At 43.7% G+C, this 144,179-nt stretch overlaps 3 protein-coding genes across 7 annotated transcripts in view; 2 read left to right on the forward strand and 1 right to left on the reverse strand.

Annotated features, from left to right (window-relative positions):
* Positions 1–150, forward strand: part of LOC109874374 (angiogenic factor with G patch and FHA domains 1) — a 10,394-nt gene extending 10,244 nt beyond the window's left edge. For both annotated transcript variants that reach the window (XM_020466254.2, XM_020466253.2), the window contains one exon: positions 1–150. This exon is cut by the window's left edge and continues 462 nt beyond it. The gene's annotated coding sequence lies outside the window, so the exon portion shown is untranslated.
* A 5,570-nt stretch (positions 151–5,720) lies between these two features.
* Positions 5,721–111,232, forward strand: LOC109874287 (high affinity cAMP-specific and IBMX-insensitive 3',5'-cyclic phosphodiesterase 8B). The gene is made up of 22 exons (XM_031809542.1): positions 5,721–6,566; positions 27,933–27,989; positions 60,584–60,774; positions 63,832–63,891; positions 65,756–65,813; positions 66,156–66,244; positions 66,326–66,404; positions 73,822–73,962; positions 74,123–74,211; positions 76,788–76,842; positions 88,220–88,256; positions 88,506–88,583; positions 89,631–89,707; positions 91,207–91,371; positions 92,054–92,111; positions 92,830–92,959; positions 95,880–96,078; positions 99,857–100,074; positions 100,901–101,039; positions 103,818–103,985; positions 106,382–106,511; positions 107,452–111,232. Exons 1-22 carry the CDS (start codon positions 6,285–6,287, stop codon positions 107,559–107,561), a joined length of 2,610 nt encoding a protein of 869 aa, XP_031665402.1. The 5' UTR covers positions 5,721–6,284; the 3' UTR covers positions 107,562–111,232.
* Positions 111,233–143,227: 31,995 nt separating this feature from the next.
* LOC109874373 (homeobox protein orthopedia B) overlaps positions 143,228–144,179 on the reverse strand; it is a 5,571-nt gene continuing 4,619 nt past the window's right edge. For all 4 annotated transcript variants that reach the window (XM_020466252.2, XM_020466250.2, XM_020466249.2 and 1 more), the window contains exon 3: positions 143,228–144,179. This exon is cut by the window's right edge and continues 637 nt beyond it. The gene's annotated coding sequence lies outside the window, so the exon portion shown is untranslated.

The following is a 144,179-nucleotide window of genomic DNA, read 5'->3' on the forward strand; positions in this document are numbered from 1 at the left end:
GGCTAAGGGCGGAAGCAGAATTGGGTATTGTATTTTAAATTGTAAAGAATTAACATGCTATAGAACCTCCTTGTAAAGCAACTGTTTGTGGGCTGCCTGCGGAATCTATCAACTGTACAATCATGCCTAATAAATGTTTCTTTGATTTTGTCTGCAGTACAAGAGATGTCATTTTTGTAGGCCTGTATTTTACTTGAATACGTTAGTTACATGCACTTTTCCATGGCCATAACAAGCACCCACGTAAAAACCCGCTGGCATTAGGACTGCACGGATGGACTCCTGTTGCCCGCCTGAAGCGGAGCCGAAAAAGTTTATCAGAAGTTATAACCAACCGTCTTTAAAGATCGCCAATATCTCAGGTCCTCCGCCATCCATCCGTTAACTCGATGGGCAGCACGACCGAGAACCGCGGATGCAGTTTCGCGCGTTTCTAGACAGGAATTGTTCATCCCAACGTTTTACTACTCGTAAAGGACCTAACCCTGGTTCAAGACATGAGTCGGACTTCGACAGAAGAAAGTGAATTGTTCAATGGACCTCAAAAGGTAAGGCAACTGTAAACCGTTAATACTGATGAAGAGGAAACAAGGTCTCTCTTGCGCTTGAGTAGTAATCCAGAAAACGTACAGGGAAAATACGTGTATGGATAGAGGTGCAGGCCAACTTGATTGTTATTTTTATTCAACCCATCAGGTATGCTGTGGAATTTTATACAGGTTTAGCACGAATGGCTCTTGATAAGAAACGTTGCGGAATTTACCTATAAATACGTTTGGTGAATTTCAATGTGTACTGTTTTTATTATGTAAGGTAATTTGTTTTACTATAGGTAGCCTAGAGCGCTGGGCCAGTAACCGTATGGGCGCTGGTTCCAATCCCCGACCCGAATAGGTGAACAATCTGTTGGTGTCCATGAGCAAGGCACTTCGACATGATCGCTCCGGTTAGTTGTTCTGAATAAAAGCGTCTGCTAAATGACTCAACTGTAAACTGCCACTATATGAATAATTTACATAGGCTACTGGAAGCTCCATATAGGTTTAATATTTTATAATGGAAAGAAATGTTCCCCTTGAACTGAGTTTGGTGACAGACATTTTGGCCTACTCACTCAATCGAGAGAGATTTATTTTATAACAGACTAATCATTGGTGCAGAGAGGCGACCTTGCCGGCAGGGGGCAGCCTTCGGAGTAAGTAAGGTGAGCCTACTGAAATGTGAATTAGTGTAGCAATACATACTGTATGTTTCTTCCTGTTTTGTGCATATGCACTCAGGATACATGGTTGTATTATAATTTAAGGACACATTTGAAGGTGTTAATGTGTGGATGTAACCCCACTGTTACTTTATAACCTGGTTATAATCAGATCATAAGACACAATTTGGTTCAAATCAGATTAAGGGAATCATGCAGTGTACAGCGTTTCCCCCACTGTGCCAAGAATTTGATTGTTTTGTCCTTGGTACTGTTTGATTTACACTATGTCTAAGCTAGTTGCCAGGCAATAGGCACTTCATGCCTCAAAAACATCCACAGTTCCCCCCCCCCCCCCCCCCTCTCTTCCTCTCTTTCAACGACTTTCAAGTCCCTGAACACTAACCATGTGTACAAAACCAAACAAGTCAAGTCAGTAATTAATATCAAATGTGACCTTTGGACTTTAAAGATGCAGGATATACACACATATAGATAGCTTAGATTACCCAACACTTCCTCATCAATCAATTCATGATTGGATTTATGGAGTGTGTTTCCAGGAGCTCACAGTGGAAACTCTGTTTAGGTGGCCAACAGCTTTCCAGTAGTCCTAATTCGAATCAAATTTTATTGGTCACGTACACATATTTTGCAATGTTATGTGCGGGTGTAGCGAAATGTGCAATGTCAGAGTCCGGGATATGAATGTATATGATGGTGTGTATAGACATTATGGGCAGTATGTGAATAGAACATGTGTGTACAGTAGTAATTACATAGGGTAAGACTTGACTAGAATACAGTGTATACATATGAAGTGAATTACATTACATTACATTACTTAGTACACACTGACGAGAGTCACAAGTTGTTGCGTATATCAGTACGGTGACAGTTTCAGTACAGTAGGAAGTATAACTGTACCACTGCTGTTCATGCTCTCATTTACATCGACGGGGCTGTAGAGGAGCAGGACGAGAGCTTTAAGTTCCTCCGTGTCCGCATCACTAAGGACCTATCATGGTCCAAACACGAAAGCACAGTCGTGAAGAGGGCACGACGACGCCTCTTCCCACTAAGGAGGCTGTAAAGATTTGGCATGGGTCCCTCAGATCCTCTAAAAGTTCTACAGCTGCACCATTGAGAACATCTTGACGGGGTGCGTCACCGCCTGGTACGGCACCTGCTCGCCATCCGACCACAAGGCGCTGCAGACAGTAGTGTGTACAGCCCAGTACATGTACTGGGGTCGAATTCCCAGCCATCCAGGACCTCTATACCAGGCGGTGTCAAAGACTCCAGCCACCCAGGTCATAGACTGTTCTCTCTGCAACCGCACCGCAAGCGATACTGGAGCGCCAAGTCTGTGACAAAAAGGCTCCTGAACATCTACCCACAAGTTATAAGACTGCTGAACAGTTCATAAAATGGCCACCCAAACCATTTACATTGATCCCCTTTAATTCTTCATTTTTTCATATCTTTATTTTTTTGTAAGGCCACATACACTCGCACACAGACAACAGTTTCACACTCTTCACATGCGCTGCTGCTACTCTTATCTATCCTGATTGCCTAGTCACTTTTACCCCCGACCTACTTGAGACGCTGTATTACCTCAATTACCTCAAACTATCTTGTACCCCTGCACATTGACTAGGCACTTGTACGCCGTTCTACTGCCAATGTTTGTCTATGGAGATTGCATGGCTGTGTGCTCAATTTTATTCACCTGTCAACAACGGGTGTGGCTGAAATAGCTGAATCTGTTCATTTGAAGGGGTGTCCACATACCTTTGTATATATAGTGTATATAGTCTAGTTATTGTTATTTTATTGTGTTACTATTTTTCCTTTTGTATTTAGCAAATATTTGTCTTTTTAAATCGGCATTATTTGTAATGGGCTTGTAAGTAAGTATTTCATGGTCTGTTGTATTCAGCATATGTGACCAATACCATTTGACTTTATTTGACTAGGCCATCATACTTTTCTCTTGCATGTCACTGATGCGGGATACTATATGGGAGATGTAATGTAAACACCTGTTGCCATGGTGAGAGAGTGTCTACTCTGCATGATGGTTTGTGGTAGGCACACTGAGGGAAGCCACAACCTATAGAACAGACATAATAGAATCAAGACAGTTTGTTTCCTTGGTTTGCACCAATAGAATCAAGATATCAGATCAACTACATTATGGACCTTGATTTACATATCACATGATCATTTCTCTGTTTTGTTCCTGTAATCCACCTACATGTGAGATGTGTGCGACGCGACGTGTGACACGTGTTTGTGTGCATGCGTGCGTGCAGTGGTGTAAAGTACATAAGTAAAAATACTTTAAATTACTACTTAAGTTGTTTTGGGGGTATCAATTTGAATGCTTAGTAGGACAGATGTTTATTTATTTTTTATACAAATCACGCACTTATCAAGAGAACATCCCTGGTCATTCCTACTACCTCTGATCTGGAGGACTCATTAAACAGAGAACATCCCTGGTCATCCCTACTACCTCTGATCTGGAGGACTCATTAAACAGAGAACATCCCTGGTCATCCCTACTGCCTCTGATCTGGAGGACTCACTAAACAGAGAACATCCCTGGTCATCCCTACTGCCTCTGATCTGGAGGACTCACTAAACAGAGAACATCCCTGGTCATCCCTACTGCCTCTGATCTGGAGGACTCACTAAACAGAGAACATCCCTGGTCATCCCTACTGCCTCTGATCTGGAGGACTCACTAAACAGAGAACATCCCTGGTCATCCCTACTACCTCTGATCTGGAGGACTCACTAAACAGAGAACATCCCTGGTCATCCCTACTGCCTCTGATCTGGAGGACTCACTAAACAGAGAACATCCCTGGTCATCCCTACTGCCTCTGATCTGGAGGACTCACTAAACAGAGAACATCCCTGGTCATCCCTACTGCCTCTTTGTTTGTAAATGATGTCTGAGTGTTGGAGTGCGCCCCTGGCTCTCCATACATTTTAAAAACAAGAAAATTGTGCCGTCTGGTTTGCTAAATATATGGAATGTAAAATGATTTATACTTGTACTTTTTATACTTAAGTATATTTTAGCAATTACATTTACTTTTGATACTTAAGTACATTTAAAACCAAATACTTTTCAACTTTTACTCAAGTATGTCATTTACTGGGTGACTTTCACTTTTACTCGAGTCATTTTCTGTTAAGATATTTGTACTTTTACTCAACAATGACAGTTGGGTACTTTTTCCACCACTGTGCGCAGGGATGTTTGCGTGCTATGTACACTCTTAAGTAGTCTGAAATGCTTTTGTTCATGGTATTCATTTGAAGTTGAATACATGTTCTGTGTCCGTCAAGAACATTTCACAGGTTTTTATGGGTTGGGACAGTTTTATTGCAGGACAGTTGTATTGCAGGACAGTTTTATTGCAGGACAGTTTTATTGCAGGACAGTTTTATTGCAGGACAGTTTTATTGCAGGACAGTTGTATTGCAGGACAGTTGTATTGCAGGACAGTTTTATTGCAGGACAGTTTTATTGCAGGACAGTTTTATTGCAGGACAGTTTTATTGCAGGACAGTTTTATTGCAGGACAGTTTTATTGCAGGACAGTTTTATTGCAGGACAGTTTTATTGCTTGTTTTGGTCATTTGCATAAGTATTAGCCCTAAGCCCTACCTAGACACTAATCTAAGGTTATTTTTTATTTCATTTGTCCTGTAAATGGTTCAGGGTAGGATACTTAGGTAAGCTGGTCCAATATCTGTGTAAAAGGTCAGCTGCTGCCTGGAGAAGTTATTTTGGATTTATCATATGAAACACATACACACACAATCTCTCTCACATGCACTCTCTCTCTCTGTGTCTCTCTCTCTCTCTCTCTCTCTCTCTCTGTGTGTCTCTCTCTCTCTCACCCACATTTTGTTTTATTCAAATGATTTGTCTCTTGTTATTTTCTGTGTTTGTGTATGTTTATGATTACAGTGGCAGGTGAAATTAGACAATAATTGATAGCCTAGAGACACATTTACAGATCATAAGTGCATGTGTTACTCACTACGTTTTGTCGGACGTCTACTTGACACCTATGGATATTGTTCCAGTCTTCCAATTGCTTACCGGCTGTGATGGTGCGCACTGGAGGGGATGACAGCACAGCAGCCTATACAATCATTATTTTCCCTTTTGTGCCTTGCCTATTTGCACATCGTTACAACACTGTATCTAGCCCGAAGATGACATTTGAAGTGTCTCTATTCCTTTTGAGCTTTGTGAGTGTAATATTTACTTTACCATTTTTTTTTTTTTTCACTTTAGTTTATTATCTATTTCACTTGCTTTTACCAATGTAAACATGTGTTTCCCATGCCAATAAAGCCGTTTAAAATGAATTGAATTGAAGAGTGAGAGAGAACAGAGAGAGAGAGAGAGAAGAGAAAGAGAAGACAGAGCGAGACCTCAGCCAACGAAATGCGATGGCCAGATAGTGAAGACATGAGCGAGTGTGTTCCAGCGATTTCATGCGCGTTTGTCTTCTTCCAATCAAATATGATTTGGATAGGATGAGAAGAGTAGCGTCTTTGTTGACATATTTTAAGGACAGCCTGGTGGTTACAGATGGTTACGTTCGCAGGCTGGGCTATAGCCTATAGGCTAGAGAAAATCATTTCATCAATCGACATTATTGCGAGTCATGATGGAATTACATAACGCCTATATGCTGCAGTCTATAATAACGTAAATTATGCTATTTTCTCACTGAACGACTGAATGTAAAACGCAGCGGCAGCTGGACAGATCACAGAGGAAATCACATTGAGCTCCCCATAACGAATCGAGGAGCCGAGCGCATTGCATGAATTAACAGAGCAGAGGGCTCAGCGTCGATACTAGAGAGATGAAGGACCTTTCGTTCTCCCCTTGATGTGTTCAACCCGCCACTGGGGAGAGACAACCAGGAGCAGCCAATGCTCGGAGAGAACAGCGGCCGCAGCGCCAGACATCGGCGAGAGTGATAACTCAGCGCTGTTTACTGTCATTTGAGAGCTGGCACCGGACCCGCGGTGAGGCATGGGCTGCGCTCCCAGCATCCACGTCTCCCAGAGCGGTGTGATCTACTGCCGAGACTCGGACGAGTCCAACTCTCCGCACCAAACCACCACTATCTCGCAGGGCACCGCGGCCACCCTACATGGGCTGTTTATCAAGACGGACGCGGCCGATACCATCTCATCCGTCATCACCTACCAGAGCAGGCACTCCGGAACCAACTCTCAACGAGAGAGAAGAGAGAACAGCCGGGGACACATCTGCATCGAGGCTGAGACCCAGACCAGTCACAACAGTGTCAAGGTAGATAGATTCGCTCTTTCACAATCACAGGGAATGAATCAATCAGTTCACGTAGGCCTGTATTCTGTTCAGCCGAACTCCCGACCTATTCAGAAGGCCAAACATTGTAGTATCGTATCAATTAGCTGCTCCTAATTAAAACCAATTATCCATGAAGCTTATTCCGTCTTGCGTGGGGGTATAGCTAGACTGATATCATTCATGAATAACGTTTTGTGTTCATGGAATGTCTTATTATTGTTTGTTATCTATCTATGTGCAGTGTGGTGTGGTAGAATTAGCAAAGGGTTTTGTTTTGGGGGCATACCCTATAGGTAGCTCGGGCATTCCTGGAGTGATTCATCGAATCATCCATAAAGTACAGAGATGGAAGTTGTAGTCTGGTAAGATTTGTCAGATGGTGTCATCACGACAACAACTTTGCATTTCTGAAAGGTTAGGGTGAGTGAGAGAGTGATTGAGTGAGTGAGTGACACCATGGTGAAAGTACGATGCATGATAACGAACATTATAATGAACCCAAACCCTTTTGGGTAGTGTACGTTTTTTTTAACATAACATCATTTTAGCATTATGTCATGATGAGCAACTCAAGTTCAACTTAATAAAAAACATGTTTTCAATCTCAAGAAGTTAAATAAGAAAAATGACTATGGTAAGTGCCTATTAACTGCCAATTCAAGTAACAGGGTTGATGATTTCATCTTAAATCAGTCATAAATCCTCTTATGACAGGGTGTGTAGCTGTATGCAACAGAGGGGCAATTGAACCTTTTACTGCAGTGGGCTAAATCAGGGTCACACAGGGTTTCTTGGTAGTCTTATACAAATCTACTTTGAAACCAAAATATAAACCTCACACACATGATTATGGGCTTAAAAGAAGACACCTGTATCATGTCAGATATAGAGTTGAAATGTATTACATTTTGAGTTTGCATCCCAATATTACACTTTATATACGTCACAGAATACATAAATATATATATATTTAAATGGACATATAAACACTCGATTTTTGGCTGTAAAAGAAAAAAGAAAAGAAGAAGAAAAAATAATATATATATATATATCAATAACAAATAATATATATATATATATATCAATAACAAATAATATATATATATATATCAATAACAAATAATATATATATATATATCAATAACAAATAATATATATATATCAATAACAAATAATATATATATATATATCAATAACAAATAATATATATATATATATATATCAATAACAAATAATATATATATATATATATCAATAACAAATAATATATATATATATATCAATAACAAATAATATATATATATATATCAATAACAAATAATATATATATCAATAACAAATAATATATATATATATATCAATAACAAATCATATATATATATATATCAATAACAAATAATATATATATATATCAATAACAAATAATATATATATATATATCAATAACAAATAATATATATATATATATATCAATAACAATCCACATTTGAGGCCACTATTCATTTGACTGCAGGAAAGGGCTACTGCCAGCTTCACTCAAAAAGACATGTAATTGTTAAAACATTTATCTATCTATGGGTAACAGGGTTTTTTACCACAAAACACCAGAAAATTGCCCAAAAAAAGAGTAGAACCAGCTCACCCGCTTTTTCACTATAATTTGACAATTAGATGTTTGTAATGTTTCCTTTGAAAAAATATTTTAAAAGGATTCACAATATTAAAATGAGAATTAAAATATATAAAATGAGGGTAAATCGTTTTTTTTTACCCCCTTTTCCTCCCAGATTTCGTGGTATCCAATTGCTAGTAGATACTGTCTTGCCTCATCGCTACAACTCCCGTAAGGGTTCCTCGAGAGAGAGAGAGAGAGAGAGAGAGAGAGAGAGAGAGAGAGAGAGAGAGAGAGAGCGAGAGAGAGGTCGAAGGTCGAGAACCATGCGTCCTCCGAAACACAACCCAACCAAGCAGCACTGCTTCTTAACACAGCGCGCATCCAACCCGGAAGCCAGCCGCACCAATGTGTCGGAGGAAACACTGTGCACCTGGCGACCTTTATCTACTTCCCCAGAGTCAGATGAACTCATGGATACCATTTTAATGTATCTGCGTCCAGTATGACAGACGTAGAGGTAGTGTCGCAAGCCAATGCTAACTAACGTTAGTGCAATGTCCTCCAGTGATTGCGCTAACGCTAGTCGGCAATTGTGCAAACGTTAGATAGCAACTTCCTTCAAACTGCACGCAGAGCCGAAAATGGTCTCCACGAGTTCACCTGACTCTGTGGACGTAGATACAAAATCCCAGAATGATCTCTTTAAGGATCCCAGCTTTAACATGAATCACTAATCACATGAAATAATCATCTTCCGAAATAACTTAGTCAAAGCAACAAAATAACTAGGGGCGTTATAATGAAGGTGAACACTTGTAGAAACGTTGGGGTTAAGTAGGTTTAAACCTCCCGAGAAGTAACATAGAGGTTGCACAGAGAGACATATCAAAATGCAGAATTTTGGCACTATAGCAAGTCTTTATTAAAAATATTTAAAAAACGGATTTATTGAATTCTCCATGTGGTCTATATTAAAAGGCACTTTGTTTCATATTACAGGCTTTTAAAAAACAATATTGGTGTGCAACTTCTACTTAAAATACCCAAAGGATGACAAAAAAAAAGGACTCATTTCGTCAAACGACCGCTCTATGAACTCATTGCTCAAAACTGTTCAGTGACACTTTGAATCCTCTGAGGCTCAATCATGCGTAATAAAGCAGGCATAGGTTTGACACTGTTTGGTAGGTGTACTTTCTGCTCTCTGAGGGCATAGGCCTGGGTTGCTGTTATGGATTATGTGACAAATGTATCAGGGTACAAACAGCGTTATACCAATAAAACATTATTGACTAATTGATTGATAGACACACTGACGGATTAATTAACTGACCGACTGACTGACATCTCTCATCTGTAATGTCATCCGTATGACACAGTGTCATGTGGGTCGTATAACAGAGGGGTAACGGACTTCGCAACGGGTGTCACCAAGAGTCTAGTGACAAAGTAACATGTGACGTGACAGGGCTGGCTGGGCTGGATGACATGTGGACATCTGAGAAACAGGTTGTAAACGTGAGGAGCATGTCAACACACGCTGTGTGTCTGTGTGTGTTTGTGAGTAAAGCATGAGGGCGGGCCGACGCAACGTCCTCACGTTATCGAACTCACTTCAACACTTCTAATGAGGCTGAGGTAACCGTGCACGTTCAGATTGCGGATTGTCCATACCAATGGACATCAGGCCTGAATGGGGCCGATTCAGACCCACGTTTACGTAATTGTCTAGCACACTGGGAGGAAGGCCTGTGAAATGTTTTTAATTAAATTTGACTTTTATTTAACCAGGCAAGTCAGTTAAGAACACATTCTTATTTTCAATGACGGCCTGGGAACAGCGGGTTAACTGCCTGTTCAGGGGCAGAACGACAGATTTGTACCTTGTCAGCTCGGGGGTTTGAACGCAACCTTTCGGTTACTAGTCCAAAGCTCTAACCGCTCTAACCACTAGGCTACCCTGCCGTAGTGATACACGATGGCTTATTGTCGTTACGGCCTAATAACTGAATGGCCTTTATAGATCTGTATCATGAGTTGAGTACAGGTGAGAGATAGAGAGAGGGAGACTCTTTCTCCCGCGTTCTCTCTCATGGTACGAGAAGGTATCATTGATGCTATTGAGTGTCGAAGCCCTGGTGATGAGCTCACTCTATTCCCTACAGGACCTCAGTCATGTTGTTGATAAGCCACCCAAACACTGGTGTGTGTACGTGTGTGCGCGCATTTGTGTGTGCATGCGTGTGTGTCTGTGTAAGAACAGTTGATGTTTACCCCTGTGGACAGAGCAACAGTGCAGTGTTGTGAAGTGAATAGTCACATGTGAGAGGGCTGATGATGTTGGGCTTTACTCTGTACACTCCAGGGCTTCTCACACAGCCTGTCCAGTAGGGAACCTCCACTCTGTGGATGCAGGGTTTTGTTACAGCCCAGCACTAACTTGATTCAAATAATAAATGGAAGAGTAGTCTATTTTTTTTTTAAATAACAGGTGTGATATAGTGCTGTAGCTCCTTGAGTAAACTGTGTGTAACCTAACGTAGCAGGTGTCAAATAAATATATCTATTTCTGGTCCTGAGTAGGAAAAAAAACTGTTGAGGGAGGTTCTTCTGCACTGTTTAAAAATTATTATTTTTTTAAATAAAGAAATACAAATCTAAGACAGAACAAAAGTGTTACAGAAGCAGAAAACCACCAACAGGACATTTTATAGTGGTCTGATCCAATAGGATAGAACATATTTGGGACAAATTTCAGATAAAACACAGCGCCACAAGCCAATTGGATATGTCTCACCACCACCACCCCGCATGCACACAAAGCATAGTACACTACCCAGAGTTCCCTTCGTTAGCCAATATTTCACCCACATCACTCTGCTGGTCTCCAAACCTTTTCAAATGTGTCTTGTTTACACTTAATGTTACATTTTCCATTCTTAGGCAAGACGACATTCCCCTAAGCCATTGGGCAATACCAGGCCTGTTCACACTTTTCCAGGCAAGATCTATCAAGCATTTGGCTTGCAACAAGCACAAGTGTTTGTACTTGGTTCTTTAGATGAGGATTGATTGGGTAGAACCCCAGGATAAACACTTTGGGATGGCGAGGCAATTTTACTGATACTATTTGGGATGTCATATGTGATACCTCATTCCAAAAATCTTGAATTTTCTCACAGTCCCACAGACAATGAACCAGAGTTCCTTTAGAGTGATTGCACTTGTAGCATATATGTGGAATTTGACTATTAAACGTATTTAACTTAGCACGGGTTACATATGTTCGTATCAACCAGTTGATTTGCAATAGTTTTAGCCGAGTATTCAGTCTGTATCTGAGCCTTAATACATATACTACTCACATTCGTCCAAGACTATGTCCTCCCGAATATCTTCCTTCCAAGAGTTCAGTTTGTGCGCAGAGGAATCGGTTGAGCCAGACTCATATTGTATAGAGCTGAAATTCTACCCCTACCATTACAATGGGTTGAGATCGTATTTTCTATAGTGGACGGAAGGGGTTCTGTTAGATTTTGGTTTCGGCAGCCGTGAGGAAGCTCCTTAGCTGTAAATTAAAATGTAAAAAATTATAGGAATGTCATATTTTGCTATGAGTTCTTCAAATGACATAAAAATACCTTCTTTATACAGATCTCAAACTTTCCTTGAACACTTGCTGGCCCATAGTTGGAAACCCGGATCAGCTCTCCCAGGAGTGAAACTGTGGTTTCCACAGATAGAACTAAAACATGAAAAAGAATGCGTTTCACCAAGGAAATTCTACATCTCATACCAAACGTCGATCGTATGAAATACAAAGGGATGATTTGTTGTGTTTGTCTTGATATCAGCTGAGTAAATGTAGAGGTTAAGGGGGGATTTGGGTACAACTGAAGACATCTCAATCTCCATCCACGAAGGGAGAGACTTGGAGGTAAAATAGTACATAGCAGTGCGAAGCTGAGCTGCCCAGTCGTACCACTGGATATTAGGCAAATGGAGCCCCCCCCCCCCCTTCTGTCATACGTTAGGTACAATAAGGACAAGCAAACTCCTCCTCCTTTAGCATCATAATTGAGGATTTTGCGTTATTTATGTTGTATCCTGAGAACGCCACAAACTCTTTCATTAGGTCCAGAAGTTCGGGTATGGAATTGTACAAGTCTGTAAGAAACAAATGTACATTGTCTGCATAAAGAGCAATTCGATGTTCCAGCTGATCTATTCTGATACCTGAACTATTGGGGTGGGACCTAACAGCTATGGCTAGAGGCTCAATGGCTAGGATAAACAGGAGAGGAGAATGAGGGTAGCCCTGCCTAGAACCCCTGCAGATGTCAAAAGGTTTAGATTTCTGAATTAGTAGTAAGGATCTCTGCAGTGGGATTTGTATATAGTATCTTTATCCATTTACAAAAGCTCTCACCACAACCACCACAAAACACTTCAAAAAGGCAGGGCCACTCAACCCTGTCGAAGGCCTTCTCTGGTCCAGAGACAGGATTGCAGTGTCTGACGAGCCAAATCTAGTATGTAGAACATTTATCACTCTCCTAACATTATGAAATCCTTCACGACCTTGAATAAAGCCATTTTGGTCTCTACCCAGCACATCCGGGAGAAAACCCTCCAACCTCCTCACGAGTGCTTTACAAAGAACCTTAGTGTCAGAATTCAAAAGTGAAATAGCACGATAGGAATCACATTTGGTATGCAGCGTTCCCGGGTTTTAGGAGCAGAGTGATCAGAGCTTTTCTTAAAGAAGGGGGCAGGAGACCATTTTTGTAAGATTCCAAAAAAACATCTCCAGGAGGGGAGTGCAGTTTGTTATTAAATCTCTTGTAGATGTCAATGGGCAGCCCACCTGGGCCAGATGCTCTCCCCGCCTTCATACTGTCAATTGCATTGGAAATTTCCTACACAGTCAGCTCAGCATTAAGAATGTCCTGAGATTCATCTGAAACATTGGGAAACTCCAATCTGTCTAAAAAAAAACTAGCCTGGGTATCAGTTTCAGGAGGATATTCTGATGCATATCATTTTTCATAAAAGGATTTAAAGGTATTGTTCATCTCCCGAGGGTCTACCATCACAGCTCCCCCTGCATCCTGAATTGATTGCTCTCTCTGCTTGCTGCTGTTTGATTCGCCAGGCCTACAGCTTCCCAGCTTTTTCTCCCTTGTCATAATATGATTGGTTTAGTCTCAATAAGCTTGCTGCAGCTCTAACCGCAGGAATTCTGTTATATCAAGCCCTGAGGAAGAGCAACTCCTTGTGGAATTAGTGAGGAAAATCTCTCTCTCCAGAGTTTTAATTTTGGTTTAGAGTAATTTGTGTATAATGTATAATTTGACCCCTTATGAAAGCTTTACTGGCTTCCCATCTAGTCTGTGTTGCTGAAGTCTGAAGTCTGTGTTGTATTAATTGAAAAGTATAGGTCAATTTGCTGTCCAATGTATTCTGTAAAACTTGTATCTTGCAGCCATTTAGGTTGGAAGTGCCATTTAGGTGGAACACCAACTAAATTAGAATCTGAATATATAAGAGATGCTGGAGAGTGGTTAGAGATGACAATGCTATCATAGAAGCAATCTTCAATTTTAGAGCGTAATGCTGCAGAGATTTTTTTTAAATAGTTGATTTGGGAATAGGTCTGGTGAGTGCTAGAGTAACAGGAGTATTCCACATCTCTGGTTTCATTTCTCTCCAAATCTCTATTAAGTTTAAATCCTTCATAAAGGATCAATTCTGGCTCCATCTCCAAAGCCTCGGGAAGCCACCGCTCTAGGAATGAGCAAGCATCGCTCCCCTTAGCGCCTTCGGGGGCCCTCCAAATCAACTAGTTTAGAGGTAAGCGATTCAACCTTTTCCTCAAGAGCGGTGATCGTTGCCTGCAGGGGTATAATGTTGTCTTCGGTGCCAGAGATGCGTACCTCAGCCTGAGCGGTTTGCCCAGCACATTCGTTGACTGCCTTAACGTTGTCTTCGGCTCCAGAGATGCGTACCTCAGCCTGAGAGATTTGCCCAGCACATTCGTTGACTGCCTTAACGTTGTCTTCGGCTCCAGAGATGCGTACCTCAGCCTGAGAGATTTGCCCAGCACATTCTTTGACTGCCTTTTTAATGTTGTCCACTGCAGACAGTACATTTTCAAATTTGTAGAGAATTCTGTATTCATATCTTTGATGGCCTTGAGGATATCTTTGGAGCTAATGGCACTGCACTTGTTTATCACCTCAGTCCTGCTTCCACCACTAGCACATGAAGCTAGCACGGCGCCTTTGTCCTCCGACTCTAAACTTTCACTCGTTAAGTCTGGCTTTTTGGTGTGACTTTTCTTTGTCGGCATTGTGGGTTTCGGAAGCTAATAAACTATTACTGCCTTTCCTGGCACATTAAGCTTAAGGGTGAACTTATTTCAGGATTTCTTTCAAATTTGTAGCGGAGCTAAAAAATAGGTGTGACTGATCAGTTCTGCTCCACACCAGAAGCCCTCTCTGTTGAACCAATCAAGTAAATGTGGAGGAGGAGTTAAACTGGAGTGTTGCTTTGTTAAAACTTCTTAGGGCTAGGCCCCTTTTTTCTCCACTTCCTGTCAGAATGACGTGCCCAAAGTAAACTGCCTGTAGCTCAGGCCCCGAAAACACTTTGAAGTTTGTAGAAATGTTAAAATAATGTAGGAGAGGCCTCCCGGGTGGCGCAGTGGTCTAGGGCACTGCATCGCAGTGCTAGCTGTGCCACCAGAGACTCTGGATTCGCGCCCATGCTCTGTCGCAGCCGGCTGCGACCGGGAGGTCCGTGGAGAGACGCACAATTGGCCTAGCGTCGTCCGGGTTAGGGAGGGTTTAGCCGGTAGGGATATCCTTGTCTCATCACGCACTAGCGACTCCTGTGGCGGGCCGGGCGCAGTGCACGCTAACCAGGTCGCCAGGTGCACAGTGTTTCCTCCGACACATTGGTGCGGCTGGCTTCCAGGTTGGATGCGCGCTGTGTTAAGAAGCAGTGCGGCTTGGTTGGGTTGTGTTTCGGAGGAGGCATGGCTTTCGACCTTCGTCTCTCCCGAGCCTGTACGGGAGTTGTAGCGAAAAGACAAGTAACTACTAACAATTGGATACCACGAAATTGGGGAGAAAAGGGGGTAAAATTTTAAAATATATTTAAAATATATATATATATATATATAATGTTGGAGAATATAAAACACAATAATTGAAAATATTGAAAATTAGCTCCCTGGGTGCAATTCCTATGGCTTCCACGGGGTGTCAGCAGTCTATGTTCAAGGTTTCAGGTTGTAACTTAAAAAACGAATAAGAAATATCAGTTATAGCAGAAGGACAGTCTTGTAAATTTGTGTTTGCTCAAGACATGAAGACATTACCTGCTAAAATCGGTTTCCTATTGAACATGCTTCTTTCTGTAGGAAATATTATAGTTTAATGACATTTTAAGGAGCATTTCTGCAGAGTATATTTTGACTTGTTGAAACAAAGTTTAGGTGTATTTTTTCTGATTTCTTTCTCTGCATGTTGAATGAGTGGATTACTCAAATCGATAGTGCCAACTAAACAGACTTTTTGGGATATAAAGAAGGATTTTATCTAACAAAACGAAACTACATGTTATAGCTGGGACCCTTTGAATTAAAAATAAATAACTAAATACATTTTATTTAACCTTTATTTAACCAGGTAAGCTACTTGAGAACGAGTTCTCATTTGCAACTGCGACCTGGCCAAGATAAAGCGTAGCAATTCGACACATACAACAACACAGAGTTACACATGGAATGAACAAAACATACAGTCAATAACACAGTAGAACAAAAGAAAACAAAGTCTATATACAGTGAGTGCAAATGAGGTAAGATAAGGGAGTTAAGGCAATAAATAGGCCATGGTGGCAAAGTAATTACAATATGGCAATTAAACACTGGAATGGTAGATGTGCAAAAGATGGATGTGCAAGTAGAGATACTGTGGTGCAAAAGGAGCAAAATAAATAAATATAGTATGGGTTGAGGTAGATGGGCTGTATACAGATGGGCTATGAACAGGTGCAGTGATCTGTGAGCTGCTCTGACAGCTGGTTCTTAAAGCTAGTGAGGGAGATGGGAATCTCCAGCTTCAGTGATTTTTGCAGTTCGTTCCCGTCAGTGGTAGCAGAGAACTGGAAGGAAAGGCGACCAAAATTACAAATCAGAGGAAGATTTTCAAAAAGTAAGTGAATATTTGTGAATGTTTGAAACCTGTGGAAAAATATTTTGATGTGGGGTGCCTTCATCAAACAATCGCATGGCATGTTTTCACTGTAATAGATACTGTAAATTGGAAAGTGCAGTTAGATTAACAAGAATTTAAGCTTTCAGCCGATATAATACACTTATATGTACATAAATGCATCCGGTTGTTTCCGACCCCGCAGTGTGTGCACTGTGTGTAACACATTTTAGTTTTGTTTTCTTAATATCTGTGTAAGTAATGGGTCTTGCAGGTCCATGGTCTCCAGGAGTGTTGACTTAATTTCTACCTCATATGTAACCTCTGTCACAAGCCCACAACTCATCTCTCACACAAACCCTCTATACAAGTCAGCTAGCTGCCCATCCCTTCCCTTTCTCATGACTTTCTATCTCATGAATGATGTCGTTGGTGTTGTTTTTCTAAATTACTTGTCTTTTTTTTTTTTTGCTTTAAAACACTGAGATTATTGATGTAATGAATAGCACGATTAAAGTTGAATAAATTATTATTTATTATTACTTCAGGAGGCTCTGCAATCGTGGCCAGACGATTCTTACATTTTAGTCGTTTTATCAGACACTCTTATCCAGAGCTTGGGGTTAAGTGCCTTGCTCAAGGGCACATCGTCATATTTTTGTTCCTCCTAGACGGCTCGGGATTCGAACCAGTGATATTTCAATTAGTGGGAAAGTAGTAGGGGGAAAAGCAAGGGTACTTACTTTGGTCAGCGCATGCTCAGAGTACGTGCGCTGTATGTTGTGAATGTTGACCTGTTTAAGGATCTTACTCACATTGGCTACGGAGAGCGTAATCACACAGTCGTCTGCTCGTCTGGTAGGCTCCTGTCACTGGGCAGCTCGTGGCTGTGCTCCCCGTTGTAGTCCGTAATAGTTTGCAAGCCCTGCCATGATCTGACGAGTGTCGGAACCGGTGGAGTACGATTCAATCTTAGTCCTGTGTTGATGCTTTGCCTGTTTGATGGTTTGAAGACATCACTACATTTATATTTTTTCTGAATAAACATAAAATAGCATTAAAAGTCACAAGGATTGACTTTCAAAAGTACATTTTCATAAAAGAGAATAAATAAAAACAGATAAAAAGCCAGGGGTTACAGTTGTGTAAACAGTTGTGTAAACAGTTGTGTAAACAGTTGTGTCAACAGTTGTGTCAACAGTTGTGTAAACAGTTGTGTCAACAGTTGTGTAAACAGTTGTGTAAACAGTTGTGTCAACAGTTGTGTCAACAGTTGTGTAAACAGTTGTGTCAACAGTTGTGTCAACAGTTGTGTAAACAGTTGTGTAAACAGTTGTGTCAACAGTTGTGTAAACAGTTGTGTAAACAGTTGTGTCAACAGTTGTGTCAACAGTTGTGTAAACAGTTGTGTAAACAGTTGTGTCAACAGTTGTGTAAACAGTTGTGTAAACAGTTGTGTAAACAGTTGTGTCAACAGTTGTGTCAACAGTTGTGTAAACAGTTGTGTAAACAGTTGTGTCAACAGTTGTGTAAACAGTTGTGTAAACAGTTGTGTAAACAGTTGTGTCAACAGTTGTGTCAACAGTTGTGTAAACAGTTGTGTCAACAGTTGTGTAAACAGTTGTGTAAACAGTTGTGTAAACAGTTGTGTCAACAGTTGTGTAAACAGTTGTGTCAACAGTTGTGTCAACAGTTGTGTCAACAGTTGTGTCAACAGTTGTGTCAACAGTTGTGTAAACAGTTGTGTAAACAGTTGTGTCAACAGTTGTGTAAACAGTTGTGTCAACAGTTGTGTCAACAGTTGTGTCAACAGTTGTGTAAACAGTTGTGTCAACAGTTGTGTAAACAGTTGTGTAAACAGTTGTGTCAACAGTTGTGTCAACAGTTGTGTAAACAGTTGTGTAAACAGTTGTGTCAACAGTTGTGTCAACAGTTGTGTAAACAGTTGTGTCAACAGTTGTGTAAACAGTTGTGTAAACAGTTGTGTAAACAGTTGTGTCAACAGTTGTGTAAACAGTTGTGTCAACAGTTGTGTCAACAGTTGTGTCAACAGTTGTGTAAACAGTTGTGTCAACAGTTGTGTCAACAGTTGTGTCAACAGTTGTGTCAACAGTTGTGTAAACAGTTGTGTCAACAGTTGTGTCAACAGTTGTGTCAACAGTTGTGTAAACAGTTGTGTCAACAGTTGTGTAAACAGTTGTGTAAACAGTTGTGTCAACAGTTGTGTCAACAGTTGTGTAAACAGTTGTGTAAACAGTTGTGTAAACAGTTGTGTCAACAGTTGTGTCAACAGTTGTGTAAACAGTTGTGTAAACAGTTGTGTCAACAGTTGTGTAAACAGTTGTGTCAACAGTTGTGTCAACAGTTGTGTCAACAGTTGTGTAAACAGTTGTGTAAACAGTTGTGTCAACAGTTGTGTCAACAGTTGTGTAAACAGTTGTGTAAACAGTTGTGTCAACTTTTGATAGAGTTCTAAGAATACAGTGTTTTTTTGGTAATTGACTAGATCTAGAGATTTTATTAGATATTGGATTTCAAGTAAAAATATATTGCATTCAGACAGATTTCAAATATTTGTTTTTGTGTCTATAAAATTTACCGGAGAGAATGAAGAAATGAACAACTCATTCAGTGCTTTTGTTTCCATTTTAATAAAAACATATGACGTCTTCCATCGTAAATATATGGGTCTTATTGATGAAATAAAAACTGTAAATACTTAACTCACTCCAAAATAACTTCACAGAGTCACACTCGTAAAAAATTTGTATAATAGTTTCTCCTTTTTTATCACTGAAAATGCATATGTCCTCGAAATCCATGAATTTTGACAACAAGTTATTGCAAGGGTACATTTTGTGCAAGATTTTAAAGCTTCTGGTTGGGCTATGAACGTACGGTCACTGTGGGTACGACACCATCGATGCACTTCTTGATGAAGCCAGTGAATGATGTGGTGTACTCCTCAATGCCATCGAAAGAATCACGGAACATATTCCAGTCTGTGCTAGAAAAACAGTCCTGTAGTTTAGCATCTGCATCATCTGACCACTTCCTTATTGAGCGAGTACTTCCTGCTTTAGTTTTTGCTCGTAAGCAGGAATCAGGAGGATAGAGTCAGATTTGCCAAATGGAGGGCGAGGGAGAGCTTTGTACGTGTCTCTGTGTGTGGAGTAAAGGTGGTCCAGAGTTTTTTTCCCCTCTGGTTGCCCATTTAACATGCTGGTAGAAATGAGGTAAAAGAGATTTAAGTTTCCCTGCATTAAAGTCCCCGGCCTCTGGATGAGCATTTTCTACTTTGCGTAACATGTGTTTATACTTCAATATGTTTATACTTCTGTGTACATAATTAAACAAAATCATTAATTTTAAGTATTTAAAGGAGACATTGCGCCTGTCATTATTACTTGAGTTGGTATAGCCTAGAATTATACATTAGGCTACAGACGGTAGGCTATGCAAGCCATTCAACGGTAATGTTCGTCCCTCTATAGGGCATAAGAATGAATGCCCGACACACCCAAGGTATCTCCTGAGAGTTACTTTTAATGCGAGTAACAATGTAACATTAAGAGTTACCTTTAAGCGTAATGTTCCCCAACACTGTTGATGAGTGTGTTGTGTCATGCAGACCATGTAGAATCTTATCTATAACTTCACCATGTTAGATCACACTGCATGGTAAGAAGACATTGTATAATTAAAATACCATGACTACGGATAATCCTGAATTAATCAGGAATAATGATGAGTGAGAAAGTTACAGAGGGTCAAAGATCATACCTCCCCTGTTATTGGTAATGGTGAGAGGTTAGCATGTCTTGGGATTATTTGACCTGTAGCTTTGTCACTCATTATTATTCACAAATCATTCAGGATGATCCGTAATCATGGTAGAATCCACATTAATGTAGAAGTGTTTAGAAACATATTATATTCTTATTTACAATAAAAGGGACTCAAAAATGACATAATACATTTTTTCCCATTGATTTCTATTGGGCCCAAAATGATTTGAAACACACCAAAACAAACAGCAAATGCATCCAACAAGTTTGTAGAGTCACAAGCTTGATGTAGTCATTGTGTGATAGGAATATGGGACCAAAAACTAAACCTTTGGGGACTTTGTTTATTAGACTCTTTAGTTGTGTCAATCATTTTGACCCCTGCCTTTAAAAAACTGTAAGTGAATGTCATTGTGAATGCAGTGAGAGATGTGTACCTGTCGTTATGATGCAGTAATGTGACCTTGATGGGTGCTTATGGCTTCATATTTCCTGTCATGAACACACGCACACACAGGTAGATGGTGCTCTGTGTTCTCTGTTACAGTATAACACAGCCTGTTCTATATTCAGGACGGACAGACAGACAGGCAGACAGACAGGCAGGGAGGCAGGCAGGCAGGGAGGCAGGCAGGCAGGCAGGTGTCAGCTACCAGGTGCTCTGATGAAAGGCTAGAAGAGATTTTAGAGTGGAGAGGATGCATCTGTTTTTTGTTTTTGTGAGAGAGTGTCCTAATGTATCTGAGAGCTTTCAGGGAACCATAGTGTTTTGTATCTGGGCCAGCGCTACAACACACACACAGCACTGTGGACGCATATAGGCCAGAATAAATGGCACTACATGAAAAGAGAGAGAAACGGAGAGAGGGAAAGAGAGAGAGAGAAAAACAGAGAGAGAGAGAATTATGCTCAAACCTGTCTCTGCTTGATAGTGCTGAGCTATTAGTGTTTTTTTTTTAGGTTGGTTCGGTTTCAGTTAGATTATTACAAAATAATACTGTTTTTTCGATTTCGGTTTTGATCTTTTTTTACGTTAAATGCGCCATGAATTAATGACACTACAAGGATTTTAGAGCTTTTTAATGGACATTTCAAAACGGAAAATTGTGAACATTCAATTGCCAAAACATTGAAAATATTCCATTGTCTCCGTCAGGTCCACATTGGGTAGACATCAATTGGAAAATAGGAAATGACTATGAAATAATACAATATTTAAGTTGTGTATATTACTTAGTTTTATTTGATGACTTTATTCTTTTTAATTCCTTAAAGTCATCATCTCTTCTCTGCTCAGGTAGAAGCAGTCAGCCAGCCAGACCATCTAATGTTATCTATGTGCTCCCCATACTGTACTGTCTTTAGTCATCCTTTTTAGCTAGCCTGCCTAAGTATGCTGCAGAGCTGTCAACAACATCATTTTAATAGTTCTTCAAAGGGCTCCCATGTGGCGCAGCGGTCTAAGGCACTGCATCTCAATGCTAGAGGTGTCACCACAGACCCTGGTTTGATTCCAGACTGTATCACACCTGGCTGTGATTGGGAGTCCCATAGGGCGGCACACAATTGGCCTAGTGTTTTGTCCGGGTTAGGATTTGGCTGGGGTAGGCCGTCATTGTAAATAAGAAATTGTTCTTAAGGATCGGACCCTTTTTAAAAATGTTTTGCCTAAAATAACATACCCAAATCTAACTCCCTGTAGCTCAGGCCCTGAAGCAAGGATATGCACATTCTTGGTCTAATTGAAAGGAAACACTTTGAAGTTTGTGGAAATGTGAAAGGAATGTAGGAGAATATAACACAATAGATCTGGTAAAAGATAAAACAAAGAAAAAACAACCGTTTTTTGTTTGTTTTATACTATCATCTTTGAAATGCAAGAGAAAGGCCATAATGTATTATTCCAGCCCATGTGCAATATTGATTTTGGCCACTAGATGGCAGCAGTGTATGTGTAAAGTTTCAGACTGATCCAATGAACCATTGCGTTTCTGTTCAAAATGTTGTATCAAGACTACCCAAATGTGCCTAATTTGTTTATTAATAACTGTTCATGTTCAAAGCTGTGCACGCTTCTCAAACAATATCAGATATGTATATGTCCTGGGAAATGTTCTTGTTACTTACAACCTCATGCTAATCACATTAGCCTACGTTAGCTCAACCATCCCGCAGGTGACCCACCAATCCTGAAGAAGTTTTAACTGACTTTCCTAGTTACATAAAAATAAATAAAGTAGATAAGGCATACTTTCAAAAACTCTCTGTCCCTCTCGTCATTGTGTTTTGTACATTCCTCTCTCTTGCGGTCTATGCGGTCTGTTTGTATCTAACCTAACGTAGCAGGTGTAAAAGTGTATCCATCCAGAGATCAGTATATAATAACAAGATGATCATGCTTCCGCTTTTACAATGGGAGTCATTTTCCCAAAGGCGGGAAGGCAGGCGACAAGCTTACGTCCAAAATAAGCCCATATAAACTCATTGTACAGATTTTGGCGAGAGTAATACCTCTTGCTTCACCTCTTCCTCTCTCATCCGTCTCTGCCCGAGCCAGAAAAAAACAGGCACGTTTCTGCACATAACTGGGTTGAATATTTGATTAAACTCCCTTCAGTCCAGCCTCCCACATAGTTCTTGAGTTGATTTCACACACCAAAAAATCTAAATGGAACTCAAATAATTGAACCAACATCAGTCAATTAGTTGTTTAATTTTAAAAAAGTAAAATAATTTTGGTTAATCGCTCAGCACTACCTCTAAAGGTTCTAGAGTCCAGTCACTCTATGACAGTGGTTAGATGAGAGACTGCTGTGGTTTTGTCCACACACCCTCTAGTATATACCCTTCAATACACTCTCTATACTCTCTATACACCCTTCTATACACTCTATTCCCTCTCTATACACCCTTCTATACACTCTCTATACACCCTTCTATACACTCTCTATACACCATTCAATACACTCTCTATACACCCTTCTATACAGTCTATACCCTCTCTATACACCCTTCTATACACTCTCTATACACCCTTCTATACACTCTCTATACACCCTTCAATACACTCTCTATACACCCTTCAATACACTCTCTATACACTATACCCTCTCTATACACCCTTCTATACACTCTATACCCTCTCTATACACCCTTCTATACACTCTCTATAAACTCTATACTCTCTATACACCCTTCTATACACCCTTCAATACACTCTCTATACACCCTTCTATACACCCTTCTATACACTCTCTAAACACTTTCTATACACCATTTTATACACCCTATACTCTCTATAAACCATATACACTCTATACCCTCTCTATACACTCTCTAAACACTTTCTATACACCATTCTATACTCTCTATACACTCTATACACCCTTTTATACACTCTCTATAAACTCTATACACCCTTCTATACACCCTTCAATACACTCTCTATACACTCTCTAAACACGTTATATACACCATTCTATACACTCTATACACCCTTTTATACACTCTCTATAAACTCTACTCTCTATACACCCTTCTATACACTCTCTATGCACCCTTATATACACTATATACACCCTTCTATACACTCTATACACCATTCTATGCACTCTATACACCCTTCTATACACTCTCTGTACACTCTATACTCTCTATACACCCTTCTATACACTTTATATACACCATATACACCTTTCTATACACTCTCTGTACACTCTATACACTCTATACACCCTTCTATACACCCTTCTATACACTCTTCTATACACCCTTCTATACACTCTGTACACTCTATACACCCTTCTATACACTCTCTATACACTCTATACACCCTTCTATACACTCTCTATACACTCTATACTCTCTATGCACCCTTATATACACTCTATACACCCTTCTATACACTCTCTATACACTCTCTATACACTCTCTATACACTCTCTATACATTCTTCTATGCCCCTCTCTGTCCTCCTACACAGACATGGTTCAGGAACCATAGGAGACACAGGGACAGGGCACAAGAGACCTGATGAGCTCATTGTTGGCACTAATCGCCATACATTGTTGGCCATACATCAGATCCTAACTGATGTCCCCACAAACAAACACAAACAGTCCCTTATCCATTGAATATGACTGCATAGCTGGCCTCATTCAACTCTGTAAGGGAGGCCAAGAGGGACAATTAACACAATACTGAGTCAATGAGCCGTGATGAGCTGTGATAAACAGATAATGACAGGTGTCCAGAGAGGCACAGAGACAGATATGGGTCAACGTGAAATACTGCATATGTGGAGACTTGGGTATTGGTCTGAGATGTCATTGCCACCGGCGTGGGTCGTTCAACGAAATTAGTGCCTTTTGCTTCCCTTTGGTATTTTAAGGATAAATTGTACACCAATATAGAATTTTAAGAGCCTGTTATATTAAATGAAGTGCCCTTTAATATAGGTCACATGGAGAAGTCAATCAATCTGATTTTCAATATGAATAAAGACTTGCTAAAGTGGCAAAATGCAGCCTCGGTGACTTCTAGAAAGATTTTAAACCACTTAACTCCAGCATTTCTCCACGTGTTCACCATCATTGTAAAGCCCTGGTTATTTTGTTGTTTTGACAAAGTAATTTCTGAAGATGGTTATTTATTCATTCACGTTTGTCCCTCATGTTTAATGTCAACCCTGTAACGGTCAACCCTGTTACGGTCAACCCTGTTACGGTCAACCCTGTTATGGCCAACCCTGTTACGGTCAACCCTGTTACGGTCAAACCTGTTACGGTCAACCCTGTTTACGGTCAACCCTGTTACGGTCCCTGTTACGGTCAACCCTGTTGCGGTCAACCCTGTTACGGTCAACCCTGTTACGGTCAACCCTGTTGCGGTCAACCCTGTTACGGTCAACCCTGTTACGTGAACTGAATTTTCATTTTAATATGATGAAACTATTCCTTTTAAAATATTTATTTAAAAAAAAAACATTGAACATCAAATCATAGTGTAAAAGCAGGTGGTTCTTTTCAGCCATTTTCAAGCACATCAACCCCCTTACCCATAGACAGACAGGCTAGAATAACACATCAACTCCCTTACCTTTAGACAGACAGGCTAGAATAACACATCAACCCCCTTACCCATAGACAGACAGGCTAGAATAACACATCAACCCCCTTACCCATAGACAGACAGGCTAGAATAACACATCAACCCCCTTACCCATAGACAGACAGGCTAGAATAACACATCAACCCCCTTACCCATAGACAGACAGGGTAGAATAACACATCAACCCCCTTACCCATAGACAGACAGGCTAGAATAACACGTCAACCCCCTTACCCATAGACAGACAGGCTAGAATAACACATCAACCCCCTTACCCATAGACAGACAGGCTAGAATAACACATCAACTCCCTTACCTTTAGACAGACAGGCTAGAATAACACATCAACCCCCTTACCCATAGACAGACAGGCTAGAATAACACATCAACCCCCTTACCCATAGACAGACAGGCTAGAATAACACATCAACCCCCTTACCCATAGACAGACAGGCTAGAATAACAAATCAACCCCCTTACCCATAGACAGACAGGCTAGAATAACACATCAACCCCCTTACCCATAGACAGACAGGCTAGAATAACACGTCAACCCCCTTACCCATAGACAGACAGGCTAGAATAACACATCAACCCCCTTACCCATAGACAGACAGGCTAGAATAACACATCAACCCCCTTACCCATAGACAGACAGGCTAGAATAACACATCAACCCCCTTACCCATAGACAGACAGGCTAGAATAACGCATCAACCCCCTTACCCATAGACAGACAGGCTAGAATAACACATCAACCCCCTTACCCATAGACAGACAGGGTAGAATAACACATCAACCCCCTTACCCATAGACAGACAGGCTAGAATAACACATCAACCCCCTTACCCATAGACAGACAGGCTAGAATAACACATCAACCCCCTTACCCATAGACAGACAGGCTAGAATAACACATCAACCCCCTTACCCATAGACAGACAGGCTAGAATAACACATCAACCCCCTTACCCATAGACAGACAGGCTAGAATAACACGTCAACCCCCTTACCCATAGACAGACAGGCTAGAATAACACATCAACCCCCTTACCCATAGACAGACAGGCTAGAATAACACATCAACCCCCTTACCCATAGACAGACAGGCTAGAATAACACATCAACCCCCTTACCCATAGACAGACAGGCTAGAATAACACATCAACCCCCTTACCCATAGACAGACAGGCTAGAATAACACGTCAACCCCCTTACCCATAGACAGACAGGCTAGAATAACACGTCAACCCCCTTACCCATAGACAGACAGGCTAGAATAACACGTCAACCCCCTTACCCATAGACAGACAGGCTAGAATAACACATCAACCCCCTTACCCATAGACAGACAGGCTAGAATAACACATCAACCCCCTTACCCATAGACAGACAGGCTAGAATAACACGTCAACCCCCTTACCCATAGACAGACAGGCTAGAATAACACGTCAACCCCCTTACCCATAGACAGACAGGCTAGAATAACACATCAACCCCCTTACCCATAGACAGACAGGCTAGAATAACACATCAACCCCCTTACCCATAGACAGACAGGCTAGGAATGTTTTTTTTAAAGAAGAAAAACAAGAGGGGAAAAAAGCTTGCATTCAATTGCCCCTCTCTGTTGCACACAACTAGCTTCCATTCCCCCTGTCACAAGAGGATTTATGGCTGATTTAAGGTGAAATCGTCAACCCTGTTACGGTCAACCCTGTTACGGTCAACCCTGTTACGGTCAAACCCTGTTATGGTCAACCCTGTTACGGTCAACCCTGTTACGGTCAACCTTGTTACGGTCAACTCTGGTACGGTCAACCCTGGTACGGTCAACCCTTTTACGGTCAACTCTGTTACGGTCAACCCTGTTACGGTCAACCCTGGTACTTTATTTGCCACTTAATAGTACTTTTTATAAGCTTCTTTTTTTACCTCATGAGAGGTTGAAGTGGAACATGTGTTCTTTATGACAGAATGTTGAAATTATATGAAATCAAACATATTTTTTTCACCAAGGCACAATTCTCAAAAAGGCACCGAATTGGTGGAAGGAACTGAAGCTGCGTTAGCTCCAGTCTATCAACAGTGTCAGTACTGCTTCTCAACAAGGAATTACTCACGTACACCTGTCTGTCTGTATCCCTTAATACTCTTTAAAGAGGCTTGTAACAGACCTGGTCTTGCTGCGTCACTAATAGTGTGAGCGTGGAACATCCTAAGCCGTTAGTCGATAGTCCAGTAGCCAGAAATCCTTCCTGCTATAGTTGATACAGTAACATTGTTCAGTGAGCTAACCAGCGTTTGCTCAGGAGTGTAGAGCTTCTGTTTTTTTACTGAATACCTGCGTTTGAAGTATTAGCTGGTTGAGACAGAGAGAGAAGGAAAGAGATAGAGAGAGGGGGAAAAGTGATAGCGAGAGAGAGGTTCAGGGCATGTATGGTACCTGAAGAAGAGGGTAAAATGGTAAGCAGTACTCTGTTTCCCCTGTTTCTATGTTTCATTTTTTACTCCTGCTCTCTCGTCTGTTTTTACTCTTGCTATTCATTGTTTTGTTGTTTTTGTTTGAGCTTGAACTCATTCCACCTCTCTCTCTCTGGTTGTGTTCCAGGTATCAGCCACAGAAGAATGCATAGGACCTATGAGACTGACCCAAGAACCTATTCAGGTACAACTGCACTTTACATTCTTCTGTATTTCTCCTGATAAGAGCATGTTCCAGTTTAGTGCCCACCGTCCATCAATTATCAGGAGTCTGCTGTATTTTGTGATGTTACATGTTGTGGTAGAGCACATCATGGGCAGTTTGTCTCTTCTTCATGCTACTAGAGGCTTTGGAGTGGTGGCCATTTAGATTGGCCCAGAAGAGGATTTTAAGACATGATTAGAAAGCGTAATCAGAGAGATTTGCGAAAATGACTTTTTTTTCTCAAATAAGCAGGTTGAACAACAGCATAGATACACATCAGCGGAATCAAATCAAATCAAATCCAATTTGACTTCTCACATGCGCCGAATACAACAGGTATTTCACCGTGAAATGCTACAAGCCCTTACCCAACAATGCAGTTCAAGAAATAGAGTTAAGAAAATATTTACTAAAGAACCTGAAGTAGAAAATGTAGTAAAAAGTAACACAATGAAATAACATTAATGAGGCTACGTACAGGGGATACTGGTACTAGTCAATGTGCGGGGGTACAGGTTAGTTGAGGTCATTTGTACATGCAGGTTGGGGTAAAGGGACTCCACCAGTCATTTTTAGGGGTCATAATCCCAGAATAAAACAAATGCACAAGACAAGTACAGTGCATACGTTACAGCCTTATTCTAAAATAGATGTTTTTTTTTAAGTCCTCATCAATCTACACACAATACCCTATGATGACAAAGCAAAAACAGGTTTTTAGAAATGTTTGCTAATTTGTTAAAAATAAAAATCTGAAATGCCTTATTTACACAAGTATTCAGACCCTTTGCTATGAGACTCGAAATTGAGCTCAGGTGCATCCATTTATCATCCTTGAGATGTTTCTACAACTTGATTGGAGTCTACCTGTGGTAAATTGTATTGATTGGACATGATTTGGAAAGGCACGCACCTGTCTATAGAAGGTCCCACAGTTGACAGTGCATGTCAGAGAAAATACCAAGCCATGAGGTCGAAGGAGACAGCATTGTGTTGAGGCATAGATCTGAGGAAGGGTTCCAAAACATTTCTGAAGTGTTGAAGGTCCCCAAGAACACAGTGGCCTCCATCATTCTTAAATGGAAGAAGTTTGGAACCAACAAAATTCTCGGCCAAACTGAGCAATCGGGGGAGAAGGGACTTGGTCAGGGAGGTGACCAAGAACGCGATGGTCTCTCTGACAGAACTCCAGAGTTCCTCTGTGGAGATGGGAAAACTTTCCAGAAGGACACGCATATCTGCACCACTCCACCAATCAGGCCTTTATGGTAAAGTGGCCAGACGGAAGACACTCTTCAATAAAAGGCACATGACAGCCAGCTTGGAGTATGCCAAAAGGCACCAAAAGGACTCTCAGGCCATGAGAAACAAGATTCTCTGGTCTGATGAAACAAGGATTGAACTCTTTGGCCTGAATGCCAAGCGTCACATCTGGAGGAAACCTGGCACCACCCCTATGTTGAAGAAGGGTGGTGGCAGCATCATGTTGTGTGGATGTTTTTCAGTGGTCCAGCCAAAGCCCAAACTTGAACCCAATCTAACATCTCTGGAGAGACCTAAAAATAGCTGTGCAGTGACGCTCCCCATCCAACCTGACAGAGAACCTCCCCAAATACAGCTGTGCCAAGCTTGTAGCGTCATATCCAAGAAGACTCGAGGCTGTAATTGCTGCCAAAGGTGCTTCAACAAAGTACTCAGTAAAGGATCTGAATACAAATTTTTTGTTGCAAATATGTTAAAAAAAAACTGTTTTTGCTTTGTCATTATGTGGTATTGTGTGTAGAATGAAAAGGGGAATAAACAATTGTATAAATGTTAGTATAAGGCTGCAACGTAACAAATGTGGAAAAAGTCAAGGGGTCTGAATACTTTCCGAATGCGCTGTATGTCTATCTACAATATGTAGATAGTGACTGTGCCTGTATTCACTATGGGATGTGATCTCAGTGTTTCCAGTAGTAGTGGTGGCAAGGGTAGGGGGGTGCATTACTATTTTATACATTGTAGAATAATAGTGAAGACAACAAAACTATGAAATAACACATATGGAATCATGTAGTAACCAAAAAAAGTGTTTAAAAAGATTTTAGATTCTTCAAAGTAGCCACCCTTTGCCTTGATGACAGCTTTGTCATTTATATGTTTAAAAAACTGTTTTTGCTTTGTCATTATGTGGTATTCTCTTGGCTGAGGTGGCTGCTTTTCCTGCACTTTGAACTCATCCCCAACCATCTCAATTGGGTTGAGGTCAGGTGATTGTGGAGACCATGTCATCTGATGCAGCACTCCATCACTCTCCTTCTTGGTCAAATATCCCTTACACAGCCTGGAGGTGTTGGGTCATTGTCCTGTTGAAAAACAAATAATAGTCCCACTAAGCGCAAACCAGACGGGATGGTGTATCGCTGCAGAATGCTGTGGTAGACATTCTCGTTAAGTGTGGCTTGAATCACGCCTCTTCCTCCATGCTTCACGGTGGGAACCACACATGCAGAGATCATCTGTTCACCTTCTCTGCGTCTCACAAAGACTCGTCGGTTGGAACCAAATATCTCAAAGTTGTACTAATCAGACCAAAGTACAGATTTCCACCGGTCTAATGTCCATTGCTCATGTTTCATGGCCTAAGCAAGTGTCTTCTTATTATTGGTGTGCTTTAGTTGTGGTTTCTTTGCAGCAATTTGACCATGAAGGTCTGATTCACACAGTCTCCTCTGAACAGTTGATGTTGAGATGTGTCTGTTACTTGAACTCGGTGAAGCATTTATTTGTGCTGCAATTTCTGAGGCTGGTAACTCTAATGAACTTATCCTTTGCAGAAGAGGTAACTCTGGGTCTACCTTTCCTGTGGCGGTCCTCATGAGAGCCAGTTCCATCATAGCGCTTGATGGTTTTTGCGACTGCACTTGAAGAAACTTTCAAAGTTCTTGAAATTGACTGACCTTCATGTCTTATAGTAATGATGGTCTGTTGTTTCCCTTTGCTTATTTGAGCTGTTCTTGCCATAATATGGACTTGGTCTTTTACCAAATAGGGCTATATTCTGTATACCAACCCTACCATGTCACTACACAACTGATTGGCTCAAACTCATTAAGAAGGGAAGAAATTCCACAAATTAACTTTTAACAAGGCACACCTGTTAATTGAAATGCATTCCAGGTGACTACCTCATGAAGCTGGTTGAGAGAATGCCAAGAGTATGCAAAGCTGTCATCAAGACAAAGGGTGGCTACTTTGAAGAATCTCAAATATAACATATATTTGGATTTGTTTGACATTTCATAGTTTTGATATCTTCCCTATTATTCTACCATGTAGAAAGTCGTCCAAATAAAGAAAAACCCTGGAATGAGTAGGTGTGTCCAAACTTTTGACTGCTACTGTATATATTTTTTACTTGCATCCAATTATTTGGTTTAAATGAATATAGGGGAAACACTGGAGATATCATTGCATGATAGAATGGTTTCAACATGGCGTAACAATGAGACACCACATGACACAACATGGCGTAACAATGAGACACCACATGACACAACATGGCGTAACAATGAGACACCACATGACACAACATGGCGTAACAATGAGACACCACATGACACAACATGGCGTAACAATGAGACACCACATGACACAACATGGCGTAACAATGAGACACCACATGACACAACATGGTGTAACAATGAGACACCACATGACACAACATGGCGTAACAATGAGACACCACATGACACAACATGGCGTAACAATGAGACACCACATGACACAACATGGCGTAACAATGAGACACCACATGACACAACTGGCGTAACAATGAGACACCACATGACACAACATGGCGTAACAATGAGACACCACATGACACAACATGGCGTAACAATGAGACACCACATGACACAACATGGCGTAACAATGAGACACCACATGACACAACATGGCGTAACAATGAGACACCACATGACACAACATGGCGTAACAATGAGACACCACATGACACAACATGGCGTAACAATGAGACACCACATGACACAACATGGCGTAACAATGAGACACCACATGACACAACATGGCGTAACAATGAGACACCACATGACACAACATGGCGTAACAATGAGACACCACATGACACAACATGGCGTAACAATGAGACACCACATGACACAACATGGCATGCGGCATACATGTAGACTATAGAACTTTTTGCCACTATAGACTATGGAACCAAAATTATTTTCCAATTGTTCCGTTCCGAACAGAAACCATATTTCTTGGGTTCCGGCCAGCATAATAAAGTTCTGAACCTGTTCAAACCCTCCAAAAAATGTATGGGTTATAAAAGTTCCATTTCATTTATATTTTAACCCGTGAAATGTACATAGTAATTACATTTAGCTTGTGAATTTACTCCATCAGTTAGTGCAGATAGAGCATTTTGGTATGGAACGGGTAAGCTAGATGTTAACATGTTTGATTGGTCAGATATGTGCAGGAACAAAAAAAAACATTAGTATCCGGTTCTCAAGATTTTCAAATAACGGAGATCACTTTCGTTCGCAGTTCTGTTTCTGTTTCCTCTGAAAATGTAGTTTTTCCCCCCAGTTTTCAGTTGTGTTCCCTGAACTGGTTCCATCCCTGCTTTACACCCGATGGTGTGTGGGTTGGTGGTAGTTAAGTTTCCGGTGACCAGCTGTGAACAGCTGCTAGTTTGAGGTTAAGGTTGTGTCCTGTGGATTGGGATTAAGTCAGTGTGAGCCTTTGAGAAGGCCAGATTATCTCCCAGGCATTAACGCTGTTGTGTAATTTAGGGAAGGGAGTTACACAAGATCATAGGTGTTTTATGTTTCTTGTGCATCTAGACATCTAGGTCTCTGTCTTCTTACATCTCTGTCATTGTGCTTGATGGAGTAATGGAATAGTCCCAAAAGTGCAAAAGTGTTTGAAGGAAAATACATACTGAAAGGCTCTACCCTTCATCCGTCCGTCTTTATTGTGCTGAATTAAAAACCTCATCCAAACCTCATATCCAGAACTCATCCATTCTTCGTTATCAGGCTGTGTGAAGGCCTCTGCTGGAGGTAGTGTCTGGCAATGTCTGGCTGAACCAGGTGGAAGGACTAGAGACTTTATTACAACCCCTCCTCCCCATACAGCCCTCAACACACGCTCCATTAAAATAACTACTCTCCTCAAGATGTGGAGCGCACCCAGACACACACACACACTAAGAGTCACGCAAACACGCACACAGTCATACACACAAAACAGACACACAAGGGAGCACACGCACAGAAACAGACACACACTCACACGTACAGTTGCGTACACACTCACAGAGAGTCATGCACACGCACAAACAGACAGCGGAAGCACACACACATCCGCACACACACACAAGTCTCGTACGCACACAGAGTCATGCACACATCTAACTCCCCACTCCCTCTTTACCTCCCTCCCACTTGAACAGAGAGAACGAGAGAGAAAAGAGAGAAGAAATGATAAAATGCTCCGGAGGAGAGAGTGCTGAAAGTTCCCTCCTGACATTTATCGTTCCCTCTGAGCCCTGGAAAGACTCGGTAACTCCTACTTCTCTCCACTCCTTCGTTTCTGCACCCTGTCACAGGACTCCTCCTCAATCAGAGGGATTATTTTCCAGAGGGCTCAGAGGGTGAACTGTTGTTGACTGTAGGCTGCAGAAGACAGTGTACAGGGTGCTCTGCTCTTACTTTGGACAGGGGACTTAGGATGGTCTCTTAACTTAAGAAACCATATGGAGAAACATGCTGTAGCCCCCACTTCAAAACCCGGGAAAGCATTTACATGTTGTTCTGAGTGTGAGGAGTAAACCATGCTTATTAGGAATGATCCATCAGATTGATGACTGCTAGTATGTCTCCTCCACACCGTACTCCTTGGCTCTACGCCAAGAGGAGTCCCACTGGCAAGACTTGGTGTAAAGCCAGTCAGCTAGATGTCTCTCGCTATCGCTCTGAGAAACTCTGTCTGTCTGTCTGTCTGTCTGTCTGTCTGTCTGTCTGTCTGTCTGTCTGTCTGTCTGTCTGTCTGTCTGTCTGTCTGTCTGTCTGTCTGTCTGTCTGTTCCATACCTTCGTCCCTCTATCTGTCTAATTATTAGTCTAACTGTCTGTCTGCCTCTGTCGGTCTGTCTGTCTTGTCTGTCTGTCTGTTCCATACCTTTGTCCCCCTATCTGTCTGCCTGGTCAAGGGTGTGCAGAGATGGAGGCTTAAAGGATTCTAGCTTTAACCTCTGAACTGTGATTGGCTGAGTCAGCGTGGCACAGCAGTCAGGGGTAGAGGCCCTTCTCTATGTCAGTCCTGCCTTGAGGGCAACACAGTGTGTAAACCACTTAGGGAAACCACTGGGGTTAATCACTATGAAGTGTTCGAACACACTCCAACTATTTAGCCCTTGGATGATAAAGATAATCATGAAAGACATCCACTTGGAGGAGGTACGATCAGTCACTTTAATAACTCTACCTACATGTACATATTACCTCAATTACCTCGGCTAACCGGTGCCCCCCCTCATTGATTCTGTACTGGTACCGCCTCTATATAGCCTTGCTATTGTTATTTTACTGCTGCTGTTTAATTGTTTGTTACTTTTATTTTCTATGTTTTACTTATCTATTTTTTACTTAACACTTTTTTTTCTTAAAACTTCTTAAATCAACTCAAATTTTATTTGCCACATGCGCCGAGTACATGTGTAGATCAGTGAAATGCTGACTGACAAGCCCTTACCCAACAGTGCAGTTTGAAGAAAAATACCAACATAATAATAAATAAATGTTAGAAATAATTAAAGAGCTGCATTAAAATAACAATCGCGGGGCTATATACAGGGTATTACGGTAGAGAGTCAATGTGGAGGCTATATACAGGGTATTACGGTACAGAGTCAATGTGGAGGCTATATACAGGGTATTACGGTACAGAGTCAATGTGGAGGCTATATACAGGGTATTACGGTACAGAGTCAATGTGGAGGCTATATACAGGGTATTACGGTACAGAGTCAATGTGGTGGCTATATACAGGGTATTACGGTACAGAGTCAATGTGGAGGCTATATACAGGGTGTACTGGTAGAGAGTCAATGTGGAGGCTATATACAGGGTGTACTGGTACAGAGTCAATGTGGAGGCTATATACAGGTGTACCGGTACAGAGTCAATGTGGAGGCTATATACAGGGGGTACTGGTAGAGAGTCAATGTGGAGGCTATATACAGGGGGTACCGGTACAGAGTCAATGTGGAGGCTATATACAGGGGGTACTGGTAGAGAGTCAATGTGGAGGCTATATACAGGGTGTACTGGTAGAGAGTCAATGTGGAGGCTATATACAGGGGGTACCGGTACAGAGTCAATGTGGAGGCTATATACAGGGGGTACTGGTAGAGAGTCAATGTGGAGGCTATATACAGGGGGTACTGGTACAGAGTCAATGTGGAGACTATATACCGGGGGTACCGGTACAGAGTCAATGTGGAGGCTATATACAGGGGGTACTGGTAGAGAGTCAATGTGGAGGCTATATACAGGGTGTACTGGTAGAGAGTCAATGTGGAGACTATATACAGGGGGTACTGGTAGAGAGTCAATGTGGAGGCTATATACAGGGTGTACTGGTAGAGAGTCAATGTGGAGGCTATATACAGGGTGTACTGGTAGAGAGTCAATGTGGAGACTATATACAGGGTGTACTGGTAGAGAGTCAATGTGGAGGCTATATACAGGGGGTACCGGTAGAGAGTCAATGTGGAGGCTATATACAGGGGGTACTGGTACGGAGTCAATGTGGAGGCTATATACAGGGGGTACTGGTAGAGAGTCAATGTGGAGGCTATATACAGGGTGTACCGGTACAGAGTCAATGTGGAGGCTATATACAGGGGGTACTGGTAGAGAGTCAATGTGGAGGCTATATACAGGGGGTACCGGTAGAGAGTCAATGTGGAGACTATATACGGGGGGTACCGGTACAGAGTCAATGTGGAGGCTATATACAGGGGGTAACGGTACAGAGTCAATGTGGAGGCTATATACAGGGTATTACGGTACAGAGTCAATGTGGAGGCTATATACAGGGGGTACCAGTACAGAGTCAATGTGGAGACTATATACAGGGGGTACCGGTACAGAGTCAATGTGGAGGCTATATACAGGGGGTAACGGTACAGAGTCAATGTGGAGGCTATATACAGGGGGTACCAGTACAGAGTCAATGTGGAGACTATATACAGGGGGTAACGGTACAGAGTCAATGTGGAGGCTATATACAGGGGGTACCAGTACAGAGTCAATGTGGAGACTATATACAGGGTGTACTGGTAGAGAGTCAATGTGGAGGCTATATACAGGGTGTACTGGTACAGAGTCAATGTGGAGGCTATATACAGGGGGTACTGGTACAGAGTCAATGTGGAGGCTATATACAGGGGGTACTGGTACAGAGTCAATGTGGAGGCTATATACAGGGGGTACTGGTACAGAGTCAATGTGGAGGCTATATACAGGGGGTACTGGTACAGAGTCAATGTGGAGGCTATATACAGGGGGAACTGGTACAGATTCAATGTGGAGACTATATACAGGGGGTACCGGTACAGAGTCAATGTGGAGGCTATATACAGGGGGTACTGGTACAGAGTCAATGTGGAGACTATATACAGGGGGTACCGGTACAGAGTCAATGTGGAGGCTATATACAGGGTGTACTGGTAGAGAGTCAATGTGGAGGCTATATACAGGGTGTACTGGTACAGAGTCAATGTGGAGGCTATATACAGGGGGTACTGGTACAGAGTCAATGTGGAGACTATATACAGGGTGTACTGGTAGAGAGTCAATGTGGAGGCTATATACAGGGTGTACTGGTACAGAGTCAATATGGAGGCTATATACAGGGTGTACTGGTAGAGAGTCAATGTGGAGGCTATATACAGGGTGTACTGGTAGAGAGTCAATGTGGAGGCTATATACAGGGTGTACTGGTAGAGAGTCAATGTGGAGGCTATATACAGGGGGTACTGGTAGAGAGTCAATGTGGAGGCTATATACAGGGTGTACTGTAGAGAGTCAATGTGGAGGCTATATACAGGGTGTACTGGTAGAGAGTCAATGTGAGGCTATACAGGGTGTACTGGTAGAGAGTCAATGTGGAGGCTATATACAGGGTGTACTGGTAGAGAGTCAATGTGGAGGCTATATACAGGGTGTACTGGTAGAGAGTCAATGTGGAGGCTATATACAGGGTGTACTGGTAGAGAGTCAATGTGGAGGCTATATACAGGGGGTACCCGGTACAGAGTCCAATGTGGAGGCCTATATACAGGGGGTACTGGTAGAGAGTCAATGTGGAGGCTATATACAAGGGGGTACCGGTACAGAGTCAATGTGGAGGCTATATACAGGGGGTACTGGTAGAGAGTCAATGTGGAGGCTATATACAGGGGGGTACCGGTACAGAGTCAATGTGGAGACTATATACAGGGGGGTACCGGTACAGAGTCAATGTGGAGGCTATATACAGGGGGTACTGGTAGAGAGTCAATGTGGAGACTATATACAGGGGGGTACTGGTAGAGAGTCAATGTGGAGACTATATACAGGGGGGTACTGGTAGAGAGTCAATGTGGAGGCTATATACAGGGGGTACCGGTACAGAGTCAATGTGGAGCTATATACAGGGGGTACTGGTAGAGAGTCAATGTGGAGGCTATATACAGGGGGTACCGGTAGAGAGTCAATGTGGAGACTATATACAGGGGGTACTGGTACAGAGTCAATGTGGAGGCTATATACAGGGGGTACTGGTACAGAGTCAATGTGGAGACTATATACAGGGGGTACCGGTACAGAGTCAATGTGGAGGCTATATACAGGGGGTACTGGTAGAGAGTCAATGTGGAGGCTATATACAGGGTGTACTGGTAGAGAGTCAATGTGGAGACTATATACAGGGGGTACTGGTAGAGAGTCAATGTGGAGGCTATATACAGGGTGTACTGGTAGAGAGTCAATGTGGAGGCTATATACAGGGTGTACTGGTAGAGAGTCAATGTGGAGACTATATACAGGGTGTACTGGTAGAGAGTCAATGTGGAGGCTATATACAGGGGGTACCGGTAGAGAGTCAATGTGGAGGCTATATACAGGGGGGTACTGGTACAGAGTCAATGTGGAGGCTATATACAGGGGGTACTGGTAGAGAGTCAATGTGGAGGCTATATACAGGGTGTACCGGTACAGAGTCAATGTGGAGGCTATATACAGGGGGTACTGGTAGAGAGTCAATTGTGGAGGGCTATATACAGGGGGTACCGGTAGAGAGTCAATGTGGAGACTATATACGGGGGGGTACCGGTACAGAGGTCAATGTGGAGGCTATATACAGGGGGTAACGTACAGAGTCAATGTGGAGGCTATGATACAGGGTATTACGGTACCAGAGTCAATGTGGAGGCTATATACAGGGGGGTACCGGTACAGAGTCAATGTGGAGACTATATACAGGGGGTACCGGTACAGAGTCAATGTTGGAGGCTATATACAGGGGGGTAACGTACAGAGTCAATGTGGAGGCTATATACAGGGGGTACCAGTACAGAGTCAATGTGGAGACTAATATACAGGGGGGTAAACGGTACAGAGTCAATGTGGAGGCTATATACAGAGGGGTCCAGTACAGAGTCAATGTGGAGACTATATACAGGGTGTACTGGTAGAGGAGAGTCAATGTGGAGGCTATATACAGGGTGTACTGGTACAGAGTCAATGTGGGAGGCTATATACAGGGGGTACTGGTACAGAGTCAATGTGGAGGCTATATACAGGGGGTACTGGTACAGAGTCAATGTGGAGGCTATATACAGGGGGTACTGGTACAGAGTCAATGTGGAGGCTATATACAGGGGGTACTGGTACAGAGTCAATGTGGAGGCTATATACAGGGGGTACTGGTACAGAGTCAATGTGGAGGCTATATACAGGGGTACTGGTACAGAGTCAATGTGGAGGCTATATACAGGGGGTACTGGTACAGAGTCAATGTGGAGGCTATATACAGGGGTACTGGTACAGAGTCAATGTGGAGGCTATATACAGGGGTACTGGTACAGAGTCAATGTGGAGGCTATATACAGGGTGTACTGGTAGAGAGTCAATGTGGAGGCTATATACAGGGTGTACTGGTACAGAGTCAATGTGGAGGCTATATACAGGGGGTACTGGTACAGAGTCAATGTGGAGGCTATATACAGGGGGTACTGGTACAGAGTCAATGTGGAGGCTATATACAGGGGTACTGGTACAGAGTCAATGTGGAGGCTATATACAGGGGGTACTGGTACAGAGTCAATGTGGAGGCTATATACAGGGGGTACTGGTACAGAGTCAATGTGGAGGCTATATACAGGGGGTACTGGTACAGAGTCAATGTGGAGGCTATATACAGGGGGTACTGGTACAGAGTCAATGTGGAGGCTATATACAGGGGTACTGGTACAGAGTCAATGTGGAGGCTATATACAGGGTGTACTGGTAGAGAGTCAATGTGGAGGCTATATACAGGGTGTACTGGTACAGAGTCAATGTGGAGGCTATATACAGGGGGTACTGGTACAGAGTCAATGTGGAGACTATATACAGGGTGTACTGGTAGAGAGTCAATGTGGAGGCTATATACAGGGTGTACTGGTACAGAGTCAATGTGGAGGCTATATACAGGGTGTACTGGTAGAGAGTCAATGTGGAGGCTATATACAGGGTGTACTGGTAGAGAGTCAATGTGGAGGCTATATACAGGGTGTACTGGTAGAGAGTCAATGTGGAGGCTATATACAGGGTGTACTGGTAGAGAGTCAATGTGGAGGCTATATACAGGGTGTACTGGTAGAGAGTCAATGTGGAGGCTATATACAGGGTGTACTGGTAGAGAGTCAATGTGGAGGCTATATACAGGGTGTACTGGTAGAGAGTCAATGTGGAGGCTATATACAGGGTGTACTGGTAGAGAGTCAATGTGGAGGCTATATACAGGGTGTACTGGTAGAGAGTCAATGTGGAGGCTATATACAGGGTGTACTGGTAGAGAGTCAATGTGGAGGCTATATACAGGGTGTACTGGTAGAGAGTCAATGTGGAGGCTATATACAGGGTGTACTGGTAGAGAGTCAATGTGGAGGCTATATACAGGGTGTACTGGTAGAGAGTCAATGTGGAGGCTATATACAGGGTGTACTGGTAGAGAGTCAATGTGGAGGCTATATACAGGGGTACTGGTAGAGAGTCAATGTGGAGGCTATATACAGGGGTACTGGTAGAGAGTCAATGTGGAGGCTATATACAGGGTGTACTGGTAGAGAGTCAATGTGGAGGCTATATACAGGGTGTACTGGTAGAGAGTCAATGTGGAGGCTATATACAGGGTGTACTGGTAGAGAGTCAATGTGGAGGCTATATACAGGGGGTACTGGTAGAGAGTCAATGTGGAGGCTATATACAGGGTGTACTGGTAGAGAGTCAATGTGGAGGCTATATACAGGGTGTACTGGTAGAGAGTCAATGTGGAGGCTATATACAGGGTGTACTGGTAGAGAGTCAATGTGGAGGCTATATACAGGGTGTACTGGTAGAGAGTCAATGTGGAGGCTATATACAGGGTGTACTGGTACAGAGTCAATGTGGAGGCTATATACAGGGTGTACTGGTAGAGAGTCAATGTGGAGACTATATACAGGGTGTACTGGTAGAGAGTCAATGTGGAGGCTATATACAGGGTGTACTGGTAGAGAGTCAATGTGGAGGCTATATACAGGGTGTACTGGTAGAGAGTCAATGTGGAGGCTATATACAGGGTGTACTGGTAGAGAGTCAATGTGGAGGCTATATACAGGGTGTACTGGTAGAGAGTCAATGTGGAGGCTATATACAGGGTGTACTGGTAGAGAGTCAATGTGGAGGCTATATACAGGGGGTACTGGTACAGAGTCAATGTGGAGGCTATATACAGGGTGTACTGGTACAGAGTCAATGTGGAGGCTATATACAGGGGGTACTGGTACAGAGTCAATGTGGAGGCTATATACAGGGGTACTGGTACAGAGTCAATGTGGAGGCTATATACAGGGGGTACTGGTACAGAGTCAATGTGGAGGCTATATACAGGGGGTACTGGTACAGAGTCAATGTGGAGGCTATATACAGGGTGTACTGGTAGAGAGTCAATGTGGAGGCTATATACAGGGGTACTGGTACAGAGTCAATGTGGAGGCTATATACAGGGTGTACTGGTAGAGAGTCAATGTGGAGGCTATATACAGGGGGTACTGGTACAGAGTCAATGTGGAGGCTATATACAGGGGGTACTGGTACAGAGTCAATGTGGAGGCTATATACAGGGGTACTGGTACAGAGTCAATGTGGAGGCTATATACAGGGGGTACTGGTACAGAGTCAATGTGGAGGCTATATACAGGGTGTACTGGTACAGAGTCAATGTGGAGGCTATATACAGGGTGTACTGGTACAGAGTCAATGTGGAGGCTATATACAGGGTGTACTGGTAGAGAGTCAATGTGGAGGCTATATACAGGGGGTACTGGTACAGAGTCAATGTGGAGGCTATATACAGGGTGTACTGGTAGAGAGTCAATGTGGAGGCTATATACAGGGTGTACTGGTACAGAGTCAATGTGGAGGCTATATACAGGGGGTACTGGTACAGAGTCAATGTGGAGGCTATATACAGGGGGTACTGGTAGAGAGTCAATGTGGAGGCTATATACAGGGGGTACTGGTACAGAGTCAATGTGGAGGCTATATACAGGGGGTACTGGTACAGAGTCAATGTGGAGGCTATATACAGGGTGTACTGGTAGAGAGTCAATGTGGAGGCTATATACAGGGGGTACTGGTACAGAGTCAATGTGGAGGCTATATACAGGGGGTACTGGTACAGAGTCAATGTGGAGGCTATATACAGGGGTACTGGTACAGAGTCAATGTGGAGGCTATATACAGGGTGTACTGGTAGAGAGTCAATGTGGAGGCTATATACAGGGTGTACTGGTACAGAGTCAATGTGGAGGCTATATACAGGGGGTACTGGTACAGAGTCAATGTGGAGGCTATATACAGGGTGTACTGGTAGAGAGTCAATGTGGAGGCTATATACAGGGTGTACTGGTACAGAGTCAATGTGGAGGCTATATACAGGGTGTACTGGTAGAGAGTCAATGTGGAGGCTATATACAGGGTGTACTGGTAGAGAGTCAATGTGGAGGCTATATACAGGGTGTACTGGTAGAGAGTCAATGTGGAGGCTATATACAGGGGGTACTGGTAGAGAGTCAATGTGGAGGCTATATACAGGGTGTACTGGTAGAGAGTCAATGTGGAGGCTATATACAGGGTGTACTGGTAGAGAGTCAATGTGGAGGCTATATACAGGGTGTACTGGTAGAGAGTCAATGTGGAGGCTATATACAGGGTGTACTGGTAGAGAGTCAATGTGGAGGCTATATACAGGGTGTACTGGTAGAGAGTCAATGTGGAGGCTATATACAGGGTGTACTGGTAGAGAGTCAATGTGGAGGCTATATACAGGGTGTACTGGTAGAGAGTCAATGTGGAGGCTATATACAGGGTGTACTGGTAGAGAGTCAATGTGGAGGCTATATACAGGGTGTACTGGTAGAGAGTCAATGTGGAGGCTATATACAGGGTGTACTGGTAGAGAGTCAATGTGGAGGCTATATACAGGGGTACTGGTAGAGAGTCAATGTGGAGGCTATATACAGGGGGTACTGGTAGAGAGTCAATGTGGAGGCTATATACAGGGTGTACTGGTAGAGAGTCAATGTGGAGGCTATATACAGGGTGTACTGGTAGAGAGTCAATGTGGAGGCTATATACAGGGTGTACTGGTAGAGAGTCAATGTGGAGGCTATATACAGGGGGTACTGGTACAGAGTCAATGTGGAGACTATATACAGGGTGTACTGGTAGAGAGTCAATGTGGAGGCTATATACAGGGTGTACTGGTAGAGAGTCAATGTGGAGGCTATATACAGGGTGTACTGGTAGAGAGTCAATGTGGAGGCTATATACAGGGTGTACTGGTAGAGAGTCAATGTGGAGGCTATATACAGGGTGTACTGGTACAGAGTCAATGTGGAGGCTATATACAGGGTGTACTGGTAGAGAGTCAATGTGGAGGCTATATACAGGGTGTACTGGTACAGAGTCAATGTGGAGGCTATATACAGGGTGTACTGGTAGAGTCAATGTGGAGGCTATATACAGGGTGTACTGGTACAGAGTCAATGTGGAGGCTATATACAGGGTGTACTGGTACAGAGTCAATGTGGAGGCTATATACAGGGTGTACTGGTAGAGAGTCAATGTGGAGGCTATATACAGGGTGTACTGGTACAGAGTCAATGTGGAGGCTATATACAGGGGTACTGGTACAGAGTCAATGTGGAGGCTATATACAGGGTGACTGGTACAGAGTCAATGTGGAGGCTATATACAGGGGTACTGGTACAGAGTCAATGTGGAGGCTATATACAGGGGGTACTGGTACAGAGTCAATGTGGAGGCTATATACAGGGGGTACTGGTACAGAGTCAATGTGGAGGCTATATACAGGGGGTACTGGTACAGAGTCAATGTGGAGGCTATATACAGGGGGTACTGGTACAGAGTCAATGTGGAGGCTATATACAGGGGTACTGGTACAGAGTCAATGTGGAGGCTATATACAGGGTGTACTGGTACAGAGTCAATGTGGAGGCTATATACAGGGGGTACTGGTACAGAGTCAATGTGGAGGCTATATACAGGGGTACTGGTACAGAGTCAATGTGGAGGCTATATACAGGGGTACTGGTACAGAGTCAATGTGGAGGCTATATACAGGGGGTACTGGTACAGAGTCAATGTGGAGGCTATATACAGGGGGTACTGGTACAGAGTCAATGTGGAGGCTATATACAGGGGGTACTGGTACAGAGTCAATGTGGAGGCTATATACAGGGTGTACTGGTACAGAGTCAATGTGGAGGCTATATACAGGGGGTACTGGTACAGAGTCAATGTGGAGGCTATATACAGGGTGTACTGGTAGAGAGTCAATGTGGAGGCTATATACAGGGTGTACTGGTACAGAGTCAATGTGGAGGCTATATACAGGGTGTACTGGTACAGAGTCAATGTGGAGGCTATATACAGGGTGTACTGGTACAGAGTCAATGTGGAGGCTATATACAGGGTGTACTGGTAGAGAGTCAATGTGGAGGCTATATACAGGGTGTACTGGTACAGAGTCAATGTGGAGGCTATATACAGGGTGTACTGGTAGAGAGTCAATGTGGAGGCTATATACAGGGTGTACTGGTAGAGAGTCAATGTGGAGGCTATATACAGGGTGTACTGGTAGAGAGTCAATGTGGAGGCTATATACAGGGTGTACTGGTAGAGAGTCAATGTGGAGGCTATATACAGGGTGTACTGGTAGAGAGTCAATGTGGAGGCTATATACAGGGTGTACTGGTAGAGAGTCAATGTGGAGGCTATATACAGGGTGTACTGGTAGAGAGTCAATGTGGAGGCTATATACAGGGTGTACTGGTAGAGAGTCAATGTGGAGGCTATATACAGGGTGTACTGGTACAGAGTCAATGTGGAGGCTATATACAGGGTGTACTGGTAGAGAGTCAATGTGGAGGCTATATACAGGGTGTACTGGTAGAGAGTCAATGTGGAGGCTATATACAGGGGTACTGGTACAGAGTCAATGTGGAGGCTATATACAGGGTGTACTGGTACAGAGTCAATGTGGAGGCTATATACAGGGTGTACTGGTACAGAGTCAATGTGGAGGCTATATACAGGGGGTACTGGTACAGAGTCAATGTGGAGGCTATATACAGGGTGTACTGGTACAGAGTCAATGTGGAGGCTATATACAGGGGTACTGGTACAGAGTCAATGTGGAGGCTATATACAGGGGTACTGGTACAGAGTCAATGTGGAGGCTATATACAGGGGGTACTGGTACAGAGTCAATGTGGAGGCTATATACAGGGGGTACTGGTACAGAGTCAATGTGGAGGCTATATACAGGGGTACTGGTACAGAGTCAATGTGGAGGCTATATACAGGGGTACTGGTACAGAGTCAATGTGGAGGCTATATACAGGGTGTACTGGTAGAGAGTCAATGTGGAGGCTATATACAGGGGTACTGGTACAGAGTCAATGTGGAGGCTATATACAGGGTGTACTGGTAGAGAGTCAATGTGGAGGCTATATACAGGGGTACTGGTACAGAGTCAATGTGGAGGCTATATACAGGGGTACTGGTACAGAGTCAATGTGGAGGCTATATACAGGGGTACTGGTACAGAGTCAATGTGGAGGCTATATACAGGGGGTACTGGTACAGAGTCAATGTGGAGGCTATATACAGGGGTACTGGTACAGAGTCAATGTGGAGGCTATATACAGGGGGTACTGGTACAGAGTCAATGTGGAGGCTATATACAGGGTGTACTGGTACAGAGTCAATGTGGAGGCTATATACAGGGTGTACTGGTAGAGAGTCAATGTGGAGGCTATATACAGGGTGTACTGGTAGAGAGTCAATGTGGAGGCTATATACAGGGTGTACTGGTAGAGAGTCAATGTGGAGGCTATATACAGGGTGTACTGGTACAGAGTCAATGTGGAGGCTATATACAGGGTGTACTGGTACAGAGTCAATGTGGAGGCTATATACAGGGTGTACTGGTAGAGAGTCAATGTGGAGGCTATATACAGGGGTACTGGTAGAGAGTCAATGTGGAGGCTATATACAGGGTGTACTGGTACAGAGTCAATGTGGAGGCTATATACAGGGTGTACTGGTAGAGAGTCAATGTGGAGGCTATATACAGGGTGTACTGGTAGAGAGTCAATGTGGAGGCTATATACAGGGTGTACTGGTACAGAGTCAATGTGGAGGCTATATACAGGGTGTACTGGTACAGAGTCAATGTGGAGGCTATATACAGGGTGTACTGGTAGAGAGTCAATGTGGAGGCTATATACAGGGTGTACTGGTAGAGAGTCAATGTGGAGGCTATATACAGGGTGTACTGGTAGAGAGTCAATGTGGAGGCTATATACAGGGTGTACTGGTAGAGAGTCAATGTGGAGGCTATATACAGGGTGTACTGGTAGAGAGTCAATGTGGAGGCTATATACAGGGTGTACTGGTAGAGAGTCAATGTGGAGGCTATATACAGGGTGTACTGGTAGAGAGTCAATGTGGAGGCTATATACAGGGTGTACTGGTAGAGAGTCAATGTGGAGGCTATATACAGGGTGTACTGGTAGAGAGTCAATGTGGAGGCTATATACAGGGTGTACTGGTAGAGAGTCAATGTGGAGGCTATATACAGGGTGTACTGGTAGAGAGTCAATGTGGAGGCTATATACAGGGTGTACTGGTAGAGAGTCAATGTGGAGGCTATATACAGGGTGTACTGGTACAGAGTCAATGTGGAGGCTATATACAGGGTGTACTGGTAGAGAGTCAATGTGGAGGCTATATACAGGGTGTACTGGTAGAGAGTCAATGTGGAGGCTATATACAGGGTGTACTGGTACAGAGTCAATGTGGAGGCTATATACAGGGTGTACTGGTAGAGAGTCAATGTGGAGGCTATATACAGGGTGTACTGGTAGAGAGTCAATGTGGAGGCTATATACAGGGTGTACTGGTAGAGAGTCAATGTGGAGGCTATATACAGGGTGTACTGGTAGAGAGTCAATGTGGAGGCTATATACAGGGTGTACTGGTAGAGAGTCAATGTGGAGGCTATATACAGGGTGTACTGGTAGAGAGTCAATGTGGAGGCTATATACAGGGTGTACTGGTAGAGAGTCAATGTGGAGGCTATATACAGGGTGTACTGGTAGAGAGTCAATGTGGAGGCTATATACAGGGTGTACTGGTAGAGAGTCAATGTGGAGGCTATATACAGGGTGTACTGGTACAGAGTCAATGTGGAGGCTATATACAGGGGTACTGGTACAGAGTCAATGTGGAGGCTATATACAGGGTGTACTGGTACAGAGTCAATGTGGAGGCTATATACAGGGGGTACCGGTACAGAGTCAATGTGGAGGCTATATACAGGGGTACCGGTACAGAGTCAATGTGGAGGCTATATACAGGGGGTACCGGTACAGAGTCAATGTGGAGGCTATATACAGGGGGTACCGGTACAGAGTCAATGTGGAGGCTATATACAGGGTGTACTGGTAGAGAGTCAATGTGGAGGCTATATACAGGGGTACCGGTACAGAGTCAATGTGGAGGCTATATACAGGGTGTACTGGTAGAGAGTCAATGTGGAGGCTATATACAGGGTACCGGTACAGAGTCAATGTGGAGGCTATATACAGGGGTACTGGTACAGAGTCAATGTGGAGGCTATATACAGGGTGTACTGGTAGAGAGTCAATGTGGAGGCTATATACAGGGTGTACTGGTAGAGAGTCAATGTGGAGGCTATATACAGGGTGTACTGGTAGAGAGTCAATGTGGAGGCTATATACAGGGTGTACTGGTAGAGAGTCAATGTGGAGGCTATATACAGGGTGTACTGGTAGAGAGTCAATGTGGAGGCTATATACAGGGTGTACTGGTAGAGAGTCAATGTGGAGGCTATATACAGGGTGTACTGGTAGAGAGTCAATGTGGAGGCTATATACAGGGTGTACTGGTAGAGAGTCAATGTGGAGGCTATATACAGGGTGTACTGGTAGAGAGTCAATGTGGAGGCTATATACAGGGTGTACTGGTAGAGAGTCAATGTGGAGGCTATATACAGGGTGTACTGGTAGAGAGTCAATGTGGAGGCTATATACAGGGGGTACTGGTAGAGAGTCAATGTGGAGGCTATATACAGGGTGTACTGGTAGAGAGTCAATGTGGAGGCTATATACAGGGTGTACTGGTAGAGAGTCAATGTGGAGGCTATATACAGGGTGTACTGGTAGAGAGTCAATGTGGAGGCTATATACAGGGGGTACTGGTACAGAGTCAATGTGGAGGCTATATACAGGGTGTACTGGTAGAGAGTCAATGTGGAGGCTATATACAGGGTGTACTGGTAGAGAGTCAATGTGGAGGCTATATACAGGGTGTACTGGTACAGAGTCAATGTGGAGGCTATATACAGGGTGTACTGGTAGAGAGTCAATGTGGAGGCTATATACAGGGTGTACTGGTAGAGAGTCAATGTGGAGGCTATATACAGGGTGTACTGGTAGAGAGTCAATGTGGAGGCTATATACAGGGTACTGGTACAGAGTCAATGTGGAGGCTATATACAGGGTGTACTGGTAGAGAGTCAATGTGGAGGCTATATACAGGGGGTACTGGTACAGAGTCAATGTGGAGGCTATATACAGGGGGTACTGGTACAGAGTCAATGTGGAGGCTATATACAGGGGGTACTGGTACAGAGTCAATGTGGAGGCTATATACAGGGGGTACTGGTACAGAGTCAATGTGGAGGCTATATACAGGGGTACTGGTACAGAGTCAATGTGGAGGCTATATACAGGGGGTACTGGTACAGAGTCAATGTGGAGGCTATATACAGGGTGTACTGGTAGAGAGTCAATGTGGAGGCTATATACAGGGGGTACTGGTACAGAGTCAATGTGGAGGCTATATACAGGGTGTACTGGTAGAGAGTCAATGTGGAGGCTATATACAGGGGTACTGGTACAGAGTCAATGTGGAGGCTATATACAGGGGTACTGGTACAGAGTCAATGTGGAGGCTATATACAGGGGGTACTGGTACAGAGTCAATGTGGAGGCTATATACAGGGGTACTGGTACAGAGTCAATGTGGAGGCTATATACAGGGGTACTGGTACAGAGTCAATGTGGAGGCTATATACAGGGTGTACTGGTAGAGAGTCAATGTGGAGGCTATATACAGGGGGTACTGGTACAGAGTCAATGTGGAGGCTATATACAGGGTGTACTGGTAGAGAGTCAATGTGGAGGCTATATACAGGGGTACTGGTACAGAGTCAATGTGGAGGCTATATACAGGGTACTGGTACAGAGTCAATGTGGAGGCTATATACAGGGGGTACTGGTACAGAGTCAATGTGGAGGCTATATACAGGGGGTACTGGTACAGAGTCAATGTGGAGGCTATATACAGGGTGTACTGGTACAGAGTCAATGTGGAGGCTATATACAGGGGTACTGGTAGAGAGTCAATGTGGAGGCTATATACAGGGGGTACTGGTACAGAGTCAATGTGGAGGCTATATACAGGGGGTACTGGTACAGAGTCAATGTGGAGGCTATATACAGGGGGTACTGGTACAGAGTCAATGTGGAGGCTATATACAGGGGGTACTGGTACAGAGTCAATGTGGAGGCTATATACAGGGTGTACTGGTAGAGAGTCAATGTGGAGGCTATATACAGGGGTACTGGTACAGAGTCAATGTGGAGGCTATATACAGGGTGTACTGGTAGAGAGTCAATGTGGAGGCTATATACAGGGTGTACTGGTAGAGAGTCAATGTGGAGGCTATATACAGGGTGTACTGGTAGAGAGTCAATGTGGAGGCTATATACAGGGTGTACTGGTAGAGAGTCAATGTGGAGGCTATATACAGGGGGTACTGGTAGAGAGTCAATGTGGAGGCTATATACAGGGTGTACTGGTAGAGAGTCAATGTGGAGGCTATATACAGGGTGTACTGGTAGAGAGTCAATGTGGAGGCTATATACAGGGTGTACTGGTAGAGAGTCAATGTGGAGGCTATATACAGGGGTACTGGTACAGAGTCAATGTGGAGGCTATATACAGGGTGTACTGGTAGAGAGTCAATGTGGAGGCTATATACAGGGTGTACTGGTAGAGAGTCAATGTGGAGGCTATATACAGGGTGTACTGGTAGAGAGTCAATGTGGAGGCTATATACAGGGTGTACTGGTAGAGAGTCAATGTGGAGGCTATATACAGGGTGTACTGGTAGAGAGTCAATGTGGAGGCTATATACAGGGTGTACTGGTAGAGAGTCAATGTGGAGGCTATATACAGGGGGTACTGGTAGAGAGTCAATGTGGAGGCTATATACAGGGTGTACTGGTAGAGAGTCAATGTGGAGGCTATATACAGGGTGTACTGGTAGAGAGTCAATGTGGAGGCTATATACAGGGTGTACTGGTAGAGAGTCAATGTGGAGGCTATATACAGGGGGTACTGGTACAGAGTCAATGTGGAGGCTATATACAGGGTGTACTGGTAGAGAGTCAATGTGGAGGCTATATACAGGGTGTACTGGTAGAGAGTCAATGTGGAGGCTATATACAGGGTGTACTGGTAGAGAGTCAATGTGGAGGCTATATACAGGGTGTACTGGTAGAGAGTCAATGTGGAGGCTATATACAGGGTGTACTGGTAGAGAGTCAATGTGGAGGCTATATACAGGGTGTACTGGTAGAGAGTCAATGTGGAGGCTATATACAGGGTGTACTGGTAGAGAGTCAATGTGGAGGCTATATACAGGGTGTACTGGTAGAGAGTCAATGTGGAGGCTATATACAGGGTGTACTGGTAGAGAGTCAATGTGGAGGCTATATACAGGGTGTACTGGTAGAGAGTCAATGTGGAGGCTATATACAGGGTGTACTGGTAGAGAGTCAATGTGGAGGCTATATACAGGGTGTACTGGTAGAGAGTCAATGTGGAGGCTATATACAGGGTGTACTGGTAGAGAGTCAATGTGGAGGCTATATACAGGGTGTACTGGTAGAGAGTCAATGTGGAGGCTATATACAGGGTGTACTGGTAGAGAGTCAATGTGGAGACTATATACAGGGTGTACTGGTAGAGAGTCAATGTGGAGACTATATACAGGGTGTACTGGTAGAGAGTCAATGTGGAGGCTATATACAGGGTGTACTGGTAGAGAGTCAATGTGGAGGCTATATACAGGGTGTACTGGTAGAGAGTCAATGTGGAGGCTATATACAGGGGGTACTGGTACAGAGTCAATGTGGAGGCTATATACAGGGTGTACTGGTACAGAGTCAATGTGGAGGCTATATACAGGGGGTACTGGTACAGAGTCAATGTGGAGGCTATATACAGGGGGTACTGGTACAGAGTCAATGTGGAGGCTATATACAGGGGGTACCGGTACAGAGTCAATGTGGAGGCTATATACAGGGGTACTGGTACAGAGTCAATGTGGAGGCTATATACAGGGTGTACTGGTAGAGAGTCAATGTGGAGACTATATACAGGGGGTACTGGTAAGAGTCAATGTGGAGACTATATAGCAGGGTGTACTGGTACAGAGTCAATGTGGAGACTATATACAGGGGGTACCGGTACAGAGTCAATGTGGAGACTATATACAGGGGGTACCGTACAGAGTCAATGTGGAGGCTATATACAGGGTGTACTGGTAGAGAGTCAATGTGGAGCTATATACAGGGTGTACTGGTAGAGAGTCAATGTGGAGGCTATATACAGGGTGTACTGGTAGAGAGTCAATGTGGAGGCTATATACAGGGTGTACTGGTAGAAGAGTCAATGTGGAGGCTATATACAGGTGTGTACTGGTAGAGAGTCAATGTGGAGGCTATATACAGGGTGTACTGGTAGAGAGTCAATGTGGAAGGCTATATACAGGTGTACTGGTAGAGAGTCAATGTGGAGGCTATATACAGGGTGTACTGGTAGAGAGTCAATGTGGAGGCTATATACAGGGTGTACTGGTAGAGAGTCAATGTGGAGGCTATATACAGGGTGTACTGGTAGAGAGTCAATGTGGAGGCTATATACAGGGTGTACTGGTAGAGAGTCAATGTGGAGGCTATATACAGGGGGTACTGGTAGAGAGTCAATGTGGAGGCTATATACAGGGGGTACTGGTAGAGAGTCAATGTGGAGGCTATATACAGGGTGTACTGGTAGAGAGTCAATGTGGAGGCTATATACAGGGTGTACTGGTAGAGAGTCAATGTGGAGGCTATATTACAGGGGGTACTGGTACAGAGTCAATGTGGAGACTATATACAGGGTGTACTGGTAGAGAGTCAATGTGGAGGCTATATACAGGGTGTACTGGTAGAGAGTCATGTGGAGACTATATACAGGGTGTACTGGTACAGAGTCAATGTGGAGGCTATAATACAGGGGTGTACTGGTAGAGAGTCAATGTGGAGACTATATACAGGGTGTACTGGTAGAGAGTCAATGTGGAGACTATATACAGGGTGTACTGGTAGAGAGTCAATGTGGAGACTATATACAGGGGTACGGTAGAGAGTCAATGTGGAGACTATATACAGGGTGTACTGGTAGAGAGTCAATGTGGACGCTATATACAGGGGGTACTGGTACAGAGTCAATGTGGAGGCTATATACAGGGGGTACTGGTACAGAGTCAATGTGGAGGCTATATACAGGGGGTACCGGTACAGAGTCAATGTGGAGGCTATATACAGGGGGTACCGGTACAGAGTCAATGTGGAGGCTATATACAGGGGGTACCGGTACAGAGTCAATGTGGAGGCTATATACAGGGGGTACCGGTACAGAGTCAATGTGGAGGCTATATACAGGGTGTACTGGTAGAGAGTCAATGTGGAGACTATATACAGGGGGTACCGGTACAGAGTCAATGTGGAGACTATATACAGGGTGTACTGGTAGAGAGTCAATGTGGAGACTATATACAGGGGGTACCGGTACAGAGTCAATGTGGAGACTATATACAGGGGGTACCGGTACAGAGTCAATGTGGAGGCTATATACAGGGTGTACTGGTAGAGAGTCAATGTGGAGGCTATATACAGGGTGTACTGGTAGAGAGTCAATGTGGAGGCTATATACAGGGTGTACTGGTAGAGAGTCAATGTGGAGGCTATATACAGGGTGTACTGGTAGAGAGTCAATGTGGAGGCTATATACAGGGTGTACTGGTAGAGAGTCAATGTGGAGGCTATATACAGGGTGTACTGGTAGAGAGTCAATGTGGAGGCTATATACAGGGTGTACTGGTAGAGAGTCAATGTGGAGGCTATATACAGGGTGTACTGGTAGAGAGTCAATGTGGAGGCTATATACAGGGTGTACTGGTAGAGAGTCAATGTGGAGGCTATATACAGGGTGTACTGGTAGAGAGTCAATGTGGAGGCTATATACAGGGTGTACTGGTAGAGAGTCAATGTGGAGGCTATATACAGGGGGTACTGGTAGAGAGTCAATGTGGAGGCTATATACAGGGGGTACCGGTACAGAGTCAATGTGGAGACTATATACAGGGGGTACTGGTACAGAGTCAATGTGGAGGCTATATACAGGGGGTACTGGTCAGAGTCAATGTGGAGCTATATACAGGGTGTACTGGTACAGAGTCAATGTGGAGACTATATACAGGGTGTACTGGTAGAGAGTCAATGTGGAGACTATATACAGGGGGTACTGGTACAGAGTCAATGTGGAGACTATATACAGGGTGTACTGGTAGAGAGTCAATGTGGAGACTATATACAGGGTGTACTGGTAGAGAGTCAATGTGGAGGCAATATACAGGGTGTACTGGTAGAGAGTCAATGTGGAGGCTATATACAGGGTGTACTGGTAGAGAGTCAATGTGGAGGCTATATACAGGGTGTACTGGTAGAGAGTCAATGTGGAGGCTATATACAGGGTGTACTGGTAGAGAGTCAATGTGGAGGCTATATACAGGGTGTACTGGTAGAGAGTCAATGTGGAGGCTATATACAGGGTGTACTGGTAGAGAGTCAATGTGGAGGCTATATACAGGGGGTACTGGTACAGAGTCAATGTGGAGACTATATACAGGGTGTACTGGTAGAGAGTCAATGTGGAGGCTATATACAGGGTGTACTGGTAGAGAGTCAATGTGGAGGCTATATACAGGGTGTACTGGTAGAGAGTCAATGTGGAGGCTATATACAGGGTGTACTGGTAGAGAGTCAATGTGGAGGCTATATACAGGGTGTACTGGTAGAGAGTCAATGTGGAGGCTATATACAGGGTGTACTGGTAGAGAGTCAATGTGGAGGCTATATACAGGGTGTACTGGTAGAGAGTCAATGTGGAGACTATATACAGGGGGTACTGGTACAGAGTCAATGTGGAGACTATATACAGGGTGTACTGGTAGAGAGTCAATGTGGAGGCTATATACAGGGTGTACTGGTACAGAGTCAATGTGGAGGCTATATACAGGGTGTACTGGTACAGAGTCCAGTGTGGAGACTATATACAGGGTGTACCGGTACAGAGTCAATGTGGAGACTATATACAGGGGGTACCGGTACAGAGTCAATGTGGAGGCTATATACAGGGTGTACTGGTAGAGAGTCAATGTGGAGACTATATACAGGGGGTACCGGTACAGAGTCAATGTGGAGACTATATACAGGGTGTACTGGTAGAGAGTCAATGTGGAGGCTATATACAGGGGGTACCGGTACAGAGTCAATGTGGAGACTATATACAGGGGGTACCGGTACAGAGTCAATGTGGAGGCTATATACAGGGGGTACTGGTACAGAGTCAATGTGGAGGCTATATACAGGGGGTACTGGTACAGAGTCAATGTGGAGGCTATATACAGGGGGTACCGGTACAGAGTCAATGTGGAGACTATATACAGGGTGTACTGGTAGAGAGTCAATGTGGAGACTATATACAGGGGGTACCGGTACAGAGTCAATGTGGAGACTATATACAGGGTGTACTGGTAGAGAGTCAATGTGGAGACTATATACAGGGGGTACCGGTACAGAGTCAATGTGGAGACTATATACAGGGGGTACCGGTACAGAGTCAATGTGGAGGCTATATACAGGGGGTACCGGTACAGAGTCAATGTGGAGGCTATATACAGGGGGTACCGGTACAGAGTCAATGTGGAGGCTATATACAGGATGTTACGGTACAGAGTCAATGTGGAGGCTATATACAGGGGGTACTGGGTAGAGAGTCAATGTGGAGACTATATACAGGGGGTACCGGTACAGAGTCAATGTGGAGACTATATACAGGGGGTACTGGTACAGAGTCAATGTGGAGGCTATATACAGGGGGTACCGGTCCAGAGTCAATGTGGAGGCTATATACAGGGGGTACCGGTACAGAGTCAATGTGGAGACTATATACAGGGTGTACTGGTAGAGAGTCAATGTGGAGACTATATACAGGGGTACCGGTACAGAGTCAATGTGGAGACTATATACAGGGTGTACTGGTAGAGAGTCAATGTGGAGACTATATACAGGGGGTACCGGTACAGAGTCAATGTGGAGACTATATACAGGGTGTACTGGTAGAGAGTCAATGTGGAGACTATATACAGGGGGTACCGGTACAGAGTCAATGTGGAGACTATATACAGGGGGTACCGGTACAGAGTCAATGTGGAGGCTATATACAGGGGGTACCGGTACAGAGTCAATGTGGAGGCTATATACAGGGGGTACCGGTACAGAGTCAATGTGGAGGCTATATACAGGATGTTACGGTACAGAGTCAATGTGGAGGCTATATACAGGGGGTACTGGTAGAGAGTCAATGTGGAGACTATATACAGGGGGTACCGTACAGAGTCAATGTGGAGACTATATACAGGGGGTACTGGTACAGAGTCAATGTGGAGGCTATATACAGGGGGTACCGGTACAGAGTCAATGTGGAGGCTATATACAGGGGGTACCGGTACAGAGTCAATGTGGAGACTATATACAGGGGGTACCGGTACAGAGTCAATGTGGAGACTATATACAGGGGGTACCGGTACAGAGTCAATGTGGAGGCTATATACAGGGGGTACTGGTAGAGAGTCAATGTGGAGACTATATACAGGGGGTACAGGTAGAGAGTCAATGTGGAGACTATATACAGGGGGTACCGGTACAGAGTCAATGTGGAGACTATATACAGGGGGTACCGGTACAGAGTCAATGTGGAGACTATATACAGGGGGTACCGGTACAGAGTCAATGTGGAGGCTATATACAGGGGGTACCGGTACAAGAGTCAATGTGGAGGCTATATACAGGGGGTACCGTACAGAGTCAATGTGGAGGCTATATACAGGGGGTACCGGTACAGAGTCAATGTGGAGGCTATATACAGGGGGTACCGGTACAGAGTCAATGTGGAGGCTATATACAGGGGGTACCGGTACAGAGTCAATGTGGAGGCTATATACAGGATGTTACGTACAGAGTCAATGTGGAGACTATATACAGGATGTTACGTACAGAGTCAATGTGGAGGCTATATACAGGATGTTACGGTACAGAGTCAATGTGGAGGCTATATACAGGGGGTACCGGTACAGAGTCAATGTGGAGGCTATATACTGGGGGTACCGGTACAGAGTCAATGTGGAGACTATATACAGGGGGTACCGGTACAGAGTCAATGTGGAGGCTATATACAGGATGTTACGTACAGAGTCAATGTGGAGGCTATATACAGGGGGTACCGGTACAGAGTCAATGTGGAGGCTATATACAGGGGGTACCGGTACAGAGTCAATGTGGAGGCTATATACAGGGGTACCGGTACAGAGTCAATGTGGAGGCTATATACAGGGGGTACCGGTACAGAGTCAATGTGGAGGCTATATACAGGGGGTACCGGTACAGAGTCAATGTGGAGGCTAAATACAGGATGTTACGGTACAGAGTCAATGTGGAGGCTATATACAGGGGGTACTGGTAGAGAGTCAATGTGGAGACTATATACAGGGGGTACCGGTACAGAGTCAATGTGGAGACTATATACAGGGGGTACCGGTACAGAGTCAATGTGGAGGCTATATACAGGATGTTACGTACAGAGTCAATGTGGAGGCTATATACAGGGGGTACAGGTACAGAGTCAATGTGGAGGCTATATACAGGGGGTACCGGTACAGAGTCAATGTGGAGACTATATACAGGGGGTACCGGTACAGAGTCAATGTGGAGGCTATATACAGGGGGTACCGGTACAGAGTCAATGTGGAGGCTATATACAGGGGGTACCGGTACAGAGTCAATGTGGAGGCTATATACAGGGGGTACCAGTACAGAGTCAATGTGGAGACTATATACAGGGGGTACCGGTACAGAGTCAATGTGGAGGCTATATACAGGGGGTACCGGTACAGAGTCAATGTGGAGGCTAAATACAGGATGTTACGGTACAGAGTCAATGTGCGGGGGCACCGGTTAGGTAATATGTACATGTAGGTAGAGTTAATAAAGTGACTATGCATATATAATAACAGAGAGTAGCAGCATCATAAAAGGGGGGGGGGGGACAATGCAAATAGTCTGGGTAGCCATTTGATTAGGTGTTCAGGAGTCTTATGGCGTGAGTGGTAGAAGCTGTTTAGAAGCCTCTTGGACCTAGCCTTGGGGCTAGAGCACAGTCTATGACTAGGGTGGCTGGAGTCTTTGACCATTTTTAGGGCCTTCCTCTGACACCGTCTGGTATAGAGGTCCTGGATGGCAGTAAGCTTGGCCCAAGTGATGTACTGGGCCGTACGCACTACCCTCTGTAGTGCCTTGCAGTCAGACGCCGAGCAGTTGCCTTACCAGGCAGTGATGCAACCCGTCAGGATGCTCTCGGTGGTGCAGCTGTAGAACCTTTAGAAGATCTGAGGACCATGCCAAATCTTTTCAGTCTTCTGAGGGGGAATAGGTTTTGTCGTGCCCTCTTCACGACTGTCTTGGTGTGCTTGGACCATGTTAGTTTGTTGGTGATGTGGACACCAAGGAACTTAAATCTCTCAACCTGCTCCACTACAGCCCTGTCGATGAGAATGGAGGCGTGCTCCTTTTCCACGTTGAGGGAGAGGTTTTTATCCTGGCACCACACTGCCAGGTCTCTGACCTCCTCCCTATAGGCTGTCTCATTGTTGTCGGTGATCAGGCCTAACACTGTTGCGTCATCGGCAAACTTAATGATGGTGTTGGAGTCCTGCCATGAAGCTGTTGTTGGTTAAGGGCTTGTAAGTAATGTGACAAATAAAATGTGATTTGATTATGTGTATGTACACGCACTCAAGCAGCAACACACACAGAACTGTGTACGTGTGGCGCCCCCTGTCTGGCCTGTGTGCGGGTGCAGGGCAGGTCGGCAGATTTTGGGACGGCGTCGCCTGAGATGTGTGTGTGTGTGTGTGTGTGGAATTTCACACGGCAGCTCCATGGTTACACAGCCGGGATCAAAGGGTGTAGACCTTTCACAGCCTCCTACCAGCTCCTTTTCCCCTCCTTCCCTTTTCTCCTCTTTTCTCCTCATCTTCTCATCCATCCTCTGCTCCCTTCGTTCCCTCACGCTCCTGCCAGTCTGTCCGGCATGCCTGGCGAGACGGCTCGCTCTCTCTCATCTCCCTTCTCCTCTCTTCTTGGTCTCCCTCGCTCTGTTTCTCTTTCAAATCAAAATCAAATCAAATTCTATTGGTCGGCCTACACATATTTAGCAGATGGTTTTTGCGGGCGTAGCGACATGTTTGTGTTCCTAGCACCAACAGTGCAGTAATCTTTATAAATCTCTATGCCTATTTCCTTTCTCCCTGTGTTAGTTGTCCATTGGTGTGTGTGTGTGTGTGTGTGTGTGTGTGTGTGTGTGTGTGTGTGTGTGTGTGTGTGTGTGTGTGTGTGTGTGTGTGTGTGTGTGTGTGTGTGTGTGCGTGCGTGCGTGCGTGCGTGCGTGCGTGCGTGCGTGCGTGCGTGCGTGCGTGCGTGCGTGCGTGCGTGCGTGCGTGCGTGTGTGTGTGCGTGCATGCACACAAGTCCCTCCATTCTTGCCTCTTGTCTCTTACTGCTCTACTATAGGGGTCAAGTATTGGTATAGTTACCATACAGTATGAAGAACAACCGGTCGGTGTAGAGTACAGGCCAGACAACTGTTGGTGTGAAATATTAGCTCTCATCAGCCATCATTAACTATCATCCACCTGGTTCCTGGTTACTCTTATACTGAACAAAAATATGAACGCAAAGCGCAACAAAAATATATAATATTTAAACTTCATTTAACCAGGTAGGCCAGTTGAGAACAAGTTCTCATTTATATCTGTGACCTGGCCCTTATAAAGCAAAGCAGTGGGACATAAACAATAACACAGAGTTACACATAAACAAACGTACAGTCAATAACACAAGGCCCTAATCTATGGATTTCACATGAATGGGCAGGGGCACAGACATAGGTGGGCCTGGGAGGGCACACTGTGCATTTGTAAACTATTCAGACCCCTTAACTTTTTTCCACATTTTGTAACATAACAAAATGTGTGAGTTGTCAAGAGTCGGAATACTTTCCGAATGCACTGTGAGCACACCCGCTTGGGAGCCAGGCCCAGCCAATCAGAATGAGTTTTTCCCCACAAAGGGCTTCATTACAGACCAAAATACTCCTCAGTTTCATCAGCTGTCCGGCTTATGGTAGAGAAATGAACATTAAATTATCTGGTAACAGCTCTGGTAGACATTCCTGCAGTTAGCATGCCAATTGCACGCTCCTTCAAAAATTGAGACATCTGTGGCATTGTGTTATGTAACAAAACTGCACATTTTAGAGTGGCCTTTTACTGTCTCCAGCACAAGGTGCACCTGTGTAATGATCATGCTGTTTAATCATCCACCTGTCAGGTGGAGAAATGCTCACTAACAGTGATGTAAACAAATTTGTGCACAACATTTTAGAGAAATAGGCTTTTTGTGTACATGAAACATTTCTGGGATCTTTTATTTCCGCTCATGAAACATGGAACAAACATTTTACATGCTGCATTTATATTTTTGTTCTGTATAGATTAAGGAACAATAGCAGGCTTTCATCCCAGGAGATGCCTGGGAAAGTGGTGTGTTTGAATGGTTAATGCTGCAATATGTAACGTTTTGGGCGACCCGACCAAATTCACATAGAAATGTGAGTTACAGATCTGTCATTCACATTAAAATCAAGTCTAAGAAGCGGTAGATGTGTTCTATGTGAGCTATTTCTATGCTTCCCGTTCTTCTGTTTAGTTTTTGCATCTTTTACGTTCGGTTTTGCTTCAAACAGCTGAAAATTCAATATTTTTGATTATAGGAAAGATATTTCACAGCAGTTTTTATGGTGCAATGATTATCTACAGTACAATATACATTGCTTGTTTTGTCACATAAACTGGAATTAGGCAAACTATTCGAATTTGAGCAACCAGGAAATGGCGGAGCATATTGCACCTTTTACTGATGTATTACTATTTAATGTATTATTCTTTGTGATACTGTATATCAGCACTGATTGACTTAGAGTCTCTCTCTGGGGCTCACAAAATCTCTCTCTCTCTCTCTCTCTCTCTCTCTCTCTCTCTCTCTCTCTCTCTCTCTCTCTCTCTCTCTCTCTCTCTCTCTCTCTCTCTCTCTCTCTTTCTCTTTCTCTTTCTCTTTCTCTTTCTCTTCTCTTCTCTCAGGTCCTGCTGGTGTTTGCGAAGGAGGATGGTCAAAGCGATGCCTTCTGGTGGGCGTGTGACCGGGCGGGTTTCAGGTGTAACATCGCCCGAACGCCTGAGTCCGCCATCGAGTGTTTCCTGGACAAGAGCCACGAGATTGTAGTCGTCGATGGACGCCACTCACGATACTTTGAGGCAGAAGCTGTCTGTCGGTAAACTCAAACTGTCTGTCTGTCGGTAAACTCAAACTGTCTGTCTGTCTGTCTGTCGGTAAACTCAAACTGTCTGTCTGTCTGTCTGTCGGTAAACTCAAACTGTCTGTCTGTCTGTCTGTCTGTCGGTAAACTCAAACTGTCTGTCTGTCTGTCTGTCTGTCTGTCTGTCTGTCTGTCTGTCTGTCTGTCTGTCTGTCTGTCTGTCTGTCTGTCTGTCTGTCTGTCTGTCTGTCTGTCTGTCTGTCTGTCTGTCTGTCTGTCTGTCTGTCTGTCTGTCTGTCGGTAAACTCAAACTGTCTGTCTGTCATGGGCAACTTTGATGGGGCTGGGGGCCACAAAAAATCTTGCTCACAGGTCTGTGTACCCGAATCCATACCCTCACATACATACACATTGCATTGTGAGCAAAAAAAAATTGTACACATTTTACAATGGAGCAGAGAGAAGATTTTAAATCAATTCCCCACACACACACAGCCGGTAATTCCACCTTGATTACAAGTTTAGATAGCTGGCCTCTAAACTAATTTAGCAATCTAAAAATGTCACAGATACCTTAAAAATACATTTAAGGGTGTGCATCATAAAACCAGTCAGTATCTGGTGTGACCACCATTTGCCTCATGCATTGCGACACATCTCCTTTTGCATAGAGTTGATCAGGATGTTAATTGTTCATTGTTAATGTTGATTGTGGCCTGTGGAATGTTGTCCCACTGCTCTTCAATGGCGAAGTGGCTAGATATTGGCAGGAACTGGAACACACTGTCGTACATCTATCCAGAGCATCCCAAACATGCTTAATGGGTGACATGTCGGGTGAGTATACAGGCCATGGAAGAACTGGGACATTTTCAGCTTGTGTACAGGTCCTTGCGACATGGTGCCGTACATTATCATGCTGAAACGTGAGGTGGCAGCGGCGGATTAATGGCAGGACAATGGGCCTCAGGATCTCGTCACGATGTCTCTGAACGTTCAAATTGTAAAATCGATAAAATGTTGTGTTCATTGTCCGTAGCTTATGCCTGACCATACAATTAACACCGCACCATGGGGCACTCTGTTCACAACATTAACATCAGCAAACCGCTCGCCCGCACTTCGCCATATACGTAGTCTGTGGTTGTTAGGCCGGTTGGAATAGTTCAATAATTATCTAAAATTCAAGTCTCTGGCAACAGTTCATTCCTGCAGTCAGCATGCCATTTGCATGCTCCCTCAAAACTTGAGACGTCTGTGTCATTGTGTTCTGTGACAAAACTGTACATTTTAGAGTGGCCTTATTGTCCCCAGCACAAGGTGCACCTGTGTAATGATTATGCTGATTAATCAGCTTCTTCATATGCCACACCTGTCAGGTAGATGGATTATCTTGGCAAAGGAGAACAGGGATATAAACTAATTTGTGCACAAAATATGGGAGAAATAAGATTTTTGTGCACATGGAACATTTCTGCGATAATTTTTTTTGCAGCTCATAAAACATGTTGTGTTTATATTTTTGTTCAGTGTAGATACACTAAAAACTCAAACTGTCCTAATAATCCCACCCAGTATTTATCATGTGGTCAGACCATCATTTGCTTCATTATACAGTATCTAGTGATTAGAGTTATTAGTCACGCATGGTAATATTTTCCCAGAAGCAGAGAGAGTGGCTTTCTCTCTTCTCAATAAAGACCTATCACAAGTCTCTTTCTCTCTTTCTGTCTTTCTTTCTGTCTTTCTGTCTTTCTGTCTTTCTTTCTGTCTTTCTTTTTCTTTCTGTCTTTCTTTCTGTCTTTCTTTCTGTCTTTCTGTCTTTCTTTCTGTCTTTCTGTCTTTCTTTCTGTCTTTCTGTCTTTCTTTCTGTCTTTCTTTCTCTCTTTCTTTCTGTCTTTCTTTCTGTCTTTCTGTCTTTCTGTCTTTCTTTCTGTCTTTCTTTCTGTCTTTCTTTCTTTCTGTCTTTCTTTCTTTATCTCTCTCTCCTTCCCTCTCTCCCCTTCTCTCTCTCCTTCCCTCTTTCTCCTTATCTCTCCTCTCTCCACCCTTTCCTCTTTCTCCTCTCTCTCTCCTTCCCTCTCTCTCCTTCCCTCTCTCTCCTTCTCTCTCTCTCCTTCTCTCTCTCTCCTTCCCTCTTTCTCCTTCCCTCTTTCTCCTTCTCTCTCTCTCCTTCCCTCTCTCTCCCTCTCTCTCCTTCTCTCTCTCTCCTTCCCTTTTTCTCCTTATCTCTCTCCTCTCTCCACCCTTTCCTCTTTCTCCTCTCTCTCTCATCTCTCTCTCCTTCCCTCTCTCTCCTTCTCTCTCTCTCCTTCCATCTCTCTCCTTATCTCTCTCCTCTCTCCACCCTTTCCTCTTTCTCCTCTCTCTCATCTCTCTCTCTCTCTTTCCCTCTCTCATCTCTCTCTCCTCCTTCCCTCTTTCTCCTTCTCTCTCTCCTCTCCACCCTTTCCTCTTTCTCCTCTCTCTCATCTCTCTCTCTCTCCTTCCCTCTCTCTCATCTCTCTCTCTCCTTCCCTCTCCCTCTCCTTCCCTCTCTCTCTCCTTCTCTCTCTCTCCTTCCCTCTCTCTCCTTCCCTCTCTCTCATCTCTCTCTCTCTCCTTCCCTCTCCCTCTCCTTCCCTCTCTCTCTCCTTCTCTCTCTCTCCTTCCCTCTCTCTCATCTCTCTCTCTCTCCTTCCCTCTCCTTCCCTCCCTCCCTCCCTCCCTTCCTCCCTCCCATCCCTCCAGTACATTGCGTCCATGGTGAGCCTGTGTAAAGTAGAGAAATGTTCTCTCATATGCCAATGACATCACTCCTCCACTGCCCACATGTTTATACTGGCACTCATTCTAAAGCCTCCTCTCGTGTTGTGTGTCTGTCAAATGAAGCGATCAACTCAATCACACGTATTGCTCTCAAACCTCGTGAGTTAGCGAGGGAATTTTTTAATTTTTTAAAGTCTTCCAAAACATATATTTGATCATTTTGTGGTTGTGAAAATATATATTTTTCTTGACCATCTGCGGGATTCCGAGCGCTTCTGTTTTATCCGTCTCTTAGATGATCAATCTCTTGTGTTGTTGATCCAGGTTGATTCGTGCCACAAAGCGCTCAGAACACACAGTCATTCTGGCCGTTGTGCCACAGACGTAAGTATACACGTCTATCAACTCGTAATTGATTGATGCCGTTTATTGCCATTCAAGAGGATTATTTTTCTCACAACTGAAGTTACATACATATTCACACACACCAAATATAATGATACATGTTTTCACGTTGATGGTGATAATGACATGCAGTACGTATGTATGTGTATTCTATAATGATACAGTCGTAAACTATTCACACCCCTTGACTTTTTCCACATTTTGTTGTGTTACAACCTGTATTTAAAATGTATTACATTTAGATTTTGTTTCACTGATCGACACACAATACATAATGTAGCCTAGTGATTAAGTCCCCGAGCTGACTCGGTGACAAATCTGTCGAGATGCCCTTGAGCAAGGCACTTAACCCTAATTGCTCCTGTAAGTCGCTCTGGATGAGCGTGTCTGCTAAATGACTGACATGTAAATGTCAAAGTGGAATTTTGTTTATAGAAAAAAAAAATTATGAATACAAAATGAACAGCTGAAATGTCTTGAGTCAATAAGTATTCAACCCCTTTGTTATGACAAGCCTAAATAAGTTCAGAAGTAAAAATGTGCTTAGCAAATTGCATAATAAGTTGCATGGACTCATTGCATGTTCAATAACAGTGGTTAACAGGATATTTTAACGACTACCCCATCTCTGTATTCCACACATACAATTATCTGTAAGGTCTCTCAATTGAGTAGTGAAGCACGGACCAGGGAGGTTTATTCAATGCGTCGCAATGAGGAGCAACAATTGGTAGATGTGTAAAACAAACCCAGCTGAATAGCCCTTTGAGGTGAAGTTATTCATTTCACTTTGGATGGTGTATCAATACACCCAGTCACTACAAAGATACAGGCATCCTTCCTAACTCAGTTATCGGAGAGGAAGGAAACAGCTCAGGGATTTCACCTTGAGGCTAATGGTGATTTTAAAACAGTTACAGAGTTTAATGGCTCTGATATGAGAAGGCTGAGGATGGATCAACATCATTGCTCCACAATACTAACCTGACTGCCTAGAATGAAAAGAAGGAAGCCTGAACAGAATACAAATATTCCAAAACATGCATCCTGTTTGCAATTTTTTTTCCTGAAATACAAAGCGATATGTTTGGAGAAATCCAACACAACATACTTCATATTTTCAAGCATGTTGGTGGCTGCATCATGTTATGGGTATGCTTGTCATTGGCAAGGACTAGGGAGTTTTTTAGGATAAAAATAAACAGAATACAGCTATAAGCACAGGCTAGACGAAAACCTGGTTCAGTTTGCTTTGCAACAGCTACTGGGAGGGGAATTCACCTTTCAGCAGGACAATAGCCTAAAACACAAGTCCAAATCTACACTGGAGTTGCTTACCAAAACAACATTGAATGTTTCTTAGTGGCCTAGTTACAGTTTTGACTTAAATCGGCTTGAAAATCTATGACAAGACTTGAAAATGGTTGTCTAGCAAAGATTTTTTAAATAATAATGGCCAAATATTGTACAATCCAGGTGTGCAAAGCTCTAAGAGACTTACCCCAAAACACTCACAGCTGTAATCGCCCCGAAAGGGGCTTCTACAAAGTATTGACTTAGGGGTGTGAATACTTATGTAAATGAGATATTTATGCATTTCATTTTCAATCCATTTGCAACCATTTCTAAAAACATGTTTTCGCTATGTAAATATGGGATATTGTGTGAAGATGGGTGAGAAACAAAATATATTTATTCCATTTTGAATTCAGGCTTTAACACAACAAAATGTGAAGTAAGTCAAGGGGTATGAATACTTTCTGAAGGCACTGTATATCTTATGTGAGCTGATGATGATAATGTCATAGTGTGCACTGCCTATGCTGTTCTCTCTACTCTATAGGCCTTCAGGTCAGGAGGAGCAGTCTGTTCTTCCTCTCCTCTGCGCTGGACTCAGCAGAGTATGCACTCTTCTCCTATGTTCTCTATGTACTATAGGGGGAAGAGGGGATATGACTTTATATGGCATGACATCTGCCCCCACCATCTCCTCTGGGACTCTGTAAAGTGTACTGAGCCAGACAACTCAAAGCACTCATGCTATCCTATCATCCATCTGCTGAGTCAGTCAGTCAGCCAGTCAGCTAGCTCATCTTATAAACACATCACAGTGTTTACCAACTGTTCTGTACTTTACAGTATGTGAGCAGTCTATTTAACATGTCAGCAGGTCACAGCTCTCGTCATATGTCCTACCTCCAGGCTCATATTTCACTTCATCTCTCTCTCTCTCTCTCTCTCAGAGGTATGTGGAGAACAGTAGTGTCTCTGCCTGCTATAATGAGTTGCTCCAGATTGAACATGGAGAGGTGCGCTGCCAGTTCAAACTCAGGTACATTGGGCCTCACACACACACACACACACACACACACAATGTATGACTAAACAGATCACTCTCTCTTCTCTCCCTCAGGGCGTGTAACTCAGTGTTCACTGCTCTGGACCACTGTCAGGAGGCTGTGGAGATCACCAGTGAAGACCATGTGATACAGGTATACACACACACCACTGGTGTAACGAAAACCCTGCAGCCCCTCCCCGGAGGGGGCCCACAAGCTCTGGGGGCCCATGCACTGGTCATCTCATATTTACAGTTGAAGTTGGACGTTTACATGCACTTTAGCCAAGTACATTTAAACTCAGTCTTTCACAATTCCTGACATTTAATCCTAGTAAAAATTCCCTGTTTTAGGTCAGTTAGGATCACCACTTTATTTTAAGAATGTGAAATGTCAGAGTAATAGTAGAGAGAATGATTTATTTCAGCTTTTATTTCTTTCATCACATTCCCAGTGGGTCAGAAGTTTACATACACTCAATTAGTATTTAGTAGGATTGCCTTTAAATTGTTTAACTTGAGTCAAACGTTTCAGGTAGCCTTCCACAAGCGTCCCACAATAAGTTGGGTGAATTTTGGCCCATTCCTCCTGACAGAACTGGTGTAACTGAGTCAGGTTTGTCGGCCTCCTTGCTCGCACACACTTTCTCCGTTCTGGCCACAAAGTTGCTATAGGGTTGAGGTCAGGACTTTGTGATGGCCACTCCAACACATTGACTTTGTCATCCTTAAGCCATTTTGGAACTTTGGAAGTTGGGAAAAAATGGCGCTGGAGGAGATGGCCGGCGTTTTACGGTCTCCTAACCAATTGTGCTATTATGTGGTTTTTTTGCGATATTTGTTAATTATTTTGAACATAATGTTTCTGCAACCATATCTTACGGCAAAAAAGAGCTTCTGGATATCAGGAGAGCGATCACTCACCTCGGATTAGATAAAGAGCTTCTGGATATCAGGAGAGCGATCACTCACCTCGGATTAGATAAAGAGCTTCTGGATATCAGGACAGCGATCACTCACCTCGGATTAGATAAAGAGCTTCTGGATATCAGGACAGCGATCACTCACCTCGGATTAGATAAAGAGCTTCTGGATATCAGGACAGCGATCACTCACCTCGGATTAGATAAAGAGCTTCTGGATATCAGGACAGCGATCACTCACCTCGGATTAGACAAAGAGCTTCTGGATATCAGGACAGCGATCACTCACCTCGGATTAGACAAAGAGCTTCTGGATATCAGGACAGCGATCACTCACCTCGGATTAGACAAAGAGATTCTGGATATCAGGACAGCGATCACTCACCTCGGATTAGACAAAGAGCTTCTGGATATCAGGACAGCGATCACTCACCTCGGATTAGACAAAGAGATTCTGGATATCAGGACAGCGATCACTCACCTCGGATTAGACAAAGAGCTTCTGGATATCAGGACAGCGATCACTCACCTCGGATTAGACAAAGAGCTTCTGGATATCAGGACAGCGATTACTCACCCCGCAGGGCAGACGTCCCAATTATTCGCATAAGGAAGCGACGCAGAGGAAGTAGAGCCGGATGCCTCGTCCGGATCCGCAGAAGGCGACTAGGAAAGCTGCCGGTACCGTCGATGTTACTCGCCAACGTGCAATCATTTGACAATAAACTAGACAAGGTAAGATCACGAATATCCTACCAACGGAACATCAAAAACTGTAATATCCTATGTTTCACGGAATCGTGGCTGAATGACGACATAGGCAGGATACACGCTTTCACCGGCAAGATAGAACAGCACACTCCGGGACGAGGAAGGGCGGTCTGTGCATATTTGTGAACAACAGCTGGTGCACGAAATCTAAGGAAGTCTCTAGATTTTGGTCGCCTGAAGTAGAGTATATTGTTATAAATTGCAGGCCACACTACTTGCCTAGAGAGTTCTCAGCTATACTTTTTGTGGCTGTTTATTTACCACCACAATCAGATGCTGGCACTAAGACCCCACTCAGTCAGCTGTATAAGGAAATAAGCAAACAGGAAACCACTCACCCAGAGGCGGCGCTCCTAGTGGCCGGAGACTTAAATGCAGGGAAACATAAATCAGTTCTACCAAATCTCTATCAACATGTTAAATGTGCAACCAGAGGGCCAAAAAATGCTATGTGTACAAAGCTCTTCCTCCATTTGGTAAATCCGACCACAACTCTATCCTCCTGATTCCTGCTTACAAGCAAACATTAAATCAGGAAGCACCAGTGACTCGGTCTATTAAAAAAATGGTCAGATGAAGCAGATGCTAAACTACAGGACTGTTTTGCTATCACAGACTGGAACATGTTCCGGGATTCTTCTGATGACATTGAGGAATACACCACATCAGTCACTGGCTTTTATCAATAAGTGCATTGAGGACATCGTCCCCCACAGTGACTGTACGTACATACCCCAACCAGAAGCCATGGATTACAGGCAACATTCACACTGAGCTAAAGGGTAGAGCTGCCGCTTTCAGTGTGCGGGAGTCTAACTCGGAAGTTTACAAGAAATCCTGCTATGCCCTGCGACAAACCATCAAACAGGCAAAGCATCAATACAGGGCTAAGATTGAATCATACTACACCGGTTCCGATGCTAGTCGGATGTGGCAGGGCTTGCAAACTATTACAGACTACAAAGGGAAGCACAGCCGCGAGTTGCCCAGTGACACTAGCCTACCAGACGAGCTAAATCACTTCTATGCTCGCTTCGAGGCAAGCAACACTGAGGCATGCATGAGAGCATCAGCTGTTCCAGATGACTGTGTGATCACGCTCTCCGTAGCCGACGTGAGTAAGACGTTTAAACAGGTCAACATACACAAGGCTGCAGGGCCAGACGAATTACCAGGACGTGTGCTCCGGGCATGTGCTGACCAACTGGCAGGTGTCTTGACTGACATTTTCAACATGTCCCTGATTGAGTCTGTAATACCAACATGCTTCAAGCAGACCACCATAGTCCCTGTGCCCAAGAACACAAAGCGTCTGTAGCCATGAAGTGCTTTGAAAGGCTGGTAATGGCTCACATCAACACCATTATCCCAGAAACCCTAGACCCACTCCAATTTGCATACCGTCCAAACAGATCCACAGATGATGCAATCTCTATTGCACTCCACACTGCCCTTTCCCACCTGGACAAAAGGAACACCTATGTGAGAATGCTATTCATTGACTACAGCTCAGCGTTCAACACCATAGTACCCTCAAAGCTCATCACGAAGCTAAAGAACCTGGGACTAAACACCTCCCTCTGCAACAGGATCCTGGACTTCCTGACAGGTCGCCCCCAAGTGGTGAGGGTAGGTAGCAACACATCTACCACACTGATCCTCAACACTGGAGCTCCCCAGGGGTGCGTGCTCAGTCCCCTCCTGTACTCCCTGTTCACCCATGACTGCATGACCAGGCATGAGTCCAACACCATCATTAAGTTTGCAGACGACACAACAGTGGTGGGCCTGATCACTGACAACGACGAGACAGCCTATAGGGAGGAGGTCAGATACCTGGCCGGGTGGTGCCAGAATAACAACCAATCCCTCAACGTAACCAAGATTAAGGAGATGATTGTGGACTACAGGAAAATAAGCACCGAGCAGGTCCCCATTCTCATCGACGGGGCAGGTTGAGAGCTTCAAATTCCTTGTTGTCCACATCAACAACAAACTAGAATGGTCCAAACACACCAAGACAGTCGTGAAGAGGGCACGACAAAGCCTATTCCCCCTCAGGAAACTAAAAAGATTTGGCATGGGTCCTGAGATCCTCAAAAGGTTCTACAGCTGAAACATTGAGAGCATCCTGACCGGTTGCATATCTGCCTGGTACGGCAATTGCTCGGCTTCTGACCGCAAGGCACTTCAGAGGGTAGTGTGTACGGCCCAATACATCACTGGGGCAAAGCTGCCTGCCATCCAGGACCTCTACACCAGGCGGTGTCAGCGGAAGGCCCTAAAAATTGTCAAAGACCCCAGCCACCCCAGTCATAGACTGTTCTCTCTACTACCGCATGGCAAGCGGTACCGGAGTGCCAAGTCTAGGACAAAAAGGCTTCTCAACAGTTTTTACCCCCAAGCCATAAGACTTCTGAACAGGTAACCAATGGTTACCCAGACTATTTACATTGTGTGCCGCCCCCAATCCCTTTTTTACGCTGCTGCTACTTTCTGTTTATCTTATGTGCATAGTCACTTTAACTACACATCCATGTACATACTCCCTCAATTGGCCTGACCAACCAGTGCTCCCGCACATTGGCTAACTGGGCTATCTGCATTCTGTCCCATCTCCTGCTGTTCCGTTTTTCTTCCGTTGAAGGAGAGGCGGACCAAAATGCAGCGTGGTTATTTTGATTCATCTTTAATAAAAGATAAACACGAACAATACAAAACAAGAAACGTGAAAACCTAAACAGCCTTATCTGGTGCAAACAAACACAGAGACAGGAACAATCACCCACCAAACACTCAAAGAATATGGCTGCCTAAATATGGTTCCCAATCAGAGACAACGATAAACACCTGCCTTTGATTGAGAACCACTCCAGGCAGCCATAGACTATTCTAGACAACCCCACTAACCACAATCCCTTGACCTACAAAAACCCCAAGACAAAACACACCACATAAAATAACCCATGGCACACCCTGGCCTGACCAAAATAATAAAGAAAACACAAAATACTAAGACCAGGGCGACACCTGCCATCTCCTCCTTTTACACTACTGCTACTCTCTGTTCATCATATATGCATAGTCACTTTAACCATACCTACATGTACTGTACATACTACCTCAATAAGCCTGACTAACCGATGTCTGTATAGAGCCTTGCTACTCATATTTTAAAATGTATTATTACTGTTGTTTTATTTCTTTACTTACTTACACACACACACATACATTTTTTTCGCACTATTGGTTAGAGCCTGTAAGTAAGCATTTCACTGTAAGGTCTACACTTGTTGTATTTGGCGAACGTGACAAATAAACTTTGATTTGATTTAATTTGATGCTTGGGGTCATTGTCCATTTGGAAGACCCATTTGCGACAAAGCTTTAACTTCCTGACTGATGTCTTGAGATGTTGCCGCAATATAGATCCACATAATTTTCCTTCCTCATGAAGCCATCTAGTTTGTGAAGTGCACCAGTCCCTCCTGCAGCAAAGCACCCCCTCAACATGATGCTGCCACCCCCGTGCTTCACGGTTGGGATGGTGTTCTTCGGCTTGCAAGCCTCCCCCTTTTTCCTCCAAACATAACGATGGTCATTATGGCCAAACAGATCTATTTTTGTTTCATCAGACCAGAGGACATTTGATTTGCACTTTTCGCACCAAAGTACGTTAATCTCTAGCAGACAGAACGCGTCTCCTTCCTGAGGGGTATGATGGCTGCGTGGTCCCATGGTGTTTATACTTGCGTACTATTGTATGTACAGATGAACGTGGTACCTTCAGGCGTTTAGAAATTGCTTCCAAGCATGTAGCAGACTTGTGGAGGTCTACAATTATGTAAATTCGCCTATCAGAAGCTTCTAAAGCCATGACATCATTTTCTGGAATTTTCCAAGCTCTTTAAAAGCACAGTCAATTTAGTGTATGTAAACTTCTGACCCACTGGAATTGTGATACAGTGAATTATAAGTTAACTAATCTGCCTGTAAACAATTGTTGGAAAAATGACTTGTGTCATGCACAAAGTAGATGTCCTAACCGACTTGCCAAAACTATAGTATGTTAACAAGAAATTTGTGGAGTGGTTGAAAGACAAGTTTTCATGACTCCAACCTAAGTGTATGTAAACTTCCTACTTCAACTGTGTATATAAAAAAATATATCAATCATTCTGACAGTAACTCCCCTTTTTAATTTGCACATGTAGCAAGCCAAGTGTTTGACCAATCTACATTGGTATGGGTGAGTCTTCATGCATCGTGCATCTAGTTCAAAAAAGTTAAGGGAAATCAGGTCAGACTCTTGATATGGATGGAGAGTGAGTATGTTCTTCAAGATGGATAAAGACAAGGCCAGACCAAGTGGTGCACGAAAACAATGCAGGAAATCGTTACCTGATCAAGGTCGTGCCAAATGACCGAATTACCAACTCGTCCTCAACCGACGAAACACCATCGCAGGCAGAAGCTAGTAGGCTTAGTTATGTAGCAGCCTACCAGTCCCGACCATTACAGGTGCATTCCTCCTCCTATTCGTCCTGTCCTCGAGAACAGTGGCAGTTCCTCTAGTGAGAGTGCCAGCCCTCCTCCTCTTCCTCTTCGTCCTGTCCTCGAGAACAGTGGCAGTTCCTCTAGTGAGAGGGCCGGCCCACCTCCTCCTCTTCCTCTTCGTCCTGTCCTCGAGAACAGTGGCAGTTCCTCTAGTGAGAGTGCCAGCCCTCTTCCTCTTCGTCCTGTCCTCGAGAACAGTGGGAGTTCCTCTAGTGAGAGTGCCAGCCCTCCTCCTCTTCCTCTTCGTCCTGTCCTCGAGAACAGTGGCAGTTCCTCTAGTGAGAGTGCCAGCCCTCCTTCTCTTCCTCTTCGTCCTGTCCTCGAGAACAGTGGCAGTTCCTCTAGTGAGAGTGCCGGCCCACCTCCTCCTCTTCCTCTTCGTCCTGTCCTCGAGAACAGTGGCAGTTCCTCTAGTGAGAGTGCCAGCCCTCCTCCTCCTCCTCTTCGTCCTGCCCTCGAGAACAGTGGCAGTTCCTCTAGTGAGAGTGCCAGCCCTCTTCCTCTTCGTCCTGTCCTCGAGAACAATGGGAGTTCCTCTAGTGAGAGTGCCAGCCCTCCTCCTCTTCCTCTTCGTCCTGTCATTGAGAACAGTGGCAGTTCCTCTAGTGAGAGTGCCAGCCCTCCTTCTCTTCCTCTTCGTCCTGTCCTCGAGAACAGTGGCAGTTCCTCTAGTGAGAGTGCCGGCCCACCTCCTCCTCTTCCTCTTCGTCCTGTCCTCGAGAACAGTGGCAGTTCCTCTAGTGAGAGTGCCAGCCCTCCTCCTCTTCCTCTTCGTCCTGTCCTCGAGAACAGTGGCAGTTCCTCTAGTGAGAGTGCCGGCCCACCTTCTCCTCCTCCTCCTCTCCCAGAAAACTAAGCTGATGACTGCCGGAGACCCAGCGGCAGCTCATGAGAGCAACCCCCCTTCTGTGAACACCGGTAAGCCTACGATTGATGAGACGGATGGCCCTGTAGGCCTATAGCTTCATGAAACATAAACGGCAGGCTTAACATGAGATAATGACAACCACATCATCTGATAGCATATCGATAGGCAGCTGCGTAAACGTTGCAATTTCAGAACCATGGACAGCGATCGATAGTATATGCTTTGTGAGTGGCTGAAGCGGTTAAAAAAAAAATAGGGAGGGGAGGGCCCAAACTCTGACTTTGCGGTGGACGAGAAACTACGCTACGCCAGTGACGCACGCGCACGTGCACACACACAAAACGCAGTCGGTCTTGACCTTTGCTGGGTCGTTTAGGTATTCAGTGAAATGATGGTGAAATAAATCAAGTTAAAATGGAAAAACCAATCAATCTCTCTCCCTCCTCCCCCAGTATGTGAACCCGGCATTTGAGTGTATGATGGGTTACCACAAGGGAGAGTTGATAGGGAAAGAGCTGACGGAACTCCCCAAGAGTGACAAGAACCGAGCAGATCTTCTAGACACCATCAACACCTGCATCAAGAAAGGAAAGGTGAGAGAGCATTAGACACTGAAAAACCTTGGGACCTCATTGAAGAACATCCAACTATTCATCTAGATTTTTTTCCTCCTGTGTTTTCTATTCAGTTGTCCGATTGTAATTCTCTAGGAGTGTTATGGTGTCGCCTGACTGTAGCTTTCTCTAAGTCTAGGAGTGGCAGGGGATCTACTACGCCAGGAGGAAGTCGGGTGACAGTATACAGCAGCATGTCAAGATCACGCCTGTGATTGGCCAGGGAGGGTAAGTCACTGCCTGCCCCTTCCACTTAAATAACAGAGTTGATCAACTCTGGCAAGCCGCTGTCTTCCTCAGTAGATGTGTGTGGGTGAAATCACTGGGGAAGCCAAGCCAATCAAAAAGCCAAAAAGCCAAATTGTGTTGTTTCCTGTATAATCCATTCGTTCAGACTCCACCGTGATATACAATAAGGTCATGACAACAAACAGTCACACAGTGGCGGCATGAATTCAACTACACATACGTTTGTTTCATCACAAAACCAGAGAGCAACATCTTTCCGGTGAATTCCACAAAGCAAATATTGCAGATTTTGTTACATTACAGCCTTAAATGGTTATTTTCCCTCACCAATCTACACACAATACCCCATAATTACAAAGCAAAAACAGGTTTTTAGAAATGTTTGCAAATCTATAAAAAGTCATATACACTACCGTTCAAAAGTTTGGGGTCTCTTAAAAATGTCCTTTTGTCCATTAAAATAACATCAAATTGATCAGAAATACAGTGTATTGTTACTGTTGTAAATGACTATTATAGCTGGAAACGGCTGATTTAAAAAAAAAATTGATATCTACATATAGGCCCATTATTAGCAAACATCACTCTTGTGTTCCAATGGCACGTTGTGTTAACTAATCCAGGTTTATCATTTAAAAGGCTTGATCATTTGGATCATTAGAAAAGTATTTAGCAATTATGTTGGCACAGCTAGAAACTGTTGTCCTGATTAAAGAAGCAATAAAACTGGCCTTCAGACTAGTTGAGTATCTGGAGCATCAGCATTTGTGGGTTCGATTACAGGCTCAAAATGGCCAGAAACAAATAACTTTCTTCTGAAACTCGTCAGTCTATTCTTGTTCTGATAAATGAAGGCTATTCCATGCGAGAAATTGCCAAGAAACTGAAGATCTCGTACAACGTTGTGTACTACTCCCTTCACAGAACAGCGAAACTGGCTCTAACCAGAATAGAAAGAGGAGTGGGAGGCCCCGGTGCACAATTGAGCAAGAGGACAAGTACATAAGAGTGTCTAGTTTGAGAAACAGACGCCTCACAAGTCCTCAACTGGCAGCTTCATTAAATAGTACCCGCAAAACACCAGTCTCAACCTCAACAGTGAATAGGCGACTCCTGGATTATGGCCTTCTAGGCAGAGTTGCATAGAAAATGCCATATCTCAGACTGGCCAATAAAAAGAAAAGATTAAGATGGGCAAAAGAACACAGACACTGGACAGATGAACTCTGCCAAGAAGGCCAGCATCCCGGAGTCGCCTCTTATGTAAATAAGGTATTTCTGTTTTTTAATTTTAATACACTTGCAACAATTATGGGGTTTTGTGTGTAGATTGATGAGTATTTGTTTTTCAATTTAATACATTTTATAATAAGGATGTTATGTAACAAAATGTGGAAATAGTGAAGGGGTCTGAATACTTTTTGAATGCACTGTATATGCTTAGTTTAATACACTGGAAACAAAGTTTAAGATACCAAAAACAATTTAGTCCTATCAATGTTTCTAAATATCATGTGCTGTCTGTGTGTGTGTTTGTGCACAATTGAAAAAATGAAAGGCTTTTGTAGACTAGTTGAATGCCAATGCCATCCTCTTCTCTTTCATGTTGGCAAAATGGTCTATGGCTCTGTCATACAGTATGCTTTTAGTTTTGTTTTCATTGGCTACTTAGCTGAAATGCTTGCGAGCCTAACTTCCTCTCATGGGCAGCAATGAACCAGCTAAGTTAGCTAGTTAACGTGATGGTACTTGCTACTTCTAGGCTACATATTGAACTTCAATCGTCTCAGGCCAGTGTCACAACATATTCATTTATGATAAGATCAGAACCGCTGTCTTAATCGTTTGGCGTATAAAGAGAATTAAGTCAAAACCACAAGTCCAAATCCACATCTCCGTCCATGGCTTAGGAACGGTCCGGTTTTGCAAGCTAACTACTGCAGGACATTAACACAAGCAGACAAGAATGATGACATGTTGCTTAGGATGTGATTTGATTGGTGCGAAGCCAAATCCAAACAGGTCTCCCTTGGGGGTTGTTTTTCTGCGCCAGGACAACCCACAGTTGAGCTCAACGCTGATTGGCAAATTATTTTAAAATAGTTTTTCAAGGGAGGCCAAATGCTTGCTGGCATCAATCAATCGAATGCTACGGTGGCAACATGTCATACTCTTTTGTTCCAGACAGCATCAGATACATGGGCTACACATACTGAGACAGAGGGGCGCTGTTTCCCTCACTCGGATGATTTCTCCGGTGAGATTCTGCCACTTGCGAATTGACAGAAAATGATGAAAGCACAGAGAGACAAACGATCATTTTATTTTTGGGGGTCAAATATTTGTGGAAGCCTGGCTTCTCTTGGCATCCATGAATACACGCCACTGGTCTTCCTTCTAGGAGGACCGCTTACAGTTAATTGGTTGTTAACTGTTTTTTAACTGGTTACTAACTGGTTGTTTAAATGGTTAACTGGTGGTTGACAGGTTGTTAACTGGTAACTGGCTACATATGGTTCCCAATCTAATATGCTTTTCTTTCAATCTCTTTACAGAAAGATCCGCCATTTTGTGTCCATCAAGAGGCCCCACAGTGACAACAACAAACAGGTGAGCCATGCAGCCAGAAGTTAGATAAACAATAATGAAAATTATTTTTATGTTTCATGTAACCAGAGCAGTCAAGGTGGTCTTAATCGTTGGTAGATAGCTACATGACCTATTCTTCAACTATGTCTACATAAGAGAAATATATACCCCGTCAAGAAAAGAAAAAAACACTTATTGATCTCCCCTTTTTTTCTGTCAAGTATAACTCATATGGCCTCAAGGTTTTGTGGATCAATGGCAGCTCTATGCTGTATGGAAGGCAGGTGGTGTTTCCTGTGCTTTTCCCTTATATGCTAACATTGTAGCTATATGGTACACATGCAACCTCAAGTGGTTCAGGGACAGCCCTATGGTAGCCATGTGAAGACCATTTTTCTACTACTGTATGATGCCTTTCATTGCAGTACAATGTGTATGGAAACTGCTCTGCATCCGACCGCAAGGCTCCCTGCCATCCAGGACCTCTATACCAGGCGGTGTCAGAGGAAAGACCTAAAAATTGGCAAAGACTCCAGCCACCCAAGTCACAGTCTGTTCTCTCTGCTACCGCACGGCAAGTGGCACCGTAGCAACAAGTCTGCGACCAAAAGGCTTCTGAACAGCTTCTATCCCAAAGCCATGAGACTGCTGAACAGTTCATTAAATGGCTACCCAGACATTCTGCTTTTCACCCCCTACCTAAATGTGCATAGTACTTTCATCAATCATCGAAACGACATGTACATATTACCTCAATCAATCTCCCCAACTACCTTGTACCTCCTGCACTGACTCAGTACCAGTGCTCCTTGTATATAACCCGTATATAGCCTTGTTATTGTTATTTTATTGTTACTAGTTTCTTTTGCTCTATTTGTTAATATTCTTACTTTTTAACTGCATTGTTGGGAAATTGACTCGTAAGTAAGCATTTCACGGTAAAGTCTACACTTGTGCGTTACAAATTTCATTGAATTTGAATTTGTTGGCCTCAAGTGTTCCGTACCAGTCTGACGGACAGTACTATGCTATGTGGTAGTCATTGCTTGTCCACTCTACTGTGTATGTACAGTACCATGTGAGTAAGAGAAGGTGTCTAATGACTGTGTAAGTTGCTTTGGCATGCTAGCATTGTTATTGCATTTATGGCATCTGTAGTCTATAGTGGCCTGTATTGTTTTGGCTTGCTCACGAGCACGTGGTGCTCAGTAGGGTTGTAGGCTAAGAGCTAGTGTTCATGCTAAGCTAAGCTAGCGCTAAGCTACAATAAGCATCCCCTGCTAAGGCCTGAGAGGGCTAGCAGCCAGACACCGCCAGAGCTATTAATACCTTCAGGCCAAGTTAGCTGCTCTCTGACCTGTGCTACGCTAGGCTAGCTAGACACTGCCTTTCATCTGCTGTCTCTGACTAGCGGTGAGTCCAATGTTTCCATCTGCGTGCCAAAGCAAAGCACTGTTCTGTTTTCTCTCCTGACTCTTATCCTTGGGAATCACTAGGTTGTCTCCGGTCCTACATGTGACAGATCTCCACATCCTATTTGTTTAGCATTATAACATTTAAAAGAGATTTGTTTTTCATCTCAATGGGGGACAGTGGGTTAAGTTTAGCTATTTTTTTTTAGCATTACCATGCTGAAACATGAGGTGATGGCGGTAGATGAATGGCACGACAATGGACCTCAGGATCTCGTCACGGTATCTCTGTGCATTCAAATCGCCATCGATAAAATGCAGTTGTGTTCGTTCATTATTCCTGCGCATAAACCCACCACCACCATGGGACACTCGGTTCACATCGTTGACATCAGCAAACCGCTCGTCCACACGGCACCATACTGCCCGGTACAGTTGAAACCATAAACCCACCACCACCATGGGACACTCGGTTCACAACGTTGACATCAGCAAACCGCTCGTCCACACGGCACCATACTGCCCGGTACAGTTGAAACCCAGGATTCATCAGTGAAGAGCACACTTCTCCAGTGAGCCAGTGGCCATCGAAGGTGAGCATTTGCCCACTGAAGTCGGTTACGACACCAAATTGCAGTCAGGTTAAGACTTTGGTGAGGATGACGAGCCCCCAGATGAGCATCCCTGAGACGGTTTCTGACAGTTTGTGCAGGAATCCTTTGCTTGTGCAAACCCACAGTATCATCAGCTGTCCAGGGGGGCTAGTCTCAGATGATCCTGCAGGTGAAGGCGTCAGATGTGGATGTCCTGGGCTGGTGTGTTTACACGTGGTCTGCGTTTTTTTGAGGCAGGTTGGACGTAATGCCAAATTCTCTAAAATAACGTAGAGAAATTAACATTCAATTCTCTGGCAACAGCTCTGGTGGACATTCCTGCAGTCAGCATGCTAATTGCATGCTCCCTCAAAACTTGAGACATACAGTGCATTCGGAAAGTATTCAGACCCCTTGACTTTTTCCACATTTTGTTACGTTACAGCCTTATTCTAAAATAGATTTTTTTGAATTACATCATCAATCTACACACAATACCTCATAATGCCAAAGCAAAAACACATTTTAGACATTTTTGCAAATGTATATATAAAAAAACTATCACATTTACATAAGTATTCAGACCCTTTTCTCAGTACTTTGTTAAAACACCTTTGGCAGCGATTACAGCCACAAGTCTTCTTGGGTATGACGCTACAAGCTTGGCACACCTTTATTTGGGGAGTTTCTCCCATTCTTCTCTGCAGATCCTCTCAAGCTCTGTCAGTTTGGATGCGGAGTGTCGCTGCACAGCTATTTCCAGGTCTCTCCAGAGATGTTCGATCGGGTTCAAGTCCGGGCTCTGGCTGGGCCACTCAAAGACATTCAGAGACTTGTCCCGAAGCCACTCCAGCTTTGTCCTGGCTGTGTGCTTAGGGTCATTGTCCTGTTGGAAGGTGAACCTTCGCTTCAGTCTGAGGTCCTGAGCGCTCTGGAACAGGTTTTCATCAAGGACCACTCCGTTCATCTTTCCCTTGATCCTGACTAGTCTCCCAGTCCCTGCCGCTGAAAAACATTCCCACAGCATGATGTGGGAATTCCAGGTTGTAAGGCAACAAAATAGGAAAAATGCCAAGGGGGTGAATACTTCGCAAGCTACTGTATTTATATATATTTGAAACCATCATGAAACCTATACCACAATCATTTCATTTGACTTTGTGAAAATCCTTCTTTTTTTTTTTACCTAACTTTTTCCATGTGGTTTCTTCCTTCACAGACTCCATGAAATTATAAATATTTGGTCAAATTATGAATGTTGTGTATGGTTTCCTAGAAACACGTGTGGTTCAATTCACCCCTTTGGCTCAACTTACCCCACTCTCCCCAAAAGGTAGAGGATACATAGAAGTAGAAATCAAGTGATGTGCTGAGCACTGCTGACTAAGGGAAAAGTCAACTCTGGGAAAGAACTGAAAATAGCTCACCCATCTCCTCTTCATTGCAGTGTGATTTATGACGTTGCCCTATCATCCCTTACAGTACTTTTCTGATTTGGAATCCTTGAGGCCAACTGTTGTCAAGACAGCAGTGTTGTACTTCCAGAAACATTCCTTACCTCAGGACACTTCAACGGGAGACTATCCAGTGAAATAAAGAGAAAAGGGAGCAGTCTGTTTCTGCGTAGACCTGGATAGATTTATTGACGACTCATCCTGAATGGAGAAGAATTGTTAGTGGGCGTGGCGTTTGGCCAGAGCGATGTGGATGGGTAGCCAGGCAGAGTTGCTTTGAGCACGAATCAGAACAACTCCTCTTTCTGGTCTTTCCCAGCGGGACACTTGGCCGATGTCCCTAGTCTGCATGTTATAGTCTAGTTGTTGAGTAGAGAGCAGGGTCTGTAAGTAGACCTTCACCCTGTAGGACCTATTTCTATTTAACTGCTCCCCCCCTCTGCTCTCTCTGTCTATCATTCTCATCACATGCACTGCCCCCCCCTCCCCCTCTCTCAATTCAATTCATTGCCAAAGCAAGTGAAGTAGATAATATACAAAAGTGAAATAAACAATATAAAATGATCAGGTAACATTACACTCACGGAAGTTCCAAAAGAATAAAGACGTTACAAATGTCATATTATGTATATTTACAGTGTTGTAACGATGTGCAAATGGTTAAAGTACAAAAGGGAAAGTCAACATAAATATGGGTTGTATTTACAGTGGTGTTTGTTCTTCACTGGTTGCCCTTTTCTTGTGACAGCAGGTCTCAAGCTGCTGTGATGACACACTGTGGTATTTCACCCAGTAGATATGGGAGTTTATCAAAATAGGGTTTGTTTTTTATTTCTGTGTGGATCTGTGTAATCTGAGGGAAATATGTGTCTCTAATATGGTCATACATTGGACAGGAGGTTAGGAAGTGCAGCTCAGTTTCCACCTCATTTGTGGGCAGTGTGCACATAGCCTGTATTCTCTTGAGAGCCACGGCTGCCTTTCTCAAAAGCAAGGCTATTCTCACTGAGTCTGTACATAGTCAAAGCTTTCCTTAAGTTTGGGTCAGTCACAGTGGTCGGGTATTCTGCCACTGTGTAATCTCTGTTTAGGGCCAAATAGCATTTTAGTTTGTGTTAATTAGTTTTGTTCGTTATTTCCAAAATAATTGTCTTTTTGTTTTCTCATGATTTGGTTGGGTCTAATTGTGTTGCTGTCCTGGGGCTCTGTGGGGTCTGTTTGTGTTTGTGAACAGAGCCCCAGGACCAGCTTGCTTAGTGTACTCTTCTCCAGGTTCATCTCTCTGTAGGTGATGGCTTTGTTATGGTAGGTTTGGGAATCACTTCCTTTTAGGTGGTTGTAGAATGACGTCTCTTTTATGGATTTTGATAATTAGTGGGTATCGGCCTCATTCTGCTCTGCATGCATTATTTGGTGTTCTACGTTGTACACGGAGGATATTTTGCAGAATTCTGCATGCAGAGTCTCAATTTGGTGTTTGTCCCCTTTTGTGAATTCTTGGTTGGTGAGCGGACCCCAGACCTCACAACCATAAAGGGCAATGGGTTCTATAACTGATTCAAGTACTTTTTGCCAGATCCTAATTGGTATGTCAAATTTTGTGTTCCTTTTGATGGCATAGAATGCCCTTCTTGCCTTATCTCTCAGATCGTTCACAGCTTTGTGGAAGTTACCTGTGGCGCTGATGTTTAGGTCGAGGTATGTATAGTTTTTTGTGTGCTCTAGGGCAACGGTGTCTAGATGGAATTTGTATTTGTGGTCCTGGCAACTGGACCTTTTTTGGAAGAACATTATTTTGGTCTTACTGAGATTTACTGTCAGGGCCCAGGTCTGACAGAATCTGTGCAGAAGATCTAGGTGCTGCTGTAGGCCCCCCTTGTTTGGTGACAGAATCACCAGATCATCAGTAGACATTTGACTTCAGATTCTAGTAGGGTGAGGCCAGGTGCTGCAGACTTTTCTAGTGCCCTCGCCAATTCGTTGATATATATGTTGAAGAGGGTGGGGCTTAAGCTGCATCCCTGTCTCACCCCATGGGTCTGTGGGAAGAAATGTGTGTGTTTTTTGCCTATTTTAACCGCACACTTGTTGTTTGTGTACATGGATTTTATAATGTTGTATGTTTTTCCCCCAACACCACTTTCCATCAGTTTGTATATTAGACCCTCATGCCATATTCAGTCGAAGGCTTTTTTGAAATCAACAAAGCATGAGAAGACTTTGCCTTTGTTTTGGTTTGCTTGTTTGTCAATTAGCATGTGCAGGGGGAATACGTGGTCTGTTGTACAATAATTTGGTAAAAAGCCAATTTGACATTTGCTCAGTACACTGTTTTCACTGAGGAAATGTATGAGTCTGTTGTTAATGATAATGCAGAGGATTTTCCCAAGGTTGCTGTTGACGCATATCCCATGGTTGTTATTCTCTCGCTCTGTCTCTCGTTCTTTGTCTTTCTCTCTCTCCCATCTCTCTCTCGCTCTTTCTCGTTCTTTGTCTCTCTCTCTCCCATCTCTCTCTCTTTCTCTTTCTCTCTCTTCCTGTCTCTCCCATCTCTCTCTCTTCCTCTCTCTCCCTCTCTCGCTCTCCCATCTCTCTCTCTCTCTCTCTCTCTCTCTCTCTCTCTCTCTTTCTCTTTCTCTCTCTTTCTCTCTCCCATCTCTCTCTTCCTCTCTCTCTCTCTCTCTCTCTCTCTCTCTCTCTCTCTCTCTCTCTCTCTCTCTCTCCCACCTCTCTCTCTCTCTCTCCCATCTCTCTCTCTCTCTTTATCTTTCTCACCTCTTCCTTTCTCTCCCATCTCTCTCTCTCTCTCTCTCTTTCTCTCTCTTCCTCTCTCTCCCATCTCTCTCTCTTCCTCTCTCTCTCTCCCATCTCTCTCTCTCTTTCTCTTTCTCACCTCTCTCTCTCTCTCCCATCTCTCTCTCTCTTTCTCTCTCTTCCTCTCTCCCATCTCTCTCTCTTCCTCTCTCTCTCTCCCATCTCTTTCTCTCTCTTCCTCTCTCCCTCTCTCTCTCTCTCTCTCCCATCTCTCTCTCTTTCTCTTTCTGACCTCTTCCTCTCTCTCCCATCTCTCTCTCTTCCTCTCTTTCTCACCTCTACCTCTCTCTCCCACCTCTTCCTCTCTCTCCCACCTCTTCCTCTCTCTCCACTCACAGTCATCATCCATATTCCTGAATGTTTCCCATGCAGCGCCAGCCAGTGTAATGTACTGCGTTTTACTTCATATATGTTTGTGCATTCCAGCCCAAGGAGGCCATTAAGACGCAAGCCAGCTAAATCTGGCAACCTCGTGTGTCCTCAGCAGTGTTTAACCCTATTTCCCCTATTTGGTGCGCGCTGGAGAAAACGAGAGACGGAGAGATGGAGAAGGAGGGAGTGAGAAGAGAGAGATTGTTGAGAGTGAACTGGAAGCAGTTGTCTTGTGCCCTGATACATCCTGTTGTGCCTGATGACAGGAGCAAATTGCATTAGACCTAGAGCAAGCTAAGTTGTCGATAGAGAGAGAAAAAGTCTACTGCTCTCTTTTGAAAGACCAGTGCAGGAACATTAGAGTGTGTCTCACCGCCCAGCTGGCAAGCAGGTATCAGGCCACTGCTGAGTCTGATCCAGCACACCACTGTAGACAAGCCCATATCAAACTATCAGACCTGTGTTGACAGCTAATGCCGCTAGCAGCCCAACAGAACTGACTGTAGCCAACAGACATGCATGCTGCTGTTAGTAGTGCTGGCTACCAGGGTTGTGGTCAATTCCAATTGAATTTGAAATTCCAATTCAATTCTTGAATTTACTCATGAAGTAAAGAATTTACGTTCAATTCAATTTGAATTTCACCAGTCTTCAAGTTATGGAATTGGATTTTAATTGGAATTAGACTCTTTGGACTGTTTGAATTGGGATTGATTTGAAATTGTAAAAACATGTCACCTTTGGAATTGAATTGGAGTTCAATATTTCTACATTTCCCAGTTAATGGAATTAATGCACTTAATATCAAACCTTGACTGCAGTCCTAAATAATTTATACTTGTATTTTTCCAGGTAAAGCTATGATATTGAATTGGGAATTTAATTATTGGAATCGACCAAACATGGAAATGGGAGGGATTTAATTATCTCTAAATTCAAAGACTGACCTGGAATTTTTATTGAATTCAATGTAATTTACAGGGAGATGGAATTGGAATGAGCCCCAACCCTGCCGGCTACCTGCTGCCATTAGCCCCCTATAGAGCCGATGTGTAACGTTCCGTTTGAGTAGCATCTGTGTGAGGCCTGTGTGAGGATGCACTAAATGGATCAGAGGTCACTAGTCATCTCAATCCTAAGGGCTCGAACACACCAATAGCGTCTGCCTGCTTAGAGTACCCTCGTAGAAAAAAAAGGTGCTATGTAGAACCTTAAAGGGTTCTTCGGCTGTCCCCATGAAGAACCAATTTTGGTTCCAGGTGGAACCCTTTTCGGTTCAATGTAGAACCTTTCCACAGAGGTTTCTACCTGGAAACAAAATGGTTAATATGAGGACAGCCTGTCACGCGCGTTGTTGTAAGAATCGGACCAGAATGCAGCGTGGGTTGGGTTCATCATCTTTATTTAACATGAACCTGTAAGAAAAACCAATAAAGAAACTAACGTGAAGCTATGCAGTGCTCAAGGCAACTATACACAAACAAGATCCCACAACCAACAGGTGGGAAAAGGCTGCCTAAGTATGATCCACAATCAGAGACAACGATAGACAACTGCCTCTGATTGGGAACCATACCAGGCCAACCTAGAAATAAATAAACTAAAATGCCCACCCTAGTCACACAACGACCTAACCCAAAATAGAGAATAAAGGACCTCTAAGGTCAGGGCGTGACACAGCCAAAGAACCCTTTTTTCTAAGAGTGGACTTGCAAACTGATTTTGCATTTAGAATCACGGGAAAATGTCGGAAGTCAGACGTCAACAATGTGCTGAACGAACGACAAATGGGAGATCTACAAATAGGCAGAAAAATAAAATAGGCAGCTCGCTCTGCATGCACCCTGCTCATGGCGCTCTGAGTCTGAGTGTCCATAGCAATGGCTCCGCTTGGGCTGCTCTGCTCAATGACGAGACATGAGAGAGCGGGGAGTGTTAGCTACTTTTTCGTCATTCTAAACGACAAGACTCAAGGAACATAATTATTTCCTGTGACATAAAGTCTCCTGTCTTTATATTTGACGTGGTTGAAGCACTTCTGACACCATGTTATGATCTTAGTCAGATACGACCGTACTGTGCAGCAGAGAACCAGCAAATGGCTTCACATCAAAATGCTAGTGATGAATTTTGTGATACCCGAGCCACGCCCGTACCCTTGTTATTGATGAGTAAAGAGGCTCTATCCGGCCCTAACCCGATGTATAATGTTGGGGCCCGTCGGGCTAGGGTCGGGTATCTCTACATCAAACATCACCTTCATCTCTCTCTTTCTCCTTCTCTCCATCTATCTTTCAGCCCCTCTCTCTCTTTGTCATTTTTTTATTTCTCTCTCTCTCTGACTCCCTCCATCTCACTCCTTACTTTCTCTGTACTGTACTCCCTCTCCATCCCTCTTTCTCTCTCTCTCTGACTCCCTCCATCTCACTCCTTACTTTCTCTGTACTGTACTCCCTCTCCATCCCTCTTTCTCTCTCTCTCTGACTCCCTCCATCTCACTCCTTACTTTCTCTGTACTGTACTCCCTCTCCATCCCTCTTTCTCTCTCTCTCTGACTCCCTCCATCTCACTCCTTACTTTCTCTGTACTGTACTCCCTCTCCATCCCTCTTTCTCTCTCTCTCTGACTCCCTCCATCTCACTCCTTACTTTCTCTGTACTGTACTCCCTCTCCATCCCTCTTTCTCTCTCTCTCTGACTCCCTCCATCTCACTCCTTACTTTCTCTGTACTGTACTCCCTCTCCATCCCTCTTTCTCTCTCTCTCTGACTCCCTCCATCTCACTCCTTACTTTCTCTGTACTGTACTCCCTCTCCATCCCTCTTTCTCTCTCTCTCTGACTCCCTCCATCTCACTCCTTACTTTCTCTGTACTGTACTCCCTCTCCATCCCTCTTTCTCTCTCTCTCTGACTCCCTCCATCTCACTCCTTACTTTCTCTGTACTGTACTCCCTCTCCATCCCTCTTTCTCTCTCTCTCTGACTCCCTCCATCTCACTCCTTACTTTCTCTGTACTGTACTTCCCTCTCCATCCCTCTTTCTCTCTCTCTCTGACTCCCTCCATCTCACTCCTTACTTTCTCTGTACTGTACTCCCTCTCCATCCCTCTTTCTCTCTCTCTCTCTGACTCCCTCCATCTCACTCCTTACTTTCTCTGTACTGTACTCCCTCTCCATCCCTCTTTCTCTCTCTCTCTGAAGGGGAGCAGTAGAGGTAAACTAAGATGACTCACAGTATCACATCCCAAAAGTCGCCTATAGTTTTGGTTTGATCACCCCCCCCCCCTGCTAATAGCAGTAAGGCCAAATACATTTTTTCATCATATATATATATATATATATATGTGCTTTTTATGACACTTCAAGGGGTCTTAAAGATCAAAATCAAATAGCAAAATGATCCGTGATTTGACCTTCTTAAAACAATTCCTTCTTAAAACAATTCCTTGTTGCTTAGTAGTTTCGTTATCCTAACCTGTAATTTACTTAACCTGCTACTGGGGCCGAAGGAACCGTTAGTAACAGTAGAGCCCGACCAAGTCAGATAGACCTCATTATATTTTCTGATGTGACCTTCCAGTGACTTTGAGCTCACAAAAGGAAACAATATTTTCAAATCGTAATTGTTTGTGTTGTGCCTTTTTCTATTGCATTTGACAAGCGTTTAATTACATTTCTTGCACATAAACTCAGCAAAAAAATGAAATGTCACCCCTCCCCACCTACCCTCACCCTTCCTCCTCCTCACCTCATCTCCCCTTACACCTCTCCCCTCATCCTCCTTACAGCCCATCAGCTCCCCCACCCATCTTCACCTCACCTCACCTCACTTCTCATCCTGTGCCAGCTGGCAAATAGAAATCAATGGCTGTGGAAACAGTAAGAACCTATATTGACTGACACCTTCCCAAACATGAACCCAGCTGAACCCTACATGCGTCAGGTCTATAGATTGACCCTCCTGTGTGCAGTAATGTGTAGATCTATGGGCGCAGTAGTTGGGTAATGTTGAGTCCATGTTGAGACTGTCTATTAGTATGTTATACGCGCTCACTGCAAGAGAGGAAAACTCACAGCAGCCTGACAGACTGTCGGGTCGAAGGATTGCACAATAAAACTGCAGGAGGAACTCTTTCTTACAAAACGCCAGCCAGATCTACTAATGCACTCATGTCTCCTCTCTTCTCGTCTCTCTCTCCCTTTCTCTCTCTCCCCTTTTCTCTTTCTCTCTCCCTTTCTCTCTCTCCCTTCCTCTTTCCTCTCCTCCTCTCTCTTTCTCTCTCCCTCTCGCTCTCTCCCTTCTCTCTCTCATCTCCGGCTCCCTCTCTCCCTCCCTCTCCCTCCTCTCCTCCTTTCTCTCTCTCTCGCTCTCCTTCTCTCGCTCTCCCTCTCTCCTCTCTCTCTCTCTCTCCGCCCCTCTTTCTCCGCGGGCTCTCGACTCTCTCATCTCTCTCCCCCCTCGCCTCCCTCCTTCTGTCTCCTCCCCTCCGCGCTCTCTCTCTCTCGACTCTCCTGCTCGCTCTCGCTCTCTCCTCTCTCCGCTACGCGTTCTCTCGCGTCTCTTCTCTCGGCCTCTCGCTCTCCTCGCCGCGCTCTCATTCTCTCTCCTTCTCTCTCTCTCTCACTCTCCCTCTCGCATTCCTCTCTCTCTCTCTCTCTTACTCTCTCTGTCTCAGTCTCCGGCCTCGCCTCCTCTCGCTCTGTCTGTGATATGGTCCATTACAAACTGCAGGTTCTCCTTATTGTCTGTCTCAGGTCCATAAGATCAACAAAGAGGAAGCTTCCCAGTCAGGTAAGCTACACTCCCTCTCTCTTTAATCTTTTAATTCATCATAAGGCCACTGATGTAACTTTCAGGGAGACAAAATCCCTGAACCCCCCCCCGTCACGTAAGGATTTCAGACAATTGATCTAAAATGCAAAGTTGAACACTGAACCCTCATAGGCGACGAGAAGTGAGACCGTTGTCTATCTTTAAGAAATTGTCTCAGTCCAAATCTGGGTCATATCGTCCGTCATCCTGATTTCTTTCTTTTCCCAGAGAGCCATTCCCTGCGTCACAGAGACAGGAGGAAAGAGTCGGTTGATACCAGGTCAATCAGCTCACGTGGCAGTGATGGTGAGTGTGTATGAACACCAGGGTACTGTGCGTGCGTCTGTGAGAAATGGTAAGAGAACACTGAGTGAGGGATCTCAATGGAGATAGGGGAAGACAAATATAGAGACAAGAATTTTAAAAAATTGGTCATTTAGCAGAGACTCTCTACTGGTCCCCCTCCCCTGCGAATTGAACCCACAACCCGGGTGTTGCGAGCCACCCACTAAGCCACACAGGACCTAAGGAGAAGGACACAGAGAGAGGGGGAAGATAGAGAGAGGAAGGAGGTAAAGAGAAAGGGGGATGAGGAGAGAGGGAGGATCAGAGAACAATATGAGTCAGATTACAGTACATTATGGAAGGCAGTTGAGCTGTTGGCCTCTGATGACATCCCCCTCACTATGACGCAGCTGTTGCTATTTTCATTAGCTGGGCTGAAGTGGTCCTTCTCTTGTCCTCCAACTTCTCTTTCTCTTTCTCTCTCTCTCTCGTCTGAATTGACAAGGGAAGTCCACAACAGCAGATAAAGGATATCAAGGAAAGATTCTGAATGGTGGAAGGGTTGAAGATCCCTCCCAACGTGTTCTCCAATCTCATAAAACATTTCAGAAGAAGACTCAGTGTCATTATCCTCGAAAGAGGAGGGTGCTAGACTCTTGAAAACAGGTTCAAAATTATTGGCACGCCTATCTGTTTTCCCCCAGTTGTTTTTATTACTTGTTAAACTAAATATCTTTCTCTGAGCAATTGTATTAGTATAAAATAATATAATTCCTCAATTTTTTGGAGTGTACAATTATAGCTCACTGTTTGTATAATTTATTTTATACTGTCATTTTTTTGCTCGTATTTATCAAGGGTGCCAATCATTTGGGACCCAACTGTACATAATACATCATTGTACAGAGCAGCCTGCCACCACAGGTCCAGTGGTCTGATGTGCCACGTCTGTCGTACGTGGTTCAGTTCACAAGCTCATATAATATCAGCTAGAATGAAATGTTTGACTGGACGAAGAGCATATTATGGTACTAGCAGTCCTGGTAACTTGTGTCTTGTTGTCTCCAGCACCCAGTCTGCAAAACCGCCGGTACTCATCTGTAGCCAGAATCCACTCTATGACCATAGAGGCCCCCATCACCAAGGTACAGTGCGCACAGACGCCACACACGCACCCACACTCACATGCGCACGTTATCCTCGCGGGAACCTAAAAATGAATTTCCATTCAAAGTCCTATTTTCCCTAGACCCTTACCCTTACTTACCCTTAACGTAACCCTAATCCTAAACTTAACCCTAATCCTAAACTTAACCCTAATCCTAAACTTAACCCTAATCCTAAATTTAACCCTAATCCTAAACTTAACACGTAACCCTAATCCTAAACTTAACCCTAATCCTAAACTTAACCCTAATCCTAAACTTAACACGTAACCCTAATCCTAAATTTAACCCTAATCCTAAATTTAACCCTAATCCTAAACTTAACACGTAACCCTAATCCAAACCCGAAACTTAACTTCTAACTCTAAACCTAACCACTAAACCATTTTTTTTAACCCTAATTGTAAACCTAAACCTAACCGTTAATCTGAAAATAACCTTGGTCCTCGTGAGGACATGGGAAATGTCCCCGTGACAGAGAATTTTCCTTGTTCTACTATCCTTGTGGGGAATTTGGGGGGATTTTAGGTCGCCACAAGGATAGAAGAACCAACCAACCCACACACACACACACATTCCCCTCTCCTTTCCCACTCTGTGCTCCTTCCAAACCAATAGAGGATGTTCCTAGAACCATACCTGACACTCCCCGAAGCAAGCGTGAGGACGAGGACCTATCAGAGGCAGTAGAAAGCTCAACAGATCTTCTCAGAGCCCTCTCAACCACACCACATTGGCGAGGATCTGGGACACAACAAGTGTGGTTTGAAGTTCCCATATTGTTGGCACATAACGTCTAGACGACCCAACTGACTATTGATGGTTCTCAGAATGTCACAGGAATGTTCCCGGAATCTGAGAATCCGAAGGAAAAGTCTCCAAACGGTGTTCTCTGAACATTTACAGACATTCTTGGAATGTTATGCAATTTCAAGCTGTTTGCAGTTCTGTGGCCAGTGAAACTTGAAGTCGATCCGTCTGACTGAACAGTGTCCAATAAACCTGATTGGCAAGCATCAGCCTTGATTACAACGTCAGGTTTGACCTGACGATTCTAATGATTGTGACAACAGAGTTGAAAGATCTGTCAGTCTAATCTGACTCTAGTGCCAGTCTAAGTTTTTTTTTTTATATCTAATTCACTGATGAGAGTTCAACAGGAATGGATGGTGATTTGATGGGATAGGTGAAGGCCTTATTTAATTGCACAGATCTGGGATCAGCCTATGACTGAAAGCCTCTCCAGAGACCAGAGTGTAACTCTAGGCTTTATGCTGTTCCTATCTTCTCTGACTAGCTGCTTCATTTGTCCATTTGGTTCCCGACATGATTTCTACGGCATCACATGTAGAGCTCCCTGAAACAGGCTCAAAGAAAGGCACTTTCTGTCTGAAGAGTGAAGTTTCCCTTAGGGCTGTGTGTGTGTTAAATCAAATGTAACTGTGTGCTACATCTCCCTCCTTCTCTCCCTCCTCCAGGTGATCAACATCATCAACGCGGCCCAGGAGTCCAGTCCGGTGTCCGTAGCAGAGGCGCTGGACCGAGTCCTGGAGATCCTGAGGACTACAGAGCTCTACTCTCCTCAGCTGGCCTCCAAGGAGGACGACCCACACACCAACGACCTTGTAGGCGGTCTCATGAGCGTGAGTTAGGGGCTACACACACGCTCTCACACACACACACACACACGCATGCACATGCACACTCAAACATACTTACACACACACACATACACACACACACTGAGATCTATTAAACCAAGTTAAGGGATCATTCACAGTGATCAACGTCCTGAAACAGAGAGTTATAGACTGTTTGTCGTACAGGGAATGTATCTCTCCTCACCTCTCCTCATAATCTCTCCTCACCTTTCCTCATAATCTCTCCTCACCTCTCCTCATAATCTCACCTCTCCTCTCCTCATCTCTCCTCACCTCTCCTCTCCTCATCTCTCCTCACCTCTCCTCACCTCTCCTCATCTCTCCTCACCTCTCCTCACCTCTCCTCTCCTCACCACTCCTTTCTCCGCTCTCCTCTCCTCACCACTCCTTTCTCCTCACCTCTCCTGTCTTCAACTCTCCTCACCTCTCCTCTCTTCACCTCTCCTCACCTCTCTTCACCTCTCTTCATCTCCCCTCACCTCTCCTCAACTCCCCTCCCCTCCTATTCTCACAAACACAATACTCAAACACAAGAGTTCCTGAGTTATGTGGGATATGTCTCGTTGGGTGAATTAGAATGCCGGAGTCAAATAAGTTGTAGTTAGCCAGATTTGGGATATACAGTACCAAAAGAGAGTGATTTGTCGTCTTTTTCCTTCTGCAGGACGGCTTACGGAGACTGTCTGGCAACGAGTATGTCTTCTCCAAAAGTACTTTTCCAAGTAAGCACCAGTCTGTTTCATCATAAAACATCACATAAATGTGATATTTATTCATTATCCTACCAGAATACTTCTGCTACTTACATCTAGGACCCTGGAGTTCACTCTAATCACACAAACTGAGTCTAATCATGTGTAGTTTTAGTGGTATATTTGGGTTGCATAATGTCTTTTTTTAAATATTTCATGAAATGTAATAACACTGGAAGCATTCACAGTACTACACATGATGGGGGACATTTAGTGTATGGACCTCTGTCTATCTGCAGAGTGATCGAAAATAGAAAATGTCTCAGATCATTTATTTAATCAGTTGGAGTCTAGTCCATCGGCAGTCACTGGCAGTCGTTGCGTAATCCACTTATATTTGTTTAAGTCATGATGGGAGAGATAATTACGTACGTCTTCTTTCTGAGAAATGGAAGGACACTGCTGAGAAGTCCAGAAAAGTCCTCTCCTGCTAATCTTAAGGAAGCAGCATGTGCTTTTTTCCCCTTGCACTTCTTAATAAACCTTAGTAGACTTCTTAGTAGACCTGTATTTGACCCTTTACCATGAGGCAGTGCTGCTAAATAACTTAGGGACACAGCTACATTGGAAATTGTTGTTGTTGCGTATTGCTCTTAAATATCCCAAATGCAATCAATCGATTGATCAATCAATAAATCAATGTTTTGCATGCGCGTGAATGAATGGGTGTGTGCATGTGTGTCTACAGATTTGAGCCAGAGTCAGCTGGCCATCCCAGTAACGCTGAATGACATCCCTCCGGCCATCGCTGAGATGCTGGATGACGAAGACCAATGGGAGTTTAACATCCTGGAGCTGGAAGCTGCCACCTGTAAGAGGTACGGAGGGAGAGGGAATAGATGAGAGAGAGGGGGGGGTGGATAGATGAGAGAGAGAGAGGGGTAGAGACAGAGCTGCATTTCCTATTACACTGTGACAAATACTCAGACCTAAGAGAATATTTATTTCCCAAAATTATAACTCAATACAAAGAATTTGAAACTACAAAAGATGAAAAGCCAAAATGTGCAATTTTGGCAGCCAAATACAGTGGGGCAAAAAAGTATTTAGTCAGCCACCAATTGTGCAAGTTCTCCCACTTAAAAAGATGAGAGAGGCCTGTAATTTTCATCATAGGTACACTTCAACTATGACAGACAAAATGAGGGAAATAAATCCTGAAAATCACATTTTAGGATTTTTTATGAATTATTTTCAAATTATGGTGGGAAATAAGTATTTGGTCAATAACAAAAGTTTATCTCAATACTTTGTTATATACCCTTTGTTGGCAATGACAGAGGTCAAACGTTTTCTGTAAGTCTTCACAAGGTTTTCACACACTGTTGCTGGTATTTTGGCCCATTCCTCCATGCAGATCTACTCTAGAGCAGTGATGTTTTGGGGCTGTTGCTGGGCAACACGGACTTTCAACTCCCTCCAAAGATTTTCTATGGGGTTGAGATCTGGAGACTGGCTAGGCCACTCCAGGACCTTGAAATGCTTCTTACGAAGCCACTCCTTCATTGCCCGGGCGGTGTGTTTGGGATCATTGTCATGCTGAAAGACCCAGCCACGTTTCATCTTCAATGTCCTTGCTGATGGAAGGAGATTTTCACTCAAAATCTCACGATACATGGCCCCATTCATTCTTTCCTTTACACGAATCAGTCGTCCTGGTCCCTTTGCAGAAAAACAGCCCCAAAGCATGATGTTTCCACCCCCATGCTTCACAGTAGGTATGGTGTTCTTTGGATGCAACTCAGCATTCTTTGTCCTCCAAACACGACGAGTTGAGTTTTTACCAAAAAGTTATATTTTGGTTTCATCTGACCATATGACATTCTCCCAATCTTCTTCTGGATCATCCAAATGCTCTCTAGCAAACTTCAGACGGGCCTGGACATGTACTGGCTTAAGCAGGGGGACACATCTGGCACTGCAGTATTTGAGTCCCTGGCGGCGTAGTGTGTTACTGATGGTAGGCTTTGTTACTTTGGTCCCAGCTCTCTACAGGTCATTCACTAGGTCCCCCGTGTGGTTCTGGGATTTTTGCCCACCATTCTTGTGATCATTTTGACCCCACGGGGTGAGATCTTGTGTGGAGCCCCAGATCGAGGGAGATTATCAGTGGTCTTGTATGTCTTCCATTTCCTAATAATTGCTCCCACGGTTGATTTCTTCAAACCAAGCTGCTTACCTATTGCAGATTCAGTCTTCCCAGCCTGGTGCAGGTCTACAATTTTGTTTCTGGTGTCCTTTGACAGCTCTTTGGTCTTGGCCATAGTGGAGTTTGGAGTGTGACTGTTTGAGGTTATGGACAGGTGTCTTTTATACTGATAACAAGTTCAAACAGGTGCCATTAATACAGGTAACGAGTGGAGGACAGAGGAGCCTCTTAAAGAAGAGGTCTGTGAGAGCCAGAAATCTTGCTCGTTTGTAGGTGACCAAATACTTATTTTCCACCATAATTTGCAAATTAATTAATTAAAAATCCTACAATGTGATTTTCTGGATTTTTTTTCTCATTTTGTCTGTCATAGTTGAAGTCTACCTATGATGGATATTACAGGCCTCTCTCATCGTTTTAAGTGGGAGAACTTGCACAATTGGTGGCTGACTAAATACTTTTTTTGCCCCACTGTATGTGTCCTCCTGCCACAACCTGAGGGACAGCCAGTGAAAAGTGCAAAGTAATGTCAATAATATTTCTCATCTTGTTTTGTTTTGTCTTTCATACCATGTTATGTGTCTTCTCAGTCATGTTGACACTGGTCCACTACCAGGTCATGTGTCTTCTCAGTCATGTTGACACTGGTCCACTACCAGGTCATGTGTCTTCTCAGTCATGTTGAGACTGGTCTACTACCATTGCTTTAATGTATTGTTGTTCTCATTAATATTGTTGTTGTAGTTGTTGTTAATGGTAATCCCATGTCCACTACTACTATTATTATTGCTGTTGGTCCATTTATTTATATATTAATATATTTTAGATCTAAATATATATTTTCATTTTATTTATATTTTCCTATATGTATACTTTGACAATGTAAGTGATAATGAACTTGCCATGTCAATAAAGTTAATTGAATTGAGAGAGAGAGAGAGAATAGATGAGAAAGAGAGAGAATAGATGAGAGAGAGAGAGAGAGAGAGAATAGATGAGAAAGAGAGAGAATAGATGAGAGAGAGAGAGAGGGAATAGATGAGAGAGAGAGAGAGAGAGAGAGAGAGGGAGGACATAGATGAGAGAGAGGTAGAGGGGGAGAGGTAGAGACAGAACTGCATTTCCTATTACACTGTGACAAATACTCAGACCTAAGAGAATATTTCTTTCCCAAAATTATAACACAATACAAAGAATTTGAAGCTATAAAAGATGAAGAAAAAATCAAATATTTATTGGGTGAAAAGCCTAAATGTGCAATTTTGGCAGCCAAATATGTGTCCTCCTGCCACAACCTGAGGGACAGCCAGTGAAAAGTGCAAAGTAATGTCGATAATATTTCCCATCTTGTTTTGTTTTATCTTTGACAATGTAAGTAATAATGAACTTGCCATGTCAATAAAGTCAATTGAGTTGAATTGAGAAAGAGAGAGAGCGAGAGGGGGAGGGGATAGATGAGAGAGAGGGAATAGATGAGAGAGAGGAAGAGAGAGAGAAAGTGAGAGACCAATACAGAAGGTACTTGGAACGAACGCCCTCTCTCTATATCACTCATCTATCTCCCCTGTCCTCTCTCTGTCATCCCGCAGACCTCTGACCTACCTGGGCTTGAAGATCTTTGCTCGGTTCGGGGTGTGTGAGTTCCTGAGCTGCAGTGAGGCTACGCTACGCTGCTGGCTCCAGATCATAGAGGCTAACTACCACGCCTCCAACTCCTACCACAACTCCACCCACGCCGCTGACGTCCTCCACGCTACAGCCTACTTCCTACGCAAGGAGAAGGTCAAGGTAGGCCAAACACACACACACACACAGAGATAAAGACTCTCCTCACAGGCCTGATGAAGACCTTTCGGTCACACCTGCAATATGCTATGGAAGCATACAACAGTGCACTGTACCTAGAGATTGGTTGAATGTGCACACGTAAACTACTTTCACAAGTGAAATTACTACTGACACCAGCTAGCTTGAATGTATCACCGCAACATTATCACAACCTGACATCTCAGTGTGTTGACTGATGAGTTGATCTATGTAATTCCCTGCCATGTGTTTTCAACAGCGTGTAGAGTATCAGTTTGCTTTGCTTGGCAGGAGATGAATGTATGTCAGTGACCAGTGAGAGTTGGAGTGGGGATGATTTTATTGTTTTCATATTGGACTGAGTCAATACGTGTTTTGCCTTGCGGGCAATGAGATCCTAATACATTGCCTTTCTTTTCTCCCCACTTATCCCCTCCAATAAATATCTCCTCTTCTTGTCATAAAGTTAACATTTGCTAGTGATTATTATTATTAGTTGTGCTCGCATTGCGTGCATTTTTTTTAGGTATTATTCCTTTGTTGAGTATGAGGTTATGCTGAGAGAGACTTACACAGTATTTATAGTTTATGCACGATCTCAGACATTTGGGCATGAGTAATCGAGCACTCAAACGGGCGTCAAAACGTGATCTTTAACCAGCGATCGAAATGTTTTCTTGGAGACAACGTTCGTTTGCTTTGACTCCAGTGTTCCATTGGTACATGTGCATTTGCGGTGCACAAAGAAAAAGAAACCAAGCCAAGCGTCACACAGTTCTTCTCACTAAATCGGCCCCGTGTCTCAATCCCTCAATTGCGTTCCGACCGCTGCCTCTACACACGCGTGCTGAGTGCGCGTACAAGCTTTCATTAGGCCTACAGATGTAAATGCCTATAAAAGTGTATCCAACTGATGGGATACACAAGCTGCACTTCTTGCCAAATGATGACAGTTTTATCACAAATTCAAAATGGACTGGTTGATTGAAATAGGGAAATATGTGTTCTAACAACGACCGCTGCAGGTTTGGAATAATTTCCGGTTTAGGCTACTTTGCGAACTACTAGTGCCATTTAGAATTGGTTTAGGCTATAACCAGAGATAGCAGTATTTCTGTTACATGTATTTGAAATACGTATTTTTGATTTCTTCTGAGTATTTTGAATTTCACTGGGCTGAACTACACGTCAATGTATTTTCTGTTTTGTATGAACAATGAACAATTGCAAAGCATGCTGAGTATATTCTAATGAGTTCCGCCCCAAAACAAGGCCAATAATACCCAGTGTGCTTTGCAGTTCATTTTGATATGTTAATTTTCACATATACATTTACATTTTTTGTCCAGAGTGACTTGCCCAACTAAGGTAGATAAACAACATATCATAGTCATAGCGAAAACAACTTTTTTTGTAACCGTTATTGAAAATGTTGTTGCAGTTCTGTATTTTGATTAAATACATTGATCTTTATGGTATTTTGTAATTATATTTTGTCACTTTTGCCATCCCTGGCTATAACCACCCCCTAAACATATTCATGAAAATATGCAAAAACACTGGTTTAATCAAGACAAAGAGCATATTTTCATCAGAGTCATTAAGCGTTGGCCTACACACCAAACTGATGCCATGGCTGTAGTTAATCACCATGCCGTTTTCAATGTGGAATTGTGATTCCATTTTTAGAAAATTCCAAAGAACAGGGAGAATAAACTAAATTGAACGTCTGTACATAGAAGAAGACGTTTTGGTTTGTAACCTGAAAATGTTTTCTTTTAACTCACCAAATTCAGCCCCGTTTCAAATGATCACTCTTTGAAAGTAACTGTTCCAGACACGAGATGCGCATCACTTCGCACTGGCATAAAATAGTTGTGTCTTAACTGGTATAAGGGCTTGGGAAATAGGAACGCTTTGTCTGCTAAATGAACAAAACAGTGCTGTGCCTTTGCACAGCCTTCTATAAGCAAGCTTTTTGGAGATTGTGTTCCACAATATAATCTGTTTATGTTACTTTTTATTTTTATTTAACCAGGCAAGTCAGTTAAAGAACCAATTCTTATTTTCAATGACAGCCTAGGAACAGTGGGTTAACTGCCTTGTTCAGGGGCAGAACGACAGATTTCTACCTTGTCAGCCTCGTTCAATCTAGCAACCTTTCAGTTACTGGCCCAACGCTCTAACCACTAGGCTACCTGCTGGTTGCAATAAATTCATCTTAAATGGCACTTGTTTTTTTTATTGACTGAATATATACAGGGACATTTTGCAATTAGTATTTGTTATCTGTAATGGTTACGATAAATGATGCATTGTTGCGCACTGTTTGGCATATACAGTGCCTTCAGAAAGTACTCAGACCCCTTGACTTTTTCCACAATCTGTTACATTACAGTCTTATTCTAAAATGAATGAATTAAAACATTTTCCTCATCAATCTACACACAATACCCCATAATGACATCACAATACCCCATAATGACATCACAATACCCCATAATGACATCACAATACCCCATCATGACATCACAATACCCCATAATGACAAATTGAAAACAGGTTTTTAGAAATGTTTGCAAATAGAAATACCTTATTTAAGTAATTATTCATCCTGTTTCCATTGATCATCCTTGAGATGTGGTAAATTCAATTGATTAGACATGATTTGGAAAGGCACACACCTGTCTATATAAGGTCCCACAGTTGACAGTGCATGTCAGAGCAAAAACCAAGCCATGAGGTCGAAGGAATTGTCCGTAGATCTCCAAGACAGGATTGTGTCGAGGCACAGATCTGAGGAAGGACACCAAAACATTTCTGCAGCATTGAAGGTCCCCAGGAACCCAGAGGTTTCCATCATTCTTAAATGGAAAAGTTTGGAACCACCAAGACTCTTCCTAGAGTTGGACGCCCGGCCAAACTGAGCAATCGGGGGAGAAGGGCCTTGGTCAGGGAAGTGGCCAAGAACCCAATGGTCACTCTGACAGAGCTCCAGTGTTCCTCTGTGGAGATGGTAGAATCTTCCAGAAGGACAACCATCTCTGTAGTACTCCACCAATCAGGCCTTTAAGGTAAAGTGGCCAGATGGAAGCCACTTCTCAGTAAAAGGCACGTGACAGCCCACTTGGAGATTGCCAAAAGGCACCTAAAGACTCTCAGGCCATGAGAAACAAGATTCTCTGGTCTGATGAAACCAAGATCGAACTCTTTGGCATGAATGCCAAGTGTCACATCTGGAGGAAACCTGGCACCATTCCTATGGTGAAGCATGGTAGGAGCAGCATCATGCTTTGGGGAAAGATAAACGGAGAGAGAGATCCTTGATGAAAACCTGCTCGAGAGCGCTCAGGACCTCAGACTGGGGTGAAGTTTCAACTTCCAACAGGACAACTACCCTGAGCACATAGCTAAGACAACACAGGAGTGGTCCCTGAATGTCCTTGAGTTGCCCAGTCAGAGCCCGGATTTGAACCTGATCGAACATCTCTGGAGAGACCTGAAAATAGCTGTGCAGCGACACTCCCCATCCAACCTGACAGAGCTTTAGAGGATCTGCCGAGAATAACGGGAGAAACTCCCCAAATACAGCTGTGCCAAGCTTGTAGTGTCATACCCAAGAAGACTGGAGACTGTAATTGCTTCTTTTTTTCCAAGTACTCAAGTACTCAAGTACTCAAAAAAAAATCTGTCGAAAAATGTCAAATTTCTATTCCTTGTAGTTAAGTACCGTTACTTCCTGGTTGTATCCTTTTCTCAGGGCAGTCTAGAGCAACTGGACGAAGTGGCTGCATTGATCGCGGCGACGGTCCATGACGTGGACCACCCGGGGAGGACCAACAGCTTCCTGTGCAATGCAGGAAGTGAGCTGGCCATCCTGTACAATGACACAGCTGTATTAGAGAGTCACCACGCCGCCCTCGCCTTCCAACTCACCGTCAGTGACAGCAAGAGCAACATCTTCAAGAACATCGACAGGTACAGTCACACAGAGTTTAGAGCAACATCTTCAAGAACATCGACAGGTACAGTCACACAGAGTTTAGAGCAACATCTTCAAGAACATCGACAGGTACAGTCACACAGAGTTTAGAGCAACATCTTCAAGAACATCGACAGGTACAGTCACACAGAGTTTAGAGCAACATCTTCAAGAACATCGACAGGTACAGTCACACAGTTTAGAGCAACATCTTCAAGAACATCGACAGGTACAGTCACACAGAGTTTAGAGCAACATCTTCAAGAACATCGACAGGTACAGTCACACAGAGTTTAGAGCAACATCTTCAAGAACATCGACAGGTACAGTCACACAGAGTTTAGAGCAACATCTTCAAGAACATTGATAGCCTAGCCCAGTCCCATATCTGATTGTGCTGTCTTCCATACCTTTGTGCTGTCTTGCCAACTCCTATGGTCAATGTCACTGGCATGTCAATGACCATAAGAGTTGGCAAGACAGCACAAACAGATCTGGGACCAGGCTAGAGTCACATAGAGTTTAGGAAAGTGAAAGGTGGTTTCCACCTGAAGCCTAAAGTGTTTCCACAGTAGAATTCCAAACCAGAGGCCATGTCCTTGTCAGAAGAATGAATTGGCATGCCTCTTCCTCTAGGCCATGAGAGGGATCACGTAACCACTGGCGACAGATATGGAGCATGTTGGGTTATTACCCTGGAACAAATCATGTGATGTGATTCACTTCTAGATGTGTATGAACCCAGAACTTCTTGGAAAACATTGAGGACAGTTGATTATCCTGGTCCTGTAACCCCCCTCTCTGTGTGTGTGTTTATATTAGGACTCAGTTCCGGACATTGAGGCAGGCCATCATTGACATGGTGCTGGCCACAGAGATGACCCGCCATTTTGAACATGTCAACAAGTTTGCCAACAGCATCAACAAACCAATGGCTGCCATCGAGGAGTCCAGCTCAAACGTAAGACACACACCCTTCTCTGTGTATGTGTGTGTTTGTGTGTGTGTGTGTGTGTGTGTGTGTGTGTGTGTGTGTGTTAGCGTCCGTGTGCAGTTTATTATTACATAATAAAGTCATTAACATCTGCTCATTGTGGTGTGGGAATGGAAAACACTAATATATATACATATAAACTCAGCAAAAAAATAAATGTCCTCTCGCTGTCAACTGCATTTATTTTCAGCAAACCAAGTCCATGTGTAAATATTTGTATGAACAAAACAAGATTCAACAACTGAGACATAAACTGAACAAGTTCCACAGACATGTGACTAACAGAAATGGAATAATGTGTCCCTGAGCAAAGGGGGTGTCAAAATAAATCAAAAGTAACAGTCAGTATCTGGTGTGGCCACCAGCTGCATTAAGTACTGCAGTGCATCTCCTCCTCATGGACTGCACCAGATTTGCCAGTTCTTGCTGTGAGATGTTACCCCACTCTTCCACCAAGGCACCTGCAAGTTCCTGTACATTTCTGGGGAGAATGGCCCTAGCCCTCACCCTCTGATCCAACAGGTCCCAGACGTACTCAATGGGATTGAGATCTGGACTCTTCGCTGGCCATGGATGAACACTGATATTCCTGTCTTGCAGGAAATCACGCCCAGAACGAGCAGTATGGCTGGTGGCATTGTCATGCTGGAGGGTCATGTCAGGATGAGCCTGCAGGAAGGGTACCACATGAGGGAGGAGTATGTCTTCCCTGTAACGCACAGCTTTGAGATTGCCTGCAATGACAACAAGCTCAGTCCGATGATGTTGTGACACACCGCCCCAGACCATGACGGACTCTCCACCTCCAAATCGATCCCGCTCCAGAGTACAGGCCTCTGTGTAATGCTCATTCCTTCGACGATAAATGCGAATCCAACCATCACGCCTGGTGAGACAAAACCGCAAATCGTCAGTGAAGAGCACTTTTTGCCAGTCCTGTCTGGTCCAGCAACGGTGGGTTTATGCCCATAGGCGACGTTGTTGCCGGTGATCTCTGGGGAGGACCTGCCTTACAACAGGCCTACAAGCCCTCAGTCCAGCCTCTCTCAGCCTATTGTGGACAGACTGAGCACTAATGGAAGGATTGTGCATTCCTGGTGTAACTCAGGCAGTTGTTGTTGCCATGCTGTACCTGTCCTGCAGATGTGATGTTCGGATGTACCAATCCTGTGCAGGTGTTGTTACGCGTAGTCTGCCACTGCAAGGACGATCAGCTGTCCGTCCTGTCTCCCTGTAGCACTGTCTTAGATGTCTCACAGCACGGACATTGCAATTTATTGCCCTGGCCACATCTGCAGTCCTCACGCCTCCTTGTAGCAGGCCTAAGGCACGTTCACGCAGATGAGTAGAGACCCTGGGCATTTTTCTTTTGGTGTTTTTCAGAGTCAGTAGAAAGGCCTCTTTTAGTGTTCTAAATGTTCATAACCGTGGCCTTAATTGCCTACCGTCTGTAAGCTGTTAGTGTCTTAACAACCGTTCCACAGGTGCATGTTCATTAATTGTTTATGGTTCATTGAACAAGCATGGGAAACAGTGTTAAAACACTTTCCAATGTTGATCTGTGAAGTTATTTGTATTTTTACAAATTATCTTTGAAAGACAAGGTACTGAAAAAGGGATGTTTCTTTTTTTGCTGAGTTTGATGTATAGATAATATATATATATATATATATATATATATATGGAAATTGTATGTATGTCCAGTGGGGCAAAAAAAGTATTTAGTCAGCCACCAATTCTGCAAGTTCTCCCACTTAAAAAGATGAGAGAGGCCTATAATTTTCATCATAGGTACACTTCAACTATGACAGACAAAATGAGAGAAAAAAAATCCAGAAAATCACATTGTAGGATTTTTAATGAATTTATTTGCAAATAATGGTGGAAAATAAGTATTTTGTTATGTATAACTATATACACTAAGTGTGCAAAACATTAAGAAGGCCCCCCTCCCCCCCTTTTACCCTCAGAACATCCTCAATTCGTCGGGGCATGGACACTACAAGGTGTCGAAAGCGTTCCACAGGGATGCTGGCCCATGTTGACTCCAATGCTTCCCACAGTTGTGTCAACTTGGCTGGATGTCCTTTGGGTGGTGGACCATTCTTGACGCACACGGCAAACTGTTGAGCGTGAAAAACCCAGCAGCTTTGCAGTTCTTGACACACTCAAACCGGTGTGCCTGGCACCTACTACCATACCCCGTTCAATCTTTAGTCTTGCCCATTTACCCTCTGAATGGCACACATACACCATCTATGTCTCACTTGTCTAAAGGCTTAAAAATCATTGTTTAGCCTGTCTCCGCCCCTTCATCTACACTAATTGAAGTGGATTTAACAGGTGACATCGATAGGGGATCGTAGCTTTCACCCGGATTCACCTGATCAGTCTATGTCATGGAAAGAGCAGGTGTTCCTAATGTTTTGTACAATCAGTGGACAGTCACACACACAGCTCAGTTCCACGTAAATGGACCCATGAGCACCACCGTGTGAAGTTCATAGGAGCATATCAAATGTAGTGTCAAATGAAAGATAAGCGTCCATATGTGTGTGTCTGCGTGTGTGTTTGTGTCTCTGACCCTGTCTGTGTGCATTTCTGACCTTGTCTGTGTGCGTTTCTGACCTTGTCTGTGTGCATTTCTGACCTTGTCTGTGTGCATTTCTGACCTTGTCTGTGTGCATTTCTGACCTTGTCTGTGTGCATTTCTGACCTTGTCTGTGTGCGTTTCTCTGTAACAAGAGTGAAGGCAGTGACAGCGAGGGCCCAGCCAGTATGAGGAACAGCCCAGAGAACCGGCTGCTGATCAAGAGGATGATGATAAAGTGTGCTGACGTGGCCAACCCCTGCAGACCCCTGGAGCTCTGCATAGAATGGGCAGGACGCATCTCAGAGGAGTACTTCGCACAGGTGAGTGGGCAGTGTGTGTATAAAAAAGTGTACAAAAAGATTTTCTATTCAAAATGGTTTTGGAGGCAGGTCGTAGTACTCCTAACCAAACCTTCAGCTAAAATCAGCTGTGTTCAGAGTGGTTTTAACCCGGCTCAACACTCTAAGAAAGACGGGAGAGTATGTCGAGCCTTGGTTTCATGCATGTCAACATCAGAAGCCTCCTCCCTAAGTTTGTTTTACTCACTGCTTTAGCACACTCTGCTAACCCTGATGTCCTTGCTGTGTCTGAATCCTGGCTTAGGAAGGCCACCAAAATTCTGAGATTTCCATACCCAACTATAACATTTTCCGTCTAGATAGAACTGCCAAAAGGGGAGGAGTAGCAGTCTACTGCAGAGATAGCCTGCAAAGTAATGTCATACTTTCCAGGTCCATACCCAAACAGTTCGAACTACTACTTTTAAAAATTACTCTCTCCAGAAATAAGTATCTCACTGTTGCCGCCTGCTACCGACCCCCCTCAGCTCCCAGCTGTGCCCTGGACACCATTTGTGAATTGATCGCCCCCCATCTAGCTTCAGAGTTTGTTCTGTTAGGTGACCTAAACTGGGATATGCTTAACACCCCGGCAGTCCTACAATCTAAGCTAGATGCCCTCAATCTCACACAAATCATCAAGGAACCCACCAGGTACAACCCTAAATCTGTAAACAAGGGCACCCTCATAGACGTCATCCTGACCAACTGGCCCTCCAAATACACCTCCGCTGTCTTCAACCAGGATCTCAGCGATCACTGCCTCATTGCCTGTATCCGCTATGGAGCCGCAGTCAAACGACCACCCCTCATCACTGTCAAACGCTCCCTAAAACACTTCTCCGAGCAGGCCTTTCTAATCGACCTGGCCCGGGTATCCTGGAAGGATATTGACCTCATCCTGTCAGTAGAGGATGCCTGGTTATTCTTTAAAAGTAACTTCCTCACCATTTTAGATAAGCATGCTCTGTTCAAAAAATGCAGAACTAAGAACAGATATAGCCCTTGGTTCACTCCAGACCTGACTGCCCTCGACCAGCACAAAACATCCTGTGGCGGACTGCAATAGCATCGAATAGTCCCCGCGATATGCAACTGTTCAGGGAAGTCAGGAACCAATACACGCAGTCAGTCAGGAAAGCAAAGGCCAGAATCTTCAGGCAGAAATTTGCATCCTGTAGCTCTAACTCCAAAAAGTTCTGGGACACTGTAAAGTCCATGGAGAACAAGAGCACCTCCTCCCAGCTGCCCCCCCCCCCAAAAAAAACAAAGACTCCCAAGTGTTCGCCATCATTGTAAAGACCTAGTTATTATTATTATCATTATTTTGTTGCTTTGACCAAGTTATTTACGAAGATGATTATCTATTTCATGTGATTAATAAATCATTTATGTCTGTCCCTCATTTTAAGATTCACCCTGTTACGTGAATTGAACTCTATTTATTTCTAAAGAAACATTGAGCATCTAACAGTCCAATCATTGTGTAAAGAAAGGTGGTTGTGCTCTTTTTGGCCATAACACGTCCACCCTGTTACCCCTAGATAGACAAGCTAGGAATGCTTTACCAACCGAAAAATGTGTGTGAATCTTACATTAAATTGCCCCTCCCTGTTGCACACAACAAGCTTCCATTCCCTGTCACAAGGGGATTCATGGCTGATTTAACTAGTAATTACCAGTTGGAGGACCATTCAAGTGGATTTTTCCCAGATGTGGCAAATTCACTTGGTTATTTACGCATCATAACACCGCTGACCATCCACTCTAGAGCCATATAATACCACTCATTGGAAGCACAGGTCCTAGACCTACACTTGGACATATTCTGGAGCGTTGTAGGATGTATAGTTTTTGTTTAAATAAGAACAGATATTATAAAGCAGCTCAGTGCCTGACCATGGGTACTAGATTTGTTTCATTATTTAATTAAGCAGAAGAGAGGCACTTTTTTGAGAGGGGAAAACTTTTTTGTTTGTTTTTAATGAAGCTGAACTTGTGGTCTTCATGACAGAATGTAACATTTTTGTCAAATCCTTAGTTTGACATTTTTTACTCACCATCACAATTTAAATTAATATCACAGTTTTGGCTTGGTGGCCCCCCAAAAAACAATCTCCGTCAATCAATATGTAAAGTTGATTAATTTAAGGAGCCAAATTAGGAAACACATTGGCCACGCTGTAGACTAGATGTCATGCCATGCCTTTCTGGAACATTGTCAGGTATTACATCCATTTTTAGCAAACATGCAAATGTATCCACAAGTATTTGGAAAAATACATCCGTATGCGGTGCGACTGTGTACATATATCTCTTGTATACTGCAGTATATGTGTGGGTGTTAACCTGTGTGTGAATCTATCCTTATATTTCAGACTGATGAGGAGAAGAGACAGGGTCTACCGGTGGTCATGCCTGTCTTTGACAGGCACACCTGTAGTATCCCCAAGTCTCAGATCTCCTTCATAGACTACTTCATCACAGACATGTTTGACGCTTGGGATGGTAAGAACACACACGCATGCACACACACACACACACACACACAAACAGAGGACCCACAGGGAGGGGGGAGGAGATATGAAATAGAACTTTCCCATGCCTTCCCTCCTCTCCTCCTCTCTTCTATTCCCTCCTTCCCTGTAAAAGAGGTAGAGTCTTCCTTCTCACGTCACAGTGGAGCACAGTAGCCCAGAGGAAGGAGAGAGGGAGGGGTCAAAAGAGGAGAGTATACAGTTATTCCCCATTTCACCGTTGCCTCTGACGTTGGGGTGTTGCTGGAGGTTACCCCCCTTCACCAGAGAAGAGAACACGTGTTTAAATTCAATAAAACTGCTGATGTCACGGAAAAGTTCCTAGAGGCCACTGGGACTGGGGGGGGGGGGGGGGTTTCCGGGGGCCGGAGGGGTTAAGTCAAGACGCAGTGAAGCAGGACCTACTGTACACACACTCACTAGCACAGACACACACACATACACACAAGTACACATAAAGTGCAAACCAAAGCGCACACATTCACACACGCAGAAGCACAAAGGCTGCGTTTAGACAGGCAGCCCAATTCGGATCTTTGGCCAATCAGATCAGCTGTGAAAAAGATCTGTTGTAAAAAGATCTGACGTGATTTTGACCAATTAGTTGGAAAAATATCAGAATTGGACTGCCTGTCTAAACGCAGCCTTTGTGCTTCCGTTTTGTGACACACACACACAATCATATCGCACATATGCACTCACACAGCAGGTTTTAATGATTCAGGGTCAGGCCTGGGCTATTGCCGGGTGATTGCCAGGTCAGGCTCATGCAGAGGGGAAACAAATGAGTCGGAAACTAGGAAGTAAACAACAGACACACACGCTGCCTGAGACCCAGTTGCACCAGCTGTCATTTCCGCTGGCTCATGTGTTTGTGTGCGTTAACCTCAAACTCTCCTCTGTCCCCCCAGCCTTCGCCAGTCTACCTGGCCTCATGGAGCACCTGTCAGAGAACTACAAATACTGGAAGGGTCTGGACGACATGAAGTGCAAGAGCCTGCGGCCGGCCCCTCCTCCGTGACCCCTCCATCCCTCCCTCTCTCTCCCCTTATCCCTCCATCCCTCCCTCTCATTGGGCTGGGGGAGACAGCGAATGTAGCCTGGCGCTGGTATTAAGCCCATCCCACAATGATTCTACCCAGCTCCACACACAATGGACTGTAGACCTCAAGAGTCTGTAGACCTCGGAGTCTGCAGCTTGGAGCCCTCAGAAGAGGCCAGGGGACTGACATACCGGCTGACAAATGACACCCCAACTCCCCATATAGTGCTCTCCTTCTGTGCAGACATCTTCCCCATCCCTAGTTATCGGATGTTACTTCAAACTGATTTCAAACAGAGAATCATTACGATGCCCCATGGCAAATTTGGCATGGGGAGGGGGGCTCTGGTCATAAGTAGTGCACTACATAGCGAATAGGGGGACATTTGAGAATTGCCCACTGAGACTCTCCAGCCTCTTCAGACCCCTCTGTGGTTCCTCTTGGGCCCCTAATGTGACTCTACAGCCCTCCTGACAATCTATCCCAACCAACCGCACTTTAGCAGCTCAAAAAAACGTGTCACTTTCTCACATCTTTAATTTTTTTCCCTGTGATGTTGTCTGTGTTCTATATCCGTTTCTTTTGTCTCAGGCAAGTGTCTGATGTTGTTTGTCGTACCTCTGATTTCTGTCCGTCCTTGCTTAGTCCCTACGGTAGTGTGTGGTGATGTGGGTACCAAAGGTTTGCTGACACATGAACTACTTCTACTGTACCAGGAATAAAAGAGGAGAGAGCACAGAACTAAAGTATGTAGAGAGAAACCTGTTCCCTGAATCACACACACACACACAGCCAACTTATAAAACTGTAACTTAGCTCTCCTTGTTCTCTCTCCAGATGGAAGTATTAGGTCATATTGAGCTCTGATAAGCCCAGTAAGGCAGAGTAAAACAGAGGTGTGTGTGTGTGTGTGTGTGTGTGTGTGTGTGTGTGTGTGTGTGTGTGTGTGTGTGTGTGTGTGTGTGTGTGTGTGTGTGTGTGTGTGTGTGTGTGTGTGTGTGTGTGTGTGTGTGTGTGTGTGTGTGTGTGTGTGTGTGTGTGTGTGTGTGTGTGTGTGTGTGTGTGTGTGTGTGTGTGTGTGTGTGTGTGTGTGTGTGTGTGTGTGTGTGTGTGTGTGTGTGTGTGTTTGGCAGCAGACCCAGAGCAGTCAGCGGTCTGTGTTCGCTCCATACCTGGGAGGTTTACAGAGCAGAGTCCAGCTGAACTGACTGCTGTAATATCTCTCTCTACGGGGGAAAACCAGAGCTTTGCTCAGAGAGCCAGGCCTCACGGGCAGCTCGCCCACCACCATGCTCCCCCCCTGGGGCTAGAACCAGCCCTCAATCTGCCCCCTCTGGAACTCAGCTCCAGACATGGCTCTTAAAAGAGAACACTGGGGCTTAGTGGGAACAGCATTAGAACAGTATTCTAACTCTATTAGCAACAAGTGGGGGAAAAAACAGCAGTATATATTAAGTACAGTTGATCTTTACAACTTAGAAGCCACAGCAGTGAATTATCTGAGCGACAGTAAGGCTAGTGTACTGTTTTATGACAGCTTGTATTGAAGCTAGTCCTAATTCATTACTTTAAATGGGTCATAAAGCTCCAGTGAAACAGTACATTCATTTAAACATCAACGGCACATTGAAGTGGACACATACTGTAGCTAATTGCAATCTCCAAATACGAAGGGAACTAATTAGCGTTGGCTAAGCAAAATGCTATTCCAAAGCACAACTCTGTGATTTCTAACATTTCAGTTGTGCTGTGGTGTGCGGTGCAATAGTAGGAGTGCGTTTCATTTTCCAACTGCTTTTTGTCCCTCCTGCCTCCCGGTAATGTGTTGCTGGTCCGTTGTGAAGTAGCATGGTAGTGTGGTCTGAGCAGAGAGCCGCCTCACAAGAGCCTGATGAAACCACCATGGGACAAACAGCATGATATACTCGGCTTGTCCTGGCTCAAATTACACCCTATTCCCTATGTAGTGCCCTACTTTTGGGACAGATATTTATGTGGTGAAAGACTGGCACACTTAGCTCTTGGGGCTTAAACAGTTGCATCTTAAATACACTCTATTGCCTATATAGTGCACTGTGTTTCACTACTCTTATCAAAAGTAGTGCACTATCAAGGGTATATGGGGTTATTTTAGATTGACCCTGTCTTTGGATCCTCTCTGGGAAAATAGCACTTTCAGCTCCCAGCACACTCTACTGCTACTTGGTTCGGTTTGGTTCAGTTTTCAACTCAGGCTAGACTGCTATTAAAATATGATTTCAAATGTCACTATCATAAAACATGCTGTCCATCCATTTCTTTCTCTTGTCATCTAGAATCACATTACTGTGTAGTTGTCTCCCTCCAGTGGTTGGCAGTGGGGAATGCAGTTTCAGTTCATTTCCTTGTGCAACAGCAGCGGCCATACAAGACAGGCTTCGTCAGAGGTGTTGTGAATGGATGCTTTGAGTTTAAAGTATGTGTTTGCGTGTGCGTGTGCGTGCATGTGTGTAAATTCAACCAACAAAATCAAAACTGGTGTACGTATTTAACCAAAGGCACAGGGATCTTCTTTAAGGTGCCTTACTTTGACCCTCTCCTCTAAAACAGGGTTCAGAGTTCAGGCTTCAAATGGTTTGTTTGGCTTCATGTGGTTCGTTTGTGTTCGCGAGCAGCTGAACAAAGACCGGACTAAGCCATAGAGTACTTAACCTTACTATTTTAACCTGTATTTTATTGTTCCAAATGGCACCATATTCCCTATGTAGTGACAAAGAAGTGTGCTATGTGGGAATAGGGTGTCATTTGATACTGGTGAATACTACAATTATTATGAAGAGAAACTTGTGTTTGATAATGACTGTGTGCTAGTTTCAGAACATGGTCAGACAAACGCCTTAACTCACTCAGTCAAGGCTATGCTAGATTCACTGCTATAGGACACTGTAAAATACATAGCTTCTGCTGACGTAAACAACCCACTATCTAGTCTCCCATGGACTGTTTTCTATTGAGCCTGATCTATTTTCAATGAATTATGTTTCTGTTTGTTGTCAAGCGAGTTTTGGTCAGATCTCATGTCACACCCACATGCTTGTCATCCTTTCCTTTCTTTGAACTCTCAAAGACGAACCGTTTCTGCTGTGAGAGCAGGGCGTGGCATCTACTGTGATGTCATTTTAACCCGGCTCTGTCATTGGTCAGAGACTCTGGGTATGGAGAACGTGCCAATCCCTTTATTTTCTATTGTTTCCAAGCAGAACAACCAACAGATATTCTGCAAGCATTAATGTATATAAGCTTTATTTTGTGGTTATTGGCTGTGAAAAGGCAAACGTAAAATATTGTAGAAATGTTTTATGTATTTTTGAAGGACTTGATGATTTGATGCTTTAGTTGTGTATCAACCCACCGGGCAGAAACTGGTTGCATCAACGTTGTTTCCACATCATCAGATAGATTAAAAAAATATATGATGTTGAATCAACGTGGAAAACTGATTGGATTTGCAAAAAGTCATCAACGTAAGGGAATTATATTCGGGTTTTTTAAAACTTTTTTTTAACCTAAATTCAATGACATGGTGACATTTTCTTTTTTTTAAATGCATTATTATGTTGAATTCACTACAGTTGACGTCACAATCAAAGTGTAAATCCAAACTAGATGTTGAAATGACATCTGTGCCCAATGAGAAGCTATTCTGCTTGGATCCTAGAAGGGGTTGGGTGGATATAATTTCTGTTTTTTTTGGCCTGTGTCAAAGGATGTCTCCTTTTGTTGTTGATTGTCGACACTTATTTTAAAATGTATATGTGAGAAACAATAAAAGTATTTTAAAAAATACAGTTGTTTCTTTAATTTGTGACATTCATTTGAGGCTTTAAAAAACAAGCCAGTGAGGGTTTAGGGTTTACAAGTTGTTAAAATAAGCATACAGACATTTGGCAAATAAATGTGGCCAACTTGATGACGATGCAGGCTTTGAGGACATCAGATTAAACAAGCACATCAGATTCAAATTGGAGACTTGGAATGCACACAATATCAGTTGTAAAATCACTGAGCCAACAAACACGTGTAAGAAATATCAGTCACATCACACAGTCACTAGACTGATCAAACAGGCATTAAACATCCATTTAAATACGATCCACCCCTCTTTAAAACCTTAACACCTGTTTCATTACATTATGGACCTCATACCTGCACGGCATTTATCTTAATACGGATAATGGAAAAAGGCCATAAAAATCCAAAAAGGACCAAAACAGTATTTTCCCCTTCCTTATTATAAGGAGGAGAATGGGGTCAATTGAACCACCCTTGTTTCTAGGAAGAGGTCATAATTGTATGGAGTCCGTGAAGGGAGAACCAACATGAAAAATAGTGGTAAGCAAGTTAGGTCCAAAAGACGGATATTCACCAAGTCAAATGAATTTATTGTGTTAGACGTTTCATGGTTCTTGTTTCTAAACCAAAGTAGATCAGTTGGGGTCTCCTTGGGGTAAGTTGAGCCAATGATTGAGCCAATGGCTAGTTGAGGAAATTGAAGTGCTTTCTTCCCCGGTGCAATGCAAGACATTATCGCTGGGATATGAGTTAACGACGGGACCTGGCCTATGTTACACGTGTTTGTTAGGTGTCTAGCCTGTCTTAAAAGACGCGTAAAATTATTAAAAGACAAAAAAAGTCATTGTGATTGTGTTGTTTTCTGTTTGGGAAATAGAGACAGACATAGTTTTAAAAAGGTCATATTTAATTCAGTACAGAAATTTGTAGGCAGCTTAACTTACCTGTCCCGTGGCTCAACTACCCCATACCCAGGGTAAATTGTGCCAAAGAGACCACTTTTGGGGGGGACAAGTTATGATTTCAAAACTGTCATGTTTACATGAATTCTGATTAATTCCAGGGATACAAAAATCCTGAAATATATGTAGATATCTTTGTTAGAAATAATAATATGTTTCCCTTGACGGAGTGACGCTGAATGTAAACAATAGCACAACTTACCCCACTCTCCCCTAAATTATAGTGGAAGTGCAAAAAGAAAAGCCAACTCAGGAAATGTGATTTGGCTGAGAGCGTAAATGTGAGTGTTTAAACTGCGTGCGTGCGTGCGTGTGTTGACTGATGAGAGCGCTTCAAGAAAGAGGCATCACAATGACGGACTCTGAGCGGTGGTGAGGTGATGGATGAAAAAAATGAGAAAGAGAGGCAGAGAGAAATAAAGAGAGAAAGAGAGCGAGAGAAAGAGAAAGAGAGTGAGATCCAGAGCGAGAGTGAGAGAGTCTACAGCCCAGTCTCAGAGGAGCGTTTCAATCCCCTTCAAAGCCAGGAAACAGCTGTGTAGCATCAGTAGAAGCCTAGCGACGTCACTGCTGTAATCTGTCTCACCAAGAGCCCCTCTGATCACACCACTCCACTGACATACACTGACTCCTGTACTACTCTGACTCACCTGAACTCCACTGACTCACCTGAACTACACTGACTCACCTGAACTCCACTGACTCACCTGAGCTCCACTGACTCACCTGAGCTCCACTGACTCACCTGAACTACACTGACCCATGTACTGCACACACTCCTGTACTGCTCTGACTCACCTGAACTCCACTGACTCACCTGAACTACACTGACTCACCTGAACTACACTGACTCACCTGAACTACACTGACTCCTGTACTGCACTGACTCACCTGAACTACACTGACTCACCTGAACTACACTTACTAACCTGAACTACACTTACTAACCTGAACTACACTGACTCCTGTACAGCACTGACTCCTGTACTGCACTGACTCACCTGAACTACACTGACTCACCTGAACTACACTTACTAACCTGAACTACACTGACTCCTGTACTGCACTGACTCACCTGAACTACACTGACTCACCTGAACTACACTGACTCCTGTACTGCACTGACTCACCTGAACTACACTGACTCACCTGAACTACACTGACTCACCTGTACTGCACTGACTCACCTGAACTACACTGACTCAAATCAAATCAAATGCTTCTGCTTCTAGCTCAGACAGTGCAGTAATATCAAACAAAGTACACAACATATACCCAATACACATACATCTATGTAGGAATGAATTTAGACTGCATACACATGGACAAGTGATGTCAGAGCAGAACGGACTAAGATACAGTAGAATAGTATAGAATACAGTATATACATATGAGATGAGTAATGCAAGATATGTAAACATTGTTAACTGAACGAGATACAGTAGAATAGTATAGAATACAGTATATACATATGAGATGAGTAATGCCAGATATGTAAACATTATTAAAGTGACTAGTGTTCCATTATTAAAGTGGCCAGTGATTTCTGGTCTATGCCTATAGGCAGCAAACTCTAACGTGCTAGTGATGGCTGTTTAACAGTCTGATGGCCTTGAGATAGAAGCTGTTTTTCAGTCCCTCGCCCCCAGCTTTGATGCAGCTGTACTGACCTCACCTTCTGGATGACAGAATGATTGTCTGGGCCGGCAGCCTTGCCAGGGTTAACACGTGTTAATGTTTTACTGACGTCGGCCACAGAGAAGGAGAGCCCATAGTCCTTGGTAGAGGGCCATGTCGGTGGCACTGTGTTATCCTCAAAGCGTGCAAATATTTTTTTTGGCCTGTCCTGAAGCAAGACATCGGTCTCGGCGACGTGTCTGTAGGGCTGGGCGGTATACCGTATTTTACTATATAACGCCCGGACCGGTTTGGGTTTTAATTTACCTTCTATAAAGGTATTTGAATGTTGGGTTTGTTAAATGTGATTCGCCGTGTGTAACATCCATTTTTATAGTTTACTCCGCTACTTGAGCTATCCGTCTCCGCTCTCTCTCTCTCCATGCCGCTTTCCACATAGACCTAGTCCCACCCCCTGTCACTCGAGGAGCGCATTTGTTGTTGCTTGACCACGAGACACTTTCGTTCAGTCTGCATGGTCAATGCAGCACATGCAACAATGGTGATGACAATGATGTTGTTTCCACTTTGATCTTAATATAAATCCACAAGCATTCTATAATTACAATGTTAGTTTGTGTTTCTTGCATCTGCAAACCGCTAGTTTGCATTTCCTTAGCGAGTTAAGCAAAATCGTGTTAGCCACTAATGCGAATCGCTAGTTAGCTGGCTAGTTAGCTGAGTCAGAGCAAACGTAGCTAGCTAATACAACCTGATACCAGTGCTGGTGGAGGCTTAAATCAGCAAGTTCTTTGCGCAATAGTATCTTCTAAATCGAAGAGGAATAGGCGAAGCATGAATATGTTGGCTATGCTAGCAGTTGATGTTATTCTTCAATAACACAAACCCAAAAGCAAATCATAGATGTTATGCTGGGAGGTAGATGTTCAGTCTCCCCTGTCCTCAGCTTTTCTCCACAGAACAAAGCAACAGGATCTAATCTATAACCCCCACCCTAGCCTGAGGTTGACCAATCAGAAGTCCTTGGCCAAATAACAAGTATCCTGCTCCAGACTCATTTTACAGAACGTAGCACACGTAGCTCTGAGTTCAGGACTGACATTCCACAGATTCTAAACAGCTGTTGAACTGAAAACCAACTCCTATTTACATTGACAATTCCCTATTGACCATTAGTACTCTATTTAGTTTTTAGTACTCTCGTCCTCTGCGTTGTGTATTTATCTTCAAAATATTCTTATGCCTCCCGGGTGGTGCAGTGGTCTAGGGCACTGCAACACAGCGCTAGCTGTGCCACCAGAGACTCTGGGTTCGTGCCCAGGCTCTGTCGCAGCTGGCCGCGACCGGGAGGTCCGTGGGGCGACGCACAATTGGCCTAGCGTCGTCTGGGTTAGGGAGGATTTGGCCGGTAGGGATATCCTTGTCTCATTGCGCACCAGCGACTCCTGTGGCGGGCTGGGCACAGTGCGTGGTAGCCAGGTGTTTCCTCCGACACATTGGTGCGGCTGGCTTCCAGGTTGGATGCGCGCTGTGTTAAGAAGCAGTGCGGCTTGGTTGGGTTGTGTTTCAGAGAATGCATGGCGTTCGACCTTCGTCTCTCCTGAGCCCGTACGGGAGTTGTAGCGATGAGACAAGATGGTAACTACTAACAATTGGATACCACGAAAGGGGGTAAAATAAAAATGTAATTAAAAAAATTAATGGGTTTCCATGGCCAAGCAGCCACACACAAGCCTAAGATCACCATGCGCAATGCCAAGGATCAGCTGGAGTGGTGTAAAGCTCGCTGCCATTGGACTCTGGAGTAGTGGTTAGCGTTCTCTGGAGTGATGAATCACGGTTCATCATCTGGCAGTCCGACAGATGAATCTGGGTTTGGTGGATGCCAGGAGAATGCTACCTGCCTGAATGCATAGTGTCAACTGTAAAGTTTGGTGGAGGAGGAATAATGGTCTGCGGCTGTTTTTCATTTCAGACCCCATAGTTACTTACAGTTAAGGGAATTGTTAATGCTACAGCATACAAAAACATTCTAAACAATTCTGTGCTTCCAACTTTGTGCCATCGTTTGGGGAAGGCCCTTTCCTGTTTCAGCATGACAATGTCCCCATGCACAAAGTGAGGTCCATACATAAATTGTTTGTCAAGATCAGTGTGGAAGAACTTGACTGGCCTGCACAGAGCCCTGACCTCAACCCCATCGAATACCTTTAGGATGAGTTGGCCTAATCGCCCAACATCAATGCCCGACTTCACTAATGCTCTTGTGGCTGAATGGAAGCAAGTCCCAGCAGCAATGTTCCAACATCTAGTGGAAAGCCTTCCCATAAGTGGAGGCTGTTATAGCAGCAAAGGGGGGACCAACTCCATAATAATGCCCATTATTTTGGAATGAGATGTTCGATGAGCAGGTGTCCATATACTTTTGGTAATGTAGTGTATCTTGTGTAATTACCATGTCATGTTGTAAATATATGGTAATTTCAAAAGAAAGTGATGAACGTTTTGGTGTTGCCAGCCTTGATTGTTCATTTTTATAGAGGGGGTTGCTAGGGGAAACAATGCTGTGGGTGATAACAATAACATGTCTTTGTTTGTTCTGTATCTTTCGCCCACCTTTTTTCACTGTCTGTCATACTGTTTCTATAGATACCGTCAGTTCAGTTTATATTTAGCTGGAGATATAATTGTGTGTGTGTGTGTTAATACTGCAAATCCTTCTATCTCTGTCAGTGTCTGTTGGAGTGGTTGTGCGTGTGTCGGTATCAAGGGCAACGAGCCGTGTGTGTGGAGCAAATACTTCCGGTTGCAGTGCCAAAGCCAGCGCCATGACGACACAGGTAATAACACAGAGATAATGTTAGGGTATAGTCATTCATAATTCACTATTCAGACATTATCCTCATGTACACAGAGAGTCCAGCGTCACGGTTTAGTTGTGACAAAAGGGGAGGAAAATTTTTGAAATTAAGGGAGTACTATCTGATTGGCTAAAACATTCATTCGATTTGGATTCAAGAAAACGCTTACTGTCTTAATCTCATATATGAAGGGATTTAATGTGTTGTGTCTCCCAAGAAATAAGTGTCATGGTGGAGTTGCCTAAGAACTGTGTAGTACCCATGGTTGCGCTCCTGTGTTATGTTTTAACACTTGCATTGTCCATGTATCTGTTTTTAAATAAAGTTATTGTCCTCTCCCTCTGTGTGTGTCGTGATATTCAGGCTGACCATGTCCACATTGACAAATGTATTGGAGTACATAGTATTTAAAATACTTTTTCTGTGTATTTTAGTATTTTTATTTGAATGGTTATCTGTAACAACCAAATAGTCTGCCAAATTGGATTTGACAGGATTTTCAAATACTGTTTTGAAATACCTGGGTTAAATGCATGGGAGTGTATATGAGACTGTGTATTTGAGTATTTCAAATACTTTGCAAGTGTATTTCCAAAAACATTAAACTATTCAACTACTTGTCTTTTCAAATTAAATATATCTGAATACTTACTTTGAATGTATGTGAAAGTAATTGATACATTTGAAATAGTATTTGACCCCAGGTCTGGTGTGTGTGTGTGTTGCAGGGGGGTGATGTCTTGCTAGGGAGCGGCAGTGTGAGGAGTCAGTGTAGTACAGGAGTCAGTGTAGCTCAGGAGTCTGTGTAGTACAGGAGTCAGTGTAGCTCAGGAGTCAGTGTAGCTCAGGAGTCTGTGTAGTACAGGAGTCAGTGTAGCTCAGGAGTCAGTGTAGCTCAGCAGTCAGTGTAGTACAGGAGTCAGTGTAGCTCAGGAGTCTGTGTAGTACAGGAGTCAGTGTAGCTCAGGAGTCAGTGTAGCACAGGAATTCGTGTAGCTCAGGAGTCAGTGTAGCTCAGGAGTCAGTGTAGCTCAGGAGTCAGTGTAGTACAGGAGTCAGTGTAGCTCAGGGGTCAGTGTAGTTCAGGAGTCAGTGTAGCTCAGGAGTCAGTGTAGTACAGGAGTCAGTGTAGCTCAGGAGTCTGTGTAGTACAGGAGTCAGTGTAGCTCAGGAGTCTGTGTAGTACAGGAGTCAGTGTAGCTCAGGAGTCAGTGTAGCACAGGAATCAGTGTAGCTCAGGAGTCAGTGTAGCTCAGGAGTCAGTGTAGCTCAGGAGTCAGTGTAGTACAGGAGTCAGTGTAGCTCAGGAGTCAGTGTAGTTCAGGAGTCAGTGTAGCTCAGGAGTCTGTGTAGTACATGAGTCAGTGGAGTTCAGGTGAGACCGGCCATATTATCTCCCAAGAGAATTCTCTTCCGTCATTGCCACGGCCGTTTACATCCCACCTCAAGCCGATGCCTTGATGGCCCTCAAAGAACTTCACTGGACTTTATGCAAACTGGAAACCACATATCCTGAGGCTGCATTTACTGCAGCTGGGGATTTTAACAAAGCAAATCTGAGGACTAGGCTGCCAAAGTGCATATCGGAATCCACGCTTCAGGATAGATGGTAGCCGTGGATAGATGGCAGCCGTGGCTAGATGGTAGTCGTGGATAGATGGCAGCCGTGGATAGATGGCAGCCGTGGATAGATGGTAGCCGTGGATAGATGGCAGCCGTGGATAGATGGCAACCGTGGATAGATGGTAGCCGTGGATAGATGGTAGCCGTGGATAGATGGTAGCCGTGGATAGATGGCAGCCGTGGATAGATGGCAGCCGTGGATAGATGGTAGCCGTGGATAGATGGCAGCATTCGCGCCAAACTGAAAGCGCGAACCGTCGCATTTAACCATGGCAAGGTGACTGGTAATATGGCAGAATGTAAACAGTGAAGTTATTCACTCCACAAGGCAACCAAACAAATCAAATTAAATGTATTGTCACATACACACGGTTAGCAGATGTTAATGCAAGTGTAGCGAAATGCTTGTGCTTCTAGTTCCGACCATGCAGTAATATCTAACAAGTAATATAACCAAACAATTTCACAACAACTACCTCATACACACAAGTGTAAAGGAATGAATACGAATATGGACATATAAATACATGGATGAGTGATGGCTGAACGGCATAGGCAAGATGCAGTAGATGGTATAGAGTACAGTATATACATATGAGATGAGTAATGTAGGGTATGAAAACATTATATAAAGTGGCATTGTTTAAAGTGGCTAGTGATACATTTAATTACATCAAGATGGCACGATGCAGTAGATGGTACAGTACAGTACAGTGATACATTTAATTACATCAAGATGGCAAGATGCAGTAGATGGTATGGCGTACAGTATATACATATGAGATGAGTAATGTAGGGTATGTAAACATTATATAATATAAAGTGGCTAGTGATAACAGTGCACCATAACATTGTTTTACATGGGAATATCAGTGTGTGTGTGTGTGTGGGGGGGGGGGGGGGGGGTTCTCTCCGCTGGTGTGTGTGTAGGCTGTCATGGCCGTTATCATACACATACACGCGCACACACACAATACTGCAAAGGGCATTTAACATCTTCACAACACTGCCACCTATTGGTGTAGCTTGAACATCTTGCTGCAAAGGGCATTTAACATCTTCACAACCCTTATTCTGGCAACTTTCTACACTTAATTTAAAATATATATTATATTTAAGCAATAAAGCCCAAGGAGGTGTGGCATATGGCCACTCCGCGTTGCGTCGTGCCTAAGAACAGCCCTGGGCCCAGAGGTGCCTTATTGCTATTATAAACTGGTTACCAACGTAATTAGAGCACTAAAAATTAATGTTTTGTCATACCCGTGGTATACCACGCCGGTCAGCCAATCAGCATTCAGGGCTCGACCCACCCAGTTAATCATCACAGATATAAAACTACTGCTGAAAGCTGTAGAATGTGTGCATGTTCCTATCACCACACTATCTATCCTCTCAGAGTAAGTCTCACCTCAACGTTTCACACCAACACCAGGCCATCATCTCCTGCAGAGGCAAACCTGGAAAACAACAGAGAGAGAGAGGAATAAATGTCTACTTATTACATGACAACAACTCTTTATCTTATGGTATGCTACAGTATTTACCACTATATACCTAAAAAATTACAATAAAATGGTAATTCGATTATAATGACCTAACAACAATGTAAATGACCAACTCCAAATGAGTTGTGAACCAGTGGGACGTGTTTCTGTGAGAGAGATTTCCTCTCCACAATGTCCACTACCTCCCCTAGGATCTTAAAAATACCTCCACTCAGGCTTAGCTCCTTCACTTGACCTCTGACCCCCCCTACCCATCTACAACCAATCTACAAGATGAGAGGAACAGAAAGAGTGATGAGAAAGAAGAAAGAAGAGAAAAGGAACTATCTGTCTAGCGAACAAGAGCTGGAAAAGGATACATTTTGGGATTTGAAAAGCAATCTGGCAAGAATGTTCCGGCCACTGCCCTCGGGTGCTGGCCTGTCTGGAGAGGACCATGCCTAGAGTAGGGGGTCATTACTGGGAGAGACGAGGCGTGAAGTCCTGCCAGACCCACCAAGCTCCACACACACAGTAGCAGCACACACACACACACATATATATATACAGTAGCAGTCAAAAGTTGACACACCTACTCATTCAAGGGTTTTTCTTTATTTCTACAATTTTCTACATTGTTGAATAATAGTGAAGACATCAAAACTATGAAATAACACATATGGAATCATGCAGTAAGCAAAAGAAAAGTGTTAAACAAATCCAAATATAATGTTATATTTGAGATTCTTCAAAGTAGACGCCCTTTGCCTTGATGACAGCTTTGCACACGCTTGGTATTCTCTCAACCAGCTTCATGAGGTAGTCACCTGGAATGCATTTCAATTAACAGGTGTGCCTTGTTAAAAGTACATTTGTGGAATTTCTTTCCTTCTTAATGCATTTGAGACAATCAGTTGTGTTGTGACAAGGTAGGGGATGGTATACTGAAGATAAAAGACCAAGTCCATATTATGTCAAGAACAGCTGAAATACGCAAAGAGAAACAACAGTCCATCATTACTTGAAGACATGAAGGTCAAAATGGAAAATGTCAAGAACTTTGAACGCTTCTTCAAGTGCCGTTGCAAACACCATTAAGTGCTATGATGAAAGTGGCTCTCATGAGGACCGCCACAGGAAAGGAAGACCCAGAGATACCTTTGCTGCACAGCCACAGAAATTGCAGCCCTAATAAATACTTCACAGAGTTTAAGTAACAGACACATCTCAACATCAACTGTTCAGAGGAGACTGCGTGAATCAGGCCTTCATGGTCGAATTGCTGCAAAGAAACCACTTCTAAAGACACCAATAAGAAGAAGAGACTTGCTTGGGTCAAGAAACACGAGCAATGGATATTAGATCAGGGGAAATCTGTCCTTTCGTTTGATGTGTCCAAATTTGAGATTTTTGGTTCCAACCGAGGATTAGAAGAACATCTCTACATCTGTGGTTCCCACCGTGAAGCATGGAGGAGGAGGTGTCATGGTGTGGGGGTGCTTCGATGGTGACACTGTCGGTGCTTTATTTAGAATTCAAGGCAAATTTAACCAGCATGGCTACCACAGCATTCTGCAGCGATACGCCATCCCAACTGGTTGTGCTTAGACGGACTATCATTTGTTTTCCAACAGGACAATGACCCAACACACCTCCAGGCTGTGTACGGGCTATTTGACCAAGAAGGAGGGTAATGGAGTGCTGCATCAGATGACCCGCAAAACACCAGTCTCAACGTCAACAGTGAAGAGGCAACTCCGGGATGCTGACCTTCTAGGCAGAGTTCCTCTGTCCAGTGTCTGTGTTCTTTTGCCCATCTTAATCTTTTCATTTTATTGGGCAGTCTGAGATATGGCCTTTTCTTTGCAACTCTGCCTAGAAGAACAGCATCCCAGAGTCGCCTCTTCACTGTTGACGTTGAGACTGGTGTTTTGCGGGTACTATTTAATGAAGCTGCCAGTTGAGGACTTGTGGGGCATCTTTTTCTCAAACTAGACACTCTAATGTACTTGTCCTCTTGCTCAATTGTGCACCGGGGCATCCCACTCCTCTTTCTATTCAGGTTAGAGACATTTTGCGCTGTTCTGTGAAGGGAGTAAACACAGCGTTGTACGAGATCTTCAGTTTCTTGTCAATTTCTCACAAGGAATAGCCTTCATTTCTCAGAACAAGAATAGACTGACAAGTTTCAGAAGAAAGTTCTTTGTTTCTGGCCATTTTGAATCTGTAATCGAACACACAAATGCTGATGCTCCAGATACTCAACTAGTCTAAAGGCCAGTTTTATTGCTTCTTTAATCAGGACAACAGTTTTCAGCTGTGCCAACATAATTGCAAAAGGGTTTTCTAATGATCAATTATCCTTTTAAAATGATAAACTTGGATTAGCTAACACAACATGCCACTGGAACACAGAAGTGATGGTTGCTGATAATGTGCACCTCTACGCCTATGTAGATATGCCATTAAAAATCTGCTGTTTCCAGCTACAATAGTCATTTACAACATTAACAATGTCTACACTGTATTTGTGATCAATGTGATGTTATTTTAATGGACAAAAATATGGACATTTCTATGTGACCCCAAATTTTTGATCGGTAGTGTATAGATATTTATACACACACACACACACACACACACACACACACACTGAGTGTACAAAACATTAGGAACACCTTCCTTAAAGGGTGGCCCTTTCCCCCTCAGAACAGCCTCAATCCGTGAGGGCACGGACTCTATAATGGTAGGCATTCATTGTAAATAAGAATTTATTCTTTACTGACTTACCTAGTTAAATAAAGGTTTATATAAAAATTAAAATAAATATAATTAAACACAATGTGTCGAAAGTGTTCCCATGTTGACTGCAATGCTTCCCACAGTTGTGTCAAGTTGGCTGGATGTCTTTTTGGGGGCTGGCATTCCAGTTCTTGACACACTCAAACCAGTGTGCCTGGCACCTACTACCATACCCTGTTCAAAGGCAATTAAATATTTGTTCTTGCTCATTCACCCTCTGAATGGCATACATTCACAATCCATGTCTCAATTATCCCAAGCCTTAAAAATCCTTCCCCGACCTGTCTCCTCCCCTTCATCTACACTAATTGAAGTGGATTTAACAAGTGACATCAATAAGGGAGCATAGCTTTCACTTGGATTCATCTTGTCAGTCTATGTCATGGAAAGAGCAGATGTTCCTTAATGTAATTTCCACGTAAAAGGGCCCATGAGCACCAACATGTGAAGTGTATAGGAAGTGAAGCATGTGAAGTGTATATTTAGTGTCAAATGAAAGTCTATATTTTTAGCAAATGAAAGCATAGATATGTTTTTCAACCATTTTCCATTTTGAAAAGGCTGACGTGTCCTGGTCACACTGATGGGAAGAGGTTCATAAAAAACATAGATATCAAAACACAATAACGTTTAAGCAAAGGCCCTTGCCAACTAATATCAACACTTATATTTCGTTTTGCTGAAATGATTTGCGTTCCGTAAGTATTGCCTAGTGTCTTGTCATTCTGTTACCAAAAAACCGACATCTTTAAGATATTTTCTCATTTCTCTCCCTCATAAGGAGGCAGAATTATAAGTAAAGGTAAAGGTAGACCTACCAATTAGTTGCTCTTCATTCGGAGTGAAAACTTTCATTTAGTTTCCAAACTGTTCCTCAAGTCAATTTGCTTTAGTCACATTTTCAGCGGCTGTTAAAAGTAGACTTCTGCATATAGGTTAATGGTTGGTTAATGGTTGGTTAATGGTTGGTTAATGGTTGGTTAATGGTTGGTTAATGGTTGGTTAATGGTTGGTTAATGGTTGGTTAATGGTTGGTTAAACTTTGCAATCAATAGTTTTTGCTTGGCATACATTTTAAAGTGAAAAAGTGCATTTCAGCATCACTCTGTTACTGTGGAATTGCCCGCCCCCCCCCCCCCCCCCCCCCACACACACACACACACACACAGACAGACACACAATAACAGCACTCATGCAGCACACACACACACACAAACACACACACACACACACACAGACAGACACACAATAACAGCACTCATGCAGCACACACACACACAATAACAGCACTCATGCAGCACACACACACACAGACAGACACACAATAACAGCACTCATGCAGCACACACACACAGACACACACACAGTAACAGCACTCATGCAGCACACACACAAACACACACACACACACACACAGACAGACACACAATAACAGCACTCATGCAGCACACACACACACAATAACAGCACTCATGCAGCACACACACACACAGACAGACACACAATAACAGCACTCATGCAGCACACACACACAGACACACACACAGTAACAGCACTCATGCAGCACACACACACACACACACACACACACACACACACACACACACACACACACACACAGACAGACACACAGTAACAGCACACACACACACACACACACACACAGACAGACAGACACACAGTAACAGCACTCATGCAGCACACACAGACAGACACACAATAACAGCACACACACACACACGCACACACACACACACACACACACACACATACAGACACACAGTAACAGCACTCATGCAGCACACACATCGCTCAGACCAGCTAGAAAGCACTTCTGGGACCACTTATGCAGACCCACAGTGCCATAGTGGGACGCAGCATCACCCAGCAATGCATTACCTGTGACGGCTGTTAACTATGTATTCAGGGGGCAGTGGTGGGTGGAGGAGCAGGTGGGATAGCATGTGTATGTGTGAGGGGAGGAGGGGGTTAATAAAAGGGGTAGGCTATAGTGTAACCACACACATACAGTATGAAACTACACATTCAGACACACAGTCCAGCAGTGGTGAGGATTAAGCTCTTGTCACGCTCTGTAAGTTTGCTTTTGGAGAGGATCTGCTGTCAATCACGCTGAGAGATGGAGTCCAGCAATGGGTAGAGATCAGAGAAGAGACAGAGAGGAGAAATGCTTACCTGAAGTTATCAATCTGCAACAGAAATCAAACAATGTCAAAATGTCCCCTTCGCCACCTGCAAGTTCAGTGAACCAGTTTTTTTCCTGCCCACATAAAGGAGAAGAGGAGAGAAAGACAGGTTGAAAAGCAACTCAGTGAACATGAGAAACAAGATTCTCTCTGGTCTGATGAAACTAAGATTGAACTCTTTGGCCTGAATGCCACGCGTCACGTCTGGAGGAAACCTGGCACCATCCCTACGGTGAAGCACGGTGGCGGCAGCATCAGGACAGAGAGATCCTTGATGAAAACCCGCTCCAGAGAGCTCAGGACCTCAGACTGGGTCGAAGGTTCACCTTCCAACAGGACAACGACCCTAAACACACAGCCAAGACAACGCAGCAGTGGCTTCAGGACAAGTCTCTGAATGTCTTCGAGTGGCCCATCCAGAGCCCGGACTTCAACTCTATCGAACATCTCTGGAGAGACCTGAAAAAAGCTGTGCAGCAACGCTCCCCATCCAACCTGACAGAGCTTGAGAGGATCTGCAGAGAAGAATGGGAGAGACTCCCCAAATACAGGTGCCAAGCTTGTAGCGTCATACCCAAGAAGACCCGAGGCTGTAATCGCTGCCAAAGGTGCCGTGGAAATTCTATATATATATTATCACTTTTACCCCTTTGTATCCCACTTTCATGGTTTCCAATTGGTAGTTACAGTCTTGTCTCATCGCTGCAACTCCCGTACGGACTCGGGAGAGGCGAAGGTCGAGAGCCGTGCGTCCTCCAAAACACGACCCAACCAAGCCACACTGCTTCTTGACACAATGCCTGCTTAACCAGCCACACCAATGTGTCGGAGGAAACACCATATACCTGTGCGCTGCCCCATGGGTCTCCAGGTCGCGGCCGGCTGCGACAGAGCCTGGACCCCAAACAGGATCTCTAGTGACACAGCTAGCACTGTGTCTTAGACCACTGCGCCACTCGGGGGACCCTGTCGTGAAAATTCTACACAGGGACACTCAAAGTCAATCTTAAAGTAATCATCTTGTATTATTAGCGAGCTGGAAAAGTTCCAACCAACAGAATGCACCAGGTACACATGTATAGTTCTTTCTGGCGTAGAAAATGTGCTCTCTCGTCAGGACACTGCTGTTCAGAGGTGCTAGCCTACAACGCAACTAACACAATCACTTCCAACTGAAGCTGGAAAGACATTAAACTAGCTTCACTTCGTTTCGCTTTACCTGTTTTATATTGATAGTTATTTGTATACACTACCAGTCAAACATTTTAGAACGCCTACTCATTCAAGTGTTTTTCTTTATTTTTACTATTTTCTACATTGTAGAATAATAGTGAGGACATCAAAACTATGAAATAACACATATGGAATCATGTAGTAACCAAAAAAAGAGTTTAAATAAATGGCCATCCTTTGAATCACGTAGGTCACTTATTTTGGATTCAAAACGACACATTTTGCAGAAAGGTGACTGGTTTGCGTCAATGGATGTTGCACCATGACCACTTTACCATCTTTCCCGTGACACAAGGACATGCGATTGCTGTTGTGGCTGGCAAACAGCTGACCCATGCATGTAAACAACTGTGACAAGCTATAGCTAGCTAACTCAGGTTAACAAGCAGTGAATGGGATTCCATCTTCATTTACTTACCAATCATTTTGCATGAGACTTTCCCAGATAACGGTCGTCTTTGAAGCTTTTAAAATAGCTGTCGGGGATATCTCGCTGTTATTTAGCAGGAACATCTGCCACTTAATATCCAGCTTGCAAGCTAAGAACCGTGAGATTTTACATCAAATTGTCAAGCTGAGCTTTCACAACATAACATAACATTCATGTGACAGCAACTAACAGGATGTACAAATTATAGCCTAAAGGCCGGCAGATGGCGATAACGATCTGGTATTGATGGTTTCATCTTACCATCCAAACGCATTCTGTGCCGCCAGAAAGTCACTTGTATACCCCGTGGACTAGTCCGTACCTAAAACATCCTCCAATCAGGCTGCTACTCGATTTAATAGTGAGAAGGCGGGGAGTGTATTGCCGGCTGCATTTGGCTGGTAAAATGGAAAGGACTCAATATCGCCATCTGCCTGCCTTTGGGCAAGACAAATTCATGCAAACGCGAAAAACAGGAAACAGAACGTCCTCTTGACAAATTGATATTACTGTTTTGGTTGTACTTTTTTATTTTTTTTATCAATATACAATAACAGAGGAGAGATTTGAAAATAATTGAATAACATGTTATTACATGAATATGCACCACATAGCTACTTTGTTTGTTACCTTGTAATTACACAATCATCAGTGACAACTAGATGGCAGTGTACAACAACTCCAGCCCTCTTTGGAAATCCATAGTGAAAGCCACTGTTTGGAGAATTATGGTGAACCAAAATGTTTGCTTTGCTATTTATCCATGAAGTGTTTAGACAAATATATTTGGCTTGAAATACAAAACACAGAATGATTCATCTCAGTCAAATTGCCGTGCATCTCTGGACATTACATTTGAAACAACATTGTCAAATACTGCGTGCGCTATTCGATTCTTATTCATTTATTTCTCTCTAAATGGAGAGTGATTGTGTTTATGCGCCTCAGTAGTATTTGTAGATTAACATAACATGAAAACCACTGACCCAAATCTCCCCTAGGTCCTCATTGACCTGCCCCTCTACCCTCGATCTCACTCTTTATATGCTCTCTACCTCCCCTCTCTCCCTACTTCCTCATCTCTCTACCACTGTGGCTACTAGCTTGGCTATGCTCTAGCAGTGTCTGTGTTCCCGCTCTCCCCTGTCTATCTCCCCCTCTACCTCTCTGGCTGGTGGCTGTGTGCTCTGACAGTGTCTGTGTTCCCGCTCTCCCCTGTCTATCTCCCCCTCTACCTCTCTGGCTGGTGGCTGTGTGCTCTAGCAGTGTCTGTGTTCCCTCTCTCCCCTGTCTATCTCCCCCTCTACCTCTCTGGCTGGTGGCTGTGTGCTCTAGCAGTGTCTGTGTTCCCTCTCTCCCCTGTCTATCTCCCCCTCTACCTCTCTGGCTGGTGGCTGTGTGCTCTGACAGTGTCAGTGTTCCTGCTCTGTTCTCCAGATTGAGACGCGGCGGCAGAGGGTCTGTGACCTTCATGGTGGCTCAGATCGGCGGCTGGCACTGATTTCTGATTTAGTGTCGATCCGCCGCGCTTGTCAGGGGCTGCGAGGTGCTTTCCATGCGGTAATAGAAAAGCTTGAGGGCAGCTGGAAAAGGGAGGAGGGAGACAGAGATAGAAGGCTTGGTGGTAATGGTGGAGGGAGAGGGTTGAAGGGGTGGAAGAGGGGTGAGCGAGGCTTGAATGTGTAACTATCTGTCGAATATCTGAGTTGAGTGGATCAGACGTACAGGGGTTTTGAAGAGGGGTGAGAAGGGAGGATAGCAAGGAAGAAGGGGAAGTGAAAGAGGGGGAGAGAGGAGGAAGACGAATCACGTAGAAGGAGAGAGGACGAGGTCAGGAGAGCTGAGAGGAAAATAAAGGAAGAGGAGTAGAATCAAGGGAGAAGGACCCAGTGTCCACACACAATATGTCAACATGATCAATAGAAGGAATCAGCAGCAGGAGGAACTGATGATACAAGTCTGAGGACCACCTAACACGACCACTAATGAGAGAGAGAGAGAGAGAGAGAGAGAGAGAGAGAGAGAGAGAGAGAGATCAAAGTGTGCCTCCTCCCGTTCCCTCATGCTTCCCATCCTATCCCGTCTCGTCCTCCTTGAAAGGAAAACAGATGGTTATGGTGATGGAAAAGGAATTAAGGTGTGATTTAACAGAGCCGGCTACAGCATTCGATAAGAGCACTCCCACACTTACCCTGTACTGTCTGTGCTGTGACTGTAGAAGCCTCATAGTGGAGAGAGGCTCATTCCTGACCAACATTCCTCACTGTCCCTCCTCATTACCTCCTCACTGTGTCCTGTTTCACTAGCAACCCTGCCTCCTCCATGCCCATACACACTACATCCACACCACCGACACCATACACACTATTCTGGCGCACACTACATATGTAGCATCTTGATTTAAGCTCGTTTGCTACAGCACAGTGTTGTAGTACTTGAGATCGTTCCGGTCCCGGGTCCAGTCTCTTGATCCCATATTGAGTGTCTCAGTCATGTCTGGTGTCGGATACATTTGTACTAGATCTTGACTCCGAGACCAGCTGAGTAAAAAACTCCTAATTATCAGCTTCTATTCTGTCCATAAAACCGCTTCGCCAGGCCACATAAATACACTCTTTTCTTGAAACATGAATATCTTAACAGCCTTTATATCTATCTGGTATAATAGACCTGTTTGCGTAGTGGCGACCCTATAGTCCCTCAGTGTGTGACAGGTTGGTGATTCTGAAGGGACAGCATCCGTAACAGCAGCCCACTCATGTAGCGGAGGACACTTTTAGTAAAACACAAAGGGCCAGTGGAGTTGTGGAGGGTATATGCAGGTATATTATATTATTATATTATTTTTCAGTGGGCATTGCTTATACTCACTTCTTAATCCCTAATGACGCAAATCAAAGTAGTGGAGCGGAGGCATACGACTTATCAATTGTGTCGTGCAACTGAGAAACCCAAAGTAGTTTACACAATCGCAAAGCACCTGAAATATACTCACGAGCGCCTAGGAAAGACGTTTCAATTTATAATATCAAATCCAATTGTATATGTCACATGAGCCAAACACAACAGGTGTAGGTAGACCTTACCGTGAAATGCTTACTTACAAGCCCTTAACTAACAATGCAGTTCAAGAAATAGAATTAAGAAAATATTTACTAAATAAACTAAAGTAAAATATATATATATATATATATATATATATATATATATATTCTAATAGTAACACAAACAAAATTACATAACAATAAGGAGGCTATGTACAGTACCGAGTCAATGTGCAAAGTGACTATGTATAGATAGTAAACCAGGAGTAGCAGCAGCGTAAAAAACTAAACGGGGTCATTTGATTAATTGTTCAGCAGTCTTATGGCTTGGGGTTCGAAGCTGTTAAGGAGCCTTTTGGTCCTAGACTTGGAGCTCCGGCACCGTTTGACATGTGGTAGCAAAGAAAACAGTCTATGACTTGGGTGACTGGAGTTTTTGACAATTTTTTGGGGCCTTCCTCTGATACGTCTCGTATATAAAGTACCAGTCAAAAGTTTGGACACGCCTACTCATTCAAGGGTTTTTCTTTATTTTTACTATTTTCTACATTATAAAATAATAGTGAAGACATCAAAACTATAAAATAACACATATGGAATCATGTAGTAACTAAAAAAAATAGATTCTTCAAAGTAGCCACCCTTTGCCTTGATGACAGCTTTGCAAACTCTTGGCATTCTCTCAACCAGCTTCACCTGGAATGCTTTTCCAACAGTCTTGAAGTAGTTCCAACATATGCTGAGCACTTGTTGGCTGCTTTTCCTTCACTTACCAGTCCAACTCATCCCAAACCATCTCAATTGGGTTGAGGTCGGGGGATTGTGGAGGCCAGGTCATCGGATGCAGAACTCCATCACTCTCCTTCTTGGTCAAATAGCCCTTACACAGCCTGGATGTGTGTTGGGTCATTGTTCTGTTGAAAAACAAATGATAGTCCCTCTAAGTGCAAACCAGATGGGATGTTGTAACCCTGCAGAATGCTGTGGTAGCCATGCTGGTTAAGTGTGCCTTGAATTCTAAATAAATCACTGACAGTGTCACCATCAAAGCACCCCCACACCATCACACCTCCTCCTCCATGCTTCACGGTGGGAACCACACACACAGAGATTGTTTGTCCGCCTACTCTGCATCTCACAAAGACATGGCGGTTGGAACCAAAAATCTCAAATTTGGACTCATCAGACCAAAGGACCGATTTCCAACGGTCTAATGTCCATTGCTCGTGTTTCTTGGCCCAAGCAAGTCTCTTCTTCTCATTGGTGTCCTTTAGTAGTGTTTTCTTTGCAGCAATTTGACCATGAAGAACTGATTCACACAGTCTCCTCTGAACAGTTGATGTTGAGATGTGTCTGTTATTTGAACTATGTGAAGCATTTATTTGGGCTGCAATTTCTGAGGCTGGTAACTCTAATGAACATAACCTCTGCAGCAGAGGTAACTCTGGGTCTTCCTTTCCAGTGGCGGTCCTCATGAGAGCCAGTTTCATCATAGCCCTTGGTGGTTTTTGCAACTGCACTTGAAGAAACTTTCAAAGTTCTTGAATTTTTCTGCATTGACTGACCTTAATGTCTTCAAGTAATGATGGACTGTTGTTTCTCTTTGCTTATTTGAGCTGTTCTTGCCATAATATGGACTTGTTCTTTTACCAAACAGGGCTTTCTTCTGTATAACACCCTTACCTTGTCACAACACAACTGATTGGCTCAAGGAAAGGAGGAAAGAAATTCCACAGATTAACTTTTAACAAGGCACACCTGTTAATTGAAATGCATTCCAGGTGACTACCTAACGAAGCTGGTTGAGAGAATGCCAAGAATGTGCAAAGCTGCCATCAAGGCAAAGGGCGGCTACTTTGAAGAATCTCAAATATAAATATAACACTTTGTTGGTTACTGTCACGTTCTTTATAAAGAGTGGACCAAAGCGCAAAAACAATATCCCACAACGCAGGTGGGATAATCAGCTGCCTCCAATTGGGAACCATACTCACACCAACATAGAAATTGAAGACTAGAACACCCCCGAGGGCTCTCTATGGTCAGGGTGTGACAGTACCCCCCCCCCCCTTCCCAAAAGGTGCGGACTCTGACCGCAAAACCTGAAGCTGGATGGGGAGGGTTAGGGTGGGCAACAAGTGTCAGTGGCGGCTCCGATGCGGGACGTAGCGCCCACTCAGACCGCGGATCCGGCCATGAAGCTGGGCTGAACGCCGTGCCTGGACTGGGCACCAGAGCAGAGGAAGGCTCCGGCCATGGAGCAGGACTGGACGCCGTGCCTGGACTGGGCACCGGCGCAGAGGTTGGCTCCTGCCATGGAGCGGGACTGGACGCCGTGCCTGGACTGCGCACCGGCGCAGAGGACTCAGGGCTGGTGACACTCTTCAGGGCGGGTGCGGGGAGCCGGCACAGGACGTACAGGGCTGGGGAGGTGCACTGGAGGCCTGGTACGTGGAGCCGCCACAGGGTTCACCAGACTGATGACACACTCTTCAGGGCGAGTGCGGGGAGCCGGCACAGGACGTACCGGACTGATGACACGCTCTTCAGGGTGAGTGTGCTGCAGAATACACCTAACCAACATCTCTCTCCGATCTCCAACCTCCAACAGCTCCATCGACTCCCTGATGGTCTCTGGCTCTCTCCTCAACCGACCACCCCTCTGTGGCCGCGGACCCCGGGCATCGTCGCTGTCCTCCTACACTCCTTGGCGACTCCCGCCAAGGAAGGGTCTCGCATCCACCCATTATATCCTCCCATGTCCAGCTCTCCTTTTCCTCCAGGGCAGGCTGCTTGGTCCTGTAGTGGTGGGATATTCTGTCACGTCCGTTATAATTAGCAGACCAAAGCGTAGAGTTCCACATGTTCATTGAGGTGAAACTTCAAACAACAAACAAATAAACAAACGTACTTAACGCACATAGCACTAAACATAAACAATATCCCACAATGCAGGTGGGAAACGGACCACACTAAGTATGATCCCCAATTAGAGGCAACGATCATCAGCTGCCTCCAATTGGGAACCAATACTCACACCAACATAGAAATTAAAGACTAGAACACCCCCTAGTCATGCCCTGACCTAAAACACCATAGAGAACCCCGGGCGCTCTCTCTGGTCAGGGCGAGACAGTTACTACATATTTTCCATATGTATTATTTCATAGTTTTGATGTCTTTACTATTATTCTACAATGTAGAAAATCGTAAAAATAAAGAAAAACTCTGGAATGAGTAGCTGTGTGCAAAATGTTGACTGGTACTGTAGGTCCTGGATGTCAGGAAGCTTGGCCCCAGTGATGTGGCCCCAGTGATGTGGCCCCAGTGTGTGCACCTCCAGTACGTTGTAATCTTTCATTCATAGGCTAGGATGTAGCAACCTCATGATGGGTACAGAGAAAATTAGTATCACAAAGTAGCCTAAACCTATCGATGTTACAATGAACTGGGTGAATGGAATACGAATGAAAGTCATCCAATATGCTGTAATAGAAATAAGAATTGTCCTCCCTCAACATAAACGACACTGAGCGCCACTGGTAGACATGGATGGGCCTGGGTGGTCATAGGTCCACACCCTGGGGAGCCAGGCCATGACAGGCTCACCCAATCAGACTCATGTGGTTTAGGCATTGTTGTGGACTTAGAACATCAACAAACAAACAAAAATCTATAATAAAAAGTGTGATTTTGAGAGTGAAAATCTGAGTTATCTATAGATTTTTCACACAGTGGTGCCTTTCCTAAACTGGTGGACCGTTTGGGAACTTTTTCGGCTCTATTAGAGTTATACCCACTTCCCCAGGCACCACTACACCACTACATAGGGCTGATGGAAAGACAGCAGTCACACACAGCATGATGGTAAAGCACCACTGCATAGGGCTGATGGAAAGACAGCAGTCACACACAGCATGATGTTAGAGCACCACTACACCACTGCATAGGGCTGATGGAAAGACAGCAGTCACACACAGCATGATGTTAGAGCACCACTACACCACTGCATAGGGCTGATGGAAAGACAGCAGTCACACACAGCACAGCATGATGTTAAAGCACCACTACATAGGGCTGATGGAAAGACAGCAGTCACACACAGCATGATGTTAAAGCACCACTACATAGGCCTGATGGAAAGACAGCAGTCACACACAGCATGATGGTAAAGCACCACTGCATAGGGCTGATGGAAAGACAGCAGTCACACACAGCATGATGTTAGAGCACCACTACACCACTGCATAGGGCTGATGGAAAGACAGCAGTCACACACAGCATGATGTTAGAGCACCACTACACCACTGCATAGGGCTGATGGAAAGACAGCAGTCACACACAGCACAGCATGATGTTAAAGCGCCACTACATAGGGCTGATGGAAAGACAGCAGTCACACACAGCATGATGTTAAAGCACCACTGCATAGGGCTGATGGAAAGACAGCAGTCATACACAACATGATGCTTTAGGATAAGCAGTCCATAAACTCTGACATAGTACACCAGTAGGTCACAATTACAAGAACACAAAAACACAACTATTAAGCATTTCCCAATTGAAATGTAAAAGTATTACTTCGCTTTGCAAAAAACAACTAATGTTCAGCCCACAAAGTAACCGGCGACCTAAAGTTTAAAGTGGAACTGATGGCCTTTTAACTACTTTGCAGACATGAAACAAACAGACAATCATAATATCAGTCAAAAATATCAAATTCCCAGTTTCTGCTACATAAGAGGTTTTAAAAATAGGTTATATTTGAGTCAACGTTCCATGACGAACACTAAGGCATTTTTGGCAGAATAAATGGATGCAGTTCAATGCATGATTAATATAATTCACCGATACATTTCTTGCTAGTCCAAAAATATTACTATCAGGTTGTAAATCACAGCTGGACTGGTACATTGTTTGCTGCACTGTTTCAGTTTCAATTACTAAATATTCGGGACAAAAACTGACGAACGTAACGAAGGCTGGGAATGTCATTTCAATCAAACTAGCAAAGGCAATCATCACAAGTCAGTCATAACGTGGGTAATAGGCTAGCTCATCTATTTATGTAGCAAGCTAAAACACAGATCCTTATGTTAATAACTAGAGAGCTAGCTGCTAGGAGGATGTCATGTCTTTGTAGGAGTGGGAACTTTTCCCTCTCATATCGTTCTTCGGTGGCTGTACTGTACACAGTTAGAGATGCAGGTGACAGTTGGTTAACTAGCAAGAACTTGAACGACTGTTATCCAGTTAGCATATCTCTTTGCATTTGCAAATTCACTCTGGCTATCTCCTCCAATTTCAGAGCACTCTCATCTGAGTGTGCCAGAGTGCAGAACAACTGATGGATTTACGAACGCTCAACACCTGCTGAATATGACCGGGGTTAGTAAATGTAGACCCCCCCCAAAAAAACGCTCTAGCTAACGTGAAAACGGGCTAATCAGCTACACCACTGCATAGGGCTGATGGAAAGACAGCAGTCACACACAGCATGATGTTAAAGCACCACTACACCACTACATAGGGCTGATGGAAAGACAGCAGTCACACACAGCACAGCATGATGTTAAAGCACCACTACATAGGGCTGATGGAAAGACAGCAGTCACACACAGCATGATGTTAAAGCACCACTACATAGGGCTGATGGAAAGACAGCAGTCACACACAGCATGATGTTAAAGCACCACTACATAGGGCTGATGGAAAGACAGCAGTCACACACAGCATGATGTTAAAGCACCACTACATAGGGCTGATGGAAAGACAGCAGTCATACACAACATGATGTTAAATCACCACTACACCACTGCATAGGGCTGATGGAAAGACAGCAGTCACACACAGCATGATGTTAAAGCACCACTACACCACTACATAGGGCTGATGGAAAGACAGCAGTCACACACAGCATGATGTTAAAGCACCACTACATAGGGCTGATGGAAAGACAGCAGTCACACACAGCATGATGTTAAAGCACCACTACATAGGGCTGATGGAAAGACAGCAGTCACACACAGCATGATGTTAAAGCACCACTACATAGGGATGATGGAAAGACAGCAGTCACACACAGCATGATGTTAAAGCACCACTACACCACTGCATAGGGCTGATGGAAAGACAGCAGTCACACACAACATGATGTTAAAGCACCACTACACCACTGCATAGGGCTGATGGAAAGACAGCAGTCATACACAACATGATGTTAAATCACCACTACACCACTGCATAGGGCTGATGGAAAGACAGCAGTCACACACAGCATGATGTTAAAGCACCACTACATAGGGATGATGGAAAGACAGCAGTCACACACAACATGATGTTAATGCACCACTACACCACTGTAAAATGGTCAGAGTGAGGTGTTCTCTCAATTGTACTCTCATTAAGCCACTTAGCTTTAGTGCTTGGTTGGAACAAACATGTATTGGCAGACAAGCTGAAGAAGGACGAGGAGGCTACAATCATTTATCAGTGCTATTTTTTGATGGCCAACTAGCTGAAAAAGTTTGAGGGGGTTTACCTCATGTTATTTCGCTAGATTTGAGCTCATCTGGCTCTGCCTAGGATTAGTTGTTGACCTTGTTGTTGTTGATGTTCTGAGGGAGAGAGAGCCCACCTTTTTTATAGTTGTTTGATCAATAGGACTGTAAAGTGTAAAGTGTCAATGAACAGATTTGAATAAGATCTAATGTTGCGACAAGACTGTCAGTTCCATTTTAAATGCAACAATGTTTCACACACATAAGTTATTCTCAAAGAGACGGCGAACAACAGCAAGTGCGCTGCAATAAAAAAAAAGCACAGTTCCGCTCGCCAGATGATGATTATTTATTATTAAACTTAACTTCTTGTTGAAAGTTATTCTTGAAAAGATAGAAGCTACCAAATTAGCAACAACGTCCACTTTAATAACACATGCTGCAGCTGCTGCAGACTTACCAATAACTGAAGCTAGCTAGCTAGACCTTGGGGAAACTACTGCTCGCTATTGCGCAGTGACCGCTTATATTCTGAGCTCTTAATATGATGGTTACGTGACTAAATTCTGATCACGGTCTTGAATTGGACTCGCATTTTTTTGGTCTCAGTCCCGGACCCCTTGTTCCCTTCCCGGTCTCGGTCTTGACTCTGTATCGCCCCCCCCCCCCCCCCTTTTGTAGGGGTTGATGAATGGACATTTTTGGTCAATAGAAATTACAAATGTCCGAAGACTTTTTAAACCTCAAATACACTGCAAGCCCAAAATGGCCTGAATTGCAAGACATTTTTCCTGCAATAGGGTGATCAAATTAAGATCATACATCTGTATATTGAGACACATGACATTCACACTATACTGATGCATACAGACACACCAATAATCACTACTACAGTTCCACTATTGATACACAGTACATCGATTTAGGATCTTAATTTGATCACCCTGTAGTAGGAGAACTTTAAAACAGGAAATGTGAAACCGTGTAGTTTATTTGAGGTTTGAAAAGGCTTGTGAAGTTTGTCATTTCCACTTTGAAATTTCAGACTTCATTTTCCCTTACGAAAAATGTATCAACCCCTACAAAAAATGTATCAACCCCTACGAAAAATGTATCAACCCCTACAAAAAATGTATCAACCCCTACGAAAAATGTATCAACCCCTACAAAAAATGTATCAACCCCTACGAAAAATGTATCAACCCCTACAAAAAATGTATCAACCCCTATGAAAAATTTATCAACCCCTACAAAAAATGTATCAACCCCTACGAAAAATGTATCAACCCCTACAAAAAATGTATCAACCCCTACGAAAAATGTATCAACCCCTACAAAAAATGTATCAACCCCTACAAAAAATGTATCAACCCCTACAAAAGAATTATCAACCCCTACGAAAAATGTATCAACCCCTACGAAAATGTCCTTTACAGTTTTTCTCAATTGCTAAAACACCATTTCTGAAACCTTGCTCCGTTTCCTGAAAACATTAAACACAAAACCTAATCTTCAAGCACTATTTACATAACCTCTGACTCCTCTCGCAAAATGAAACATTCGCCTCAAAACAGTTTTACCTGTGTTCAAAATCAAACACTGCTCTCAAATCATGAACAAAGTGATCAAAATGATATACACCATCAAGCAGTCAGTAAACAGCAGTCAGTAAACAGCAGTCAGTAAACAGCAGTCAGTAAACAGCAGTCAGTAAACAGCAGTCAGTAAACAATACACCGAAAAATAGAAGACCCATTGTTCAAAACATACAATTTTCATGGAGAAGTACATTTTTTATCTAAAATAATATTCATATTTTTCCGTCATTGTCTTTTGATGAACAAAAACATGTTCTGTCATAGTAGCTCAAAATGTATCAGAAACTATTACTCTGCTTTGCTCTTTGCAATTTTGTTTTTTTGTTCTTCCTCCTCCTTGTACCCCTATGTTTACAGTACTGTACCCTGCATCTCACAAACTTGTCCTTTGTCTCTGTGATACTGTAATTCTTGTTCTTTGTTGATGTTAACCTGCAACCAGTCAAAATCTATTGAGCAGTCAATACTGTTAATACATGGAAAGCACAATGTTCAGGGCCATACTATTTGTCCATTGTACAGTATACAGCCTACAATGCACTGTATTACAGTATCCATTCTCAGACTTTCTCCTTCCCACCTTCAACAACCTGTTTGCTCTCTGAACTGGCTTATATTGGTTGTGTCGCATCATTTGAAACAGGTTAAATCAATTTTGAGTGGTTGTGTTCAATCAATTACATGTATTCTCTATTTGTATTTGATTGTTGCCACTTGTGTTTACCAGTATGGATGACATGTGCATTAGGGTGCAGAATGTGTTTACCAGTATGGATGACATGTGCATTAGAGTGCAGAATGTGTTTTGAGAATGAGAATGTGTTTAGAGTTTTGCTGAAAAGTCTAAGTGAGATCTGCAAATTGTGTTTTACCATGTGAAATGGTTTAAGGTATTGACAACAGACTGCATAATTAGCTAAATGAGTCCAGGCAACTGAGAACTTTGTTCAACCAATGGGTTTTAGTGTTTTAGCAATTGAGAAAAACTGTAATTATAATTCATATAATAATTCACGTTTCCTGTGATTGCAGGATTATTTTCCTGTTGTTGAAAACTGGCTCAAATTAAGATCCTACATGTGTACATACATACTACAGTCACACTGATAAACACTACTTTATTAGCACTATTGATACACACTACTTTCCAGAGAGAGAGAGAGAGAGAGGGAGAGAGATAGAGACAGAGAGATAGAGACAGAGAGAGAGAGAGACAGAGAGAGAGAGAGAGAGAGAGAAAGAGAGAGTGAGAGAGTGTGAGAGAGAGAGAGAGAGAGAGAGAGAGAGAGAGAGAGAGAGAGAGAGAGAGATAGAGAGACAGTGAGAGAGAGAGACAGAGAGAGAGACAGAGAGAGACAGAGAGACAGAGAGAGAGACACACTACACTCAGTGCAATACAAGAGGAATTGCAAGAAGCTTGCATCTCAGGACTGATAAGAAGAATGTGTTGTATACAGAAGTATTGTTGTACCGGTAATATATGCATATATAGAATATACTGTAATAACACTGTTTCAACACGTTCACACTGCATTACAAGGGATAGTGATTGGGATGTTTAGTCTGAGACTTTACTGTAAGAGCAGACTAAGGAGAATGCATGACCCCATTCAGGCCTCTGTCACTCCAATTTGTCACATGAGCATCACTGTAATTGCTGTGTATCCATCATCGTAGGTTAATTATCCAACCCTGACCTATCATACACACACACACACACACTTTGAGTGCTCTGTTCTCTAGAATTTCGGTGATACAAAATGCCAAATATTACAACCATCTAATTATTAAAATATCTCTCAGAGAGACAGAGAGAGAGAGAGAGAGAGAGAGAGAGAGAGAGAGAGAGAAAACGAGAGAGAGAGAGAGAGAGAGAGAGAGAGAGATAGAGAGAGAGAGAGAGAGAATCAAAGACTGTCTCTCTGTCACTCTGTCTTTCTGTCTCTCTCTCTCTATCTCCTTCTATCTCTATATATATATATATATCTCTCCATCTCTCTCTCTATCTCTCTCTCTATGACCCCAGCGGTGCTCCATTCGTTTGCTCTTATGGATAGATAATGGGCACAAAATCGAATCTCTTCATTTTCATGTGATACAATGAAGAGATTCTCAAACGATGACGGATGGCGGGAGCTACGAGGTGTCAGTCAGTCTCGTCAGACTGGACCAAACACGGTCGGAGCCAGCCTCTTCACCACTTAGACTGAAATTAATAAAACCTCCAGACCAAACTCATCGTCATGCACCATCTGTAACAACAATCCCCAACCAAGATCCTCTCCTGCAGAGTCTGTCTGTCTGTCAAACCGTATTATAGCTCTCCTCCATTATAACCATGCTTTCCCATTTTCAGACATATGCAGTGGCGTTGTATAGTCACACCATGAGTAGAGTAGAGTACAAGGCAAAGATCAATCCCCTGGGGCTGTAGGGTCTTCAAGTCCACTTGGACACTCTTCCCTGTCTGTTTGAAACAGTGTTCCAACCAAAGTTGCCCATTGGTTGTGATAATATTTGTAGTATTTGTACACGCTGTGCATAGTATAACAACACTAGTCATATATGTCTTTTTGGTGACCAGAGTTGCGTTTGCTGTTGTATTCTCAGTTATGCTGGTCTATGTTTTAGAGGGAATGAAGGTGGTTGTCAGCGTTGCGGTAAGAACGTTGGACATGCTGGTGTGCTTGTTGGACATACTGGTGTGCTTGTTGGACATACTGGTGTGCTTGTTGGACATACTGGTGTACTTGTTGGACATGCTGGTGGGCTTGTTGGACATACTGGTGTGCTTGTTGGACATACTGGTGTACTTGTTGGACATACTGGTGTGCTTGTTGGACATACTGGTGTGCTTGTTGGACATGCTGGTGTGCTTGTTGGACATACTGGTGTGCTTGTTGGACATACTGGTGTGCTTGTTGGACATACTGGTGTGCTTGTTGGACATACTGGTGTGCTTGTTGGACATACTGGTGTGCTTGTTGGACATACTGGTGTGCTTGTTGGACATACTGGCTATAGCAGTTGTCATGATGTCTGTAGACGTCTGCAGTGAAATTTTCTAAGGAATAGGTAGGTAAATGAGGGTGGAACAATTCAGTCTGGAAATATATGTATAAACACATAATGTCTCCCATTTCAGAAACACACACACACACACTCAGGAAGCATTCAAACACCTTCTCTCACACTTTTTTATGAGACACACTCACAAACACCCCTGCACACACACACACACAAACACACACATAAACACACACACACTGAGAGAAAATGTATACTCCTGGATAGAGAGAGCCATATTCACCCTCGGATGGTTTATTGACTGATTTCATTTATTTGTGTGAAATAAATAGGAGGTAAACATTGGCTTGCTCCCACATTTTCAATGACACACTCACTGCACAGAATTCTGGGAGAAATGATCCCACCAACAGCGGGGTCACTGATTGGCTCTAGCTTCGGTGTGTGACAAATTACCCAATGAGAAATGGGTTACCCATTTCCACAAAGTAATTAACCTGGGTGATAGGGAAACAAATGATTACATTTATGTAATATTATTTCACATCTGTTGCCAGGACTGGAAACATCTTTATCCCTGTGCAAATCTCCCCAACTTCCCTGGTTTGTCTTGTGATGCTCGGTGAGTATTAACACATCCAGATGTCAACACACGCACACACACACACACTCGCACTCACGCACACGCACACACACACACACACACTCGCACTCGCACACACGCACTCGCGCACACACACACACGCACTCGCACACACATGCACACGCACACACACACGCACACACACACACACACACGCACACGCACACACACGCACACACACAGGTATTCGCTCGGCGGTTGAGTGCCAGTTGTTGCACTTGTTTCTACTTGATTATTTATTTATTCTAGTTTGTGTGGGGGAAAGCATCCAGAGATCAACAGTGATACTCAACATTGTGTGCTGGATGTTCAGATCCAAGTAAAGAACAGGCAAGTTGAGGCAACAATGGGTAGATCTTGAACGCAGCCTAGTCAAAGAAAAGCGACTGGGTTTTATTAACCATACTATCTTCTGTTGCCCAACCCCAGACAACATTACCATTCTAATATGATGATGATGATGATGATGATGATGATGATGATGATGATGATGATTTAAAATGAACTCATTTGGCTGTGGTGGATGGAAATACAATAGTGGATTAACCAAGGGCTGGTTTCAAATCCATATCACGAAACTTCTGCGATATGGATTGAATCCAGCCCCAATGCCTCTCATACGGTGACATCCCACTGCGCAAAACCTGGTTGAATCAACGTTGTTTCCACGTCAAAAAAAAAAATGCAACGTGATGACGTTGAATCAAAATGGAAACCTGATTGGATTTGAAAAAAGTCATAAATGTAAGGTATTTTCGTATTTTTTTCCCACCCAACTTTTAACCTAAATCCAATGACACTGACGTCTGTGCCCAGTGGTATTGTACTGTATGTCTGCTCTCTAGATAGTCCCATGCTCCCAAGATCCAACCATAGACACAGTATACTGTCATACGAACAGAAGGTCACATAGATCAATGGCTCCAAAAGACACACACACAAACACAGGGGATAAAATAGGTGTAGAGTTGAGTAGCTCGCTCCCCTATTTGATGTCCTGCTAGTGGCGGTGTAAATGATGCAGCTGTATACAAGGTGTTAGTGCTTGTCGCCGTTTTGTTGGGGAGATTATCCGTATGGACGTGCGTTGATGCAGGCGAGATTGCTCCAAGTCTGGGCTTGATGAATGAATCCGTGATATACATTGACATGACAAAACAAAATATAAGCCTGTACAATCAACGTTAACAGCGCTGTAGTAGGCTATCAATCAACTCTAAGGTCAAACCCGTCAACGGAGCGAGACGGGAGGGCTCGTGGCTGGGTCGCATGTACGTGACATATTTGGTTGGATAGGATGTCATTCGGTTCTGCAAAAACCCTTGTTGTTTTGAAAGGGGTGCGCTACTAAACACGTATTTATGTTATAGAACTGGATTTTGCATCTACAAATACAAAAATATCAATTCTCCATTGCTTTGAGCTTTCATATCCATAACACACCCACATCTTTGGCCACTCGCTTTGCTTGAGTCTGGGGGTGGAATTCCATAAGTAGCCTACGTTGGTGAAATATCAGTAGCAATACATATTGGACGAATATAGTTTAATTGCAGCTCGTTGTTAGATAGAGTTTGATGTTTTGATAATAGTTTTTCCTGTTTATTACACCGTATATCACCGGAAACCGGGACTGCGCCTGCGTCCCCGTGATTCATTTCAGGGATGTCCAAATAAACATTAGGTCACACTATTTGATCGATTTCTACAGGCTGGACGCATGCGCTACGTTCAAGAAAAGGAGGTTGATTCGTGATGTGACATATTGAAAATGATTTTTATTTGTTCATTTACAGTCAATTGATATAAACATGTCCATGAAACGAAATGGTTTGTTCAGTATAAGATCAAACATTTAAGAAATTCAGATTTGATAATAAGCACATACAATAATTTAGATTAGAACATATCACAAACTGACCAAATGGGAACAAGTCAAGAATGCTTCCTCTACACAAAACATCCTATATAACAGATTATATTCAAGTCGATTTTCTTGTCTTATTTATGGTGTTTCCGTACATTTGCCTTGGCCAGCACATGCAGTCAAGTTCGTTTCCATGTTGCGTGATTCCTTTGAGATGGTCACGTGTCTCCCTCTTTTCCGTTTTATTCATCTTTTGACGCTTTACACACAAAAAAAAGAAAACTTCCGAGTGTGATATCTGCACGTGCACGGCGCATGCCCGTGGCCCATCATGGTCGGGCGCATGCCCGTGGCCCATCATGGTCGGGCGCATGCCCGTGGCCCATCATGGTCGGTCGCATGCCCGTGGCCCATCATGGTCGGTCGCATGCTGCGCAGCAGATGAAAATAAAAATGAGCTTTCTTCATTTTTTTTTTTGTACAGTTTTTATACCCTCGACCATCGGCCTGTGGAAACTGTTAGAAACTCCAGTGGCAAATATCAGTGGTCTACTATTTTGTTAGAAAGGAATGAAACGAAAACGAGGTGTTATATATATATTTTAAAAAAAAGTATAAATAAATAAATACGTTGATAAGTAAATAAATAAATATGGCATTTATAAATGTAAAATAAATAAAGTTGTCATCAATACATGCACATCATAAATGAATAAGATAAACATTTAGCCATTTATCCACCATCAAATGGTTTGGTTTCGGTATTAGTTTGGCAACAAAACTGGGGAATAGGGCTGTTGTTTTCCTGTAGCTTTTTTTTCTTGGAGACGTTCACATCCTTGT

Source organism: Oncorhynchus kisutch, linkage group LG29 (assembly GCF_002021735.2).
Source record: "Oncorhynchus kisutch isolate 150728-3 linkage group LG29, Okis_V2, whole genome shotgun sequence".
Lineage (NCBI taxonomy): Eukaryota > Metazoa > Chordata > Actinopteri > Salmoniformes > Salmonidae > Oncorhynchus > Oncorhynchus kisutch.

Excerpts from the sequence above, each read along its gene's own strand:
- LOC109874287 (XM_031809542.1), top strand. The coding sequence starts at position 6,285 with ATGGGCTGCGCTCCCAGCATCCACGTCTCCCAGAGCGGTGTGATCTAC. Across the intron at positions 76,843-88,219 it reads ACAGTGACAACAACAAACAG|GTCCATAAGATCAACAAAGA; the intron begins GTGAGCCATGCA and ends TGTCTGTCTCAG. Across the intron at positions 96,079-99,856 it reads TACGCAAGGAGAAGGTCAAG|GGCAGTCTAGAGCAACTGGA; the intron begins GTAGGCCAAACA and ends TCCTTTTCTCAG.